At 34.2% G+C, this 144,179-nt stretch overlaps 3 protein-coding genes across 4 annotated transcripts in view; 1 reads left to right on the forward strand and 2 right to left on the reverse strand.

Moving 5' to 3' along the window:
* The first annotated feature begins 3,387 nt into the window (after window positions 1–3,387).
* Window positions 3,388–23,766, forward strand: LOC145289937 (endoplasmic reticulum resident protein 29-like). The gene is made up of 4 exons (XM_080136452.1): window positions 3,388–3,947; window positions 13,863–14,001; window positions 18,236–18,400; window positions 22,892–23,766. Exons 1-4 carry the CDS (start codon window positions 3,798–3,800, stop codon window positions 23,221–23,223), a joined length of 786 nt encoding a protein of 261 aa, XP_079992578.1. The 5' UTR covers window positions 3,388–3,797; the 3' UTR covers window positions 23,224–23,766.
* Window positions 23,767–34,737: 10,971 nt separating this feature from the next.
* Window positions 34,738–118,536, reverse strand: LOC145289677 (acetoacetyl-CoA synthetase-like). 2 transcript variants are annotated; one of them, XM_080136433.1, is made up of 18 exons: window positions 118,153–118,531; window positions 82,110–82,213; window positions 79,191–79,308; window positions 78,242–78,355; window positions 77,056–77,153; window positions 73,358–73,472; window positions 68,155–68,233; window positions 66,950–67,100; window positions 65,615–65,695; window positions 63,515–63,639; window positions 60,426–60,490; window positions 59,387–59,509; window positions 57,663–57,776; window positions 49,631–49,756; window positions 42,194–42,263; window positions 41,341–41,399; window positions 40,085–40,290; window positions 34,738–35,024 (listed from the first exon to the last, which is right to left on the reverse strand). In XM_080136433.1, exons 1-18 carry the CDS (start codon window positions 118,490–118,492, stop codon window positions 34,887–34,889), a joined length of 2,226 nt encoding a protein of 741 aa, XP_079992559.1. In that variant the 5' UTR covers window positions 118,493–118,531; the 3' UTR covers window positions 34,738–34,886. The 2 variants fall into 2 exon arrangements, with proteins under 2 accessions (XP_079992559.1, XP_079992566.1); XM_080136440.1 differs by lacking the exon at window positions 49,631–49,756 and having other exon boundaries at window positions 118,153–118,536.
* Window positions 118,537–132,800: 14,264 nt separating this feature from the next.
* Window positions 132,801–144,179, reverse strand: part of LOC145279993 (coiled-coil domain-containing protein 63-like) — an 83,152-nt gene continuing 71,773 nt past the window's right edge. Inside the window, exon 8 of the mRNA XM_080131603.1 lies at window positions 132,801–133,067. Within this exon, the coding sequence (XP_079987729.1) occupies window positions 132,951–133,067 (117 nt within the window). The 3' untranslated portion in view covers window positions 132,801–132,950. The remainder of the gene's footprint in view (window positions 133,068–144,179) is intronic.

The following is a 144,179-nucleotide window of genomic DNA, read 5'->3' on the forward strand; positions in this document are numbered from 1 at the left end:
TCTTGTGAACAGAGTTATTTGCTATTTCTCTTCTACAGTTTAATAGATGTTGGGGTTCTTTAAAGTACAGGATAGCAAATTTTTCATGAAGGCATAATTTACATGGGTCGTCTAAATGCCTACACGTGGTAGCTTGTCTTATTATTTTCCATTCGACTACCGGTGAATGTCCGCTTTCTTTGAGTTCCCAGTATTTATTCGCTAGTGTTGTTTTTATACGGTGTTTTTTATTGTTGAATGTACTTTTGTGGTCATAGTATTGGGTTTTGAAATCTAAGAAAGTCATGCCTATGTAGTATTTCTTGTTATTCGGGGTTTTTTTCGCAAATATTGTTGCTTGATAAACTACGCTTTTGGTTAGACATTTATTTTGAACTGGGCAAAGTGTGCGGTGTCTACAGTTGCATTTATCTTGTTCGTTATTAGTATTTTTTATTTATAGTATGGTTGTCCTTGTCCGGGGTTGGTTTATTATTATTATTATTATTATTATTATTATTATTATTATTATTATTATTATTATTTCTGCTAGTGTTAGTTTAATTTTTGTCATGGTGTCTACTTTTTTTATTGTTTATTTTGTTGTTGTTTACATTGTTTTTATTTCATATTTTGTTATTATGTGCTTTAATTATCATCTCTAAATTTTCGCAACAACTGTAAGATAACTTTAAGGTATTTTTATTGAAGATTTTGTGTAAGGGGTTGGTTGCGGGAAAGTGTTTTTCAATAAGATCTAGAAATTTCTTGTCAAGTTTTGTTTTTAACATTTGATTGTATGGGGCCATATACCAAATTATAGTTCTTTTTCTTCTATTTTCAATTTTTATTATAGTTATTGGTGTTTTGTTGCTTATATTTGATATCGATATTTTTGTATCCACTATTTTTTAGGGCTTTTTCGTAGATATTGGTTGACCTGTTAAATGCATTTTCATCGCTTGAGTTATTACTGAGTCTACTTACGATCGAGTTAGGAAACGCGGAATATTCAGTGTAGCTTAATCGCCATATATATTTTATAAATTACTATATATATATATATATATATATATATATATATACATATATATATATAATATATATATATATATATATAATATATATATATATATATATATATATATATATATATATATATATATATATAACTTGGAGAGCTGAAAGAAGAGAGTAAATTAAATTCTATAAGAGAAGACTTATCGGGATAATATAAAGCTCAACAAATTTCCATGTAGCTTATATAGGAGACAATAAAAGTAGAAAATAAAGTCTCAAAAATTATATATTGGTAAATATAGAATGATTCATTTATTTAATAAGGATATACATACATTTAGTTAGGGGATAAATGGGGCTCTTTATACCAACGTATTTCGAAGCCTAATGCTTCTCATCAGAAGAGGAAATTTGTGAAACTGACAGGTTTCATACTATTATTAGAAAGTTCATGTATCAAAATCCATCTTTAGAAGTTAAGTCTATATGCTGATGATGCTAATAGCCAAAGGCTATGGCGTTTTTGTTTTTTTTTGTTTTTTTTTTTCACTCCAAAAATGTGTTCCTACTTACTTGTCTCCCCACGAAGGCAAAGTTTGACAAAAGGTTGGTTTTGAATGTGGGGAAAATCCAGCTCCCCAAAAAGGGAAATTCTGGATTGGAACAAAAATAAAAATTGGTTCAATCTAGACAGATTTTTCCTTCACCAATCGAGGATAGAATAGACTAGCTGTAGCATCAGAACAGATACTTTGTTCTTAGTTGGCGTGACAAAAATTTCTTAGGTGATATAACTTGACTTTCTTACTGGAAAGCGTATATGTGGTTGTTTGTATAGGTTTTGGGAACAGATGCTCAGCATCCATAGAGATTGTTTTTGATTGGCTTAAGTCTGATATTCGTAATCAATCAGGATTGAGTATTTTGATCCAATCAGTACCAAGCATTTAAGTCAAGCAAATATCAAATGCGATTCTCTGCACTCGTTGTTATTACTGCTACTACTCATGGTTCAGGGGTTGAACAGACTGTTGCAAATTACTTAGCATTATCACAGCAATCATTTACCATTGATTCTCTTTGATAGCAACCATTGGCTTTCTCTGGCATTTGAATAAGCCTTTCTAAGCTTTCAGTATTATCTACGATTTCCTGTGGAGGTCTGATTGATGTTTTCCCTATTGATTCCATCCTCGTGGACACTTCAGGACTATTTTATATGGTATCAGCCAAGGCCAATGGCACCGCATGTGTGCTTGAGTGTGTTTTTATGTGACGGGGAGGAGGTAAAATTATAGGGTTTCTGTCATTTTTATTTCCCTTGAACTTTTATGCTTTTATGATTATACTCATATGGTATGGTTACTCATTAGGAGTTCTCACACAGGTCATCATCAGAGATTACTCACTGTAATAATATAACTGGTAGTGCTCCTTGGAGTTTGAGTGACAAGTCTCCCCAGATTTCTAAAACTCTCCATCTCTTTTGATAATCTTTGCAAATGACTTTGCATTATCACAACAGCTGTTTATCATTGATTTCTTGCTGGCAACAACCATTGGTTTTCACTGGAATTTTAGAGACTTCCTCAAAGCCCTTATATTCTCCATACCCTTCATTCAAGGGCTGATTAGTGCTCTCCCTCCTTATTCTTTCCATTCTCCTCGATCTTCACACCTATTTTACGTGGTATGAACCAAGATTGATGTCTATCTTTTAATTGATATATTTATTTTATTTTTCATTTGTTTATTTTTCATTTATTATTTAATTATTATTATTATTATTATTATTTTCACTAGGAATACTCACAAACATACAAACAATGTGATTGCACTCATCTTGATTGATATCACACAACATGGAAAAAACTGAGCAGGAATAGCACTAACCAGACCTCCACTGGAAGAGTATGGAAAGTACTGGGACCTTGGGTCATCATCAGTGATTACTGGCTGATAATAACTAGTCGTAGTCGTGTTCCTTTGAGTCTGCATGACAACATGTCTCCCCAGACTTCCTGTGTTCTCCACCTTTTTCAATAGCTATTGCAAATGATTTTATATTATTACAACAGCCATTTACCATTGATTTCTCACTTGCAACGATCACTGATTTTCTCTAGGATTTGGGTGGCAATAAGCCTAAGGTCCCAGTATTCTCCACACTTTTCTAGTTGAGGTCTGGTTAGTGCTCTCCCTTCTCGATCTTTCCATCCAGTTTGACCCTTCATGACAATTTTGCATGGTATAAGCTGATGTGGTGGTGGTGGTGGGGGGGAGTCGGTTTATAAAATTTCTTGTAGTTTCAATTCCTTCAGGTTCGTACAATGATGTTCTTTTTATGTTTTTTGTTTTATTTGCATTGCATTTTCCATGTAGATGCTTTGCTTAGCGTTTGAGGATTTTCCTTAAAGATTTAAACTGTTTTCACCATTGTCATCCTAGCCTTCTTTTGATTCTAATTTCCTGTCTTTTTTTTTCCCCCAGTTATTTTTAATGTTTTTTTTTTTTTGTTTTTTTTAAATGAAACTAAAATGTTCTTTCCTGTAATTATTTGAAATTCTAATCGAGAGAAAAAAAAAAGAAAAGAAAAAAAAGCACTTTTCCAAACGCGATTGCTGTCTCGGTTGTTTTTGCTACTTCGGGCCATCCGTAGTTTTCACGGAACGCACGTTGACTCTTGCAAAGTGAATAAAATCGAAACGCCGGATTCTTTCCGATCCACTCGAAATCATCATTTTTGCCGAAAAGTCTGATACGAAAATCGAAGACGGAGCGAAGAAGTTGACTAAATAATGGCGTGGTTCCGACGAACAGGACGGCCATTGCAGCAAGAACAAGTCATCGCCTTTTTATTGTTCTTGTTGAGTTTTGTGGTTGTGCCGAGTCAACAAGCCGAAGTCATTCAAGGTTCAGTCCCGCTCAATTCGGGAACATTTGAAAAGGTAAGGAAAAAAAAAAAAAAAAACGCGATCGAAAAAAATAATAGGAATTTTATTTTAAAAACCTAAAACTAAAATAATTAAATGAAAAAAAAAAAAAAATGGAGATTTATTTTAGAAAAAAAAAATGAAGAAATTTGAAAAAATACGCGAAATTTAATAACAATAATATAAAAACAAAATTCTACGATTTTACTAAAAACACTGACATTTTTTTTCCTTTTTAATGTTTTAAAAATTGGATTTAAAAAATCTAAATGATTTAAAAATTTATTGTATATTTTATTTGCATCCATTAAAAGAATTTGAACTGGGGGTGGGTAGTGGGGTTGACTTCAACTGTTTTCTTAAATTTCCCTTTTTCTCCACAAATTTCTACATGCAGTATATTTAATATACATTTATTTATTTATTTATTATTATTATTATTATTATTATTATTATTATTATTATTATTATTATTATTTTAATTCCAACCTTCACTAAATCACACTACAAAATAAAATGAGATTCCACTTTTTTAGGCGATTACATGTGAACAGGCTAAATCTTGGCGGAAAGAAGAAAACAATTTTAGAGTTTAGATTGCGATATCAGTTTCGTATATAAATTTTAACGTAAAATTATCCTCTATTTCCGAAAAATTCTAATTTTTTAGGGTAGTTAACTAAATTTATTTACCACTTAGCTCTAAGTCCGATTGGCAAGATTATAAAACCATATGTAATCACCTAAGAAAGTACCCACCCTCCTCCCAAACATCGCACAGAATTTATCTCCCATAAAAAAAAAAAAAATATTAACTACCCTAAAACGCAGTATAGTCCAGAAATTGGGATCATTTTACATACCAACTTCTAAAACATATAGGCAAATGTATATTTCAACGGCGTAAATTATTTGGCAAACAAAAATTTATAAAAATTATTTATTTTTTTATATAAAACACATTATTAGACCCTAAGGCTGAAATAAAACCCTAAAAAATTTAATGTTTATTATTTTTTCAACATTTTTTATTAGACTAAATGTACAACAATCGAGGCCGCCATCTTGTTTTGAAAATTTGACTTTTCTAAGGATTGCCAGATTGGCCTTTTTGAGGCCAAATTTGGCCTTTTTACACTCTTGCATTGACCACCGAGATATAGAACGCCTGTTAACTGAAAAATGCCTGTTGGCAATGTAGGTAAAATTTGTAGGGGAAAAGGAGTTTAAGTGAAATTAAATTTCTTTGCACCAAACAAAATAATAATAATAAAAAAAAAATGAAAGAAAACAAAATGACACCTCGGTGCTAGTGCACTTACCGCTATTTTTTAAATCGTATTTCCAAGTTTAATTAAAGTTTTATGATATGTTTTTTTATTCAATTGTAAGGTTAAAGTATAGAATAGTTACAAAACACCCTCCTCTCCCAATGTTAAGAATGGCTTTTTAAATAATGTTATTATTTCAGCACGGATCAATAAGTGCACTACTAGTACTGACATTCCTTCTCGTTTAAAATGCAAACAAAAATAAGATGAACAAGCAAAGGTCCGATCGGTAAGAGTTCTGGAGAAATCATTATGATTAGAATGTTCAAAGTAGGTGAAAAATCCTTTATGGAATTATTAAGATTAAAAGGTCATGTTAGATGAAAGTCCTTCATTAAATTAATAAGATTAGAAGGTGAAAGTCTTGTGTGAAAATAATGTCCTTATTTCAAGGTTTGTGTTTTAACTGGCGAAGTCCGCCTTATTCAAAAGTCCCATGAGGAAAGTAATCCGTTGTTATTAATTATAGAACATGTACAGAATGGGTGCGTGTGTGCATATGTGAGATTTTTGGGTGCCCGCGTGGTGTGTGTAATTGTGGTTTCGACAGATTTGAAAACAACGATGAGATGAAAACGAGAGGCATGTTCTCGTGTCACGTCGGAGCGAAAAGAGAGGAAAAAGAAGGGAAGAAAGAATGTTTGTTGCATTTAAATACTATTTGAACCGGCTCCAGCACAAAATTGCTACTGGTATTTGATTTTTGGAAAAGCGTTAAAAAGACAATCTTCTAAATTTTCTCATTGGTCGCTTGCGTCACGTGGTACTCTCTTCAACTACGTCCGCCAGAAATATGTTCATTTTACTTTTGTTGTTGTGAGAAAAACATGTGGGCGTATTTGAAATTATGCCGTTGCTGGAAGAACTTATTTTTGTGCAAATGCGTGGGGAAATTGAAATTAATAAACGTTCATTTATTTGCGCGCGCGCGTGTGTGTATGACAGCACAGATTTGTCAAACTATCACCGTTAGATACTATATGAGAGCATTTTTAAAAAGATTTTAAAACATTTTAAAAAAGAAAATAAAAGGAACCCAATTCGATTAATAATGAAACTGAACTTTATTCAATATAAAATAATTATGTAATTTTAAAGCAATATACAATCTAATGATAAAACTGAATTATGAATTTAGGGAACAAACAATTAAAGAAACATATTAAGCACAAACATTTCTTGGCCTTCGGAACAAAATCACAGTGTAGTATCTGTTTTTATGCTACACTTCACTTTTTCTGCTCTCAGTCGCTGGAGGAGAAATTTTTCACGACTGAAATTATTTTTGTTCTGATCCATTATTGGGAAGCTGGATTTTGCCCACAAAATTATATGTTGAAATATTTAAATAACTATTACTTTAAATACAAAAATTATATTTAAAGTTTTGGTTTTCTGTTCTTCTATGTCCATTTTTTTCCCATGTTTTTCATTAAAATGTGTCGCATATTTTCATCAGTTACATGGTTAGAAATCCTATACTCCGCTACAGTCTTCATTTTCATATCAGTTCAGAATCCATGAATACGGAAATGAAGTTCACATAACTACTGAAAGACAATCATACCATGATGTGAACATTAGTTAAAAACTAAGAAAATATAGTAAACATCTACGATATTAAATCAGGGTCGTAGTGAATTTGGGAAGGGACATTATTATTATTATTATTATTATTATTATTATTATTATTATTTCACTCATTAAGAGTTGTCTCATAGGCCATCATCAGTGATCGCTCACTGGCAGTAACCTGTGGTGTACCCTAGAGACCAAGTGACAACAAGTCTCCCCAGATTTACAGTGTTCTCCACCTCTTGACCACTTGTGCAGATGATTGCATGTTATCACAACAGCAGTTGTCACTGATTTCTCATTGGCATCGGCCATTGGTGTTTCCTGGGGTGTGGGTGAAAAAATACCTCCGCAAGGTACCAGATTTGAACTGCACACTTCCAGTGGAGATTTGGTTAGTACTCTCCCACCTTGGTCTTTCCATCCTCCCTGACCCTTCATAACTAGTTGGTGTGGTGCCAGTTGATGTCATCTACACCAGTTTTTTTATTATTATTATCATTATTATTATGATAATAATAAGGGTGCTTGTGCAGTGTGCACACATGTATTTTAAAGAGTATTTCCAAGTTAAATTAAATTTTGGGTTTGTATTACTGTACACATAGATTTGAAAAAGTTGTCAAAAAACAAATACATAAATAAATATTATAAAAGGCAAGATAAGTTACTTTTCTCCCTAACTGGATATGTTTTTAGTGTTTTTATTTAATGTAACATGTTTATTATTTTGTATAGTTTTTAGAATCTGTGTATAGTAAAACAAACCCTCCAAAAAAGATACCATAAAAATTTAAAGGTTTGTATTACAAAATAATATTAGAAATACACTCACTATATGTCAGCTTATGTCATGGTAACATATATTGAGTGAGTTTCTAATAGTATTTTGTATAGTTTTTTAGTTTGAACTTATTTTCCCAAACTTAACGTATTCAACAGCAAGCTCGCCACCATTTGTCCCATTTGTCTTTTTCAAACATATCGATAAACACTATGATTTTTGAACCGAATAAACATTTTACATTAAATAAAAATACTAAAAACTTATCCATTTAGGTAGAAAAGTAACTTATCTTGCTTTTGATAACATTTATTTGTTATATATTTGTTTTTTGACAACTTTTTCGAATCTTTGTATATAGTAAAACAACCCCTCCTTTTTTTCATTAAATTGTTAGGTGAAAGTGCAGAATAGTTAGAAACCCCCACCCGTTTAAAATAGCTTTCTAAATAATATTTCAGCACGGTGCAAACAACATCTATTTATAAAATAAAACAAGAAAATTTATTCTTATTTAATGTACTCTTTATTTTTAGTTCATATCAAAACTAATTAAAACTGATTAGTTAATTAATTTTTAATTAATTTGTGTTGTTCGTATATCTCGCGAGAGAATAAAATTTCCTATTTCATTTCTCGTTTCAGTCATGTAAATTATTTACAGTTAAAATGTTATAAAAAACAAAAACTTGAAGTTTTAAATATATTTCAAAGAAATGAATTACGCCCGGTGCTAAAATAAAAAATTATCGAAAAAAAAAAAAAAACTGTTGTGAAAAATGCTAACTTTAAAATATTTGGAAATACTCAGTGAAAAGTTTTATTTATTATTAAAAGAACAGACTGAAAAATATTATATAAAAATTGTCCATTTTGCAGTAAAAGAAAAAAAATAAAATGAAATATTTGACTTTCTTCGATAGAAATAATAGTTAAAAAGAGTTCACTTACTATATTTTATTAGATTAAAATTATCCCAATGTGCAATTATAATAATTGTTATCTAAATGGAGAATTGTTCTTTCACTTTAGACGAACATGCATGGACACATTCAGTAATACAGCCATATTTTTTATGCTTTTTAGTGTGACCACGTAGTTGAACACCGAAAACTTTCTATACCTACAAGTTGATCAGGAAATGACGTCACGCTGTCATGTTCACTGACCTACTCTCTCGGTAGCCGTGCATGATTCCACGCAAGAGCATAAAAAAGGCCAAATTTGGCCTCAAAAAAGCTCATCTAGCAATCCTTAGAAAGGACAAATTTTCCAAACAAGATGGCGGCCTCGATTGTTGTACAGTTAGTCTAATAAAAAAAATGTTGAAAAACTAATAAAAATCAAATTTTTTCGGGTTTTAGGGTCTAATAATGTGTTTTATATAAAAATAAATAATTTTTATAAATTTTTGTCTGTCAAATAATTTACGTCGCTGAAATACACATTTGCCAACATATATATATATATATATATATATATATATATATATATGTTCAATCAAGTTTCTTAGTGTGTTTGCATGTAATCACTTAAAAAGCAGGATCTTATTTTTTGGATGGGTGGGGTGATTTAGCTGATGTACAAATTTATCATTTTTTTTATTAAATTATTTATTGAAAATCAAAAGTAAAATTGAAAAAAAAATCCTATTTAAAAAACAAAAAAAAGAAATCTTTTAAATTATGGTAATTGTGGCCTGGTAGATCAACACAAAACCTACCTTAAAAAATTTGTTTTTTAGGGGTTTTCTGGTGTGCTGAAAAGGAATATCGCATTTAAAATTTGGGCCAGCAACTAGTTTTCAGTGGAAAGACACTTTTCCGCATGTTTCATGTAGTAATCATGCGGCAGCCATATTTGGGCTATTGTAACCGAGAGCGTTTGAAAAAAAAAATACATAATAGCCGAAATCACCCGGTAAATCAAAATTGCAAAATATGAAACGTTGGGCATATATGAAACAAAACACGCGTTCCGGCTATTAAAAGAAAATCGTTCATTTAATTTTTTTTTTTTTTTCCACATAGGCATCACAACTTATCAAGGCCCAGAATCCACTCGAGGATAAGGGTTAAATAGTGTACCATAGTCAATTGGACAATAATCGTTAGTAATGAAAATTCAGTAAATTTGTTAACTTAAGTGGAATGGTTCATCAAGAACTTGTTTATGTGGGACTTAAAGACAACCATATTGTAGTCAGCTGGAAAGCAGGAAAACAGAAGACAGTTCCACAGGCGTGCAGTTCTAAGAAAGAAGCTTTGTTCATGGAATCTACATTTAGGTTTAGGCACAGATAAAGAGTGGGAGGAATTATTGCAACTCCTACTCAGATGTGGTAACAGTACTCCATTCTTGGACGTACCTGGCTCTTATATAGATAGAGAATTGCATCAGCAGTGAGATATCTACTAGATCGATAGAAGGATCCCACCATTTTTCCAGCGGCTTTGGCAACGGATTTGATGTATGTGTTCCATTTCAGATCAGGAGTAAAGGTCAAGCCCAGAAGCTTGTCAAAACATGAGGACTCCCCAAGACGAGAGCCATTCATTTTAATTGATGCCAGATGAGGATCAGAGCATTGATGATGTAAAGATAAAAGCTTTATTTTAGATGCTTTAAAAGTAACCAGCCACCTCTTTCCCCATTGTACCAAGTGCTCAAGATCAGAGGAGAGAGAAATTTTTGTTGCTTATTATTTTGATTTTGAGGGAGCTTTAGTTTTTAAAAAGTTCTCCAGCTCCCTAAATTATATTTAAAAAATATTAAAATTTATTTTCTTTTGGAGGGGGGATCTTTTAAAAACTATATCTACCTCAGTATTTTCTTTAATTTTCTATTTTTGAGCAACTATCCAGATGTGATCCTCTCATGTTGGACAGTTATTATAAATTATTTTAAAAAACTTACTATATTTAAAAATATATCCGAAAGAAATATATCCATACATATATATATATATATATATATATATATATATACATATATGTGTATATTTATATATATGTACATATACATATATTTTACATGGAGGTCACCACTTATCACGCCCCAGAAGCCACTCAGGGATAAGGGTTATTGTGTGTACAGTAATCAATGGAATAGTATCGTAGTAATTGTTAGTATTGAAGATTTGATAAAGTATCTTACTTAAGGGGGCGATTCATCAGGAATTTGTTTATGTTGGACTTGAAGACATCCAAGTTGTAGTCAGGTGAGAAACAAGTAAACGGAAGAGAGTTCCACAGCTGTGCACTTCTCAGAAAGAAGCTTTGTTCATGGAATCTATGTTTTGATTTAGGCACAGATAAAGAGTGGGGAAAATTACTGACAGTGGTTTCAGCTAGACGGGTGTTTTTCGTGAAAGATTGGCAAGGGGGGACCAGAGATTGGAGCTCGGACGAGCACGTGCCATGGAAATAACGATAAAACAAAGACAGGCTCGCAACGTCTCTTCTGTGGGAGAGAGTTTGCAGGGAAGAGAAAAGGGCACCCCCCACTAAGCCACAAAGTCTATTTTGTACTATGTCAAGGCAGGATAGACTGTTTTTAGCAGCTCCAACCAAGATGTGGCAGCAGTACTCGACAAGAGCGATCCATTTCAATTGATGTCCGATGGGGATCAGAGCATTGATGATGTAAAGATAGGAGCTTGGTTTTAGATGCATTAAAAGTAACCAGCCACCTCTTTCCCCACTGTACTTTGCACTCAAGATCAGAGGAGAGAGAATCAGAAAGAACTTTGTCATTTACGGCCTTTTATGTGTTGCCATAGATGGTCGTGTCATCAGCATAGATGTCAACGAATGATTTAAATATGTGTTTTGGGAGATCATTTATGTAGATCAGGAAGAGAGTTGGGTTCACGATGGACCGACCCCTGAGGGACTCCAGCATTAATACTGATGGCCTCTGATTTCTTTCCACTACTCTTATGAGCCTATCAGAGAGAAATGATTTAATAAATTAAATTTAAATTGAATTAAAAAAAACTGGTTAGGAGTATCCTATAAATATTAATATTAATATACATCTTCCACTGGAGTTTACAGAATTACTCTATTATTAAACTTTACTATAAACCTTTTTGAATTTTTGAATAATATATATATATATATATATATATATATATATATATATATATATATATATTAGGTTGGTGCAAAAATAATGTTTGTTGACGTTCAACTATATATATATATATATATATATGGCCTACAGATTTTAAACTTGATATATAGGAAATTTGGACCTGTGGAACCATTTTGATTTGGTTTTTAGCTGGTAAAAATAGCTGCTAAATGGTCAAAATGGAAAAAGAAAATTGTTGACCTTGACAGGAGTAAGTCAACTAAATCTGTTACTTCCACGCATGTGCAAATATACATTCATAGCTTGAAGTGTCTTAATTTTTAACCTTATGTATTGCGATAGATCAAACGGTAATGACTAATGCTCGATCGCTAAATGTTTTGGTTTTGATTCTAGCTGATGTCACCCAAGTCATATATTTTTTTGATTTTTAATCATTACTAATTAATTAATAGGTAGCAATATAATAATCAGTAGAGAAATCATTCTATTATAATAAATGCAAAATTTGCATGAATTAAAATATGTTTAAGCATATTTTATGATTACATTTGGGTTATATTGCAATGTGTAATATCCATTGCTACTCAATGTCATGCTTGTTTAACGTTTAAAACATTCTTTGATCAGTGCATGAGAAATGGATTGATTGACTGCCATCTTTCACACTCTGATAACAGTTTTCACTGCAGCTTTGGAAACCCCAGGGTCAATCTGTTTCACAAAGTCGAGTGTCCATTTCACAACAGGATGATCGCTTTGTTGGTGAACAACCTTGATTTGATCAAACCCAACTGAGCTCACGGATGCAATGCAGACAGGTTACATAGGCCCAGTGTTCCTCTTAATTACATTGTCACCTCTGAGGCAATCTCATCAATTGATCTGCAGGTTGTTCCAGGGTTATGTTTCTTTCCTTGAGCGCCCATGTTATTGTTGTCTAACGGAACCGGGGAGTCCTGACACAAAAGCGCAACTGAGCCATTGATCAGAGAGGGTTTTCTTCAATTAGATGTACCAAGTCTTGTTGGTCACCCAAGTAGTCATCTACAGTTTCACTGAGGCACAAATGATGAGAGGCAAACTTGTCAAATGCAACAAAAAGGTTTGGTGCAAAAGCTTTAAATCCTTTCTATGGTCACGGGTTAATTGTTGGTATACTGACAGAGCACCATCTCTCAATCTGAATGGTAAAACATGCTGAATATTGTCAACACACAACATTTCACACACCAGCTCCACCTGTTCCACACTGTGTGATTGGGTGAGACACGATGAAATCATCCAAATGTCAAATGTTTTACTTGCTATTTGCAATTGGTTGTTTGTTAGCCATGATAGCTTGTTCTGTAAAGTTGAAAGAATTATGGCTCACAGCATCGGAACTCTTTGCAAGAAAGACTCTTTTCCTGGATCCCCATTTTTTCCATACGCATGTCTTTTGCTTATGGTCAAACACAAGCAAAACTCTGCCTCCTTTCCCCGTAAGAGTTTGGCTCTTTATATTCAATAACTCTCGACACTTCATGTAGCTTATCTCATCCTCCTCCATAAAACACATCACATCTCTTGCATCTTTTTCTTCTCCTAGTTTCCCTGCATTGGCAGCAGAGAGATCACACCTTTTGCTTCTTTGAGGTGAGGTTGTTTGTAGTATTGCTACTACATTCTCCAATCTTAAGCTACAAACACCCTATAACTTCCGGCTCCTAGCATAAACACACCTCCACCAAGTAACTGTAGATATATTTCTTCCTTTTTCTGAAGATAAGGTATACTTCGAAAATTTAAAGAACTTGACTTCAATACCTTCCTGGTTTGACATGTTACGTTGGTAAATAAATAATTTAAAGTTATTGAAATCTTTCAATATTGTCATCTATTCTTTTACCTTGTCTTGTATCCAACAGTTTTCTTTTACAAAACTGCATTATCATAGCCTTCAAATACAACTCCTTTCACACTATGCACAATGCTTGAAACAAACTACAAAATTGTCTTCAAATTAGTTTTTTCTTCAAAGTTGATGTTGCCAATGTTTTAATGTTTTGTGCTGTTTTTTTGGATTTCACGGTCAATCATGACGTTAATTTCATTGGATACTTTTGAAACTTCGCCTTTTTTTTTTTTAATTTGTTGCAGGTTATCAGTAAACACAGAGTGGTTCTCGTCAAATTTGACGAAACTTATCCATACGGAGAAAAACAAGAGGAATTTAAGAAAGTTGCAACCTCAGCAATCTCACAACCAGATTTGTTGGTGGCAGAAATTCAAGTTGCAGGTAAGAATCTGATTTTGTATTTTCTTTGTCTTCTTTTTACACAACAATTTGCTTTTTAAAAGAAATTGATGTTTAATTACAATAAGATGGTAAGCTTGGTTTTCATCCCCAATTCTGCACAATGCTTTTCAATTATATTTGATGCTGAAAAAAAAAACATCCTAGTTTTATTGTCAGTTGAGAAAATTATTTTTGTGAGACGGAAAGTTCATGAAGAGAAATGGTTTATAGTCAAAGTTATGTGTTCTTTTTGACTTCAGGTTTCATTCAACCTACATATCTTTCTCCTAGAGATAAATTTTCACTTTATCTCATGAGCAAACATATTTTGAGAGCATTCTGCCCCCCCCCCTCCCTTTTATGAGAGGTGTGTGCTGTTAAAAATGTATACTCCTCTGAAAAGAAGTTTAAATAGAAAATAAAATGAAGAAAAATATAAAAGTCCAAATCAAATTAATGTACTACCGCTGTTTATACATATCCAAAGAGACACTGTTTTATTATGTGGACACACAGTTTAAAAAGAGGCAGAATGACAACTGTAAACATGTACTAGGCTTTATTGTAGTGTTGCATGTGAATGGCAGCCATTGCAAAATAATAGATGTCTGGCCAAGGGAAAATAAAGAGAGCACAAAACTGAAAATATTTCTGGCTGGAGCCGACTACCCAAGTGACGTTTCTTTATTTGAAATAAAATAAGTGCCTATTTCAATGGGGGAATCATGCTGAGACCAACTTGAGAAAAGTAATGTTCCTAGATGGACTCCAGATAAACTATGAATGGATACTGTCTAGCCATTATCTCTAGTAAATAATTCAAGTAGTCAGTTTCTGAGGGGTTGAATGGTGACCACTGAAAAGGCCAGAATCTATAATTTCCAGTCTGGCATGAAAAAATTTCAGGATATGGAAAGGAGAGGCAGTTAGAGTCAGCTTTCTGGGGTGAAGCAATCAGTTGGAGTTGAGGAGGCAGTTGGTATTTGATAGTCTCAAGAACAGGGTCTGTTGCCAGGTTGTTTTTTAGTTAGCCATGATAGATTTTATTTTGCAAGTCTGCTATTCAACCTAAGAAAATGGGTACCAATTTTTAACGAAAAAAAAACAACAAAAAAGCAAATAAACATTTGTTAATTGTTTTTAAACTGGAATTTTTGTTTGACAGGTGAATTTTTTTGTTGTAGCACTGACTAAATCAACCAGCAACTTTGGGCTGGCACAATGAGTGGGATGATCATGGCCTGTGTGGTGCACACATGTATGTTCATAGCAATTACCAAACTAAAGGAGACGGTTGCAACAAAGAAAAAGAAGAGTCAAATGAATTGTACATGCTTCTATTATTGGTGATGTGTGTGTGTGTGTAACAACACAGCTAGTTCTGGCTACAGATTTTTATCCTCAATCCCCCAAATCAACAGCGATTAGACTATTCCTGTTGATTTTGTGGTAGTTAAGTTATGTGCAATTCTAGGAGGTTCACCTTGCCAGGCTTTACCTTCTCTCTTTGAGAAGGGGTTAGTTTATTGCTATTCGCCTGAGGCGCCCTTACTGAGAAATGCCAACTGGGCTGTCCAGGCACTTTGTTTCAGGTCAGAGTGCCCCTCCTCTAGAGCGCTGACTTCTCAATCACTTTCCAACCCTGTGAGAAAGAGGTAGCAGTGAAAAGAAAAGGACATCACCTACCAGATTTCAAAGTTTGTTTTGTACTCTATCCAGGCAGGAAAGGATACTTTGAGCAGTTCCTCCCTAGACAGGTAGAGGATTGCATCAGGAGCGAGTCTGTTTATGAGATTTCAACTACAAGATATTTGTTATAATTAAAGGACAAAGAATTCTCAACAATTAAAATTAAAAGATTTGATGTGAAACTTGAATATACAATTTTGTCAAGTCAAACAAAAAATATACATTTAAAAAATTGTTTGCATATTTGTTTTAGCAGTTTTGAAATTCAAGAAATTAAAATTTTGGTTTGTCTAGAATACTCTGTACATTAAAACAAAAATAAAAATCTGATGTAAAAGTCATATTCCAAAAATGACGTAAATTGATATAGTAGTTTTATTTTTAGCTAAGAAAATTAGATTTTATGAGTAAGCAAAAAGGGATTGTCTCACATCACTATCTTGAAATAACAAGGGAAGATAACTCCACAATAATTCAAGCTCATCAGATCAACCTTGTAATGCCTACGATTTCCCATTAATCATTTAAAAACGATTTTATTTATTTATTTTTATTTATTTTTTTTTATTCAATTTTCACCCCAAACAAGGCACAGTGCCATTTTGAAGCAGGGGGCTACTATCAGGGACTTAATTAGCGGGGTATTATGAAGGAAGATGAGTAGAAAGATGTTTGTTAACATTACACTTGAACTTCTGCATATCATTGCAGTTGGGAAAGCAGAATCCTGGAAGGGAGTTCCAAAGACCCGCAGTTCTGGGGAAGAAATTATTGGAGTAAAAGGCTTTCTTGCACCTAGGGATCTCTACTGTAAAGGGATGAGACTTAGTAGCTTGTCGGGTTTGTCGGGGGTAGTTACGTCGGGGAGGTACAAGTATTTGCAGTTCGTCAGAGCATTCACCATTAAAGTATTTGTAGAACAGGCAGAGGGATGCAACATCTCGTCGATGGGACAGAGGCTGAAGCCTAGATGACAGTTCAGGACCTATCAGGTTGGCGACTCTCTTTTGAACCCTGTCCAGGAGCGAGAGACAAGCAGCAGATGCACCAGCCCAGATGTGACAACAGTACTCCATACATGGGCGAATGGTTGCCTTATAGAGGTATAGGATACTGTCAGGCGTAAGTAGTTTTCTAGCACGGTAGAGGGAGCCAACCTTCCTTGCAGCAGCCTTGGCAATGCTCTCAATGTATCTATTCCAGTTCATATTCCCTGTAAACGTTAGGCCGAGGAGTTTAAAAGAAGTACTTTCAGGCAATGTGTTCTTGGCCATTGCTATTGGTGGTAGAGAAGGTTTCTTGTAGTTATTGAAAAAAACAAGTTTAGTCTTAGCAGCATTGAATGTGACCAACTATTTTTGTCCCCATTCCACTACAGATTGGAGATCATCCTCTAGTGTTTCTGCCATTTCCTTGGATATGTGTTCATTTGTTTTCCCCTCATATCTGTTATAGAGAGTGGTGTCATTGGCAAATATACCCATCTCCGAAACAATTTTATCAGGGAGGTCATTTATGAATATCAGGAATAATAGAGGTCCAAGGATAGACCCCTGAGGTACTCCCGCATTTATGTCATATTGTTTGGATGTACGACCATCGAGGACAACTTTGATTTTTCTATTACTTAAGAAGGATTTAATTAGATTATGAATTCTTCCAGTGATTCCATATGATCTAATTTTCGTTAGAAGACCATCGTGCCATACCCTGTCAAAAGCCTTAGATATATCAAGGGCCACCGCTCTACCCTCCCCTGTTTTATCCAATGAACGGTATATACGTTCAGAAACTACAGTTAAGATATCTGCTGTTGAACGGGCTTGCCTGAATCCATATTGTTTGTCAGTCAGGAGTTTAGCAGCTGTTAGGTGCTGGACTAGGGCTTGATTAACTAAGGACTCCAATATTTTGGCGAAAAGCGGGAGGAGGCTAATGGGGCGATAATTTAGTGGGTCAGTTCTTTCACCAGGATTCTTGAAGACTGGTACCACAGAGGCGGTTTTCCAGCAGTCGGGAAAACAAGATTCGTTAAGGCATTTATTGTAAAGTTTGGACAGAACTGGAGCAACCTCAGCAGAGCATTTTTTTAATAGCACAGCCGGGATGAGATCTGGTCCACATGCTTTTGAGGTGTCTAGGTTTTTTATAATAGCATGTACCTGAGAAGGGGAAAACTACTTCATCATTTTTTTGTAATTTTTGGAATGTATTTTTCATTTTGTGTACCATAAAAGTTTTCTGTATTTTTGTTTTTTTATTATAGAAAGAATTCTAGATAACCACTCAATTTTGTAGGAAATAGAACCATTTTTTATTTGTGAAAAAAATTAATTATTTTTTTTATTTATTTCTTAAAAATAATTTTGTCTGAGAAAAAAATTGTGATAAAAATACAAAAATAAATGTTTCTGATCGCTTGTTTATACAATCTAGAAATAATGAAAGTGTAGCACCTGTTTTCTGTTTTTTTTTTTTCTCATCTGAAAGTGAGGATCGAGGAGGTTCAATAATTTGTTTTTAATCATTCTTTTTAATTTTTCAGATTATGGTGAAAAAGATAACCTTGACCTGGCTGAAAAGTATGGTGTGAAGAAAGAAGATTTTCCCAAATATAAATTATTCATCAAAGATGAATTTGAACCAATTGATTACCACGGAAATGTCAAAGATGCAAATGAAATAAAAAGATTTGTCATGAAAGAAGCACGTAAGTATCTCCTCTGCAATTCTGAATTTTTGAGATGAGATGTGAATGCTTGTGCTATGTTGATTAATCGGACTATTATTCTCATTTTGGGTGTTATTAGCACAACATAAGGAGGTAACTTCATGATAACAAAAAACTCTTTTCTTACATCTTTAAAAAAAAAAAAAAAAAATATGCATGGATATCGATCCTCTGTTTTGTAAAACATTTTTTCACTAATATTAACAATTAGTATAGATATCCCGAAAAATTGAGTCATAGAAAAACTTAAATATCTTAGTGACCCCTGATGATTGAATCTTCTTTAGTAAGAAAAAGCAACACCCGAGGAAGGTCACAGCGACCAAAACGTTGTGCTAATAACACTCAAGATGAGAATAATAGTCTGATTAATTAACATAACACAAGTATCTCCTCTGTTTTGGAACAAAATTGTTTTTTTTTCTTTTGCCAATTCTAATTCACTTTTGGTTCGTTAAAATTCTTTAGGACTTGTGAAAAGTTGTGTGCTTGTGCAGTATAATCAAATTAAAATTTTTTTATTTTTTAGTGGCATGCCATGTTCTATTTTAAAATAGTGGATTACAATTATTTTGCCAAAATCTTAAACTGCAGTTATCTCCCCTGGATTTTAAGAATTATTGAACTTTATCCAATACAATAAAACTATAGTTCGATGACTTATTTTTATTTGATTTTTCTATCATTTTTTTTTTTTTTTTTTAAATTTTTTTACTAATTTGGACATGACACGTAAATACATAAGTGTTTTTACTTAAAATGTATTTATTTGCAATCCCATTATACTCCACCAGCACTAAAAGTTGTATTGAATTATTTTGTCTTTAAAATGCTTTTAAAAACTAATGTTGGTCAGACTGATATGTTAGCATCAATTGCAGTATGCTTCATCAGTACGTTCTGTCTCGCATCAAAGCATCCGTATACCTCTTCATGTTTAGGTTACAATTTTTACCTTAGTCGTTCAAATAATCCAAACTATAAATCCCAATGTAAACATTGCCATTATCAGTTGCTGGAGAGCTCAGATTGTTTTTATCTTGTTAGCAATGTCTTTAGCTACTGATATTTGGTGATTGCCTTATGAGAGCTCAACACAAGAGCAAGGAGAGCAATATAGTTATCTACAGACGGTTTCGCTGCATTACAGCTCTTCAGTGCAGCTAGACAAGCAAGTGCCTTAAGGCAGAATTAAAACTTGATCGTTGAGCTGACAGTTGACACACATATACAGTGGGTAGCAAAAGTATTTCAAGAAATATCAAGTTAATTTGAATGAAATTTACACTCAACCTTTGAACAGATATTATCTATATAAAAATAAAAGGGAAATGAAAATATACTTAGTTGACAAATATTTATTAAAAAAAATTCAAATTATCCATATGCAAAAGTATTTAACACACTGTCAAATTTCATTCTTACGCAGTCATTTAATTTTGCTACAATATTTCAACCAATCAGAATGCACCCCAGAGTTCTGGCTCCTTACAGGTGAATTGATAACATCTCTCAAACTGCGCAGGTTGCCTCTTTCATTACCATTTTAAAATGGTTAAAACAAAGGAATTGACTAATGGTATGCACCAGGGAATCATAGCAAGGCATAAAGATAGAAAGGAGTACAGGAAAATAGCTTCAAAGCTAAATTTAGTAGTGAGTACAGTTGGGGCTGTCGTGAGAAGTGGAAAACAACGGGTGGTAAATCTTCTAAAAATCTAAGAAGTGGTCAGCCACGTAAATTAAATGTTGCATTGCTTGTAACATGAAGAAAGAACCATCTCATTAATTCAGAAGGATTTGCAGGAAACAGGTATTAAAGTAAGCAAGGGCACAATCAAGAAATCATTGAATGATACAAACCTATATTGTAGATCACAGAGAAAGACTTCATTGTAAAATCCTAGACATGTGAAAGATCGTTTGAAATTTGTTTATAAATATCAATGTGAATCGGATGAGTTCGGGAACAAAGTTATTTGTTCAGATGAAACAAAAATTGAGCTTTTCAGAAGAAACATGTGCACCTGTGTATGGTGGAAAAAGGCATAGAATTTAAACCATCTAATACCATTCCCACTGTAAAATTCGGCAGTGGAAGTGTGATGATTTCAGTCTGCTTTTCTGCAAATGGAATTGGAGGAATGGAAATCATAGAAGGGAAAAATGAATGCAGCAAAATACACGAAGATTTTGTCAACACATCTGTTCAAAAATGCCGCAGATTTAGGATTGGGCTGTGACTATCTTCCAGCAAGATAATAATCCCAAGCACAAGACTAAAATAACTATGAAACGGTTTAAGGATATTGGAATTAATGTTCTACAGTGGCCTAGCCAGTCACCTGACCTAAATCCCATCGAAAATCAGTAGAAAACTTTGAAGTAAAAGGTGCATGCAAGAGATATCAAGGAATTGAAGAAAGTTTACAAAGAATGACTGAAACTACCAGCAAGGGCTTGTAAGAAATTAGAAGTTATGGAAAGCATTTGGAGGCTGTAATGCAGAATGAAGGATAGACAGCTAAATATTAATTATGTGTTGCTTTTGCATACAAGTAATTTGATTTTTTTTTTAATAAATATTTGTCAATTAAGTATATCTTGATTTCCCTTTTATTTTTAAAAAGATCATATCTGTTCAAAGATTGAGTGTAAATTTCAAATTAAATTAATATTTTTTGAGAAATACGAAAAAAAAACAAAAACTTTTGCTACCCACTGTGTGTGTATAATATATATATATATATATATATACGCAGAATGTGAGAGATTATATAATTATTTTCTCAGCCAAACATCGCAGCCCACAAATGGAAAGCCCAAGATTCGAGTTTTTCCCTCATCAGTTTGGCTGTGCAAATCTATATGAGACACACTATAGAATTACATTTTAATTACCACAAAAATCAGTCTACAATCATGATTTTTATTTTTTATATTTATTTTTAAATATAGGTGAATTTTTATATTTACTTTTTCCATAAGTGTCTTACATGTCTTTCATTGTGTATATAGTTGATGCAAAACATCAGATAAATATCTGAGACAGTTACACAGAAATGGATGGGGGAGGGGGGGGGAGATTGTTTGATGGAAAGAAAACCATAAATTCCAAAAATTTGAAAACATTAACATGATATCTAAGAAATAATACCCAACAAAATGAATTCCACTCGGTCGAATGAGGAAAATATTCCACAGAGCCATATTGAATTTAATTAAACAAAGCTAAAGTCATTTATTAAAAATTACAAAATATGGAATCAGAAGAAAAAAAAAAAATTAAAAGAATTTCCAGATTCTGTCTATAAAATATTTTAAATATATATAAATAAATATCCCCCCTTCTCCTGAATTCATCCATTTTACAAAGGGTACTGTTAAGAAATAATAGTGGCAAATATTTGTACATCTTTTAAGTTTACTTAAATAAAATAAACTGCCAATTAATCATCTTTTTTTTGTAAACAAGTTGTCACTTCAGTTGAAAATAACATTTTAAACAATAAACATTTTTTTATAAACTCTTGTCCACTCCAAACAAGGCATATTGCCAATTGAACATTTGGGACCATGTGAGGAGATGAATGAAATGGTTGTTTGCATTACATTTCAATGTTATTACAGTCAGGAAATAGGAAAGAAATCCCCAAATTTAGTAGTCCGAGGGAATAAACTATTAGATTAGGTTTTCCAGTACCTAGGGATTTCTACAGTGAAGGGGTAGAATTTTGCTGCTAGACAAGTTTGTCAGAGGTATGCATGTTGAAGGGGCACAAGTACAACAAACTCATCAGAACACATTCCATTAAAATACTTGTGAAACAGGCGCTGGGATACAACATTACAATGATGGGATGCGGGATGGAGCATGGTTGATAGTGTGAGACATTAGATTGGAGACTTATTGGAGGGGAGGGGCTTGTCTAAAAGGGAGAGACTAATGTTTGATGCACCAGCCCAAACATGGCAACAAGACTACATGCCTGGGCAAATGTTGACTTTAAAGGTATAGAATATGCTCTGATGCGAGTAATGTTCTAACACAGTAGAGGGAACTCACCTTCTTTGCAGCAGCCTTAGCAATGTCAACGTATTATTTATTATAATTTATTATTCATGCTAATTGTTAAAGGAAAAAAAGCTTAGTCTTAGTAGTGTTGAATGTTATCCATTTATGATGCCATTCTACTAGATGTGGAGGTTGTTTTTAAGGTTTCTGCTATTTTTTTAGATGTGTCTACATTTGTTTTACCCTCCTATCTTTTATATATATATATATATATATATATATATATATATACCTATTATAGAGCATTGTGTCATCAGCATCTTCAATTAATTCCTCTCAATGATATCATTTCTGGTTTTGTTATAATTGATATTTTCTCAAAAATTCCTTTGCTGCTTTTCAAGAATAAATTATTTTTTCTTTTCTTTTTTTTTTTTTAACTAACCATCATAAAGGTCTCTGGTTGGGTATGCCTGCTTGCCTTGAAGAGTACGATACAATGCTAAAGAAGTTTTTCCAGGCAGATTATGAAGAAAAAGACAAGATGGTGGCTGAAGCAGAGAAAATGGCTGAATCATTGAGCGAGGAAAACAAGAAGACGTCGGCTGCCATTTATGTGAAGACAATGAAGAAAATAATGGAGAAAGGGTTAGAGTTTTTGGAGACAGAAGTGAAACGTGTCGAGAAATTGAAGGATGGAAAAGTCAGTGATAAGAAAAAAGAACAACTCAATGATAGATTGAACATTCTCATTTCGTTTAAATTAAGACTTAATGATGAACTGTGAGAAAACGAAACAGTGAAAAAAAAAAAAGGACCAAGAACGTTTGGAACGTTACACTTACACCATTTTTCAAAAAGGGCTTTTTACTTGTTGGTTTGGGCCTTTAAACATTGTACAAAACATCACATAACCAAAATTATAAAAGAAGCATTTTGTTTATTATTTAATTTTTATTTTTTTCTTCAGACTTACCCCCCTCTTAATTCTTTTAAATATTGATTGGGCATCAATTTTTAAAATTTAAAAAAATTCTTTAAAAAAAACTACCTTATCAGTATTCAGTTTATGTAATTTTTATGTAAAAAGATCAACCATACAAAATGTTAAGGCATTTGTAAACGGGATTATTTTGACAAAACAAGGTATGAAAAATTAAGTGGAGGAATTTTAGATTTAGCTTTAATGGAAAACTGAGCAGGTATATACATTGCTCCTCTCCTCCCTCTCAATTCTGTCAATTTTATTATCAAATTTTTTTTAAAATTCTTTGAAATATTACCAATTAAAAATCAAATTTTCAGATTAAAGGAATTTAAAAAAAAAAAATTGTTCAAGTTTTATCAGAGTTCAGTTTTCTATTTAAGTTTAATGTAAAATAATCCCCTACTTGATTCTTTGACTGGTCTTGAGTAAAGAAATATATCACAAATAAATTTTTTTTTCAGAATTTTAAAATAAGAATATGGGATTATTTTTTGTTAAACTGAATTTCTCTGAAAAATTGAACAATGAGTTTAGAAAAAAATTTTGAATAATTTGAGAATTTGGCATACAATCTGAGGATTTTTCCACAAAAAAAAAAAAAAAATAAATAAATAAAATAAAATAAAAAAAATAAAAATAAAATATTTGAGTGTCTGCTGGATATTTTTGGAGTTAAACTTGCACAGTAATTTGAACCCCTCTACTAAAAATTATATTTTAAAAAAAATGTGATACTTTATTGATAATATTTTGAAGAAAACACTTTTAGAAGTATGTATCATCTGTCAAAATAAAAAATACATTTCTTAAAATAGAAAAAAATGTGGGACAATTATTTCCTGAAAATGGTGTGATTGTGAAAGTTGAACCCATGGCTAGCGTTAGGGTTCATTTTTATTGATATTGAACAGTATCATTTGAAGGTTTGACATTTAAAAATACCCAAAAAAGTATTTATAAACAGAATTTAGGCTGCAAGGAGGAAATTTAAGTATTTAAAAAAAAAAAAAAAAAAAAAATTCTAAATTTCATATCAGAAAAAGCACAAAAATCATTCATTTTCTTTTTTCATGAAATTAGAAAGTCTCAATATTCAAAACCAAAAATAAAACTTCTCCATCTATTCTACTGCTGTCAAAATAGATTTTCTTTTTACTTGTGATTTGTTTTTTAAGAAAAAAGTCTTAACAGTATTTAATTTTGAAATTGAATAATAAAAAAAAAAAAAAAAAAATTGTAAAAACTTGTTTCTAACTTTTTTTTCATTGTTTAAATTTTTTTGTCATTTTCTAAAATTCAAATTTAGGTTTTTATCTATGAATGTTGTTAAAATAATAGTTTCTATTCCCTTCTTTCTTTTTTTTTGTAAAGTTCTATGTTCTTAATTCTGTTTCTTTTTTTGTTTTGTTAACAAAGGTTGTAGAATATGCTGACTGCACTACAACAAATTGGTAAGACTTCCCTGAACCAGCTCTTGCCTGTCAGTGTTGACCCGTAATGTCTATGAGTGGGATCCTGGTAGCTTAGCAATCAGTGCTTTAGGTCCCTAAATGGCCACATGATTTGCAACACTTCACTTTTACCCTTACTAGGACTAGATAGGAGGTTGCAGAATGACAAGAGACTAATCACGACACGTTCTAGCAAAAAAGAAAATCTCAATTGTAATATTAAAACCTGATCTTTCTTTGATCAAACACTACTGTAACTTGTACATACTAGAAGTTGATGGCCGAGCGCCAATCATATCAAGAAATAAGAAAGGCTTGATCACAGCTTCCTGTTACTAAATATTAGTTTCTGGATACTAATTTTGAAGCTAGCAGTGACTCAAAACTGTACTTGGTGTGAGTATACAGGTTGTGTATGCGCGTCAAGGTTGTTTCTGTGGTCTTCGTCTTTTCTTGTGGCTGTATCAAGGTCTCTCATACTGGCAGCTGTTGGGGGGTGTATACACTATATAACTAACTAGCGAGGGGTACCCAGCGTTGCCCGGGTGTTTTTCGGGGTATGTGAAAAAAAGCCGAAGCGTTGACGACGCGCAGTTGGAAAATAGTAAAGTGTTTTAAAAAAACAGGTGCGCGTTTTTGATTGTCGTGACGACGATAGGTATTCAGCAGTTATTTTGTGCGGGACAGTTTTGAATAAATGGGTTTGTTTGTTTTTAAATACCCGCTCCCTCGTCTCAAAATGAAAGCTAGTCTGATATGACAAAGTCGACATTAATCACAGGCCCAGAGCCAGTTTGTTCAAAGTCGAGGTTCGCTTTTTTTAAACCGAAAACCGAATGCAACGCGTGCCGATGCGGGAAATGTGGAATAATTAACGTTTGAAAGTCAATAAAATTAAATAGAGAGGCGAGCTCCGTGGATAATTCGTAGATATTACAATTTATAGATGATATAAAAAGTTTTAAAAATTTGTGAAGCGAGTAAGCGCTTCTTTGAAAGAAGCCTTTCGTGGACATCGAGGAAAAGCGAACATACATACATACATTTTCGCTTTTATATTTATAGATGATAAACACAGATTCAGACATTTTCTGTAATTATTGACGGCTCTGAATGCACACGTTACACCATCATGAGAAACTACACTAAGCACTAAGGTCCACATTTTATTTGAGGTGGGAATCACTCCAAACAGAGCATGAAGCCACTTGATGTAAGAAACTGCTAGAAAAAAAAAATACTATAAGGTCAAAAACTTGCCGACAATGTTAGACGAAATAGATTCTGAATCAGAAACAGCAATTCTTCCTTGTTTATCTGAATCATTGCTCGTAGAATGTGAGGACTAAAGGACAAAATAAGGGAAGTGAGAGTTATGCAGCTGCTGAAACTAAAACCCAAGAACCACTTTCTACTCTTTAAATTATAACGTGAGGCGGAGTTAGCAAGAAACCGTTGAAACTTGAACCAGAAATAAATGTCCGATTGTATTTTTTGTTTTTCCTTACACAGTCATAAGTTTTCATCTGTTCTTCATTTTTTCAACTGAGAAACTGATGCGTTCCTCTAATCAACCCATTTTGAGAATATTTTTGTTTTTATTTTTATTTATTTTTTTTTTTTACATCTGTCGAGGTTGTGTTCGTTGGTTGGTTGATCAATTCATTTCCTCATCTCCCTCGACTAGTCTGCCTTGATGGAGTCCAACTCGCAACAACTGTCATAAACCATCATAACTTCAGTAGTCATAAAACCCACCAACATTCCCAAACATTGTAAAGCTGTTGTAGAACTCACAGCCACACCTAAAAACCGCCCCCACACTAACTAAAATATATTCAGTCTTTTGTCCTAAAATAACTGCCCCACCTTGCTTAATACTATTTCAGCTGCCTTTTGTCAAACCCAGTGAACAACTTCCTCTCCATTGTTTTCTATACCTTTTTTCCTCCAATAAACTTTCTTTTTTTTTTTTTTTTTGATCTTTTCTTCTTTCTTCCCCATGTCCCAACACTTGGGAGAGTGGGTTGCCGACAGTCGCACAGTAGGTGTCAAACGAACATATGAAACGCAAATTTAGACATTAAGTGATGGACCATTCAGCTACCAGATCCACTACAGAAAGTATGGAAGAGCAGTGAAAGGCATTAAAGGATACATTTTTAGAGAGAAGAGACCAGACTTGTGGGTAGGCGGAATGGTTTCCAAGGCACGAGGGGACATGGGAGATGAGAAAGAGCATCAAAGAAAAGTGGAAATGTAGGAATCAGTGGAGAAAAGATTTAATGAGTAAAGATGTATATCGGCAAAGAGGAAAGAAGGGTACTGAGAAAGTCATCTTCTCACATATGCTCTGAAGAGATGACCAAAAGAATGAAGCATTCAGGATAGCTAAACAGATGGCAAAGACAAATATGGATATGTTTTTAGAAGAAATACATTTGAAATGACAACGAGTTAACAAAACAGAAGGATGCTTGAAAATGTTGCAATCAGAAATTGTTGGATGCTGATTTTCCATGGAACTGAAAATCTGAAAGTTACTGAAAAAATACCTGAAGTGAGGAAAAAAAAAATGAATATGGGAAGCTGTGAGTAAGATGAAGACGGATAAGGTTGGAGGTGTTGTAGAAATGTCGAAAGATGCAGGTGAAACATGAATTAAGATGATCACAGACTTAACAGATTATTCCGTATCTAGTATTTTATCATTTGAAATGGAATGAACCTTATACATAATCTTCCAGTGAAATTTACCAGAAACACTTGATCAACTTGAGTGGTTAAAAAAAAAAAAAGGAGGGTGGGATGGAATGTAGAAACCATAATAAGTTATGAGTATTTTTCAAATGAATTAACTAATTTTTTTCCTAATTTTGATTCATGCAGGAATCCATGCTATAATCTTTTGAGGAGTTATGTCTGAAATTTGTTGAAAGTTATAAAATGCAAAAAATGCTGTGAAAGTTCAAAATTGCTAAAAGATACTCTTCTAGTATTTGGACTTTTCCATTTGAAATGGAATGAACCTTGTGCATTGCCTTCCAGTGAAATATACCAGAAATAATCAGTGAAAAATAGTTTAAAAAGTGAATAATAAAAAAAAAAAAAAGGGGGAGGAAAGGGTAACATGTTAAAAGGTAGATAGCCTGCAAATGAAAGATGGAGGCCTGATTAGCATGAAAATTTTTTAAGCAAGGAAAATAACACCAGATTTTGGAGTTTATCCCAATATTAGATTTACATTCAAAAATTGATCCGATGTTACAGGCTATGGAATTATCTAAGTCAAGTTCAAATCCAACATTGACATCTGTTGTGAAACTGTCTGCCAAAAGCATATCTTGTCTCTGAATAAACAATGAAATTAGTACAAAAAATTCAAATAAATAACACACTTGAATGCACTTATGTAATAACATGTTTTAATAAAAAATCAAATTTTGAAGTAATTTTCTCTAAAGAAAAAAAAAAAAAAACAAAAACAAAAAAAAACATTTTCAAAATTTTTGTCTTTTGAAAAGTTTTGTTAAAAAAGCAGACAGTAACTAATTCTTTTCCTTTTTTATTGTGATTCAAAAGTAGTGCAAACACGAACTTGTACAACATGCTGTCTGGCTTAGGGAAGGGATAAAGAAAGAATGAAAAAAATGGTGGTCACATGAGGTAACAAGATTTGGGGGAAATATGCAAATGAGATGCAGTCGGTTTTTCAAATAAAAAATGTATGAGAGAGAGAGAGACTCTTTGGCAGAAGTAAGTTCTGACAGATGTGCCCTGGGTTTGATAAAAATTGCGAGAAGAACATAACGGTTGGAAATTCTTTCTTTGGACTTTACTTTCTAATAATACCAACATATTTAACTGCAGTTATTATTTAAAAAATATATATTTCACGTTTTCAGAGTAAAAATTTAAATAAGAAAAGAATTGGGCACTTTTTAGTAAACAAGTCTTTAATTTTATAACATTTAAATTAATTATGATACAAAGTTTGGTAAAGCAATTTTTTTGTGGCTGTTTGTCATTTTTTTTTTACATTATTTTCTTATAAAATTGTTTCTTTGTGAATCAAGTTAAACAAAAAAATGATTAAAAATGTAATCTTATTTGACTTTATCTCCATACTACTACTATTCATCATAAATATAAAAAATGTTTCTGAAAATTTTTTTCTTTTCAAGAGTCACCACTTATCAAGGCCTGAAGACCGCTCAAAGATAAAAGTTGAGTGTATAATGGTTACAGAGACAACAACAGTGATCATTAGTGGTGAAAATTGGGTAGACTTTGATCAAGGAGATGGCTAAACAAGAACTTGTTTTCATGTGACTTGAAGACTACCATATTGTAGTCAGCTGGAAAGCAGGCATGTGGAACAGAGTTCCACAGGTGGGCAGTTCTAAGAAAGAAACTTTGTTCATGGAATTTGTGTTTAGATTTAGGCACAGATAGAGAGGGGGGGGAATTGTTGATAGTGGTTGTATCTAGAGTGTTTTTTGTGAAAGTTTGGTAAAAGGACACCATAAACTGAAGCTCAGATGAGTACTTGGCATGAAAATAACAATAAAGCAGAGACAAGTTCACACCATGTGTGGGTAAGAGGTTGCAAGGAGGTTAATAATTTAAATTACCTTAAGTTTAAATGGTGTTCATAAAATTAAAACCATATTAAATGATTTTATTATTGTAGAAAAAAAATAGAAAAAATTACAAAAAAGTACAAAAAATGGGAACAAAGTAAAGTAAGAGAGTACAAATAGATGGAGTATGAAGATGCACTTGCATGTTTATTGTATCTGATGCGATTGTCTCACTGTGTGCCGGTCCAAAGTGGTTGCTTGATCTAGTCAGTGATACAACAGAGGAATTCTCATCCAGAGCAAAACCACAAATCAAGTTTATAAACAATTAATAGAGCTTTTTTTTTTTCTATTTTGAAATTACAATTGCCACTTGTTTTCTTAAATTGAATGACAGACTTACAGAAGGAGATCTATCCTGGCCAACTGAAAAAAAAAAAAAAAATCCAACCTTCTGTTCCTACCAAAATCTAGCTGCCTGATCAAACGTTCAACATCAATTGTTTTCATATTCACCAAAAAGCTGCTCTGACAGTCTCCATTTCCTTATGTCCTCAGCCCTTTATTCCTAACCAGAAATCTTAAATGTTGGCTTTTGTCAATGGTCACCATTCGACTACCCAGAAGTTGACCACTTGAGATAATGGCTAGACTATCTCCATTTAAAGGGGTTTCTCTACAGATAAAGTTGGATATTACTTATCTCACAAAGGTTGCATCAAGCTCATTTCTGTTTAATAAGATACTTATTTCTTCAAACAAAGAAACTTCTCTTATGTGACCGAACTCCAGACAAAATTATTTTCAATTCAATCCCCCTTCGGTTAAGCATCTATCACCTGCAACGTCTGCCATTCATATGCACCACCATAACATGCAGCCCAGTGCATGTTTACATCATAATAATCTCTTCAATAAAAAATTTCATTTAATTTCATGAATGAACAAAAGTGATGGTTATAGTCAGCTAACATACTTCCCAACTTCCGGTGTGTCTGCTACCGGAAACAGGAACAAGGCAAATCAGTTCCTTCACTTTTTTTCTTCAGTATTTCTATTGTGAAGTAATTTATTGAAATAAAATATAAGAAAAGGACATTATTGAAAAATATACAATATACATATTTTTAATAATTCTTTAAAAAAAAAAAATAAACAAAAAAATAAAACTAATTTCAATAATTCTTAATTTGAATAAAACTGAAAAACTTTTCAATGATTATTAAATAAAAAAAGAACTATCGGAAAAACATAAAAAAAAAGAGTATATGTACAGGGGAGATATAGTTGTGAGAGACAAAAAGCGAAGGAACTGATTTGTCTAGTCATTGCTTCTGGTAGCAGACACACAGGAAGTTTGGAAGTATGTTAGCGGACTATAATCAAAGTTTCATTTTAAACAAAGAAAATCAAATTTTATGGCTAAATAACAACCAATGAGCTTTTAACGCCATTTTGCAAATAATTTGAAGAATAAGGAAGATAATTCCAAATAATTCAAGTTGTTGCAAGATTTTTTGTTAAATACTATAGTGATGTCAGAAAATTTAGAGAATCTAATCACTGGTTAATTCCCCACTTAAAATAGCTCTTCAGAAATATAGTTTAAAAGCAATTGTGTACATATCTACAAATTCCCATTAATCGCTTAAAAATGATTTTCTTTATAAAAATAAAACTTCATCAATTTATGTGATTTTTGGTATACATGTTTTTGTCACGTGTATGTACATCAAGATTTTTATTTTTGTTGAAATCTGAAGCAGAGTATCAATGCTGCAACTTGAAGAGTATTGGTGATCAAGAGCTTGTGGATTCTCTCTTAGCATGTGGTACAATGGAAAAAAAAAGAGTTATTTTTCATCTAAAATCAAGCTTCTCTCCTTTCACCATCCATGCTTGGAGACTTGTTTTGCCTCAAAGTCAAAATGAATGGTGTTCGACTCGTATTATGTTTCTCTTTGTATGCATGTCTGTCCATTTCATTTTATCTTGAAAACTGCTAGTCTGATCTGGTTGACATTTTGTATGAACCTTTGTTATAGGTACAGTGAACTATCCGTTCAATGTACAGTTAGGGATTAGTCACCACAATACTGCATTTACTCCAGAAGTTTTCTCAGAAACTACTGGTCTGATCTAACTGGAATTTTGTATGGACCTTTGTTATAAGGTGCAATGAACTAAGTATTATGGTATTCATTTGATGCACAGTTAGCGATTAATAGCGATTAGTATTTAATGCAGAAATGAGCACAAATTTAACCATATTCAAATATCAATTTGGCATAAAGCATTCATTCTAAATCAACAGGTTATAACTTTTGTCTATTTTTAATGGATTAAAAAGTCTATATTATATCTGTGCTCTACTTTTTATCTCCTTTTTAATGGGCCCTTGTTTTGATAAGCTCTTAAAACTGACTTTCACTCCAGATCTAAAATGGGAGAGGTGTCGTTATGGTTGTTAGAAAACTGGAAAGTGACTGAAAATGCAGTCTTTTACCCACATAAGTCAGATATATCCTAAGACAAATCTTAAAATGTAGTAGTACTGTCATATTTGTGGGGAAGGGATGCTGATCAGAGCACTCTTGTTTTGAGGGAGTTAAAAAAAAGAAAAAAAAAAAAGAAAAAAAAAAAGAAAAAAAGAAAGAAAATCAACTTTGGAATTTCATGGGGGAGGAGACAATCTTGTTTCCTAGATGTATTCTGACAGAAGAGACATTAACTTGTCAAACCAAAAATAAATAAATAAAAGCAGTTACAGATTAACAAAAATAAAAATATTTATATTATTTGGAGTACTGTCCTCATCTTTAGTGTTATTTTCATGTTTCGGTCGATATAACCTCCAACCTTTTTCAGGCATATCGTGTCAAACTCTGGAATTGTCCACAAGAATCTGTGGCATAATGGATATAGTACCTGGTCAAATTCAGTTGAAAGTTACTCTTCTGGGGGGTGTAAGATTCAATTTGACACTAAAAAATACAATTACGAATTACTTAGGACTTCTACCCACATGGCTGATGGAATGAGAGCATGTGGATTGAAGAAAAGGTTTCATTCGAAATTTTATGCAGGTTCTGAGCTTGTCAGAAAGATTCTCCAAGTTTGACAAGATACACCTGAAGAAGGTTGGAGTTTACATTGACTGAAACATTGTGAAAATAACACTCAAGATGAGAACAGTAGTCCAAATAGTACAAATTATCAATCCTCATCTCAAAAATTCAGAAAGATATGATTTTTAAATATTAATGTACAAGGCAATTCATTCATTTCTGAATTTTGAAAATCATTTCGAATTTAGAAAAATTAAGTTTACAGCCAGTTTTTCAGAGACATTTTATTTTATCACATATCCAATTTGATAGAAATCAATGAAGAACACACATAAATATAACACCAATCAGAATATTTACAAAATTAAAATCGTTTAAAAGAAAATCATAATTTAAAAACAAATAAGTTGGGTTCTTATTTAGAATTCAATCCAATTTAAAAAAAAAAAAAAATACAGAAAACTCGTTACGATGTACAACATACCAGTGACAGAATGCAAATGTCATTCCAAAAATCAAATTGATCAACTAATTTTATTTTTTATTAAGAAAATAATTTTTAAACAATTTAAAACAATGTGAAAGCAGTAGCATTGTGGATTATCTGCCCTTATTTATTTTTTTCCAGGATTTTTCAGGATATTTTTTTTCAGGATTTTGCTTACTTAAAAATGTGATTTTCTTAGTTAAAATTAAAACTAATCATTTTATATGATTTTTGGAATATAACATTTTTATTTTTAAGTTGAATCCTAAACAAGAACCAAAAATTGTCAGCTGTTAAAATTGCTGTTCCACTTGAATATCCATTGTTTTTTTTCTCTCATAAAAAAAAAAAAAAAAAGAATCATAATAGGCCATTAAAAATCCTCAATAAATTAAAATGGAACCAAATGAGAAAAAAAAAAAATTATAAAGTTAAAAAACAATTACATAAAATGAGAAAATTTTGAAAACTTATGATAGTGGAGGAGCAGGGCAGGGAGGTTCCAAAAGTGGTCATCAGAAAAAAAGCTATGAGAGTAGAAAATCTTCCTGTGTCTAAGGATCACTAGAGTGAAGAGGTGAGATTGTACTGCTCATTGGATGGGTGGAGAGTATTTACATTGAGGGGGGGGGGATGTAAATTCACTGGAGCACATTCCATGGCGATACTTGTAAAATAAGCTTGGGATGCAACACTGGAACTTGGCAGAGAATGGTGGGTTAGAAATTTTTTTTGTACCCTGTCCAAGAGAGAGAAGCTACCAGCCCAGGTGTAGCAACTAAACTTGCTTCATATGCCAATGGTAGTTTGATAGAGACATAAAATTGATAAATGTGAGAAGTTTTCTAGTACAGTAGATGTAGCCTACCTTCTTTGCAGCAAACTTGTAGCATCTTCTATGTACTTATTTCACTTCATGTTGCCTGAGAATGTTAAATTGAAGAGTTTAAATTTTGGCTACATCTGAAAACTAATTTTTCAGATTTTATTTTTGTACTCATTAAAATTCATTAGACACGTTTTTTTTTTGTTTTTTTTTTTAAAATGTAAATACATTTATTATTTCATGTATACACACATTACAATAAGGAGATATAATATACTGAGTATAGATTTTCAGTATTTACTTCAGTGCTCAATACGGGAATAGATCTAGATAGTTAGGTATGAAAATATATTTATGGTAATTAAGCTACAGAGGCGTCCATGTTTCATTTCCAGTTTAGTTTGTGATGAAACATGGACATCTTTGTGTAGATTAATTGCCATAAATACATATATAGTAAAGTATAAAAATATATCAAGCTCAATGAAGAGATATATACCTTAAAAATATATATTTATATTTATATAAACTTAGGAATTTATATATAAATTCAAGATGCAGGATTTTAAAAGTGCTCATTATCTTAAAGGTAAATCCAGATATGCATAAAAGCATACATTTAATGGCAAGGAAAAGTTTCACTCTTAAAGCAGGCAATCAAAAATTGCCTAAAAATATTTTCCTTTCATAATATTTGTATATTGGAAAAAAAAAAAAAGAAATATAAATTAAAAAAAAAATTTTTAAAACCCAACTTCCCTCCCCAATATAAGTAAAAATGAACATGTGCATTTACTTGGGAATAAGTAAATGATTTATAAAAAACAGATCCAAAGTCAATTTGTCAACAAAAATCAGTAGCAGAAAAAAAAATCAACAAAAAAAAAAACAGGAACCATTTTGGAAATTGGAGGTGTTTTTCATTTGTGCTACAATTAAAAATAAATATGGACAGAAAAACCATCCATTTTGGAAGAGTGTTGAATTTTTTTTATCTTCAAATCTAATCTGTAAAATATAAAAAATAAAATTCCAAATGTTTCCATTTTAGTAACCTTGGAGCGTTTGAATATTGCTGAATAAATCTAGCGATTTGGGATTTGCCAAGACACCTCGGTGAGTAACTTGTTCTCCGGCAAGAATTCGACGGACAGCCACTTCAACTTTTTTGCCATTCATTGTGTACTGCAAATAAAGAAGGGTAAGGGGTGAGAGAGAGGAACGTTTTTTAAAAAAAAAAGTGTCCTCATTAGTCAAGACGTTTTATTGTAAATAGTAATGTTGTGAATGGTAATGTAAATGTTAATTTTGTAATAGAAAATTCATGTTACAATAAAATTTAAATCTCTACGTATCAATTTTATTAAAATAGTAAATGGCTGTTTTATAGAATTAAGTAATTTTGAAAGTTACCTGAAAATGGGAGGTAATTCAATCCGTTATTTCGACAATTGTTAACATTCATTTTAAAATGGACAACTCATACAAAATATAAAATCAATTTTTACTTTTAATTAAACTTTTCAATTTTTCTCATTTTTGGTGAGGATACTTATTTTTATCTGATACGTAATTGTGTCGATATTGTGCATTTTGAGTGAAGCTAAATAGCCTTGCTGGCACTTTACTGGTAAATTTTCACAATTCATTTATTACTAATAAGAGAAAACCGGCAGACATTTTAATTACCAGAAAAATAAACTAAAAATATACCAGCTGGAAAAATAAAGAGATTAGTTACAATTCAATCAAAAGTATTTCTAACAAATCACTAACAGACTAAGTTCTTGCAGTGAATTGTCAAGTCTGGAAAAAATTAATTTGTTAAAAGAAGGGGGTGAAATATGATCCGAGTATAAAGAGAAAGGAAATCGAGTTGTACGCTCTGTTTTGAATAGGAGAAAAGAGATTTAAAAAAAAAAAAACTATTAAAATAGACAAAATAACATGCAATTAGGAAGAGGGAAAAACCAGGTTCAATAAAAGCAAAAAGTTTTCAGAAACTCAAAGACTCCTTAAGTGGTGCCCAACGACTCTGCACCAGTGTGGAACATAAGTTTACTAGGGCTACAAACCAACCAATTCTGTTTAGACAAACTTAAAAAATGTATTAAACTGAAAATACAGACTATAGCCATCCAGGATGTATTTCTTGATCAGAAAGAAATATAAGGTACCTATTCTAACTTTCTTTTTATATGGTTTACATTATATATGTTAGAAATTATTTGAAGGTTACTCTCTGACTTGTACAGTAAAGGCAACGATTTGTTTTGAGAACAATCATCTTTTGAATAAAGGGTAGTGACAAACCAACAAAGAGATACTTAATCGGTTTCTGTTGTCGTCCATGCCATCTCAGATGACTCTGCACTCCCACCGCAGATTTGCACATCTTGAAGCAGATGTGACATACAAATTGAGCAATTTCCACGGAGTTGACTGCCTCTGGAGGTTAAAGGGTATTTCTATGAACAATCACGTGTCTTCTCAAACCAGCAGTAGACTTGCAAACATGCATGCTAAACAGATCGCTTGGTTCGGACTAATAAGTGCGAAGTTGACCTGAACACGAGTTTTGTGTGACTTAAGGTGGTTGACATAGCCAGCTTTTGACAAAAGCACTTGTTCACAAGTGCCGCATTTCCAGCTTTGTGTGTGACCATCAAGTTTTGATGCTCTTGAGAAAAGAAAGCAGGCCCACAGCAAAAATTGCTTCAGATTGCTGTGGGCCTGCTTTCTTTTCTCAAGAGCATCAAAATTTTCATGTACAAAGCTTTCGCTACTTCAGCCTTTGCAAAGTAAGTTCTTCCCATGTGTCAATGTCGATTTGTAAGACTTTCAAATTATTCTTTGTAGAGTCCCTGAACCTCTTCCTAGGTTTGTGTTCCAGCTCCCCGTAAAAAATGTTTTGGCAGCCTACAATCTTTCATTCGAACCAGGTGGCCCACCCAACACATGTGAGATCTAATTACAAGGGTCTCAACACTAGAGCAACATGCTCTCACAAGGACTTCAGTATTAGGTAGTTGTGCTTGCCACTTGATGTTTAAGATAGTCTCAAGTATTTTTGGTGAAATGGTTCAAGCCATTTAATGTGCCTTTGATGCAATGTCCATGTCTCCGATGAATACAACAGTGTGATTAGCACACAGGTATTGTAAACGCAGATCTTTGTCCTGTCTGTTATGTCATGCCATAGAGAAATAAAACCACAGCGTGGTTGCCCAGGTGTTTGTAGGCGTAAAAAAAAAGTTTTGGTTGGGAGGTAGGCTCGAACACCAAGCCTTGAAGCTAAGGCCAAAAAAAAAGTGTGACATATTACTGCGACGCTAATTGGGCAGAGAAGTGAGAACAAGTGAAATTAAACGTTTAAAAAAGCAGGTGGTTTAATGAACGCCAACGTCTGGTTTTCTAGGTCAAACATCACGCCATAGAGAAATGAAATCACAGCGCAAATTTTGTAACATAAAAGTCGCTCAAATAAAAGATAGAGACGACCTCGTTTTGTAAATCGGAGATATTATAATCTATGTAGTATATAAAAAGTTGTAAGACATGGTAACGACCCCCCCCCCCCGAAAAAAGCCTTTGCCAGACAAAAAGAAAACGCGCGCGCACACAAACATATTTTTGCTTTTATATAAGCGACTAGCGGGGGTGCACAGCATTGCCAGGGTGTTTGTAAGTGTAAAAGAAAAAAAAATGTTTAGATCCCGAAGCCTTGAGGTGAATAACCCGATATCTTACCGCGACGCTACGAGGGCAGCAGAATTGAGAATGGTTGAAATTAAACAATTAAAAAGTTAAGTGACAGGTGCATAAATTTAATGAGGTCAAACATCACGACATAGGGGAATGAAATCCTGCACTTAACTTTGGTTGCAAGTCAGTTTCTCGAAGATGTTGGGGAAAACCAGCTCCCCATAAAAAGGGGAGTGTCCAAATGAATAGCAATTGTCTGATATGACGGGTTTTGCCTGCATTGATCAAAGCTTATTGCTTTCTGGACGTCCCTGACACAAGTAAGCCAAACAAACATGCGGAGAGGAAGAAATAGCGACTTTTACATGCTATTTTCGTGTTAAAATAAAAGATATAGACGACCTTTCCTTTTGTAAATTGGAGATATTATAATCTAGGGCGTATATAAAAAGTGGTAAGAATTAGTGACTCCCCCACCCCTCGAAAAAAAGCCTTTGCCGGACATACGAAAAAAGTGCATACGCAAGCACATACAGTTTTGCTTTTTCATAACAGACTAGCGGGGGTACCCGGCGTTGCCTGGGTGTTTGAATGTGTGTGTTGAGCATCAAAAAGTGTTAGCAGGCAGACGGGCTCGAACTCATGACGAGAAGGCGGAAAAGAAAGTGAAAAAAACGTGACATCTTACCGTTACGCAATGAAGCCATAGGAAGTGAAAAGCATTCAAATTTAGCAATGTCAATCAAAAAGTTGACTTGCACAAATAAGTTAAGAATCATGCAGGTGCAGAAATGAACGTTGGCTGAAGGCTAGTTAAACTTTTCGCCGTTTCATTTATTTGTTTCCCCATGATGTTGGGGAAAACCAGCTCCCCCGAAAAAGGGGGAACTCTCAAATGAATAGCAATTGTCTGATATGAAGGGTTTTCCCCACATTGATCAAAGCTAATTGCTTTCAAGATGTCCTGGCACGAAAGGCCGCTGACGACTCAGCTTTGTTGAGTTTCGTTTTATTTATATGAAAAAGACAAACAGGCGAAAGGACGGAATAGAGAGGAATCTTATAAAAGTCAAAATAATTGTAAAGACGACGTGTGTTTGCAAATCATATTATAATCTAGAAAGTGTAAGGAAACTTAAATGTAATCTTGTCGAGAAGCCTGGCGAACAAAGCCTTTCTTTGGACATACAAAAAAACGCGCATGGCCATTTTGCCTTTTATATATACTAGCGGGGGTACCCGTGTGTGTATGTGTATAGGAAAAAAAAGTGTTAGTAGGCAGGTAGGCTCAAACCATAAGCCTTGAGATGAAAGCGGAAAAGAAAGTGAAAGAAAACGTGATATCTTACTGCGATGCTAAGAGGGAAGAGAAATGAGAATGGTTGAAATTAAACGATTAAAAAGTTAAGGGAATGAGTTCACACATATGCATAAATTTAACGATGTCAAACATCACACACTTAACTTTGGCAGCAAGCCAGTTAAGCTTGAAGCTTTCTGCATATTTGTTTGTTTCCCCAAGATGTTGGGGTAAACCAGCTCCCCATAAAAAGGGGAGTGTCCAAATGAATAGCAATTGTCTGATGTGACGGGATTTACCCCACGTTGATCAAAACTTATTGCTTTCTGGACGTCACTGGCAAGAGTGCCAGAGAATCGTGTTTTCTTCAATTACTTTTGTTTTATACGAAAAACACGCGAGAAGACAGAATAGTGTGAATTTTATAAAATAAAAGTCACTCAAATAAAAGATAGAGACGACCTCCTTTTGTAAATTGGAAATATTATAATCTAGGGAGTATGTGAAAAGTTCTAATAAATGGTACCCCCCCCCCCCCAGCCATTGCCGGACATAAAAAGAGTGCACACACGAACACATTTTTGTTTTTATATATATATATATATATATATATATATATATATATATATAGAGAGAGAGAGAGAGAGAGAGAGAGAGAGAGAGAGAGAGAGAGAGAAAGAGAGAGAAAAATAATTTGTCAATAGATTATTAGCTGAATTATCTCCCTTGTTTTCAGATAACACTTCAAAATCAGTTAATACTACTATGAAACTGCAATTTACAATAAAATTGATTTTTAAATTTTATTAAATTCTACCTGATAACTTTTCCTAATTTTTGGTGAAGATACTTATTTTGCCCGATATGTAAATTTTATTTGAATGCAATTTTCATCTGTCTCTTTATCTATATAAGCACTAAATTGTTTTCACATAAATAGGTCACAGATGAATACGTAAAGCAGAATAGTTCTCGACTAATTTCTCAATATTTCCTTAAAATAAATAATTTATATCTAATAGCAACGGTTATCAAATTAGAGAAAAAAAAAAAATCAAGATAAAACTAAATACTATTCATCATTAATTATTCATGTCTTGTGAGCTTCGGTAAAGTTGTAACAAATTTTTTTATTTTATGACAGGAAATCAATGATTAAAGTCATGATGAAAGAGTTACTGCTTAAAAGATTTGTGCAGTTTGAAGATTTAAAAAATTTCAAAGTTGAAAATTTACTTACAGGGATATCGCCAATCGGCAATATGTGTGTAGGAACATGTCGAACAGAGAGATCTGATCGGATTCGATCTCGGATTTGTTTTTCCAGCTTCCCAGTAAATTGCTGTCCTGGGGACATTTTGATGAAGAGAATTGCTCGTTCGTCAGATCCATCATTCTTCCGTTGAGCCACACAGAGACTATCTTCTACTTCGATAATTGACTCGACTAAGAAAAGGGAAAAAATGACAGAAATAAGACAAAGAAACAGAGTTGAAGAGTACGTCAGAGGAAAAGTTTTAAATTTTATCACGATAACTAAGGTACATTACAAGAGGCTGTTTGTTTTGTTGGTTTTTAACAGCATAGCAACTCCTTTGGTTATTTCATGCCAGAAAAGTTATTTATGAGTAGGTTAGTGTAGTTATTTTATTGTATGTCTTTTATAAGTGTGTGGTAATTGGTTAAAATTTCAGTGTTTGTCCAGAATTCCTAAATTAAAAAGAAAAAAAATGAAGAAAAATCTATGTATGTACTCATAATGGAAAGAAAATATCAGACACTGAAAATCATGTAAATTGATCAAGTAGTTTTATTTTTAAATGAGAAAAATCAATTTTGGTGTTACTTGGATACCAAATAAGTATAAGTTAATTTTTACATACAAAATTCCGTAGAATATGAGATTTACAGAAATTAACAGTAATTTTGACATTTTTTCATTAAATAATCTTAAAAATGTGTAAGCAGTAAAATTATAAAAACATTTAAAAACAGAAAATAATATAAGGGGTGTGGGGTCACAAACAAAAATAGATCTGTTGACGTAAAAAAACTCTTTCCTGATTAAGTCCACTAACAAACAGAAATTAATTAGTTTATTTTTAGCAGAATATAAATACTCATAATTTTAGCTATCCTAAAAAGAACATATACGTATGTGTACTAATAGAGAGACTGACATTGAATGCTGCTCAACGAATGTTTCATAGGTCAAGCTTGAAAGTGATACCGATCTTGTGAAAATTTGTTGCCTCTGAAAGTTTTAGGCAGACATACAAGCATACATACATTTAAATAGACAGGTGAGATTTATATTATAGATGATTACAATATCTGATAAATGTTCCTAAGTATCTCAAAATGTCCTAAGTATTTCATTAAGTTCCTCAGAAAATTTCACCTTCATTAGAAATCTTATAGATAAAGATTTCATTAGAAATTTCACCTTCATTAGAAATCTTATGAAGTCAGAAGATTTACTTCTTTTCAACTCACCACTTTGGTAAATTTCTGCACTTCCAAAGCGAACACCATTTGGATTTAACGTCCCATCACTGGAAAAGGAAAAAAAAAAATTCTTAATTCTGCTAGACTTGATCCATGTACAATTCCTTACTTACTCTCAGAAATGACACTAAAAAAAAAAAAAAAAAAAAATCATGAGCTTTAAAGAAAAAAAAAAATTTAAACTTTAGGTGTTTTGTCAGGGAAACTATGTTCGACATTGAAAGGAATTTATTTATTTTTCCTTTCTTAAGAAATTTACTGAAATCCCAAAGTTTCAAAACAACTCATCATCATTCAGTTGTGATTTGTCAAGTTGACTGATGTCGGCTTGTTTTCATCTACTTTTAACCTATTTAACTGTGTCTAAACTTACATGATATCTCTTCCCATTCATCTTAATTGGGAATTGGTTTATTTCCCAAAATTTGGGTCAGTTTGACCTATACTTAACACTACTTCAAGATTAACATTAGCTGATCTAATCACTATCAAATATAGGACCATCCATTATTTTGGTATACACATCAATTTTCTTCTTCAATGTTTTGGTAAAAATTCCATGTGCTACTTCCATTTACAAAAACTAATGTAATAATAGTTTCAAAGAAGAACAACTGGTGCATGATAAAACCCGGTATTTCTTCACTACAAGGGAAAATAATTTTTTTATCATTAGAACAGGATTAACACGAAGGAAAACAAAAAGATTATGACTAGAATTCATGAGTGGAAACTGGTTAGGGTTAGATATGTAGAGATTAATAAACTTTATGGATAACATAAAATTCTGTATCAGGAGAGACAGAGATAGATCAAAGAAAGAAAATAAAACAATGCTTACCTTCGTCCCAACATCACAATTCCCCTTGTGTTGGGCTTAATGATGCAAAAGTCTCCTTGGACCCAAACACCTGTAGTTAAATTGAGAGAAAATGATACAGAAATTGAGCAACCTCTTAAGAAAAAAAAAAATCTTTTGATCAATCCTTTATTCAATCTAAAGTAAAAATCTGCTTGTGCAGCTGCCATTTGTCAAAGGCAGCATGCGTTCCGCAGATTCAACCGACATAAGTCCAGCTCAAATAAACAGAAGTTTATAGAAGCTAGAAATAATTGTAAGAGAGTGATAGACACAGCTAAGACAGATTACTCTGAAACCACCAGAAAGCGCATCGAAGCACAGAAATTAGGAACCCAGGATTTTTGGAAAATCTACAGCAGCGTAGTTAATAATGGACAGTCAATTATTCCCCCACTAACAAACAATCATGAGGTTGCTTGCACGGCAACTGACAAGGCTAATCTGCTTGCCAGTCGGTTTGCCTCAAACTCCACACTGAACTCGGTACACCACTCACTCCCTGATTTTCCTCTGCGAACAGACGCCACACTTGACGATTTGAAAATCACCCCTTCTCAGGTACATGCTATTATAAAAAACCTAGACACCTCAAAAGCATGTGGACCAGATCTCATCCCGGCTGTGCTATTAAAAAAATGCTCTGCCGAGGTTGCTCCAGTTCTGTCCAAACTTTACAATAAATGCCTTAACGAATCTTGTTTTCCCGACTGCTGGAAAACCGCCTCTGTGGTACCAGTCTTCAAGAATTCTGGTGAAAGAACTGACCCACTAAATTATCGCCCCATTAGCCTCCTCCCGCTTTTCGCCAAAATATTTCAGTCCTTAGTTAATCAAGCCCTAGTCCAGCACCTAACAGCTGCTAAACTCCTGACTGACAAACAATATGGATTCAGGCAAGCCCGTTCAACAGCACCGTTCATTGGATAAAACAGGGGAGGGTAGAGCGGTGGCCCTTGATATATCTAAGGCTTTTGACAGGGTATGGCACGATGGTCTTCTAACGAAAATTAGATCATATGGAATCACTGGAAGAATTCATAATCTAATTAAATCCTTCTTAAGTAAGAGAAAAATCAAAGTTGTCCTCGACGGTCGTACATCTAAACAATATGACATAAATGCGGGAGTACCTCAGGGGTCTATCCTTGGACCTCTATTATTCCTGATATTCATAAACGACCTCCCTGATAATATTGTTTCGGAGATGGGTATATTTGCCGATGACACCACTCTCTATAACAGATATGAGGGGAAAACAAATGAACACATATCCAAGGAAATGGCAGAAACACTAGAGGACGACCTCCAATCCGTAGTGGAATGGGGACAAAAATGGTTGGTCACATTCAATGCTGCTAAGACTAAGCTTATTTCCTTCAATAACTACAAGAAACCTTCTCTACCACCAATAGCAATGGCCAAGAACACATTGCCTGAAAGTACTTCTTTTAGACTCCTCGGCCTAACGTTTACAGGGAATATGAACTGGAATAGATACATTGAGAGCATTGCCAAGGCTGCTGCAAGGAAGGTTGGCTCCCTCTACCATGCTAGAAAACTACTTACGCCTGACAGTATCCTATACCTCTATAAGGCAACCATTCGCCCATGTATGGAGTACTGTTGTCACATCTGGGCTGGTGCATCTGCTGCTTGTCTCTCGCTCCTGGACAGGGTTCAAAAGAGAGTCGCCAACCTGATAGGTCCTGAACTGTCATCTAGGCTTCAGCCTCTGTCCCATCGACGAGATGTTGCATCCCTCTGCCTGTTCTACAAATACTTTAATGGTGAATGCTCTGACGAACTGCAAACACTTGTACCTCCCCGACGTAACTACCCCCGACAAACCCGACAAGCTACTAAGTCTCATCCCTTTACAGTAGAGATCCCTAGGTGCAAGAAAGCCTTTTACTCCAATAGTTTCTTCCCCAGAACTGCGGGTCTTTGGAACTCCCTTCCAGGATTCTGCTTTCCCAACTGCAACGATATGCAGAAGTTCAAGTGTAATGTTAACAAACATCTTTCTACTCTTCTCCCTTCATAATGACCCCGCTAATTAATTCCCTAATAGTAGCCCCCCTGCTTCAAAGTGGCACTGTGCCTTGTTTGGGGTGAAAATTGAATAAAAAAAAAAAAAAAATCTATTGTACATTCTATCAACTATTTAATTACTCGGCTTGCTGAACTTTCAATTTGCAAAATTGTATATTTTATTAACACCAATTTATATTTCTAAGATGTTACATTAATCATATTAAAATTGAATGACTAATTAATTTCATACCATATTACATACAGTTAAAAGTGCCTTTGGTGTTTATTAATTGTATTTATTTTAATGTAGGTTTGAAATAAGTTCTTTGTTTTTGTTAAGTTAAACTGTACAAGTACCGATATTTTAACTTATTCAGTAAATCGAGTCAACCTTTTTGGATCATTAGGTAAGTTTTTTTTTGGGGGGGGAGGTAAAGTTTGATGGAATTAAAATTATATTCTTTATATTTAAATCGACTTTTTTCAGAAATGTTAATATTTTGTTAGAATTTATTTTTTTTTTTTTAACTAGTTCTTTCATATTGTTGACATTGTAATAATTTTGCTGGATATGCGCGAGATTGCTACAATCTAAAAGAAAATGTTTTACTCTAAAGGATTCTTTGGAATGCCAAACATTCTGGAGGGTTTTCTTTTTTTTTTTTAGCAGAAAGGAGTGTGTTCTGTGCACATGTCCTATGCAAATGTGTGACAAAACCACTTCCTCCCTCGGCAATTTCCCGAAATCTGGTAACAATTCTTCTATTCTGGGTTTGATTTTGAAAAGTTTGTTATTTAGACAGTTATTCCATTGTTCTTGCAATTTCTTCATAATGAGATTAATTATTTAGTCCGAGTGTGGAATTTTTATATTACTTACATTGAGTTTTAGTGCGTCTTTGGCAGCTATGTCGGCTTTTTCATTGTCCTGAATTTCAAAATTACTAGGGATCCAGCAAAATTTGATATCTTTGTTTTGTGAGTATGTATTCTTTGTAGGTTGATGAGTAGCGAGTTATTTAAGTTTTGGTTCTTTAAGGATTTGAGTACTGATAGGAGTCTGAAAAATCATAAATTTGTCATGGGTAAGGTTAGTAGTAAGGTCTAGTATCAGGTTTATAACTGTGGCTTCGGCCCTAAAAATTGAAGCATAGTCGCTTCGGTAAAGTAATGTCATTGGATACTGCTCCGCATCCAGTTCTGTTGCTGTCTTTGGAACCATCTGTGTCTGATGGTTTGGGTATTTTTCTTGAATGTTAAGGAATTTTTCTTGATAGTGAATGAGTTTGATTTTTTGGGAGCTTGTTTATTTCAAGAATAATTTCAGGCTGTTTTAGTAGCCAGTGTGGAAGGCTTAGTTGGTTGACATCATGGATGTTGGTGATTGTGATACTCGAGTCTTTCACTAGTGGTTTCATACGGAGACCAAAAGGTTTTATAGTTTTTACTTTTTGGTCAAATAGGTTTTAGTATTAAAGATGCAGTTATAGGCTGGATTTATTGGTTGTGATTTTTTTTTCCTATCACAGAGAGTAATCTAATGGGTTTGCAATACAGTTGTAGGCAGGATTGTCTGAGCAAGAGAGAATTTTGGTCAAGTTTTGTAAGGCTAGTTTGTTGCATTGAATAGTCTATTGTTGAAGATGAGTAGGTTTCCTTTCAGTCCAGCTTTTTTTGAGATCTTTCATGATAAACCTCCATATGGTATCATAAGCCTTTTCAAGATCAAATAGCAGTCATGTTTTTTTGTGTATAAATGCATTTCTGATAAAAGTTTCTAATCATATAAAGTGATCTGTAATGCTCCGATGTTTTCGGAAGCCACATTGAAAGTTGGCTATTTTATTAGTTTCAAGAAACCAAAGTAGTTTAGTGTTTAACATTCTTTCCATTGTCTTGCATACACAGCTTGTTAATGCTATGGGGCAATAATTGGAGAGGTCAGATGCATCCTCTCCTGGTTTCAGTATGGGAATGACTGTGGCTTGTTTCCATATAGCTGGAATATTGCCATTGATCCAGATGTAAATGGAAAGTAAATACTTTAATGGTTGATTTGATAATTGTTTTAGGAATTCAGATGTTATCTCATCTGGTCCCTGACCTGTGTTATTAGCTTTTTTTTTTTTTTTTTTTAATGAATCCTTTAGTTCATAAATAATAAAAGGTTTGTAGTATTCTTCCTCATTATTATTTTTCAAGTTCAGTTTGTTTTTTTCTGATTCCTGTTTAATAGTCGAGAATTTTTTATTGTAACCTTTGGATGATGAATTATTTGCAATAATATCTTCAAGCATGTTGGCCATGTCCTTTTTTTTTTTGTTATTTTGCTATTGTTTATACAGAGGTGGTTGAGAGGGAAACTGGTGTTTTTTCCTGATATTTTCCTTATATTACAAATGGTCTTATCTTTAGTGTTATTCTTGATTTTGGACAAAGTTTTTCCATGATTCCCATTTGACTTCTTTCATTGTTCGACATGCTTTAGCTCTGCATATTTTCAAGTTGTTTAAATTCTGAGTAGTTGGTTGGTTGTTGAATTTTCTTAATGCAGCATGTCGTAGCCTGATAAGTTTTTTGCAATCATCATTAATCCACGGCTGATTATACTTGGTTGATGATTCTGTTTTAGGTATGCATTCCTCAGCTATTTAGATGATGGTATCTGTAAAGTGAATGATCGGATCTTTCTCATGTTTCTAAATAGGAGTTTGTGTTTGCATAATAATTTGAATTTATTCCAGTTAGCTTTTTTAAGGTTCCAGCAAGGAATTTTTTAGGTTATTTCAGGACCAAAGTATTTTGTTATTGAGAAGTGGTCACTTCCACAGGTATCCACATGCACTGTCCAGTTGTAATCCATAAAGACACTAGGATCACTTAATGAGTTTGTAGCAGAGTGAATAAAGTTTTTTTTTGTTATATATGCATAGATTGTCATTGTTGATATTTTCTATAATGATTCCTTTTCTACTTGTGTTTGAGCATCCCCAACTAGCATTATGACTGTTGGTTGATAAGTTTTTCTATTTCTGTTTCATCTAAAGGGTCGTTTTGAGGTAGGTAGATAGAGCAGATTGTGACTGTTCTATGTAGGGTGATTGTGATGGCAATTGTCTGTAAGATAGTTTGTAGATTTATTTGGTTTTGTGCTGTGGTTTTGTTAATGAGAATGGATGTCCCTCCAGAAGCTCTATTTGGGTTATTTGTTGTGTAGTTGTATTCAGTGAAGATTGATATTTTCAGATGGTTTTAAAAAGGTTTCTTGTAGGCATATTATTGTAGAACAAAGATTGGATATTAGTAGAAGTAATTCATTCCGGTTGGCTTTTATACCTCTGCAATTCCATTGGATTATTTTGTTGGCCATAGTTTAATTTTATGTATTTGATGCATGGAGTATTGTTGGCACATCTGGGCTGGTGCATCTACCACTAGTCTCTCCCTCTTAGATAAAGTCCAAAAAAGAGTTTTCAATCTAATCGGTCCCACTTTATCAACTAAGCTCCAGCCCCTGTCTCATCGCCGCAATGTTGCATCACTGTGCCTGTTTAACAAATATTTTAATGGAATGTGTTCTGATGAACTTGTTTCACATACCCCCTCGACGTACATATCCCCGAGAAAGCTGCTTAGCAATAAGATCTCACCTCTTCACTGTTGTCCCTAAATGCCAGAAACCTTTCTATTCTAATAGTTTCTTCCCTCGAACAGCTAGACTTTGGAATTCCCTTTCTGCTGCCTGTTTCCCTGACTGTTCTGATATACAGAAGTTTAAATGTAACAAACAAATATCTTGTTACTCTTTCCTAGACATGGCCCCAAATAGTAGCCCCTTACGTTCAAGTGGTGATATGCTTTGTAAGGGGTGAACATGAGTGTAAAAAAAAAATAAAAATTTTTAATTTGATTTCCTCTTGTCTTGTTGGGAATAGGGGTTGTGGAAATTGAAATTCCCAGGCTAACTCGATTGTTAGCAACTTTGGCAACTGGAGAGTGACACAGCCATGTCACTTCCTGTTCTGTATATCTCTCCCTCTTTTCCGCTGAACTCGCAACCAGTCAACATGTAATGAAGAGCCCATTCCTGGTTGGCATGGCCACCCAACCAACTCTCCTGACTAACCACAAGTAACGTTACTCCTTCCTCAACGAACTCTTATTTCTCATGTAAATTCATGTAAATAAATCTACATTCTTTCACTAATATATATCGGTATGTTTTCATCATCATTATGTGACTTATTGCTTTTCACTACCATTCAATTCATTTAATACACATGGAGGATGGGATCCCAATTATATAAACAGACCATCCTGTCCTCCACAAGGTGGTTGTTTTCTACTATTTGAATATGGGGGGGGGTAGTTGGAGGTTCTGTCATCTATTTCCAAGGTTTTAAATTTACTCTGGTCTGCACTTATTGTTTTTGACGTGGAGCGAAATGAAGTGTACTAAATGAGTGTAGTTGCTTGTGGCAATTTCCTAATTTTTTTGGCCCCAGCAAAGTATAATAAAGGGGTTTGTTTGTTGACGGTAGCATCTGGTTTCACTATCTGATTGTCATCACTTTCTAATATCAGTATGTTTTTTTTTTTTTGTATGTGTTGGTGTGTGATGTATATGTATTTCTCTTTTTATGAGGGTTTACTGTTATTAGAGCTTGTCATGACTAGCCAATTGATCGTGTTGGTCTCTGACCACCGGTTTAGCTGAAATAAAGGCCAAAGTGGAGTGTTGCAAACTCACAGTCACTTGGATCCGACTTTTACCCTCTGCAGGGGGGGGGGACAGTCAGTGTATTCTGGAGCTTCACCGGCAGGGTTTTTAAATGTGTAAACTTTGTACGTTTCCAGTTTTTCAAGCATTTCTTTCTGATGTTTGTTTTAGTCATTTTGTTTCATAGTACACCTTTGGGTCGTTCATGTTGTATCCAGTCATTTTGTAGAAGTACAAAAACCTTCTTTGAGCTCTTTATATCTTCTTCAATTGCTAGTTTGTAGTGTTTGGTTTGGTTGTTTTATAGTGGATTTCGTCGTTTTTTTGTATCCTGTCCTGCAGAACACGAGTTTTGCAATAGGAGAGGGAAAAGGTATTAAGTCAGGAAGTGGGGGAGGTAGAAAAAGAAAGGGGGAATGGGAAGAAGAAAAGGGGGAAAAGGTGGGTTGTTGTTTTTGTAGAACATAATTAAGTTTTGTAAAAGGAAGTAGAAAAACAAAAAGCATCATTGTTAGGTGCATTTTGTCTCAGGAGGCAATTATCTTCGACAGCCTGATCTGGTAGCACCAGTTTATATTAGAGGGGGGGATTTGTTTTTTCTCAAATGAATGCTTAAAGAAAATCTTTTTTTTTTTTTTTTTTAGTCAAAACTGAAAACTTGCCATCAAATCTGGAGAAATAAGCATTTCTGTACTTTGTGTGATTGTGATCGTTCCAGAAACAAATCGGCATCGATGGAAAGGGTTTTGTACAAACCAATTCACCGTGATCTCCAATGACAGAATGACCTGAAGACAAGAACAAAACTCATGTTTACAACTTGCAGATATGATAAAGGACAGAATAAACATTAAAGATATGCATTTTTTTTTCTGATTTTGTTTCTACATCTTAAATTGCAATGTACTTTTTTTAAACTAAAAAAAATCAAATAATGAAATTTAAGACCCTAAAAGTTAAAAATGCCGACAAAAAGTACAAATATTAAAATTTCAAACAATTATTCCTCTTTAAAAGAAAAAAAAAATGAATATTAAAATTACAATAAGTTAAATAGAAATCAAATAATTAGAGAGAATAAAGTGATTTGAAAATGAGAATCTTATATTTTGACAAAAATGCACCAAATATGATTTCACGAGGTGCCTTCTGTAAGTTTTCAGACTTTTTCATATGGGCACTTTTATTGATAGTACACACATGGAACTAGTCCCCTTCAAAGTAATCTCCTCTGGCTGCAATGCACTTATTGTACTGTTCCAATAACTTCTGGAAGTCCTCACGTGTGAGCATGTCAATGATCCTCATCACAGCATCTTTTATCTAAATTGTCCCATAATGACAGCCTCTAAGGTTTTCCTTGAACTTAGGGTTAGGTTAGGTTAGGTTTTACGGCATATCAACCTTTTTTTTGGTTATTTAATGCCGGGGTCAGTCATTTTTTTTTCTGTTAGATATTTTAACTTATTCAGTCAGCCCTTTTGGGTCATTAGGTGGTGTTTTTTTTTGGTGGGGGTGAAGTTGGATCGGTTAAAATTATATTCTTTTGTATAGATTGACTTTTTTTTAGGAATGTTAGTATTTTGTTAGGATTGACTTTTTAAAATAGTTATTTTAAATTGTTAACGTTGTAATAGTTCTGCCAGGTATGCTCGAGGTCGCCACAATCCAAAAGAAAGTTTTACAGTAAAGGGTTCTTGGCATGACACACATTCTGGAGGGTCTTCCTTTTTTAGCAGAAAGGAGTGAGTTATGTGTGCATGTCCTAGGCGAATGCGGGACAAAACTATTTCCTCTCTACGCGATTTTCTGAAATTTGGTAAACATTTCTCTCTTGTGGGTTTGATTTTGAAAAGTTTGTTGTTTTGACAATTATTCCATTTTTCTTGCCATTTCTTCATAATGAATCTATGTATTAGTTGTTTGTAGTCCAAGTGTGGAATTTTTAAATCGCTTACATCAAGATTTAGTGCATTTTTTGCAGCTCTGTCGGCTTTTTCATTGGCTTGGATTCCAAAATGACTGGGTATCCAGCAGAATTTGATATTTTTATTTTGTGAAAGAGTATGTACTTTTTGTAATAGTAGCGGGTTATTTAAATTTTGGTTTTTTAGAGATTCGAGTACTGATAGGGAGTCTGAAAAAATTATAAATTTGTTGTAGGTGAGGTTAGTAATGAGGTCTAGTGGCAGGTCTATAGCTGTGGCTTCAGCACTAAAAATTGAAGCATAGTATGGTAGTCGCTTCTGCAAGGTAGTGCTATTGGATATTATTCCGCATCCAGTTCTGTTACCGCCCTTAGAACCATCTGTATAGATATGCTGATGATTTGGGTATTTTTCCTGAATGTTAAATAGTTTTTCTTGATAGTTCAGTGGATGAGTTTGATTTTTTGGGAGCTTGTTTAGTTCAAAGATAATTTCAGGTTGTTTTAGTAGCCAGGGTGGGACGTTGTTTTAGTAGCCAGGATGGGAGGTTGTTTTAGTAGCCAGGGTGGGAGGTTTAGTTGGTTTACCTCATGGATGTTCCTGATTGTGATACCTGCATCTTCCACTAATGGTTTCATATGAAGACCAAAAGGTTTTATAGCTTTTACCTTTTGGTCAAATAGGTTTTGGTAGTTGGGATTGAAGGCTGGATTTGATGGTTGTGATTTTTTCCTATCGTAGAGATTGTAATCTGGTGCGTTTGCAATACAATCGTAGGCAGGATTGTCTGGTCAAGAGAGAATTTTGGTTAAGTACTGTAAAGCTAATTTGTTGCGCCGAATTAATAATGGCAGTTCGTTGGCTTCTGTATAGAGACTATCAGTGAAAGAAGTTCAGAAGGTTCCCAGTACAAGCCTGAGGCCCTGATATTGAACAGTGTCTAGTATCTTTATATATGATTTTCTGGTGGCACCATAAATGAAGCTGCCATAATCTAGTTTTGAGCATACTATTGATCTATATAGTTTCAGTAGGGTTTGTCTGTCTGCTCCCCAGTCTGTGTAGGCAATGACTCGCATTAGCTGGAGAGTTTTGTTGCATTTATTCTTTAATTGTTTAATATGAGGGATGAATGCGAGTCTTTTGTCTAATATTAACCCTAAGAATTTGTGTTCATCGACAACAGGAATCTGGGTATCATCTAGTTTTAAGAGAGGATCTGGGTGCAATTTTCTAAGCTGACAAAAGTGCACGCATTTAGTCTTATTAGTGGAAAACTTAAATCCGTTTTCGTTATTTTTTGTCGATGCATAGTTGGAGTTAACGCTCAATTATATGGATATGCCTTGAGCTATATGCAATTAAAAAATCATCTACATATAGTGAGCAATCCACACCTTGGTTTATGCATTTAATGATATTGTTAATCTTTAGATTAAACAATGTTACAGATAAAATGCTTCCCTGTGGTACTCCTGTTTCCTGTTCCTTAATATCAGAGAGGCATGTTCCTACACGGACATTAAATAATCTATTGTTGATAAAGTTGTTGATGAAGATGGGTAGTCTTCCTTTCAGTCCGACTTCTTTGAGATCTTTCATGATACCATACCGCCGTAAGCTTTTTCAGATCAAAGAATATAGCAGTCATATGCTTTTTTGTATAAATGCATTTCTGATAAAGGTTTCCAGTCATATTAAGTGGTCTGTAGTGCACCGTTGTTTTCGGAAACCGCATTGAAGGTTGGTTAATATTTTATTTGTTTCAAGAAACCACATTAGTCTGGTGTTTACCATTCTCTCCATCGTCACACGCACACACACAGCTTGTTAGAGCTACGGGGCAATAATTAGAGGGGTCAGATGCATCCTCCCCTGATTTTGGTATGGGAATGACTGTGGCTTGTTTCCATATAACTGGAAGGTTGCCATTGATCCAGATGTCATTAAGAATGGAAAGTAAGTACTTTAATGGTTGATCTGGTAGTTGGTTCAGGAATTCATGTTATCTCATCTGGTCCTTCAGCCGTGTTATTGGCTTCTTTTTAATGTATCCTTTAGTTCTTGAATGGTAAAAAGTTTATTATAAAATTCTTCATTGTAATTTTTGGATGATGAATTATTTGCAATAGTGTCTGCAAGCATGTTGGCTATGTCCTTTTTTTCGGTTATTTTTTTATTGTTTATACAGAGGTGGTTGAGAGGGAAACTTGTGTTTTTTTTCCTTATATTTTCTGTATCATTTTCCATATGGTTTTGTCTTTGGTGTTATTGTTGATTTTGGACACAAAGTTTTTCCATGATTCACATTTGGCTTCTTTTATTGTTCGCTGTGCTTTAGCTCTGCATATTTTGAAGTTGTTTAAATTCTGAGTAGTTGGTCGGTTGTTGAATTTTCTTAATGCAGCACGTTGTAGCCTGATAGCCTTTTTGCAATCATTAAACCAGGGCTGATTATACTCGGTTGATACCTTTTGTTTTCGGTATGCATTCCTCAGCTATTGAGATGATGGTATCTGTAAAGTGAGTGATTGGGTCTTTCACATGTTTTTCCAGGTAAGAGCTTGTGTTCGCATAAGGATTTGAATTTATTCCAATTACCTTTTTTAAGGTTCCAACGAGGAATTTTTGAGTTTGTTTCAGGACCAAAGTGTTCTAATATTATTGGGAAGTGGTCGCTCCCACAAGTGTCCTCGTGCACTGTCCAGTTGTAATCCATAAAGATACTAGGATCACTTATAGAGTGGTCAATTGCTGAGTATGAGTTTGTAGCAGAGTGAATAAAGGTTGGCTTTTTGTTATTATATATGCATAGGTTGTTGTTGTTGATAATATTTTCTATAATGATTCTTTTTCTGTCTGTGTCTGAACATTGCCAACTAACATTATGACTGTTAAAGTTAACTAATAATATGAAGGGGCAAGGAAGTTGGTTGATAAGTTTTTCTATTTGTTTCATCTATAGGGTCATTTGGGGGTAGATATATGGAGTAGATTGTGACTGTTCTATGTAGGGTGGTTGTGGTGGCAATTGCCTGTAAATTAGTTTGTAGATTTATTTGGCTTTGTGCTGTGTTTTTGTTGAGGAGAATGGATGTTCCTCCAGAAGCTCTATTTGGATTATTTGTTGTGCGGTTATATTCAGTGAAGTTACGGAGATTGATAGTTTCAGATGGTTTTAAAAAAGTCTCTTGTAAGCATATTATAGTAGAGCAGAGATTGGATATTAGTAGAAGTAATTCATTCTTATTGGCTTTTATACCTCTGCAATTCCATTGGATTATTTTGTTAGCCATAGTTTAGTTTTATGTTTTTGATTTCCTTTTATTTTATTAAGAATAACAGTGGTTGTTTTCTACTATTTGATTATGGGGGTTCAGAGGTTCTGTCATCTGTTTCCATTATTTCCAAGGATTTAAATTTGTTCTGATCTGCAGTTCTGGTTTTTGACGTGGAGCGAGATCTGTCTTTTTTGGGTTTTTCATTTATTTTCTGTTTGGTTGGTGTGAGATTTGATTTTTTTTCTTTGCGGAGGGTACTAGGCGATTGTTCTTTTGGTTTTGGGATGTTTTCAGTTTGTGTGGGTTTTTTGTTAGATTGTGTTTGATTTTTGGGATCTGGTAGGATTTTATTTTCAACCGTTTGGTAGTTATTTTCAAGTACAGCTTGAGTTGACGGCAATTGCTGTAAGGTGGCCCTCAATGCCTCAACTAGTTCATGAAGTGATTTTATGAGGGTAGAGATTTCCTTTAGTTCAATGTTTTCTATTGTTTTTAATTGATTTTTGGTTGCACCTGCATATGATCTAGTTGGTTCTGTTGTGGTGGCTGTTTCAATAATTTTTCTAGCTTCGGTAAAACTTATGTTTTTGGTATATTTTAGTTAGTTTATTTTTTTTTCTTTGATCCAGTTTTGGCAGAGCGAGGAGTATGCTGGATGGTTCTCACCACAGTTTGAGCATTTTATATTTCCTTGGTATTCTGTTTCCTGGTGTTCATTACTGCTACATTTTGGGCATACTGTTTTCCTGGTTCAATATTCTTTCAAGTGGTCAAATTTTTGGCAGTTTAGGCAGCGAAGTGGTCTAGGGATATATGTTTCTACTTTAATGTTAATATATCCAATCTTGAGTTCAGTTGGTGGGGTGGGAGTATTGAAAGTTAATATGTATGTGTTGGTGTTTATTGTTTGTTCATTTCTTTTTATTGTAATTCTTTTAGTATCTATAACTTTTTTTTAGGTTTGTTTTTATTTCTTCTAGAGAGCAGGTGTTTAATTCTGGACATCTGATGACTCCCTTTGAGGTGTTGAGGGTTTTGTGAGGGTAGGCTTTGATGTTTATATCATGGAACTTTGTCCATGTTAAAATTTCTTTGGCACTACTAGTAGATACTTGTATGAGTAAAGTCCCATTTTTTAATTTGTTTTGTGTTCAGATTTTTGTTGATAATTTTTTCAATTATGAATGGGGACATTTTAGTTATTTGTGTGTTATCTTGTGATTCCAAGATTATATACTCTGGAAAGTTTGTGTTTTCATCTTCACTTTCTGGATGGGGTCTTTTAATTTTTTTGGAAGCCATAGAATATTGTTTTTTTCATCATCCTTGCTCCCCACCCTCCTCGGACCCCAGCAATGTATAGAAAGGGTTAGTTGTCAATAGCATCAGTTTTCACCATCTGATTGGCCCTTGCCATCGCCTTATAATGATAGTATGTGCGTTTTTTTTTTGTTTTTTTTTAAGCGTAATGTGTTTGTATTTCTCTTTTTGTGGGGGTATACTATAATTAGGGACTGTAATGACTAGCCGGTTGATCGGGTCGAGCCTGCCCGACCACCTGTCTAGCCGAAGTAAAGGCTAAAGTGGAGTGTTGCTAACTCACGACCACTTGGTTCCAAGGTTATGAGGTGCTCAGCCACCAGGATCCCATTCTAAGGCATTACGGGTTGCCACCTACGGCCTGAACTTAGGGAATAACTAAAAATCACTGGAAGCAAAGTCTGGATTATAGGGAGGGTGAGGAACTGTTTTGATGCCTATCTTGATCAAATAGTCTATGACACGGAGGGAGTTGTGGACTGGTGTATTAGTGCTAATCTTCCGCATTTTCTCAGTTACTCACGAATAATTGTGTGTACAGTTCCCACATTGACATCAAACTGCACTTACTGGTTCTATAGAAACACAATGGTTCTTATCCATGAAATTCTTTATTTTGCCAATCAACTCTGATATTCTGACTTCTTTACTCCTCTCACACTTATCTCTCACAGATGCTCTGCCTCTATTGAATCTCTTCTACCACTCAAAAACTGATGCTCCATTCATGCAAGTCCATATGTTTCTGTGACATTTTTTCCAAGTTTAAAATAGAATTTTATTGCATGTCATTCTTCTAAAGTGTCCTCACATCCAGATTGCATTTTTGAAATTCACCAGCTGTAAAAATCAAGCTTTAGTAGAGTGTATTCTAATTCCTGCTGTAACTGTTCATTTGAACCTGGAATTATAAAAATTGATCAGTCATCTCATCAGATGTACAGCTATAACATACTGAATTTTCAAGAGTCTATGACAATTTTAAATACTTGTACAAAACCGTCTAGAAACTTAGTAATGGCACCCAGTATTTTATATATTCCACCTGCATGGAAAAGCAAGCAAATAGGTACCTAATCTTCAATGTTTTATTTGTTTATTAAAAAATTCTGTATATAAAAAAAAAAAATACAAAATAATTTAATATCATCCTTTCATAAAATCTTTCACTACATTAAAAATCAACCTTGTAATGAAAACCCAAACAACTCCAGTTTATTATTTGTTTATGTGCATATGCAAAGGTCAACTGGAAGTAAAAAGAAACTAGTGTACACCTGAATTTGTCCCTTCCATATTTGCTCATTTCTAGGATATCCGAAACCTAATTTTACATCTTGTTGAAGCAATTATTTAAAGAGGATTTATTAAACACAAAGCCAAGTCTGGATGCAAGGCGATATGCTGGATATTGACGACTATCAACCCCAGCATTGATGCCATGGTTTTCTCTTGATCTTCATCTTTTCATTCTGGCAACTGTTTCATTCTGCTGAAAGCACATACACTAGCTTACAAGTAAATAAAAAATAAAGAAATAAACATGAAAGATGTATATTGTACATAGATCAGTTGTGCTCTGGTATGTGTATGATACTGCTACAGAAACCAAATGCTAGTGTTCACATCTTAGTTAAGTTCTAGTATATAAGCTAAGACTTAACTTAGATAATCTGTCTATTGAGACATTGTTATCTTTCAGATGAAGTCAGCTTATTTCATTGTCTGCTTAACATGATCCAAATCTTTGCACAGCCTGTACTCCTCTGGTCTACCCTAATCAGCTCTAAGCCAAGCTCTGAACTGTTAAATCTATTGAAATCATAAGTGTCTGATCTGTTTCAGTCACTCCAAGCTGATCAGAGAGATTACTACTTCCACTTCAGTTGTCCACCCAGAAACTATCAAAAACTGTCTGGTGCCACCTGTCTGGAGAGATTCAATAGATTTCGGCAGTATGTTCATCTAACTCACTTATGATCAAATCATTTCCCAAGTCAACATTTTTGGCTGTTTGTACATGGATATGTGTGTATGTGTGAGAGTGGCGGTTCATAAGAGGTTTCATACTTTTTTCAATGGTATTTGCGAATAAATGAATGTTACAGACCTCTCCCATAAGTTCAGGTTAGTTAAACAGTTCTATAAGAGAGAAAGAGTCTTACCATTTTCATCCCAACTTTCCATGGCACAACCCAAAGTAAAAGACTGAACTTCCCCTCTGTAAACTGGCAATGTACAATTCTGACCCATAAAACAGGCAATGATGTCTGTCCCACCTGCAGAACGGAAGAAAATCAATTTTAATTACTTGTAACATTTTTTTTTTTTCAAAGATGGATTTATATTTTCTTAAGATTATTAATTTTACGTAAAATTGAAACATTTTAGAAGACATTTTCTATCGTTTAACTTAATTTTTTGCAGATTCGAACACATTTTTTTTCAAGTCTATTCAATCCAATGCTAAATTGTTTGGTTGTTTTGTTGCATATCCTCCTTTTTTGGATTATTTAATGCAAAATCAAGTAATTTTGCAAACAGGTTTTATGCTACAAGTATTGTTTTGTAAAGGAAAATTGTTTTTGAAGAACATTGAGTTTTGCAAAAGAAAGAAACAATAACATCAATGTTTAGTGCATTTTATGGTAGCACCAGCCCAATGCCAGAAATGTGTAATATCTAGTTGCTTTAGATATCTAGACTTTCTCCTGTACTCTTGTTATACATTATCTTAGAAGCAGACTATGTCCATTGTTAGGTCTCCAAGCCAACAATTGCTTTGCAATTCTGCTGTTTATTCTTGAAGAAATAATCATTTGAGATTGACCCTTTTGATCTTGCTGCCATCTTTCCCTTAAAGTTTTGAATGGCACATACTGTTGTCACATGGCTCAGTGGACATCTTTTTTGTTTGCATTGAAAAAAAGTTTTTGTGAAGGAGAAAAAAAAAAAAAAAGGCGTGTTTGTGCAGAATTATGGGATTTCAAATAAATGCTTTTAAGATAATATTACATACTTATGTGTCATGTTGAAATTAATAAAAATTTCAAAAATTAGGAAAATGGTGGATCAAAAGTAGAGACAGTTCAAAATAGGCTTCATAGCCTAGTAGAGGATGCCCTTTTCTCACAGAAGAGACGTTACAAGTGTCTCTGCTTTATCGTTATACATGGCAAGTGCTTGTCTGAGTTCTAATCTATGCCCCCCCACAAACTTTCACGGAAAACACTCATCTATCTGAAACCACTATCAATAATTTCCCCCACTCTTTATCTGTGCCTAAATCAAAACGTAGATTCCATGAACAAAGTTTCTTTCTTAAAACTGCACACCTGTGGAACTCTTCCGTTTGCCTGCTTTTCAGCTGACTACAATATGGTTATCTTCAAGTTCAACGTAAACAAGTTTTTGATGAGCTGTTGCCTTTAAGTCCAAATTTACACTACTAATGATTACTACAACATTGTTCTATTGACTACTATACACTCTTTAATCATTATCCTCGAGTGGCCTCTGGTCCTTGATAAGTGGGGACTTCTATGTAAAATAAATAAAAAATAAAATTTATCGAGTTATAGAGATTCATTATATTTGCTACTATCAAAACATTTTTAAAATCTATGATTTTGACTTATCTCCCTTAATTTCTTTGCTTTTAAATTAAAATCTGCTTTTTAAAATAGAATGGCGGACCTCTAATATCTTTCTTTACAAAAAATAGATCTAGATCTTCTACTCCATCATTTTTTACAATTTTTATTAACATTTCGACATGTGTATGTAATAATGTTTTTACCAAAAAGGCATTTATTTAAAATCCCATTATTCTACACAAGCACTAAAAAAGGATTAAAAAAAAACCCTCCACCCATTGAAATGAACTTACCTGATATAGATCCAAGTAAGACGTAATTTTTTATGTATTTATAGACATAGTCATAGCTTTGAGGTTTAAGTGGTGAACCTGTGGACAGGATCATTCGCAGAGAATCCAGTTTGTGAGTTTCTCCTGAAAAACATTGAAAAATTACGAGTTGATAAGTCAAGTCTCTCATTCAATTCTAACACTTCTTACCACAGATTCTAGCTAAAACTCACATCCAATTAAAATAAAAAGGGCAATTATTCAGAATACAAACCATGCTATTTTTTTTTTTTTTTTAGACAGGATTTTTATGTTAAATTAAATTTTTACGGTAGCATGTTTATTTAATTGTTAGGTGAAAGCATAGAAGCTATAAAACGCCTTCCCTCTTCATGTTAAGAATGGATTTCTATTCCAGCATAATTCGTATTCTGCATAAGTATCAAAAAGAAAAACATTGAAAATACAATGAAGAGTCAAAAAATTGATTTGATGAATTCAATACTATATTGAAAAACTTTTAAAAAATCTTTATACCCTCCTCCTCCTTCATCCCTCGCCTCTCAGAATGCCAAGATTATCACTAACTACAAGACAATTTTGAAAAATTCAAACTTTTCTTTGATTGGTTGTTTAAAATACAAAAATCTTAAGATTTGTTTAATTTGAACTTTAAGGTGGGGGTGATAAAAAGTCTTAAATTTAGCAAAACACAATATAGTGGAGCAGATTGCTGAAACAAGTTTTCACCCAGTGCTTGTATCACTAAGTGAAAGATTCTTATGGAATATTGAGATAACCTGCCCCACTAATAGGAATTCATTTTGTGGAAGTATTTTTTTTATTTTATTTTTTTTAATTCTTATGTTAATAAAATAACATTTCAATGATTATTGGAATGGTGTTCAGCATATTTTTTTGTCTTGGCTCAATTTTAGTTTCAACAATTGTTTAAATAAAAAACTGGATGGAATTGGCTGATCAATTAATTTCAAAATGTTCAGTAGATTCAAAAAAAAAAAAAAAAGAAAAAAAAAAGATTCAAAATTCTCAATTTTACCTGGTTTCATATTTTTCTCTTCCAGCAAAGATAACCATTTCGCACTTGTACCAAATATCGTGATTCTATAAAAAAAAAAAACAAAAAAAAAAAACTTAATTATAGATTTTGAAATTAGCCAAATAATCACTCAACAGCTACCTTGTTGCTAACTGATCAACACAATTCTTTCAGGCATTTTTAACAAGGGCCAACAAAACAAAAAAGTGGTGAAAAAATGAATAAACAATAAATGTTACTAAAGTCAAGATAAATTATTATTACCTAAGTTTTTAGTGTTTTAACTATTTTCAACAAATTTTGTTCAAAACAAATCGAGCATAAGTTATCTTGCCTTTGGTAACATGTTAGATATTTATTTTTTTCATCCCTTTTTCTTAGATTTTTTTTTTTTTTTTGTTTAACGGCATATCAACCCTTTGTAGGTGATTTAATGCCGAATCCAGTTATTTTGGGAATAGTATTTGATGTTGTATCCAGTTATTTTAGCATTCCATTTGTTGGATTGATGTGAGTGGCTTTTTTTGGTTGAACAAGCATAGATTATTTTTATTTATTAGATTTTCATTTTCATCTATTTATTCATGTAGAGGTATGTATAAAGAACAAATGCTTATCAGTTTGTGTAAAGTTGCTCTTATGGCAACCATTTGCAAATTTGTTTTTAATTCAATTTGGCTCTGGGGTATGTTATTTTTAATGAATACTGATACACTATAAGAGGCTCTAAGTCCTGTATTATGAATGTAGTTATATTGTTGATAGTGTTTTATATTCAAATTGTCCTCATTCTTAAGGAAGGTTTCTTGGAGACGAATAACCAAAGGATTAAATTTGGTTTGCAACAATAAAATTTCATTGTAATTTGCCTTCAATCCACGACAATTCCATTGGATTATCTTGTAATTCATGATTTTTTTTTGGTTTGAGGAGTAACTTCAGTTTCCATGACTTCTAATTCCGTAAATCTATTTGTAGTAGTGGCTTCTGTTTGTGGTAATTTCTTTATATTTTGTTTTTTGGTAGATGTATCTTTTGTTTGTTTTTCAAGTGTGTTTTTTTCACCACGGGGAAGACGTATTGGTGACCTGTGTGGTCTTTCTTTTAACTGATTTTGTTTTTCCTTAGTTTCGTCTTTTTAAGCATCTGCACGACGAACTAGTGATTTTTGTGGTCTTTCTTTTGATAGACTTTGTTTCCTTGGATGTTCTGATTTTGGTTGAGAATTTGTTTTATTGGTAACATTAGTTGATGATTTAATGGGATGATTAATTTTTGATGTTTGGTTTGATTTCATTTATAAATTTGGGCCAGTCATTTGGTCCCAATTGTAACAATTTGTTTATTAGTATTTCGTATTTGGAGTCTTGGTTAGAGATGTTGGATGATATACAACTTGAGGTGACTTGAGAGTACGTCTTTTCCTTCATGTATCCATCTACTGTTTTCCTGGCTTCGAGGAAGGAAATGTTTTTGGTATGTTTTATTGACACTACTTCCTTTTCTTCCAGATTCTGCTTGCTCTAGCATAAGCAGGATGGTTTTCTCCACAATTTGCAATCAAGATTGCAGTCATTGACAGTATGGTCTGGATCTTTCTGGCCACATCTGCCACACACTGCTCATCCCCTACATGCATTCTCATGGTGCCCAAACTTCTGGCATTTAAAGCACCAAAATAGGTTTGGCATAAAGGGTTCAACTTTTTCAACGTTGAATCCAATTTTGATTTCTTTTGGGATAGTGGGTCTATCGAACTGCATAATGTAAGTGTTTGTATGTATAGTCTGATTCTCTTTTTTTATTGTAATTCTTTTAACGTTTATTACTCCTTGGTTTTTAAGTTCTTTTGTTATTCCTTCAGTAGTGCACATTGAGAGGTTTTTTGATTTTACTACACCTTTGGATGTATTGAGATTCTTGTGTGGATAAGTTTTGATATTTATGTTGTGGAAAGTTTTCATTTCTAGGAGAAAAGTGGCATGTTTTTCTCTTTCCATTTTCACCAGTATTTTTTAAAAGTTTTTACATTTTTTGGGCTAATATATGCCGATATAATTTTATGTATAATAAACAGTGATAAGTCAGTTATTTTGGTTTCTTCGGTGGATTCCAATATATTAATTTTGAGAATGTTTGATGTAGTTCATTATCTGAACTATCCGAGTTGGCGCTTGGAGTTTTTATACTTGGACATATATATTTTAATTCATTGTTTATGCTCCCCACCCATCTCGGAGTCCAATATTTGGGCATGTTAAGGGGGAAACCCATTCGCCTTGTCATGCCAGGGCTACATAAAAAGTAGCCATATCCCAAATGGGAGCCATGAGCACCCATAATCCTTTAGTTACACAATCCAAGTCATTTGTGGTAACTTCGGGCACTATACAGCCATGGCATGACTTTAATCATTTGACACATTTGATCATAGCCACCGCCTTCTAACACATGGAAAAAAGGGGAAAATATGTATATAGTTTATAGTGGTACAGGGTAGAACTGTATTTGTTACGGTTTAGAGGAAATTGATAGAAAAGTAGAAGATGTGTTAGGGCTTGACGTAACTAGCCGATTGATCGGATCGGGCCCCTCCGACCGCCTGTCTAGCCTTGTACGAGGCCAAAGTGGAGTGTTGCAACTGATATCTTTAATTTCCCTAGATATCAGTTGCTCAGCCACCAGGATCCTTTTCCGAGTCATTACGGGTCGCCACCCACGGACAACAGGTGGCCCCTTTGAAAGGCTTTTACTCTCTGCAGGGGGACAGTCGGTATATTCTAATGCCCCACCGACAGGGTTGGGAAGTAGGGAAGAAAAAAAAAAAAAAGGAAGGGTAAGGAGCTGTTTTTGTAGAACATAAGTTTTACAAAAGAGAATAGAAAACAAAAACAGAAGTTTAATGTATGTGCATTTCGTCTCAAGAAGCCACTAGACAGCCTGATCTTGTAGCACCAGTTTTGTTAGATCTTGTTAAAAATGCCCATTTTTTAAAATTAGTTAAGATTATAATATTACAGCAATATGGCAGTGGTGGATAAAGGAAATAGACTTTTAGATTCTAAAAATGCTTATTTGTTAATATTTACCCGATTCTGTCAACCAAGTCCCATAGGACGTTGATATTTGGCATCATTGGAGAACCATCATAGAGGACAATGGCCGAACCGAAAGCTAAAGCAGAAACAAGCCAATTCCACATCATCCAACCGACCTAGAAAGAAAATAATATCTGATAAAAATTTAATGGAAAAGCACATCCAAATCCTAAAAGAAAAAGTTCTTGTACAGAATTCCCACTATATTCAAAAACAAAGGGAAATCCGTATCATATATGTATTCCTAATGAAACAAAAATATTCTAAAAATCACGTAAATTGATCAAGTAGTTTTATTTTATAAAAATCAAATTTTATGAGCAACAGAAGAGTAGCTTTCTTGTCCGCCATTTTGAAAACAATCTAAAAATCAAAGGGAGAAAATTCAACTCACGAGAATTGTGTTATGCCTACAAATTCACATTAATTGCTAAAAATGATTTTCTTTATGGAAATAAAACTACTTGATCAATTTACATAATTTTTAGAATATGATTTCGAGATTTTATTTTTGTCAATCAGTTTCAATCAGTTTTTGTTTTTAACTTTTACTAATTTCAAGTGTTTTTATTTAAAATACATTTGAAATCCCATTATACTGCACAAGCATTAAAGTAATTCATCATAGACGCTTTAATTACAATAAAAGTTTGCCACTGAATGCATAGTAAATTACTATCAAGTGTTGTTTTAGATTTTAGCCGGTGTGATATTAAAGAAAAATATTTATGCCATTCTTATCAATTTTAAGATGCAAAAAATCTATGATATATCTACCTGTAATGCAAAGAAAATATTGTACATCCAAAATCAAATTGATCAAGTAATTTTATTTTTATAAAGAAAATCATCTTTAAGTGAATGAGTTTTTCTACCCCCGTATTAAGAATGACTTTCTAAAATCTCAAAAATTCGAATTACTTGGAGTTATCTCCTTTGTTCATTCAAACAGTTTGCAAGATGGCATTACAAGATCATCTCATTGTTTAATCATAAAATAATAAAAGTAAGGCGGCCTGCTAGTATTCATACATAAACTATTTGGAACCTGTAACCTTGAAACCTTGTTTGTACAGAAAAACCAATTAACAGTATTGTTATATACCCACCTTAGACAAAAGATTTAAAAAATTAATGCATTTTCACCAAGAACCTAAGATACATGTGAACTAAAAAGTACATTAAAAAAATCCATAAATGATATGAAATAACAAATGGAATTGTACTTCATAAAATCTAAAATGAAGAATCTGAAATCCAAACTGAATGAATATTGAAATAAAAAAGTAATTTCTAACTGATCAAATATATGGCATAATCATATTGACACACCAGTTCTTGTTAGATCACCAAAGTTAAGCAACATGGAGTCTGATCAATGGGTGACCATTTGGGAATACCAGACTGTGTAGAAGAATGTTGACACCTCCCCGCAAAAACTACAAAACCTAACAGTTATTTTCTGGCTGGGATATACATGCGACTGGGGACTACTTGTTAATTTAATATTCTTTTGACACTTCCTCCTTCTGACAAAGACAGTTAAACCTTAATAAAGTTGTACTCCTAGATACAAATAGAATGAACTAATCTGAAGCTTATTATAGTACAGTTAAAAAAGTCAATTAAATTTGAAAATATATTAACCAATCAAATAAAGCTGTACTCTGTATCATCTGACACACACACAGATTATTTTAAAAAGATCCATTGAAAGTATTAAACCCTAACTAAAAAATGTTGACATCCAATTTTGATAAACACAGAACAGTGTATACAAACAACTGAAACAAATTTCAACTTCATTAAATGACAAAATCCCACAAATATTAAAAAAAAAAAGTAGATTTTTGTTTTAAAGAGTTTTGTTGACTGGTTTCTTGTATTTAGGAAAGGATTAAGGATATCTTAGCATTATAAATTTTTCCTGCAAATTTAATATCTGTTAGTAAAATTTCTTAAGTCAGAAAGTAGACCAAATATGTAGCATTAACAAAAAAAAAATGGATATTCTTAAGTTTCATCACTTAAGAGTGATAGACCAAATCAAATATCTTTTTCAGGTGACCTGACAAAAAACAAAAAACTCACCGTTGTATAATAGAAGATAATATCATCTTTAGTCATATCACTTTGGATGCAATGTTCTTCATAATGTTTCAATAATGTACCCTGGAAGAAAAACAAAAATTTGAGAAAAACAAATTGTAATCAGCAAATAATATTCAGTTATGAAATTGATATCTGACAGTCTCAGCCCACCACAATTTTTTTTTCTTTTAGTTACAAAAGGCTTGAAAACTATTTACTGATTGTTTGCGCAGTGAGTGTTGTTTTGACAACAAAAAGTACAAATGATAAAAATAAGTTCTTTTTTCATTGCCTCATTTAATTATGTTTGGTGAAGGTAGACGAAGGAGATAAAATATCTATTTACTTTTGGAATGGGTATACAGAGGTCTTAATTCATTCCTGAGCAGTGCCAGGTACGCTTTCTAGTACCTCATGATATATTTCTCCAGCTCTCGACACGATTTTTGTCTAATAGTAGTAAACCAGAATTTACAATAACATATTTTCAATGTTCTGTCCTAATCATTTTCTTTGTTCATTTTTTTTTGTTGGCTTTTTTGAACTAATGCATTTATGGAATTGTGCATTGGTATTGCTTATTTAAATCTATATTCTATGCCTATACTTCCATTGTCACCGTAGATTCCAGATTAGACTAGGTATTTGGTCAAGTCAGAAAAATTAGGTCATTCATAATTATAACAGTTGGATCAATGAGGTTTTAAGACTCCAGAAAATAAGCAAAACAAAATGGACAATCTTGGGGCTACACGGATTTCTTCCAGTTGACTTGTTTTGTTTTTTGCCATAAGGTTTATTTTTAATATAAGGAAAGATTTTGAGAAAAAAATGGGATACTATAAGTTTATTATTTTGTGAGTTTTTTTTTTAGTTTTTAAATAAAAAAATGAAACATTGTCCATATTTGCCAAAACAAAAGATTCTATCTTAGATTGCGTACATTTTAGGTGTCCTAAATTTTTGTTTTCCAATAACTTCATTCTCTACAATCATTCAATTTATATTTAACTTTTAGCATCTTGAATTCAGTTTTCATTATTCCATTTTTAAGGTTGACTTTTAATGAAGGGAAAATCCATATTTCCCCAAGAAGAGCACCCTGGATTGGAAGAAAATTAAAATTGCCTCAGTCTGGAAGAACTTAACTGATTGAAGACAAAAAGATAAAGTGACAAAAAAAAAAGTTTTTATTAAAAATAAAGTTAATTTTATTTCGTTTGTTTATCCGTTTTACTTAAAAAAGTTTGCAAACTTTGTTTTTTTTTTAGTCTAACTTCATCATTGTGGGGAGGAAATAGATTATTTAAGTCTGCATATAATATTAAACCTTACCCCAGCAGAGTGAACAATACATTTTGGAGCGCCTGTTGTCCCAGATGAATAAAGAATATATAGTGGATGATTGAAAGGAAGTTGTTCAAAGTGTAAATCTGGAACATTTGCGTTATCACAATCAGATTGAAGGAAATCTTCAAGAAGACAACTGAAAAGAAAAAAAAAAAAAAGAAAAAGAATTTCGGTTGTTGAAAGTAAAACACCTACAATGATAGCATTTAACAATCCAGGCTTAAAAAAAAGTCGCTAACCAAATAGGTCCCGTACTATCAATTAAACTCCAACTTCTGTCCTATCATTGAAATATTGCATCACTGTGCCTGTTTGACAAGTATTTTAATAGAATGTGTTCCAACAAACTCTAAGCATTTGTGCATATATATATTTTAAAAACAATATGTATGCCGATCCCCATGTGGGGGTACCAAGTTGGTTAAAGGGAAAATTATTCCCAACTCGCATTCATTCAAAACGTATCGCAAAAACAAAAACAAATAACATCTAAATAAATCGCGATACATTCAGACAGTTGAGTGGGATGGACGCACGGATAAAGGGTTTAAGCTCATTACCATGGGATCCCGATTTCGAATCTCGCTAGATTTAGCCACTCTGATGAGTCGTAGACAACGAAACACGTGTCAGTGAATAATTATATTTTAAAAACAATATGTATGCCGCTCCCCATGTGGGGGTACCAAATTGGTTAAAGGGAAAATTATTCCCAACTCGCAATTAGGTAAAAATGCACTTTTGTAAATAATTGAATTCATTCAAAACACATTGAAAAAAAACAGATAACATCTCTCTCATACATATATATATATATATATATATATTTATTTTCTTTCTATATGAATACTCTCGACAAACAGTAAAATCCCACCCCTTCAATGTAGAGATCCCTAGATGCTGGAAAGCCTTCTGCTCTAATAGTTTCTTCTCTCAAACTGGTAGACTTTGGAATTCGCTCCCAGGTCTCTGCTTCCTTATCTGTACTGACATGCAGAAGTTCAAGTGTAATGTAAACAGACATCTTGCAGCTCAACTCCCTACATAGTATCCCTGATGATTTGGTCTCCAAATAGTAGCCTCTTACCAAGTGGCACTGTGCCTTGTTGGGATGAAATAGCAATTAAAAAATATAAATTTCATCTTAAAAATTGGTGAATGCTTTACAAGGAAAAAAAGTTATACTGAACCTGTTTGGAATTTCTTTAAGTGGAATTAGTTCTTCCGGAATAAATGGAATAATCACAGTCTTTTGCAATTCTGGGAGACCTACAAAAAATAATCTCAAAAGATGAAATAAAAAGATAATTATTCAATGAATTTTGAGTGGATTTTTTTTTTAACAGAAGTCAATTAACATGAAAAAAAAAAAATGATTTTCTTTTACAATGGTTTTCGATTTGTGATAAAAAATTTCAATTAATAAAGAAAAAAATAGAACGAAAATCTATTATACTAAAGCTAAGGTAATCAATGTTTGTTTCTTTAGGGCTTTTTCCTATATTTAAAATCACAAAATACATGCTAAAATATTCCTCACATTTTGGATTGAGTTATGTTTACAAAAATAAATACCCCCCCAATTTATTTTAATTTTAATTGTTCTAATTAACCATAACTTGCAATTAACTCACTAAGTGACCACTCTCTTACTAAGTTTCTATCACTCATCTATTATTGTATGTTGCTTGAATTCTCCATCACTTATTTTATTTATACACTATCACTCTTGTTTCCATCACTCCATGTTTATTGACAGTAAAAAGTAATTAAAGAAAGAACAAGCCGAGCATGCAAATTCCCCTCCACAAGTGAAAAATTTACTTTAACCATGACTAATGTTTGTGCAAAATTTCTAAAAAAAATCCAAGATGAGGTTATTGAAAAAAATGCGAACAAATTAACGGACAAACAAGAGTGAATTACTAGGTCCAATCCCTCCTTTATCGGGGGACCAATGAAAAGATTGGGATAATTCAGCATAAACAAATTAAGCTGTAGCTGTAGATAGAAGCAGAAAGAGTAATTTTAGATTAAAAAATTTTTTTTTTTTTTTACAAAGAGGTCACCACTTATCAAGGCCCGGAGGAGGCCACTCGAGGATAAGAGTTATTGAGTGTACAGTAGTCAATGCGATAATTTTTTAGTAATCGTTAGTAGTAGAAATTTGGTAAATTGGATTATTTAATGGGACAGTTCATCAAGAATTGGTTTACGTTGGACTTGAAGACAACCAAATCGTAGTCAGCTGGAAAACAGACTAACGAAAGAGAGTTCCACAGGTGTGCAGTTCTGAGAAAGAAGCTTTGTTCATGGAATCTATGTTTTGGTTTAGGTACAGATAAAGAGTGGGAAAAATTATTGACAGTAGTTTCAGCTAGATGGGTGCTTTTTGTGAAAGATTGGTGAGGGGGAGGGACCATAGATTGGAGCTCAAATGAGCACTTGCCATGGAAATAAAGCAGAGACAGACTCGCAACGTCTCTTCTGTGGGAAAGAGGTTGCAGGAAAAAGAAAAGGGCATCCCCACCAGCTATGAAGTCTATTTTGAACTGTCAAGGCAGGATAAGCTGCCTCTAGCAGTTCCTGCACAGATATGGCAACAGTACTCCATCGTTGGATGTACTTGGCTTTTGTATAGATAGAGAATTGCATCAGGAGTGAGATATCTACTGGAGCGGTAGAAGGATATCACCATTTTTCCAGAGTCCTTGGCAACAGATTTGATGTATGTGTTCCATTTCAGATCAAAAGTAAAGGTCAAGCCCAGAAGCTTGTTGAAACACGGAGCCTCCCTAAGACGAGAGCCATTCATTTCAATTGATGCCAGATGGGGATCAAGGTGTTGATGTAAAGATAAAAGCTTGGTTTTAGATGCATTAAAAGTAACCAGCCACCTCTTTCTCCATTGTACTACATGCTGAAGATCAGAGGAGAGAGAATCAGAAAAAACTTGGTCATTTATTGCCTCTGATGTGTCATCAGCATAAATGTCTATGAATGATCTTAGGATGTGATTTGGGAGATCATTGATGTAGATCAAGAGAGTTGGGCCAAAGGTGGACTCTTTAACTCCAGCATCAATACTGAGAGCTTCAGATTTCTGCCCATCAACCATTACTCTTATGAACCTATCAGAGAGAAATGATTTAATATTTTTATATTTAATTGGCTTTGCAAACTCATTTTTGCCCCCAATTCAAATAATCAAACCATGGTCAGATTAAAAAAAAATATATAAAAGCAGAAATTGCAATATCATCATGTTCCATTTAACATTCGTTTTACATACAGGTATGCCTGTAAGAAATTAACTTCCAAACTAACCAATCTCTGGCCAGCTATTTATCCTTCACGTCCAATTTTATTATGTGCTCCCATGTTTTCCTTGTCCTTTCCCTATGAAAGGAACCTGCTACCTCAACTGTTCTACATCTAACCCAAGAACACTCATCCATTCTTTCAACACTGCTATACCATCGAAGTGTACTCTTTTGCACACATTTCCCCCATGTTGTTCAAATTTAATCTAAATGAAGACTAATAAATTATATAACAATTGTGTCATTCTCATATCATTTCTATCTATGCAACACATTCCCTCAACCCTTACTGACTAGGTTTCAATTCCATACATCAAAGTTTCTATTTAAAAAAAACAGAGACAAAAATTTGTTAATTATGTATAATATTTTAAGTTTCTAAACTGAAAAAAAAAATATTTGTAACAGTTACATATTTATAAACTATTTTCTTTTGTGTAAACTTATGCTCCTACAGAAAAGTTAAATAAAAGAATTTTTTTTATTGCATTTTCATCCCAAACAAGGCACAGTGCCACTTTGATGTAAGGAGATACTATCTGGGACATAAATCGTAGGGAGTTGAACAGCAAGATGTCTGCTTACATTATACCTGAACTTCTGCATGTCAGTGCAGTTGGGGAAGCAGGAACCCAGAAGAGAATTCCAAAGTCTACCAATTCTGGAGAAGAAACTATTAGAGTAGAGGGCATCATGGGATTTCTACTGTGTAGAGATGGGACTTTGCTGCTTGTCGGGGGTATTTACATCGAGGAGGTACAAGGGCTTGTAGTTCATCGGAGTATTTACCATTAAAATACTTGTAGATAGGAAAAAGGTTGAAGCTTAGCTGACAGTTCGGGACTTATTAGGTTGGAGACTCATGAACCCTGTCCAAGAGGGAGAGACTAGTAGCAGATGCACCAGCATGTATCTGTTCCAACTCCTGTTCCTTGTTAATGTTGAGCTGAAGATTTTGAACAAAGTACTTTCAGGTAATGTATCATCAGCCATAGCTATTAGTGACTGAGAAAGTTTCTTGTAATTATTAAAGCAAATGAGCTTAATCCTGGCAGCATTGAACGTTACCATCCATTTTTGTCCCCATTCCACTAAAGACTGGAGGTCTTCCTCTTGGGTTTCCGTCATTGCCTTAGATATGCGTTCATTCATTTTCCCCTTGTCCTTGTACCTGTTACAGCAAATATGCCCATCTCAGAGACATTTTTATCAGAGAGGTCAAACAGTCCAAGGATTGACCCCTAAGGTACACCTGTATTTAATATCATTGTTTTGATGTATGAACAATCAGGGAAACCTGGATTCTCTTATTTAAGATAGTATTTGTCCAGTAATACCATATGATCTGATTTTCATAAGATCCTGTCAAAAGCTGTAGATATATCTAGGGCTACTGCCCTCCCCTACCTTATCCAGTGCATGCCATATACGTTCAGAGATTAGTTAGGATATCTGCAATAGAACAGGCTTGCCTAAATCTATTATTGTCCGGCGGAAGTTTAGCAATTGTAAGGTGGTGGTATAGAGCTTGATTAATTATGGACTCAAATATTTTGATAAAAAGAGGGAGGAGGCTAATGGGGTGATTATTTAATGGGTCAGTTCTTTTGCCAGAAATGTTGTAAACTGGTACCACAGAAGCAGTTTACCAGCAGTCAGGGAAGGAAGATTCATTAAAACATTTGTTGAAAAGTTTTGAGAGAAGTAGAGCAACCTCAGCGGAGCAGTATTTTTAATAGTATAACAGGGAGGAGATCAGGTCTACATGCTTTTGAGGTGTCTAGGTCTTTTTTATGATATCATGTACTTAAGAGGTGATTTTCAGATCATCAAGTGTGGTTTCTGTTTGCAAAGGAAAATAAGGTAGAGAGTGGTGTGCTGGGTCAAAAGTGGAGTTTGAGACAAACTGATGGGCAAGCATATTAGCTTTCTCGGTTGCCATGCAAACAACCTCATGATTGTTGGATAGTGGGGGAATTGTTGATTTCCTATTATTTACTACACTGTTGTAGATTTTCCAGAAATCACAAGTTCCTAATTTCTGCACTTCAATGCATTTTCTAGTGGTTTTGGTATATTCTCTCAGCTGTAACTGTTTCTTACAACTAGTCTGGGTGCCCGGCGTTGCCCGGATGTTTGGAGGTGTGTATTGAGCAGAAAAAAAAAAAAAAAAGTGGTAGTAGGCAGGCAGGCTCGAACCTGTACCGCCAAGGAGGAAAAAAACTTTAAAAAAAACGTGACGTCTTATTTAAGTTATCTCCCTTGTGCTGAGATATAGTTTGTGATAAGATTTTAGAGTGATCTCTCTTATTTGTTGTTGTCCTTGGCCTCGACAAAGACGTCGGTTTGAACAAATGGATGCTTGTCCATGACTGAATCTATGTAACAAGGGCACTTGTACAATTTAATCAATAAAGGAAAATCAATAAAGGAAAACATCGAAAAAAGTTTAAATTCTACGTATTTGTTATGGAATGAAGTTTTCTGAAAAAAAAAAAAAAAAAAAAAAAAAATTCACTTAATTTCAAATAGTTTTTGTTTTACAATGAAAAAACAATTTGTTATGATACCGAGCAAAAGGTTTGATTTTTAGGAAGAAAAGCTAGTATTAAAGATGGGGAGGGAGTGTCGGCGCTTTAACTGGAGTTATCTCCCTGTGGCATGTTCCATATTCCAAGATGTCTGCCTTCAACACACTCTCATAAAAACGTTTTTTCCGCTGTAAAATAAAAAAAACAAACAAAAAAAAAAAAACTAATTTTTTTTGGAGATCTTCAGTTCAAAACGGATACGTACAATATAACCGTTATTCGATATTTTCATTTTTTAATGTCTTGATTAAACTGTACAAGTACCGTAACAAGTATTGACAAAAATCCGGCTCATTATTAAAAAAATAATCAAACAGATAAAAAACAGATTTAAAACACTTTGATCAATAAAAAATTTGTATTAAAATAATCTGAAGTTATTACAAAAACAAATTAGTGTTTTCTCAATGAAATATTTTTTTTTTTTTAAATCTAAAAACAAAAGAGCACATGTTTTTGCCATGGTCAATTCTGCTTACCTTTCAGAACTTTTTGGACTTTCTTAATATGATTATGAATCTTGCCTTTGTAAAAGACAGCATTTACTGTAAACATTAGTTTTGGTTGGATTTGTGCAAATCTTTCTAAAACAGCCTGAAAATAGAGAGAGAGAGAAATACCAAAGAGGATCAATATGAGGTTGGGCTGCAGAAATCAGGTCGATTTATTAAAGTAGATTTTTGAATCTTTTCCAATGGACCCCTGATGGGAAGAAAAAGACCAAAAGTGAACTGGAAGCAAAATAAATTGAGAGATTTGATTGCAACAGGAAAAAGCTAGAGAAACGCTCTGCATCTGGTTTCAGACCAAAAATGACAGTGTACTTTGACTGCCCCATGTGTTGCATGATGCAGGTGTTTTCCAACACAATTATTGCTGACAGTAATAATTTTTTTTTTTTTTTTTTTTTTTTTTTTTTACAAGGTAGTCACCACTTATCAAGGCTCAGAAGCCAAGGGTTATTGTGTGTACAGTATGTTAGTGTTGGAGATTTGATAAAGTGTCTTACTTAAGGAGCCGGTTCATCAGAAATTTGTTTACATTGGACTTGAAGACATCCAGGTTGTAGTCAGGTGGTAAACAGGCAACCGGAACAGAATTCCACAGGCATGCACTTCTAAGAAAGAAGCTTTGTTCATGGAATCTACGTTTTGATTTTGGCACAGTGGGGGAAATTTTTCACAGTGGATTCAGCTAGACGGGTGTTTATCGTGAAAGATTGGCGAGGGGGGACCAGAGATTGGAGTTCAGACGAGCACCTGCCATGGAAATAACGATAAAACAAGGATAGGCTCGCAACGTCTCTTCTGTGGGAGAGAGGTTGCAGGGTAGAGAAAAGGGCATCCCCCACTAAGCCACGAAGTCTGTTTTGTACTCTGTCAAGGCAGGATAGGCTGTTTTTAGCAGCTTCTGCCCAGATATGGCAACAGTATTCCATCCTTGGACGTACTTGGCTTTTATATAGATAGAGAATTGCATCAGTAGTGAGATATCTTCTGGAGCGGTAGAAGGATCCCACCATCTTTCCAGCAACCTTGGCAACAGACTTGATGTACGTGATCCATTTCAGATCAGGAGTAAAGGTCAAACACAGAAGCCTGTCAAAACACGGGGCCTCACCCAGACGAGAGCCATCCATCACAATTGATGCCAGATGGGGATCAGAGCGTTGATGATGTAAGGATAGGAGTTTGGTTTTGGATGCATTAGAGGTAACCAGTCACGTCTTTCCCCACTGAACCACGTGCTCGAGATCAGAGGAGAGAGAATCAGAGAGAACTTTGTCATTTACAGCCTTTGATGTGTTGCCGTAGATGGTCGTGTCATCAGCATAGATGTCAACGAATGATTTAAGTATGTGTTTAGGGAGGTCATTGATGTAGATCAGAAAGAGAGTTGGGCCCAGGATTGACCCCTGAGGGACTCCAGCATTTATATTGCAGGCCTCCGATTTTTGTCCATCTACCACTACTCTTATGAGCTTATCGGAGAGAAATGATTTAATGATTGAGAAAACATTTCCAGTTATACCGTAGCTGGAAATCTTGTGAAGTAGACCCTTATGCCATACCTTGTAGAAGGCCTTTGATATGTCAAGAGCAATTGCCCTAGAAAGGAAGCCTTTGTCAAGAGATTCACTAATCCTGTGGGATATAACCGTCAGCACATCTGCGGTAGATCTTGCAGAGCGGAAACCATATGGTGTGTCACTAAGAAGGTTATACCTGCTGAGGTGGTTGACTATTTCTCTATTTAATATGGATTCCAGCAACTTACTCATAACACACAGGAGACTTATTGGTCTGTACTAAGAGGGAGATGACTTATCACCTGAATTCTTAAATACAGGGCAAACTGATGAGGTCTTCCAGGGAGTCGGAAAGCACTTCTCCTTAAGGCAGCGCTTAAATAGTTTCGTAAGTATGGGAGCAAGTTCTGGTTGAAGCTTTTTTAACACTATAATTGGGATGCCATCAGGGCCAGTTGCTTTACTGGAATCTAGGTTCTTGATTAGCTTGGCGACCTCATGCACGGATATTTGTATGTTACCTAGCTTGTTCTGTGTTATAGGAGGAAATATGAGGAGTTGATGGCCTTTGTCGCATAGGGTAGAATTAGCTGCAAAGTTCTTTGCAAATAGTTTGGCCTTGTCTGACGTTGACGAAATGACCTCTGGTCCATTGATAATGGTTGGGATAGAACACACACTTCTAATCAGGATCCTATTTGTTATTTGCCAAAACTGGTGGGAACCAAGCCGCTGATCAGCTACCTTGGATTTAACAGACTGGGCATATAGCTCTCTAGCAATTTTATTACTCTTTTACAGTGGTTGCTGGCAGTCCTGAAAGCAGCTTTAGTCTCAGTGCATCTATTACGTTGGTAGCTATGGAAAAAGTGATTTCTGTGCGCGATAGCAGCAGCACATTCTGGGGAGAACAATGGCTGGCTGTTAGGTTTTTGTTAGAACTTTTTAGATGGTATGAATTGGTCTATGCCTACAATTAACCATTCGGTCAGATCTGATACTATAGAGGACACTTCCTTTTTAAACATGGAGTGCAGAGGTAAATCAGATATGAATATACGGAAGCTATCCCAGTCAGCCATAGAGTATCGGTATACAGTATGGTGGAGGGGTACGTCTGGGGACTTCTTACATTTCGTTTTTATCTTAACTGATACGACGGAGTGATCGGAGGATCCTAGAGGAAAATGAACGGAACATGAACATAGCTCAGGGGAAGTTGAGAGAAAAAGGTCTAGAAGGCTTGCATATTGACCGGGTGTATCGGGCACATGGGTGGGTTCGCGAACAATCTGAGTGAGGTCATAAGCAATGGCAAAATCATGACAGAACCTCCCCTCATCGTCTGTCTTATTTGAATGGGTCAGCCATTCCACATTATGGACGTTGAAGTCACCACAGATGTGGATGTTAGCCGAGGGATGTGCAAACAGTATGTGGTCTATTTTCTCAGATATACTCTTAAAGATAGTAACTCCGCTGTTGTGGGGCCGATAGAGGGCAAATATAAATGCAGTGGTGTTAGCAAGTGCAACCCTGAAGCACATATAGGGTAAATTAGGATCTTCTCTAGAGATATCCCTGCCACACGGGAAGCTATCCTTAATGTAGGCACATATTCCATGCCCATGACGATCTTGGGGGTCAGATTTAGCTGTTAAGTTAGAGTATCCGTTAATTATGAACTCATCTCGTTAGCATATCTATGCAAAGGATTTATTTTTCACATCTTGTATGCCTTTTCATTCATGTTTGCAGATAGTTTCACTTGCTCATCTGAGATCAGTATAATGCTGCATTGTAACCTTAAAAACAACTATGCATTCTAAGTGCAGGAAGATTTGACTAAAGATCTGTTCTTTCCATTTCAATATACAGATTGAGGTCATGTACATATTTCAGTATTGCGGCATTCATTAAGTTGGCATCTCGTTAACATATCTATGCAACAAACTGAATCAAGAAATGATTTATTTTTCCTATCTTGTATGTCTTTTCATCCATGGATGATGACCGATTTGACCAGTCCTTTTTTGGCCTTCTAGTGTTGGTCAATTTGCAAAACTTATACCGTACAATGAAATTATAATTGAACAGCTTATAAATAAACAAATAAAATTTTTTTAAATCATACATTTCAAAACTAACCTTTTCTCCAAATTCGGGAGATGTTGAACTCCAAATTGCTCCAATACTGGCAGCAGCCAACATGGCCTCCACAGTTTCACAGCAATTGGGTAAATAACCTGTAGATGAGAACAAATTCATTCATCATTGCTTGCAAGTGGTAATGGTACTTATGCAGAATACAGACATTTTGTTGGTATATTCTGGCTGAATGAAAACTGATTCTTTTTTGTGAATTTGCTGATTAATGTTAAAATGTTATCAAAAACATAAAAATCAAGGGAAAAACAAAACAATCAATATAATGCAATTTCAAATTAAAAAAAAAGTTGCTGTAAAGAAAATACAATGAAAATATTTTAACTTTAAAAATTTAGAAAGAAAAGATTCAAATCAAGAAAAAGAAACTTATCGTATGGTAAGTTTCATGAATAAATATATATTTTTAGTGTTTGTGCTGTTTATGAAAATTATCATGAAAATTAGGTTGGTGCAAAAATGTTATCTTTATATATATATATATAGTTGAACATCAAAAACATTTTTGCACCAACCTAATAGTATTATTTATGAAGTCATTCTTACTGTAAAAATTGAATTTAACTTGAAAAGCCTATCTAAAAAAATAGTATGGTCCATAAACTGCACAAGCACTTTTGTTTTTGATTTTTTATGGATTCTAATAAAAACAATTCATGAAGGACATTTAATATGTTTGTCATAAAAAAATAAATAAATGCAATTTGGGTGTATTTTAACTTTCCAAGACAAAGCAGTTGGCAGCCTTGTAACTCTCACTTTCTCTATTTTGTCCTCTAGTCTTACCATTCCAGAAGAAATGTTTCTGACAAAGAGGGAAAAACCGCTGATTTCTAGGTCAGAATCCATCTAACACCTATCATTGGTTAGTTTTTGACCTTCAAGTAGTATTTTTAAATTTTTATTTTTTAGCTCTTTACATCAAGTGGCTTTATGCCTTGTCTGGAGTGATTTACATGAAAAATAAAATTTATGAAAAATTTTGGGAAAATCTAATGAACCAATTTTTAGAAGAGCTAACGACTAACAAAATAGACGAATAGCAAAGTTTATTTTAATTAACATCATGAATCAAAACAATAATAGGTACAAGTTGGAAACAGGAGTATCAAATAAGATAAAACAAAAATGATTTTTCATAAGGAAAAGGAAATAAAATACAACTTACCCACCACCCGATCTCCTGGTTGGATCCCCAACTTTCTCATGGCAGCAGCATACCAGGCAACATTAGTCCGTAGCTCTAGGAAAGTTCTCTGCTCAATTTTACTTGATCCTTCTCCTAGAATCAAAGAATGTCAAACAAAACTTGCAAAAATTTTCATAATTTATCAAACAGTAATCACTATTATGAATCAGATTTCTAGCATTCATCTTAAACTATGAACGTAAATGAAAATGGTCAACATTTTAAAATAATTACTTTTAAAGCTGAACTTACAGAAAGTGAAATTTAAGTTAAAATTAACATTTTTGGATCTTCTCCAGAATTCTCTCTATATAAAAAAGAAAAATCTGTATGATGTATGCAACTGTGATGAAACAAAAATATATTCCAAAAATCACGTAATTAAGTCATTTATTTTTGCAAAAAAAATTTTTTAAGCGGGCAATAGGACATAAATCTCGCAAGTTGGAATTTTATTGAGTTATCTCCCTTTATTCTATTTAGATGGTTTTCAAAATGGCAGACAAGGCAACAGGTCTTTGGTTATAAATATATATATTTTTTTTATTTAAAAAATGAAACTACTTGATCAATTTTTTTTTTTTAACTACGAAAATCAAATTTTATGGATAAGTGAGGAACAACTGTCTTACATTACCATCTTTAAAATACTATCAAGAAACAAGAGAGATAACTCCATAATTAAAACTTGGAAGATTTTTAGTTGTAATCGTTTAAAAATGATTTTCTGCATATAAAAAAAGTGAATTGATAAATTCGCATTTTTTTGGAACATATTTTTGTTCTGTCACAGGTATCTACATCATACAAATTTTTATTTTTGTTTTTAATATAGGAGGAATTTTGGATTAAAACCAAGAAAATTCTCTTTTCTCAGCAAGCCAAGTTGTTATTGATAGATTAAATTAGATTTTAAAGTGAAACTCACTTGTGGCATAAATTGCAACTTTGTTCTCCTCACAGCGGAGTAAATTCTCTGCAAAATTGAGTCTTGCACCTGAAAACCAGGTCGGAATGTCTGCAATGTTCAATTCTTTGTCAATAACCTAAAATAAAATAATACAAAACTAAAAATCATCTTAATTTGAAAAAAAAAAAAAAAACATTTTTTATTAAGGATTCATTTTTTTAAGAAATAAAGGGAGATCACCCTGCAATAATGCATATATTTAAACTGGAGTAAATATATAGTTCTCCAGATATAATTGTTTATCATCGATGCTTAAAGTCAGCTAGAACCCTATATGAAAAATAGACATCATCGTAATTAATTGATTTGTTTGTTTTACACAATATCAACCTTTTTGAAGTGATTTAATGCCAAATAAAGTTGGATTTTAGAAGAAAAAAAAAATGCTTGAAAACGTTTTTATGGTATAATTATCCTTTCAAGTTTGATTTACATTTTTGATTTTAAAAATGTTAATTGTTTCTACTTTATAGCGATTAGCTTAACCATCTGATGTAAGAAATTGGAAAATCAAAATTAAATGGAGTTGCTGATAGAATTTTTTAAAATGGTTGGTTCGTATTATTTAGATTCTTTGGACTACTGTGCTTATCTTGAATGTCATTTTCACGTTTTGGTTGATGTAAGCTGACTTTTTTCAGTTATATCTTATTGAACATGGGAATCTGCATGGAACCCTTTATTTAATTCATGAGGATATCATGCTCTTGTTCTGTCAGCCATATTAGAAATTCTTAGTAATTCATAATTGTATTTTCGATGGCTCATACTGAAGATTGAATCTTCAGAAGAAGGTCACTTTACAACTAAATTTTTCCAAGTACTCTAACCACTGCACCATGGATCCTTGCAAACAAATTTTAGGGGCTTTAAACCCATTTTATTTCTAGATGTAAATAGCAGTATTTATTACTATATATATATTACTACTATTTATTACTATATATATATATATATATATATTATCTTATTTATAATTAACGGTTTCCATATCATTTAAAATTCTATACTATGTCACTCAATAGAGTTGGTTGTTTTATTGTATATCAACCCTTTTTTAGGTTATTTAATGCCAAATCCAGTAATTTCTTTATATCTTCAAATATTTTATTTATGTTTGGTTTGATTTTTTATAGTCATAGGTTAGTAAAAAGAAGAACACAGATGTGGATATCAAGTCAAACAGTATATTCTTGGTTAAACGTCATTAATAACCCAAGTGATGAGAGTACTTTCTCTAGCCTTCCTCTATTAGATGTAGAGGAGTGCATTCGTAGGTAGGTATGTCTTGCCAACAATTTTGTAAAATTGTTGTTTTTGACTTTGCATAGCATGATCAGTTTTGCAAAAAAAAAAAAAAAAAAAAAAAAACACAGTAACATCAAAGTTTGACACATTGCATGTCTTTTAAAGTCATACCTAGGACCAGAATTTTCAAGTCACATTAAGTCTTGCAAAATAGAGTGTAGAATAGAAGATGAGTCTCATTCTAACATTCATAAAACAATTTTATTGATCACCTTTGTTAGTATGCTTGTATTGAGAAAGGGTTAGTATCGGAAGGAGGCCATGTGTATGGATGTAGACAATGTATCTTAAAATCCGTACAGCGGTTGCCATGTTGGCTTGCTTGTCCCCTTGCCACCCTGGGCCTAAAGGGCCCAGGCAAAGTTGCACCCAACAAATGAGCATGTTTTCAAGTGATACCCAGGAAAAAGAGAAAATTTTTGTGGGTTTAACCTTTTATAAACCCAGTCACAAGATAGATGGTCTCTTATTGGGCAGGCCAGAAAGGAAGTTGACTGTTACAACCAATCAGCAATGATGTTATAAACCAAAAATATTCAAGATCTTAAGCTGTGAGTATTTGCTTCTGTTTCTACAAGTGCATAACAACTTTCATAGGAGGATAGTCTAGAAACAGCTCCTAGTTAACGAACTAGTTATTCATTTAGTTAAATAAAATCTATTTTAAAATTAAAAAAGATCACCTACTTCTTAAACGTCAAAGCTATGACAGTTTTAAATCTCTGAACAACTAAACACATCTAGTTCACATAATAAATTAAGGAAACCAAACTTCTCAAAATTATGGTAAAGCTGACACCTGAAGGTGTCAATTTAGACAAACACAGCGGATGTTGTGCAATATATTTGACAGTAAAGATTATAAGTGTAAGTGACTTCAATAATGCCAGAAGGAAACAAGAAGAGGGAAGGTAGATTGGTGGAGGGAATTTATCAACAAAATAAGCAGCATCTAAGTTGAAATTTAAAACTAAAGTGATTATTCAGACAAAAAATTGAAATGAGAATGCTTAAAGAATTTTTATTTTTTATGTAAATCACTTCAAACAAGGCATGAAGCCACTTGATGTAAGGAGCTAAAAGAAAATTAAAAACACAAAACAAAAAAAACTGCTTCAAGATCAAAAACAAATCAATGATAAATGTTATATGAATAAATTTAGACTCAGAAAACAGCAATTTTCCCCCCTTTGTCAAAAGCATCACTCATGGAATATAAGGACTAAAGTATGAAATAAGGGAAGTGAGAGTTACAAGGCTGCAGAAAATAAACCCAGGGTTCACTTTTTACTCCTTAATTTACAATTTAGATTATTTGGACTACTGTTCTTGTCTTTGATACTAATTTTATTTTTGTCAGACCTACATGTGCGTCTTGTCAAATTCTGGAAGTCTTACATAATTTCTGATTGAATGCTGCGAGAATAAAATCTAGGATGAGAATATAGTAACCCAAATAATACAAATTATCAACTTTCACAAAAAAAAAAAAAAAAAAAAAAAATTGAAACAATTAAAAATTGCTTAAATTGATAAAGCCACAAAAGCACTGGGGCAAACTAAAATTACCTGTTCATAATTTTGTGAATGAAGCACTTTGGTAAAATGCCAAACTTCTTCCCAAAATTCACTGTAATTCTCGCATGACCAAGCATGGAAATCTTGGTAAGTTTCTGAAAAACAGAAAAGTAATTATTAGTTTTACAGCATTATCTTAAAATTTTGAAGTTTTGATGAAACAGGAATTCTTTTGCCATTAACATCATTGAACTGGTTTATAGAATTTTTTTTTATGGAAATCACTCCAGGCAAATCATAAAGCCACTTGATGTAAGGAACTAATAAAAATAAATAAATACCACTTCAAGGTCAAAAGCATAAGTATTAGATAAATATATTCTGACCTAGAAGAAAGTAATTCTTCTCACTTTGTCAGAACCATCACTCATAGAATATGAGGACTAAAGAATAAAATCAGGAAAGCGAGAGTTATGAGGCTGCTGAAAGTAAACCCAATATTCACTTCCTACTCTCTTCAAAATTAATTACCAAAAGTCAAGGTGTTTAATGCAGCTGTGCATAAGCAAATTACATCACTAACATCCTGGCATCTTAAATTTTTCTATAAAAAAAAAAAAAAAAAAAAAAAAAAAAAAAAAAAAAAAAAATCACCATTAGTTGTTAATTCAAGGCTGGGCAACCAATCACAATTTATCAGCTTGTGACTGAAATTTTCTGTCAGTAGCTTCTTTACATTATTTTAAAGTGGAATCTGAAGTTTTTTTTTTTTTTTTTTTTTTTTTTACAAAATGAGAATCAATAAATTTTTTTATAATTCATATTTAAAAAAAAATAAACAATAACACTATTCTTATTATGATCTAGGATTTTTCCAATTGTGCCCAAATAATTGATTAAGCTGGATTTTGTTTTGTTTTACAGCATATCAACCCTTTTCAGGTTATTTAATGCCAAATCCGGTCATTTTGGTAAAAAATTTTATGTTTCAAATTCTTTATATTTGAAAATATTTATTCATGGTGTTTGGTCTGGTTGTTTCATAGAGGAAAATTGTAGTTTTTCATTTTGCAGAACATGAAGTTTTGCAAGATGAACAAAAGAATTGCATCAATGTTTGGTGCATTTTAGGTCAGGAAGCTGGAACAATTAAATGAAGATAAAACTTCCTTTCTTTAAACGTCATTCATTAATATCACAAAGCTTTAGATTATGTATTTGTTTATTGTACATACCGTTTTCTTGTTGTGATGAGGATATGTAATTACACTCTTATACCAAACTATGGCAGACTGATGAGGCTGAACAAGGATTGAGCAGTGGAAATTGACCAAACTTACTTCCTTCCCATCATAAAAGAGTATATCTTTGCCTATTGTGTAGTTTGAAAATTAAGAAACCGTCAAAATCATAGCTCACTAGTGGGAATCAAACTCATGATCTAGGAGAAACAGAACTTGTTATTGCACTGTGATAAGCAAATTCATCTTTTTCTTAAGATGAATTTGAAAATTATTTGCATTCTCATTGGTTAATAAAGAATTAACTTATTTAATGTCTGAAATCTTCTGACTTGAGACTGATGTGATACTATTGATGTCGACCCGTCCCATCTCTCCAAGTGTTGGGAAGTAGAAGAGAAAAGAAAAAGGAAATATAACAAAAGAAAAGGAAGTGGGTTATTCGTTAACAAAAGAAATAGGAAATAGGTTTCTTAGACAATGGATTGGAATTTCTCTTAACAGACAAAAGAGATCCAAGAGTATGGTTTTAATTAGGGTATGACAAATGGTGGTAACAAAAGGACTGAACAATGGATAGAGATATATTTAGGCTTATGACAGTGGAGAAGATTTTTATTTTTTTATTTTTTTTACAGAGGCTATTGTTTTGTGAATCAGGAGTTAGACATTTAATATCATCTGGAGCTTAGACCGAGAAAAATGGATCACAGCTTGGAGCAGATGGGGAAAGAACTGACCAATTGACTGACAAACCCAACCTCAACAATAGAACGCACATGTAAACCTTCGTGTTTAGAGGGAAGCTTTTCCTCACAATGATGTTGTACACAAACTTGGAGCCCAACCAATGTTTACAAAAAGTTTCAGAATCTGCGTTCTTTTGTTTTCCTTTTAAGTTTTATATTTGTGAGCCAATGGCTGCCAGTATGAGAAGCTATAAAAATATGGGCAGAAAAACAGAAGATGGATAAGAAATCCTTGGGGTTAGTGAGCTTTTGAGTGGGGTAGCATGTGATATCACAAGGAGATGAAAAAAAGGATCAGTTGAGGATCCATCCTTGATAATCAGTTTGACAGAGACTGGGTCATCGTGATGGTAGCAGTCTTGTCTGTCAGGTTGTAGTATTTGTTCTGTTCTGGGAGATTAACCCCCCCCAGGCCTTACTTTCATATTTTCATAAGGAGTTCGTTTTTAGTTCAACACCTAAGGGGTTTTCACCAGGGAACACTGACAGGGCTGCTCAGCAATTTTTAAGGAACCAGAGTGAACCTCTTGTATCCTCACCTATTCTCATTTACTGCATCATTTCTGACTGAGGTAACAAGTTGATTACTATTTTCATATTAATCTGGTGCAATTAAGCTTTAATGTTCCCACTGAAATCAGATTGTAAGCTGTTCCTTGATCACGTTTCAACCGTTTTTCATAAGCATTAGACAAAAAGCTATTCAACTGGGGACTTTCAGTTTAGCTTCTTGTTGACTCCTCACCCACACAAGGAGAAACACATTTAAATACATTATGGAAAACTAAAAAATTTCTTTCTTAGTAAGTTGAGTTAGCTATGATGGTCCTCATCAGTTCAGGAAGAAAAACAACTCGTAACAAGCTGTGCGTGCGTGGTCCCCCTCTTTGGTGCTGCATGTGAGATAACGCCACAAAAATAATAGTGAAGAAATGATGAATGTGAAGTATTAAGAGCCAACGTAGCCTTCACATTTTCGCCAAGTTTCAGAAAAAATCTAATTGATTGGGCAAGTTATAGGGTAAAAAGTGTCATTTTTTGCAATTTTAGGACATTTGTGACCCCTTTTGAGCTCCTGGGAATGCCAAATCCCAGTAAAAATGGACAAACAGTGCAGTTTCACACCTTAAGACATGTCTATTTGAATTCAGCACCATGGAAAACTACTATATAGGTGTACATATCAAGTTTTTGAGGAATATGTAAAAATCTCCAAAAAGGTATGTTTTTTAGCCCTAAAAGTCCCAGAGGGATACGAACCAGAATTTTGCCACAGTCACCTATACTGAATTTATATTAAGAACAATGGCCTCCCCATTTGGGCCAAGTTTCAAGAAAATCTAATGGATGGATCAAACGCTATGGGGCAAAAAGTGTTATTTTTTGCCATTTTGGGGTATTTTTGACCTCTTGAGCCCCTGGGGATGCTGAATCCCAGTGTAAATGGATAACGGTGTAGTTTCAGGCCTTAACACATGTATATTTGAGTTGACCACCGTGAAAAACCACTATATAGTCAGACATATCAAGTTTTTGTTGAGAAATATGAAAAAAGAGCCACAAAAAGGGGCGTTTAAGCACTAAAAGTCCACGGGGATGCCAACCAGAATTTTGGCAAGGTCACCCATATTGGATTTATATCAAGAATAACGGGCACCACATTTTGGCCAAGTTTCAGAAAAATCTAATGGATGGATCAAAAGTTATGGGGCAAAAAGTGTCATTTTTGACCTCTTGAGCCCCTGGGGACGCAACGGGAATTTTTGCAAAGAAAATTATTTTTTTTTACTGTGCACATCTATTTAATGAAATACAATTTGTGGCAAAATTTCAGGAAAAACTAATGGATGGTTATCTAGCAATCACCCAGAATAACAGACGCACGCCGCTGAAAACACAGGTCCCTCTTCAATAAATCATGCGAACCAACAACTTAAAAGATATCAAGTGTATATATGGAGTAAGGTAGGTAGGTAAGTTTTTGTTTAACGGCACATCAACCCTATAGGTCATTTCATGCCATAAAAGGTGAAGAGAATATTCTTCATTTGAGACTTTGGCCAGTGGTTTGCTTTATTTTCAAATAAGTTCCAAAAGTTTAATTTTTCTCAGGAAATCTAATATTTTGTAAGGTGTTTCTTTTTCAAATATTGTTTTAAGGTTTTGTTCCTTGAAATATTTCGTACGAATATTTTCATATTTTTTACATTTCATTAATATATGTTTAATGGTTAGTGGTTGTTGGCAGATTCTACATTGAGGGATACCTTCTGCTTTCAGAAGGTATTCATGTGTTAATCTTGAATGACCAATTCGGATTCTGGTGAATATAGTGTCTACTTTTCGTATTGGTATTATGGTTCTCTCTTGCCCAACATTTGGGTGTATTTCTTTAAGTTTGTTGTTTAGTTGTTCGTCCCATAGTTTTTGCCATTTTGTTTTTATGTAGTAGTTTATTTTATTTTTCCTATCCGTGTATGGGATTTTTCTGTTTGAAGGCATCAGCTTTGTTGCTTCTTTAGCTAGTTTGTCAGCTTCTGTATTTCCTCTTATGCCAACATGACTCGGTATCCATGCTAGTACTATTGTTTTATTATTCTTTATTTGGTGTTGGTATGTTTCTATAATTTCCAGGATGTACGGGTGGTTTACTTTCCCTCCTTTCAATGCAATTAAGCTGGACATGGAGTCACTGAAGATAAGGAATTTGTTTTCACTAGACTCCTGGACCAGTTCAAGAGCCATCTTAATAGCCTGTAACTCTGCAGTGTATATAGAGGCACCATCTGGTAATCGGATTTGCTTGTGTGCATTATGCATTTTTGTTGCTGCTCCTACTTTTCCAGTTATTTTTGAGCCATCTGTATAGATGGTTTTGTATGTGGAGTATTCATCCCCGAGTTCTAGGAATTTGTTTTGATAGGTTTGATTGCTAGTCTGTTTTTTGGCCATTTTGATAGTCATGTCAATGTATGGTTCTGTGATTGTCCATGGTGGAGTATTATGAATTGTGTAATTTTGTATGTTTTTTGGTTCTTCGTATCCTTCTATAATAGCCTTTTTAAGGCGATATCTCAAAGGTTGAGCAGCTGTAGTTCTGCTGGTATAGAAATTTTCATACATTGACGTATATACTTTTTCGTGAGCAGGATTTTCTGGTAAACTTTTAAGTTTCAATGTATATTGGAGTGAGAGTTTTTCCCATCTCAGGTGAAGGGGGAGTTCATTAGCTTCTGTGTGTAGGCTTAGAATAGGTGATGTTTGGAAGGCTCCTAGGCAGAGTCTGAGTGCTTGATTTTGTATTGGTTTCAATTTTTCTAGGTATGATTTCCTTGTTGAACTGTATATAATACAACCATAGTCCAGCTTTGGTCTTATGATTGCTCTATACAATAGGAGCATGGTTTTACTGTCTGTTCCCCAGTTTGTGTGGGATATTATTTTTAATATGTTTAATGCTTTCTGGCATTTTTTTTTTAGTGCATCTATATGTGGCTTGAAATTGAGTTTATTGTCCAGGATCATTCCCAGGTATTTGGTTTGCTGTGCCACTGGTATTGTGTTATTTATTTTCAATTGTGGGTCATGGTGATATCCTCTCTTTTTGCAAAAGTGTATGCATACTGTTTTAGTTTTGGAGAGGATAAACCCATTTTCATTTGTCCATTTTTCAATTTTATCAAGGCACTCCTGCAATTTCCTTTCTATTGTTTGCATGTTAGGGGATGAGTAGCTGATTGTAAAATCGTCTACAAAGAGGGCTTTGTCAATGTCTGTAGTCACTGCTTTGCTGATGTTGTTGATTTTTAGGAGGAAGAGTGTAACTGATATTATGCTTCCCTGGGGCACTCCCATCTCCTGTCCGTATACCTCAGACATCTCTCCCCCAAGGCGTACCCTAAATGAGCGACCCCTGAGAAAGTTTTGTATGAATATTGGCATCCTTCCTCTGATTCCAAGGTTATGCATGTCCCTCATAATGCCGTATTTCCATGTAGTGTCGTATGCTTTTTCTAAATCAAAGAATACTGACACCACATGGTGGTTTCTAATAAGACCGTCTTTAATGTACGATTCCATTTTGACCAATTGGTCCATTGTGTTCCTTTCTTTTCTGAAACCACATTGATATTTGTCAAATATTTTATTTTTTTCTAATATCCATACGAGTCGATCGTTTATCATTCTCTCCATGGTTTTACAGATACAGCTGGTTAGAGAGATAGGGCGGTAGTTTGTTGGATTTGTGGGATCTTTATCAGGTTTTGGGATTTGTATGATCGTGGACTCTCGCCAAGCGTTAGGAAAGTAGCCTAAGAGCCCGATATTATTTAGTATATTCAGGAAAGTGTTTAATGAGGTTTCTGGAAGTTGTTTCAGAAATTGGTAGTGTATCTCGTCCGGTCCAGTAGCAGTATCTTTGCTTCTATCCAGAGCGTTTTTAAGTTCAGATATTGTGAACGGTAAATTGTATTTTTCTGTATTGTTTGAGCTGAAGTTCAGCTTTCTTTCTTCTGCTTCTTTTTTGTAGTTTTGGAATGTTAAGCTGTGGTGTTTGGGAGAGGAGTTTTTATTTAGTTGTTCAGCAAGTAGATTTGCCATATCCTTTTTTTCAGTGCATTTTCCACCATCCGGGTTTTTTAGGTGTATAATGGGGTGTTGGGTTTGCTTCCCATTTATCTTCCTCACGATGTCCCATACTTTCTTGCTAGGTGTTTTATTATTTAATTTAGATACATAATCTTGCCATGTTTCTCGTTTAGCTTTTTTGGTTATTTGTCGTGCTTTTGCACGAGCTTGGTGGTAGAGCTCTAAGTTTATTGAGGTTGGGTTTAATCTGAATTTTTTAAAGGCTTTTTTCCTTTTCTTAATTGTTTCTTTACACTCTTTTGTGAACCATGGTTTGTACTTGCTGTTTTTCTTTGAAGTTTTAGGGATTGTTTCTTCCGCTATTTTTATTAATCTTTGTGTAAATGTTGCTATTGGGTCAGGTTCCTGGAGTATTTCGTTATTTGTGTTTGGCAGAGATTTCTGAATGTGGACCAGTCAGCTCTCTTTAGTTGCCATTTTGGTACTATGTCTTCTATTGTGGGTTTATTTGTTTTAATGAAAATTGGGTAGTGGTCACTACCACACTGTTCTTCATGGATATCCCAATTGAAGTCCATGTAGATAGTCGGAGAGCTGAGTGTCAGGTCTATAGCTGAGGTTGTTCCTGTAGATGGATGTAGATAGGTGTGTTTGCCGTTGTTCAGTATACACATGTTTGTGGTTTCTAGTATGGATTCTATTATATTTCCATTATGATTTGGTTGTCTGTCTCCCCAAAGGTTGCTGTGCGCATTGAAATCCCCTAGGATTAATGATGGTGCAGGAAGCTGTTCGATTATTTGATTTATTTGAATTTTTTTTAATTTGTATTTTGGTGGAATGTAGATTGAGCAAATTGTGATAGTTTGGTGTAAGGTAGCTCTTACTGCTATGGCTTGTAGTTCTGTGTTTAAAATGAGTTTTTCATGGGGTATTGTTTTCTTTAACAAAATGGTTGTACCACCTGTTGGTCTATGGTCTATATGTGATAGGTTGATTTTGTTATATACTTCGTAGTCTCTAAGGGAGAGGTTTGAGTTTTCCTTCATTAGAGTTTCCTGTAGACATACGATATTTAGGTTGTGATCTTTAATTAATCGTTTTAATTCTTCATAGTTGGATTTCAATCCTCTACAGTTCCATTGTATGGCTGTTATATTTTGAGTTCTTTTATTTTGTTCCATTTTATTTGTCTAGGGGCGTTTTGTTTTCTACTTCCATTTCCTCCAATGTTTCTTCGTTTCCTTCTCTTGAGGTAGATTGGGATCTGGATCCTGGTCCTTTCCTAGTTCCTGCTTTATTGAGCGATGATGTTGTTGCTTCGCTTGGCTCTTCATTTCTGCTGTTAGGAGTTCGGGAACTGGAGTTTGCTCGGGACTGTGTATCCATTTTGTTTTGTTTTTTGTTTTCCTTTTGTTTGGACAGTGATTGGTGTTGTGTTTTTTTGGGGGGGCTTGCTTCGTTTCTCCCTTCTTCGACTTCCATTTCCGGGGAGTCCATAGATTTATCTGTCATTTGAGAGTTTTGTAAAGGGTCTTTTCCTTTTGTATTTGATCTAGATCTGGATATTGAATTTGATCTAGATCTTGGTTTTGATTTTGATATAACTTCTGGTGTTCTGGGCTCTTCCAACTTCTTAGTTTTATTATTTTTCTCACCGACATTTTTATTGGTGTTTTCATCCTCAACTTTTCTCAGTAGTTGAAATCTATTTTGAGTGTTCGTTTGTTGTGTTTTGTTTTTTACTTGTGGTTATTTCTTTACTTTTTGGTTGGGGTTTTGTTTGTGAGTTTATAGTTGTGTTTTGGTTTATTGTATTACATTGAATGGTCATTATTTTTTTAAATTCTTCAAGTAAACTTTTTGTTTCGTTTAAGAGCTTCGTGATAATGTCAACATTGCTATTGGAGTTTGATGCTATTGAATGTTGGTTTGAGTTATTAAAGTACTGTATATTTTTTTTGTTATATCTGCGTAGTTGGAGCTTTCTATGCTTTTCCTAGCTTCGTTAAATGAAATGTTATTTGTGTACTTTGTTTTGAGTATTGCTCTTTCTTTTTTCCAGATTGGGCAGGTTTTTGAGTTTGCGTAGTGGTTTTCCTGGCAGTTTGCACATTTAGGTTTTTTTTTTGCAATCCTCGTGGAAGTCTTTTTCACCACATCTTATGCATGTTGGTGACCATGAACATTGGTCGCGATGGTGTCCATATTTTTGGCAGTTATGGCATCTTAGGGGGTTTGGGATGTATGGTTCAGTGTTGACCGAGGTAACCAATTTTGATTTTTTGTGGGATTATTGGTGTGTTGAATGTCAGAATGTATGTGTTGGTGAGTATAGTTTCGGAATTTTTCCTTATTTGGATTCTTTGTACATCTGTGACGTTTTGGGATCTAAGGTTGTCTTTTATTTCATTTATGGTACATAATGCAAGTTCAGAGGTCTTGATGACACCTTTACTTGAATTTAGTGTCTTGTGAGGATAAACTTTAATGGTTTTGTTGTCAAAAGTTTTCCATTTTAGCAGTTCCTCAGCTTGCTTTTTATTCTTTATTTGTGTTAATATTGTGCCATTATTTAGTTTTTTAACCGATATAGGTTTAATACTTTGTGAGAGTATTTTTTCGATTTTAAATGGAGAAGTTTTGGTTATGGGTTGTTCACTGGTTGATTCCAATACTAGAAATGTTGGGAAATTCTCATTTCTTGATATTGGTTCATTTTCAGAGTCTGAGTTTGAAGAATCTGATAATAGATCTCGTATTCTTTTTTTTTGAGGCTTGTTTGTATGCATAGATGGATTTCTTTTTCATTTTTCCTGCTCCCCACCCGCCTCGGAGTCCTATTTGGGAAGTGTTGGGGGGGGTACCCTTTCGCCCCCAACCCAACAGGGATACAGGAAAAGTATACACTCCCTGCTGGTGGATCTAAGCATCTGTGGTTCTTCAATTTTTCTGAAGGCCTCGTTTTCAGGAAAAAATTCAGATTTACAGCCATGTTTTCTCCATTATCCAGCACGTTGTTTGACCCTACAGCCACCGCTTGCTAAATCAGTTTGTATAATGTGGGGAGTGTGGGCGTATTTTCTTGTTGTGTTTGTCTGATTTAGGGCTTGACGTGACCAGCCGATTGATCGGAGCGGGCCTCTCCGCCCGCCCGTCTAGCCAAGGTAAGGACCAAAGTGGCGTGTTGGGAAGGAGAGGAACTCATATCTATCCTCTGCAACCCTCAACCACCAGGATTCCGTTCCAAGGTGTCACGGGTCGCCACCCACGGCAAACAGGTGGCCCCGTTGAGGGACTTTTACTCTCTGCAGGGGGGCAGACGGTGTATTCTGATGCCCCACCGACAGGGCGAATGGAGTAAGGAGATAAGAAATCACTCTTTGATAAAAGTCATCCAACTTTCATACTCCCTTCATGAATCGTTTGAAGTTTTAGTCTTACCAACAAATTTAGCATTCAATTTTCGGAGATTACTGTCATAAGAGGGAAATGGAAGGCAAGACAAGACGAAAGAAGAGAAACTAACAAAAAGAGAAAAAAAAGCAAAGGATAAGTAAAAATAAAATCCAGACAAATGGCTAAAAATAAATAAATAAATAAAAAAATAAATAAATACATCCCTAGTGATTGGGCAGAAATCTGCTTTTTCTTATTTAAAAAGATTTTTTTTCAAAAAAGCAAAGAACCATGAAAGACTATCAATTTAAGCAGAAATCCGTTTTTTTCTGGATTCAGAAAAAAATGGATTATACTAAGAAAAAAAAAAAAAAAGATGGAGAGTTCATATTCATAGTTTGGTGCAATTCTTCCTGATAGTTTGGGTGCCGATAATTATTTGATGTAAGAGGAGGATATTACAATCTTTTTGAATAAAGATTTTTGGGCATAAAATGGCTCAAATGTTTTGGATTAATTGCAGGATTTGTGAATTTTTACTAGATTCTTTGGGTTTTTTTTTTAACTCATACATCCCAAACAAGGCAAATAAGAGAATAGCTGTAAATTAGGGATAATAATTCTAAGCAGGGAGTTGAGCAGCAAGCTGTCTGTTCACATGACACTTAAGTTTTTGCATATTGGTACAATAAGGAAAGCAGGATACAGAAAAGGAATTCTGACCACGTGTCCCCAGCTCGACAACTCTCCACCTCAATGTTGTGTGTAGTGGATTTTTTTTCTTTATCTTCCATCATTCTGGTTCCAGCTGTGACATTTTTTACGCATTGATGGATGTCGGCAGGGTGCACATGGATTTACAAGTATAAAAATAAAAAACAAAACAAGATAATACTTGGACACTTTGTAAATTATCATTGATGTGTGGCACCATCGATCTTTTAAATGCTAAAGTCCACATCTACATCGACTGTTGAGGCCATGTTCATTCAGTTCAACTGCGTCCAAACTCCAACCGTCTACCATTTAACTGTCATTCCTGGGACTGTCATCTGTAAACCGTTCCTTCTGTCGTTAACTCATAGCAACCTCTCAAAATGCCTGTAAATCAAATCTAAATATATCTACATCACTTGTTCTGTCCTTTTGTTACTGCCATTGCTACACCCTGACCAACAATCCTATTCAAACCTCCTTTTGTTTATGATGGACGACTTCCTATTTAGTGTTTTTCACCAACTATTTCTTATTCTATTGTTATATTTCATTTTTCTTTTCTCCCTACTTCCTAACATTTGGGAGGGGACACATAGATAGTATCACAAGTTTAACAGTTTGAGAAAAAAAAAAACTTTCAGAATAGGATGCTCTCCGACACCAGGGGAATTCTACAGTAAAAGCATGAAATATGCTGGGTTAGTATTGTGGGCTACCAACACACTACAGTTTTCTTGTTAGTCTTGGATGAGCTTTTTTCTCCCTTTTTGACTGACCTATGTAGTTACCCAAATTCCATTCTTGTTTCCTGTTTTCTGACTGTACTAGTATGCAGAAGTTTAAATGTAATGTGAACAGATATCTTGCTGCTCAACTCCCTTCAGTCTCCTGTAAGACAATCTCAAAAATCACTGTCAGCCATTAATTTGAGGCTCAGGGTCCAACATCCCTATGACCTGTGGGTTTAGTGTTTGTTAGGTATTAAAGACATTTCTTTGGGTTAATTTTATAAATAAATAATTTTTTAAAATGATTTTAATCATTTAATAAAATATTTAACATTTGGTTTTCTAAAATTTTCAAATTAACCTTATGGAGTGTTTTCAAAGATGTTACTAAACTCCTATTAATTTACGCAAATACATGCATTGATTTCAGACTGACAACAATCGTCAATAACACTAGACATATTCTTTTCTCTCTCCATGAGGAGCTGACCCCTTGGGCGAGTACCACCAGCAAAATAAAAAGAAAACAAATCTTTGAAAAAGGTGTCTTTGAAAGAAAAAAAAAAAAAAAAAAAAAAAATTAATCATTTAATAAAATATTTTATAACATTTGATTTTCTAAAATTTAGAAAAATAATATTTTCAAAAATGTAAGCAAACTCCTATTTATAATTTTTCACATTAGTTGATAATCATGTTTTTACAAGGATTACAAAGTCAAAAGAATTTCAAAAATTACAAAAAAGAAAAGTGGTTTATTATATCAGAATACATTGTGATGTAATAGACCCGCACCTCCCTCTTATCCTACCTGTTAACTATTTACATCATACCATCTCTTTAACAATTTCTCATTCACTTTTTATATATTGCCCTTCCTCCTACCATTTGAAACATTTGTGTATAGATGAAGTGCGTACAGTAGCAAGCAAACAAGATAACAGCTTAAATATAGATTACCATATCAGATATACATAGGTAGGTTCATAAGTAGGTAGTGCAGATTATTTTTGTTATGCCCCCTCCTCCATTATATCTCTTTGGAAGAAAAATGTTTTGGATTTTTGTTTGACAAATGAAAAGAAAAACAAAATCTCAATTTGAGGTTCAACAAGTCAAATGTTATTTCATTTGAAGGAAAGATGACAATAACATCATAGCTGGACAGGGTTGGGCAGGAGTTGGAAAGCTAAACATTTCTCTGGAGTTTGGTGTCAATTTGGTTAAAAAAAAAAAATAAAAAAAAAAAAATATTCTTAAGGTGTGTTCAGTTAACGTGCAGGTGACAGATAAAAAGATGGACAGATAAATCGTTGATATGTAAAATGTGTGTAAAAATTTGGAGGGGAGAAAACTTGCAGGAAAACTGAAAAATTTATAAAAAAATGTTATAGCTTAAATTAATGAAATTCAAGTAAACACAAACAGAAATTGCTACAGACTTAATTTCATATGCACAGAGATTCCATCAATAAGGCTGAAAACGTGCCTAGCATATTATAGAGAGAAAAAAAATAGATAAAGTGTCCTCCAGTCCACACGGCATGGCTCAAAGTTTTATTTACTCAACTTTTTGTGAATCATTTCATTGCTGAAACTTTTTTTTTCATCTGCACATAAATATATTTGTTGATCACAATAAACACTATTTTCTACAGACGAGTGAGAGCAAGGAGTGTAGTATTATTTGGATTCATCAGACTGTTCTCATCTTGAGTGTGATTTTCACGTTTCGGTTGATATAACCTCCGACCTCCTTCAGGTGTATCTTGTTGAACTTTGGAATGTTTCTGAACTCTGGGAATTTGGATGGAATTTCAAAACATTGAAAATCACACTCAAGATGAAAACAGTAGCCCGATGAATCCAAATAATACCAATCCTCATCTCAAAAATTCAAAAACAGTAAGGAGTGTAGGTTCATTCCTTTTGTTAAGGATATTAAGGAATATGTAAAGGTTTACCAAAAAACGATTATAATGATAATAGCAAATGGAGCTTGCCAGAAAACTGAAAAGAATATGGAACAGGAAGAAAGCCAATACCAATAATAGGTCATCGCCAATGAGAAATCAATGGTAAGCAGCTGTTGCATTAACAAAGTCATCTGTAAAGGTTATCGAAATAGGTGAAAAGTAATGGAAATTGGGGAGATTTATTGTCACCCAGACTCCAGGAAACACCATTAGTTATTATCTGACTAATCTCTGATGATGACCTGTGTGAGAAATCCTAGTGAATACGAATAAATTGTTACATTTTGCATTAAGAAGAGAGTTACAACTGGTTTAACTTAGGGAGGAGGGACAATGTAGTCTAGATTCTTCTATCTCAGACAAGTTTCATCTGATAGGAGAAAGAATTCAATCTAAAATTTATCCATTGGATCTACTTTCCTTAATTAGAAGTTGCTTTTGACCATTTTCAGAATGCTGGCCATATCTATTTAGACAAGCAAGTCTAAGTTCAATTCAGTAACTAACTATATCACTTCAAATCCTATAAAGACTATAACTGACCCTGGGTTCAAACCATGTAAATCCTATGTAATAGCTCAATCTACACTTTATTCTGTTATGGTAGAATATCTTTATGCCAGAAAAAGGAGAAAATTGTAGTTGAAAAAGACAATATTAGAGTCTTTCCATAGTCTCTCGCTCCTAGATAGGTTAGCAACTCTTTAGCCTAATAGGTCCCACACTATCAGATAAACTCCAACCTCTCTTCCATCACCAAAATGTGGCATCCCTGTGCCCGTTTTACAAGTATGGAAGGTGCTTGGACGAACTCAAAGCACTAGTATCCCCCTCGACGTAAGTGCCCGACTAACTCTACAACCAGGAAAATCCCACCCCTACACTGTAGAGATACCTAGATGCTGGAAAACCTACTTGAATAGCTTCTTCCCTCTAACTGCTAGACTTTGGAATTCCCTCCCAGCTCTCCTGACTATGACATGCAAAAGTTCAAATATAATGTGAACAGACATCCTGATGCCTAATTCCCTACATAGTGTCCCTGCAAGGTCCCAAATAGTAGCTCCTTAATGGCACTGTACCTAGTTTGGGGGGGGGGGGAAGAATCCATTTTTATAATGTGCATGAAGGCATCTGTTCTTTATTATAATTAAAGTAAAATTTAATAGGATATTTATCTGACTTCAAAGATCGTTTAGTAGACGCCATTAAAGTTTTAAATACGAATATTTTATTGGACTGTGCTTAAAAAGGTATTAAAGTAATTAGCAGTCAGTCTTTAACGACACCATGTTAGAAGTGGTTTGTAAATAGCAGCATTATTATTAAAAACTCATCCTTATATGGGAGGTTGCTTTATTAAGTATTCTGTTCTTACAGTCTTATTTTGGCTACCAATCAACTATTTTCAACAAATGAAAAAATTCAAATCATTTTGTAACTAATACAAGTCAGCTTTGTTTTAAAATCAAGATAAATCTTTAGTTGTCTCACGATTTTCAATCAATTACAAAAACATTTGAGAAAAAATATTTAGAAAGATCTACTCATGTAATATACACCGTACCCCAAGTATATTTTTTATTAGAGTAATTTGAAAATAAAATAAGTGAAGCATGCATGGTCCCCTGTGAGCGCACAGTGAACGAGGCATAAAAATGACTAAGTTCAGTAGTTGCCCCCCCCCTCCATTTAGCCCCAAAAGTCCCCAGAGGACGTCAAATCTCGGTGAAAATGAACAAACGGTGCAGTTTTACGCCTTAACATATGTAAATTTGAGTTCTGCACCATGCAAAAAAAAAAGTCCTCGTTTGCCTCCCCCTCCCTCATTTAGCCTCAAAAGTCCAAGATATTTAAATTTGTGTTCAGCACCATGCAAAACTGCTAAATAGACATGCACAGAAAATTTTGGACAAATATGGTAAAATAACCTCAAAAGTGGAGTGTTTTTATTAGCCCTAAAAGAGACCCTGAGGCACACCCAAGAGTTATCGTAAAGTATAGACAAACAAAAATTATATGGAAATCTGTGAGTTACAACTTTTCAGAAAGTTTTATAAAAATCCAAGGCATCAATTTTTTCTTAATAAGCACAAAAGTGTCAATTTTAGCCATTTTAACCTGAAAGGCACCCGGGGAGGGTACTGTAGTTTTCCCGGAAAATCCATTCTGTTACTTTTTACTCATATCATGTTTAATTTTTGTACAAAATTTTAAACAATTCCAAGAAAAATGCTGACAGACGAACGGACAAGGGTGTCATTGAACCAAAAAACAACAAATCTAAATATTTACAAATTTTAAAATAAACTGAATCAGAAAAAAAATTTTTTGGAATCGTCCCATCTGACTCCAAAGATGAATTAACAAAGTTTTACATAAAATACTGAAAAAGGAATTAAAACAGTCAAAGTCAATTTTTATGAAGTGCACCATGCGACCACACCGGACAATGTAATCTCTTCAGCTTGCAAGTGAGAAACAAAATCATGTGGATGCTGTCTGAAGTAGTCTGATAATTTGTATTACTACACCAAAACTTTAAATGGCTAGCGAGGAGGGGTTCAATCACTGCAGTGGTCCACCTTTCTATTTACTGCAAAGGAAATTAGTACATAAAACAATTAGGATATGTGACTATTAATTAACGAATATAAAATGTATATTTTATGAACTTATCTTTAAGATAACTGCCGGCAAATCTTCAACTGACCAAAAAGCTTTCTACTTTTCATTTGCTTCACTGTCCAACTTTTTTCCATTTATATCAAATGGTGTAGGTAACTATTGGATAAACCTTTTCATTAGTATTATAATAAAAAAGAAAAAAAAAAAAAGCTTTGTTTTTCCTTTCATGTGACAGTTACAAATATATGGAAGTGGGTCTCATTTCTATGAATTGCATACATTCTATGCTGAGTAAATAGGGGACACTCTGGATGCCAAATCTGCCACAAGCATAATAATCAGCATTACTCTGTAAGAGTGCCTAATGTAACTCCTGCCCCCCCCCCTGGAAAAAAAAAAGAAAAAGAAAAAAAAAAGCAAAATTTCCTTCCTAGAACTGTCCACCTGTGGAATACAATATTGCAGGGCTGCTTCCCAGCTGATTACAACATGATCGTTTCCAATCCAATGTAGACAAGTACTTGTTGAACCATCCCCTTAAATGATCAAGTTTTACCCAATTTCCACAACTACCAATCAGTGTTGTCTCACTAGCCACCTGACACTCATTAACTTTTATCCTCAAGTGGCCTTTGGGCCTTAATAGACAGTGGTAAAAATAAAAGAAAAGAAAATTGAAAAAAAAAAAAAAAAAAAAAAAAAAAAAAAACGCCTAGGAGGATAATTGCCTAAAACTGAATAGAGCCATTATCCTGGTACCTGGATCAAATCCTCAGTAAGACAGCCCTATACAAGGCAGAAACGGATACTATACTTTGATCATGAATGGGAATATTGAGCTATTTTATCAATGTAATCTTGTTGAGAGTTAATAATCAATCAATTTGATAAGTTTACATCAATTAGAAAAACATCAAAAAAACGTTTTTTTTTTGGGGGGGGGGCATTTACAAATGATGTTTAGGAGTTCATTTTTATTTTCTCTGTTTGTGATACTGTGTTTTAAAAAGCAAGAAAGTGAAAATGTATTTAATTACATTCATTAAAAGTTATCAGGATTACTGGAATTTTTGGTTTGGGGAGGTGGTAGAAAGGTAAATGGAGAGGTTGGTGGTGATTAGGTAAGTGATGAAAAGGTGAATTGAAAGTGTGTGGGTGAAGTGCAAAAGACAAAACTCATGTGGACGTTTCAGCAGACCCCCCCCCCCATCAAAGGTGATTAATTATGCCATATTAAACAGAATATTTAAAAAGGTACAGTTAGAGTAAAACTTATTTGGTATTCATTAGACTTGTTTACCATCTCGATTGTGTGCAGTCGCTTTGTCATTGTGAGATTATGTGCGCAAGATTTTTACATACAATTTTGAGGTGTGGCTTGTAGGTTTCAGCTCCTCGCGTGATTGGTTAATAATTACGGGATTTAAAGATTTGTTAATCCTATAAAATTATCTCTTTAATGTTATTGTTTCATATTTTATTTTGAGCCCACTAAATCAACATTGCACCTTCATTTTGTATAATTTCTTAGTTATTCCATTCTAACTGTAAATAAAATAAAGGTTCTTGTTCAGAATTCTTCCTAGATTAAAAAAAACAAAGAAAAATCTGTATGATCTACATACTCATGATGTAGTGAAAATAGATTCCTAAAATTGCATAAATTGATCAAGTAGTTTTATTTTTATAAAGAAAATCATGTTTAAACAATAGGAATTCGAAGACATTACAACAGAAATTTACTAAGTATGAATTATTTTTGAGTTATCTCCCTTTATTTCGTGACTTTTTTTTTTTTTTTTTTTAAATGGTAGGCAAGACATTCACTCCTCGGATACTTATAAAATTTGATTTTCTTATTTAAAAATAAAACTACTTGATGAATTTATGTCATTTTTGGAATATGATATTTTCGTTTTGTCACAAGGACATACAGATTTTTTGGGTCCGTTGTTATTGTAGCAAAATTCGAAAATTAAAATACTGAATTTCAAGTGAAACCAATGGTATCTACTGCAGTGTCATGTCGGAGTAATGAAAATATCCTAAAATGACGAAAATCAATAAGGCAGAAATTTAACTATTAATGAAAAGTTTTTGAAAAAAAATAAGTTAAGCTTCATTGTTTAAAGATTTTCAGTTTTCAGAAAATATTTACCTCCCTCTTATTCCAGTTTTTTTTTTGTAAAATTCAATTTTTGCTAATTGTCTTTGAAAAATCTTTGCATTAACAATTTTCTACCTCATTGTTTTTCGTAATTTTTGGATATTTTAATTACTGTGACTTGAAAATTCAGTAGCTAAGAGTGGTTTCACTTGAAATTCAAGATTTCGATTTTTTACTTGGCCTTCGGGACAAGATCAAAGTGTAGTATCTGTTCTTCAGATGCTGCACTTCTATTTCTTGTTCTCTTTCGGTGGAGGAGAGATCCTTCACGACTGAGACAATTTTTATTTTTGTACCTTTTCTCCACGTTAAAAAACGACCCTGGTGTCTAACTCTGTCCCGTGGGGAGGCATAGTAAATAGGTACAATAACTAAGAGCCGATTTTTATTCATTTTTGAATAATCGTCTTCTAAATGCATAATAAAAATTACATAAAATTAAACTAAAAATCACTTGCTTTTCCACCTGAAAACTCTTTCAAACGATTTACCCCGACATTTAAAAATGATAATTGCGCAAAAACTTTATTGCTACGTAGCTATTAGGTTAAAAATACTTGTACTGAATCATCCAGTAAAATCAAATTTTATCCGTAACTGCTTTCTAACTAGTTTTATTATTATTATTATTATGTGAGATTTAAAATCTGAATTATAGCCTTACTGAAGGGTAAAAATTTACACCAAGAGATTTTACAAATAAAATTTGATTTTTTCTTTGTAAACAAAAATACTGGATGAATTTGCATAATTTTTGGTGTATTATCTTTTTTTAATGCATAATAAGTACCAACTTTTTGTTATTTTCTTTTTACGAGAAGTTTTAAATATTGGGGTGAAATTAGAATTCACCCATTTTTTTTTCCTACCTGTTTTTTTTTTTTTTTTTTATCCTTACATCATCAACGCTCTGATCCCCATCTGGCATCAATTGTGATGGATGGCTCTTGTCTGGATGAGGCCCCGTGTTTTGATAAGCTTCTGGGTTTGACCTTTACTCCTGATCTGAAATGGAACACGTACATCAAGTCTGTTGCCAAGGTCGCTGGAAAGATGGTGGGGTCCTTCTACCGCTCCAGAAGATATCTCACTACTGATGCAATTCTCTATCTATATAAAAGCCAAGTAGGGCCAAGGATGGAATACTGTTGCCATATCTGGGCAGGAGCTGCTAAAAACAGCCTATCCTGCCTTGACAGAGTACAAAATAGACTTCGTGGCTTAGTGGGGGATGCCCTTTTCTCTACCCTGCAATCTCTCTCCCACAGAAGAGACGTTGCGAGCCTATCCTTGTTTTATCGTTATTTTCATGGCAGGTGCTCGTCTGAACTCCAATCTCTGGTCCCCCCCTCGCCAATCTTTCACGAAAAACACCCGTCCTACCTGTTGAGAAGTATACAAAATAAATTTCTCTGGCTATATTGCAACAACATTTTTTTCATACCTGCCAGAAGTGGAGGAAACCTTTGATACTAGGTCTGTGAGATACTTTAGTTTGATCCTAAGAAACCCCAGGAATTACCCTTTCCTTTGCTAGGGGAATTAATTTATTTCCAGTCACTGGGGAATGCTGACAGGTCAGTTTGCAGGTATTTTTTATATCCTTCTAATGTGACCCTTTTGTAGAGCTGGACTGAAACCATTTCATGTCTAACCTTGCTGCAAGTGGGAAGTAGGTATTCTCACCTCTTAAAATCTCAATTTGAGATTTTTGTGGTCTTCCAAACAGGTGGTAATAATCAAAAACACAGTAGTATAATTAACACAAAGTGTATTAACAAAAGTATGTTACAGAAGTACACGTCATGATTCTGGGGCCATAACTGCCATGAATCAAAGTATTTACTTCCTTTCCAATGCAGGAAGATGTGACAAGGTCAGTAAGATCAGGAAAGTCAAACCAGCACACTTAAAGGAGGACTTTGGCTTTTCAAAAATTGCCTGGGAAGCCCCATTCCTCAGTCAGGGCCCTCAGGCAATAAGCAATAAACTGCCTAAAAGACAAGAGGCAAGGCCTGAGAAGGTGAGCCTTTTAGGACTCTCCAGAATGAATGCTTTAGTTGGCCAGAGGTCACTGAAATGGTCCAGAATTGACTGGACTGATTATTAAGGTTATAACCTCGCTTGCATGTGTGTGCAATCTTGACCCAATGCCAAAAGAATGGCATGAATCGGGTAACATTTAGATATAACTGTATTGTCTCTGGATAAGTCCATTTATTCCTGAAATAGATCAGCTTACCCCATAACAGATTTTATAAAAAGAATTCTTGATTATGCAATAATGTACAATCTTAGCAGATAGAGAAATGGCACAGATGATGATTGGCGGTTGTTTAGTTTACCTTGACTCTCGTTAACAAGAGAACATAATTAGAAAGGAGATATAATAAATGAGACGACCACAAAAAAGATGGACTCTTGTAAAAAGATAAGGAATTGTATTTATTTAAGAGAAATAAAAAATGTCTTTCAAATAATACAGGAGTCAGTGAAATTGTCAAAAATGGCGTCTAAATTAGCTCTTTATTACCACCATGATATTTAGATGTGCATGTGTAAAAATAAGCATGACACTGTGTGCTACTCCACTCAAACAGTCGTGGTCTTCTCCTTTGTCTTCTTTGCTTATGACTATATCATAATTTCTCACACTGGCAGCCATCGACGGAGCACACAAGCTCATAGGTATAAAAATACAATCAAACAAGAGGAAACAAAAGAAAAAGGCTGATACTTCACATATATTAATATATTGGTTGCATTCTGGATGTGTGCGAGAAGGGTTTTTGGATTTTTTCCCATATGCCCCAAAATCGAATAAAAAATAGGGTGTGGCTTGCATGATAACACATTACTTTTTTCATATACTGTTTTTAGACACAATAAATTGCCTCTGGACCAAAAATGGTTAAAAGTTCTTTTTTCGTTCACTCACAGTTTCTGTTGAAAGTTTGGTATATTTTTGATGATAATGAAAAATATTCCCTCCCCTTATTGGATGTGATAATCAATTTAGACACGTGTTAAACTTATTTCACACCTTAATTTTGCAATAAATTTTGAAGTAAGCCAGATACTAAAACAGTTAAGTTCTGGTAACAGTTTCAATGGCCTAGCAGTCTTCAAGATTAGTTGATGAGGGTTGGAAACACCAAGCCAGATAAAAGTATGCTTTTTTTATAAGATGCTGTTTTATAAAGAAACCAGTAATAGGATTGTAAAAATCTTAAAATTCTAGTACAATCTCAAGCCAATAATTTTGATTAAGAAACTTCTTGAGAAACTTTTAACCCTCAAAAGACTAGGGGGGGGTCATTTTTGACGCAACTTTTTAAACTTATTTATATTTTCCTGAAAACGTGATTTTTTTTCGCTCTGATTTTCTATATAGCTTCCTGAATATTTCTAATCCATCATAAATTTTGAAAAAAAAAAACAAAAAAAAAACAAATTTACAAAATAATTTTTCTTCAGGCATGTCCTTGAGAGTAAACTCAAATTTTTCAGAAATTTCAATAAAAGTGATCTAAGATAATCAAAATACAAAATTTTATTGCTTTTCATGATGGGATACTCCAAACTATGCAGAATCTATCTGAAACCATAAAAATGTTGATTATAGCAGCAAAACTTGACGGAAAAAAATTTGTTTTCTTTAAAATCAGCATTTTTCTAAAAGAAAAAAAATAAAATAAATAAATCATGATTTCTTTCAACCATAATTCTTGAAGTCACTACACATCAACAAAATGCAAAGCACTGCTAATTTTTGTTGATATGTGATCTAAGAAAACTAAGGAACAAAAAGATATAAAATCGTTTCGATTTGTGTTTCGTCGGGTTTATACACATTTTTAAATTCTGGGTCAAGTTGACCCCCTCCCCATATCCACTGCACTCCAGAAAAAACATGGTTTTGCAAGGGTTAAGATACAAATCCTACATTATCTTATTAGCCCCCGTGAAAAAAGTGTAAATGGTATATTTGTACCAGAAAGCCCCAAATATTAACACCTACACTGTTGTTTACCTTACAAATATCCTTAAACTACATGACAAATTTGACAAATTTGATTAAGAAACTAATTAAGAATTTTGGAACTATGTATCAAAAATTAAACTTCTTGTACTAGGAGGCCAACTCATGTTTCTAATAAAAAAAGCATGCAAGTAAAATGTAGTGCAACTAGTTTCTAATTTCTTTTTTACTCTTCCTCAGAAAACTGGATTACTTACAAGGCTTGCTCCATTGGTGTTCAACTCAATTTGAGTGTCACAAGTTTAACTATAATCGGTCCAAGGGACTTGAGAATCTATCAGACTTGGAGCAAGGAATTGTTGAGACATTGTTGTAGAGAGTTGGACTGAGAGAAAATGAAAGTGAATTATCAACCATTTGCTTCATCACAAATAATATTTCCAAAATATTGTTTGTGATGGAACAAAATATTGTTTGTGATGAAGCAAAGACCACAAAGTGTTGTAGTGGATTTTTACAAAACAATGGGTCAAAGGTGAACAACCGATATCTTTGCAGATGGCAAAATATTTGAAGGCAAGAGGGTATAATATAACACCAGGTCACCCTCTTTGTTGTCAGTGCACAAAGAAATATGCAAGTCTGACAGTTGATGACAATGGATTTAGACTATGAACCTATGAGTTTTGTGAAAACTTCACAAAAAAACCTTGAATGCAAGACTGGTACCCATGGATGTTTCCCCTGTAGTTCTGCACAGTGTTGCTTCTCATAGCTGTGTTCATAGCGCCAAAAGGAAGTTAGAACAAACTGTTGAAACATTCAAAAGTGACATGTCCATTGTGATAAAGTTGGCGTTGGTGAACTGACTGTGCAGAATTAATTCCCAGTGTAACAGACACCAGAGAAAAAACAGCAGAACTGGATCGATTACATTATCTGATGAAAGAGAAGTTAAAGAGCGCTTTAACTCCAAATCATGACACTTGCTCCTGATTTCTGATCTCGTGAATACAACTCCAAATTCTTCAAGGTATCTGAGTATGTTGTTCAGACTGCCAGAGAACTGACAAATAGTATTTTGTCAAAACCTAACTCGATTTTTCCCAGAGACGGTCGATGTGATAATACAAATGTATGAGAATGAAGAATACAACTGCCAAATGCCAGGCAAAAAGAATTTTGTTAGTATAGCAAAGGGTGTTCACAAACGAAAACGCTTGATAGTTAATGTGTAATTTGCATGAACTGTATGTTGCAAGTGGTGTGTTTTAGTTGGATCTACATCAGAATGTAAAACTTCTTGCCGATGCCATGAAGTGGAACATCATTTTCAAAGATTTGATTTCAAAGTTAGTTTGTGATTCTTCTAACAAAGAGTGTATGATGCATCACTCTGAAAACTGCCCTGGTAGAGTAGCATTACAGAAATTTTTGGATGAGGAGCTGTATGACCAGTTTTATTTTAGTCAATGGGACACAACCAGCCATGCAACACTAACATATACAGAATGTAAAGATCTGTTGATTGACAACTTTTGATAATCTTACTAGACAATCATATCTAACAAAATGCCAAGCCAGATACTTGAATCAAAAGAAAGAGCATCTTTGTTCCAATAAGGTCATTGTTCTCTGAGACTTTGGAGAAAACTTTCAATTTTTAATATAAGATGAAATTCAAATTTATTATTGGAGCAAGGAATATTGCACCCTGCACCCAGTAATGATTTACTACAGAGATTCTGATCAGCAGCTAAGGCACATTTCATTGTTTTATTTTCAATGACAAAACCCATGACATTGTATTTGTGTATCAAACTCACACACTGACTGTTCACTTAATCCAGACCTGAACAAAATATATATAATATAAAAACTTAAAGAATTTCATCAATTTATGTTTGCATATGGTATTGAAGATGAGTGGGGTTTCTTCACCACCAGTCATGGAAAATCCCATTGAGATGAAATTGATGGTTCAGCAAAACACCATGTGGTTAAGTGGTCACTCCAATGCTCTATTAATAATCAAATCTTTGATTATAAAGCCATGCTATCTACCAGATTTCTGCCATCTGTTTCTTTGCGATCAGTAAAGAAACCATGGAGAAAGTGAGAAAGTCGCTTGAAGCAAGGTTTTCCTGTGCCAGGAACCAGAGCTAGTCACCTTTTTGTACCACATCAAATTGGCCATAAGTTGTCCAGTGTGGATGAACTATATATTGATATTTATGACTAACTTGCCATCAATTCTTTATATCTCCGACATCACACCAATCCAATATATAACCTGTATTTATAACTCTTTCTGGTGGGTTGGTATCGTGAATGAAATAAATTAAGAGGAAGGTAATGTAACTGTCAAGTTCATGTATCTCCATGGACGACGCAAGACAAAGTTTGCTGCAGATTGATGATACATGGTTTGTTCCCATCAAGAAAATTCTTTGTCTTGTATCCCCAACAACATGTACCAAAGGACATACACAATAACTGACCAAGACGATCAAAAAACCATTTCTGCATCTCAATGGCATAAAGAACACAGCAGCATGTAAATGTTGAACGCTGACTTTAGTTGTGAAATCCACTATTTTCTAAATACCATTTCACTGCAACAGTTTTCTCTTTACAAATTTTTAACAATTTTTACATATTCAACTTTTTAATGGACGCCTGTTTCAAGATGAAATTTTATGGAATTTGGCACGGATGGTCACTCCCCTGACTTAATCCCATACAGATCGAAACTGGTTGCTTCCCATGGAAGTACTTCTCAGGGAACAGTTCAAGTTTGTTTTTGTGCATGAAAAAGTATGTTCACTCAAAGAGGAGCCTAGCTAAAACAAACAGCCCTTATCAAAATTGCCAAGTTTTGTATAAGAAAATGGAACAAGAGTAGGAGTCAAAAAAGGTAGAAAATGAGTGTACATAATTTTTTGAATGGTCTCAAAACTTTTTCAAAAGATTATACTTTCAACAAACAATGTGAGTGAACAAAACATGAACTGTTAACCATTTTTTGGTGGAGAGAATTTAACGTGTGAGATAATATGGAGAAAGCCTTTGAGAGAACTACTTTTACTGAAAATATGTTATGGAATTGAGCCTGTTTACTTTCAGCATCTGTCTTACTCCAAAATTTATTGCAAAATTAAAGTGTGACATAAGTTTAACACATGTCTAAATTGATTATCACATCCAATCGGGGGAGGGAATATTTTTCATTATCATCAAAAATATACCAAACTTTCAACAGAAACTGAGTGAACGAAACAAGAACTTTTAACCATTTTTGGTCCAGAGACAATTTATTGTGTCTAAAAACAATATGAAAAAAGTAATGTGTTACCAATGAATTATTGAAGAATAAAAAATGGCTCTGGACAAAAGAATGTGAGGAAGCATTCCAAAAAATTAGAAAATGTTATCGGATCTAGCGTTAGCACATTATGATCTGAAAAAGGATTTAATTGTAATGGCAGATGCAAGCAAATACGGTTTAGGAGCGGTGGTTCTACACAGAATGGAAGATGGATCTACTAAACCAATTTCTCACGCCTCAAGGGTTTTATTACCTGCTGAAAAAAAAGTACAGTCAGATTGAAAAAGAGGGTCTGGCGATTATGCCATGAGAAAGTTTCATAGATGCATTCATGGAAGATCTTTCGTCTTGGAAATGGACCATAAACCATTACTATCAATTTTTGGTTAAAAAAAAAAGAAAAAAAAAAGGGGATTACAGAGATGGAGTATTATTTTGCTCAATTACGATTTCAAAATGAAACACCTAGCATCTACTAAAATTGCACATACAGATGGTTTGTCAAGATAAAACTGAATTTGAAGAAACTTATAGCAGCACTAAAAGAAAATGAACGAGCAGGTATATTAATAAATACTGTGAGGGAACTTCCTGTTACACTTACGGAAATAAAGAAAGCAGCGAAAACATAAATATATTAAGATAAAAAAAACAAGTGGGACAAGACGAAAATAGAAAAGGATTAAAAGTGTTTACATTTTCTATGTGTGATGAAACTCTAATGTACACAGACAGAGTGGTAATACCGCAAGTATTACAAAAGAAAATCCTAAAAGAATTACACATGGAACATCCTGGAATCTCCAGAATGAAGGCCCTAATGAGAGGATTCACATACTGGCCTAGGATGGATCAGGATATTGAGAAAATGGTGAAATTATGTAAAGGTTGCCAACTAGCCGTGAGATCTCCCCCATAGACGCAACCTTGTCCTGAAACAGATGTACCCTGGACACGCATCCATACTCGCAACATATCTTCTGTGAGATAGAGGTTGCAGGGAAGAGAAAAGGATATCTCCTACGAGGCTATGAAGTCTATTTTGAACTCTATCAAGGCAGGACAAGTCCTTTCTAGCAGCTCCTGCCCAGATGTGGCAACAGTACTCCATCCTTGGACGTACCTGGCTCTTATATAGATAGAGAATTGCATCAGCAGTGAGATATCTACTGGATCGATAGAAGGATCCCACCATTTTTCCAGTGTCCTTGACAAAAGATTTGATGTACGTATTCCATTTAAGATCAGGAGTAAAGGTCAAGCCCAGAAGCTTGTTAAAACATGAAGCCTGCAAGACGAGAGCCAACAATGATCATTTTACGTTAAATTTATATTTGAAACTGATCTCACTCTAAATTCTAAAATTATCGTGGTACTTGTGCAGTTCACGTCCCCCATTAAAAAACGAAAATTTCAAAAAAAGAAAACAATTATATTCTACGTACCCATTATGGAATGAAGTTCTCATAAAAAATTTCACTTAATTTCATCAAGTAGTTCTGTTTTTATCGCTAAAAGCATTCATTCGAGGCATTCGAAACAGTCAATCTAAACTACGCCATTAGCATTGATTTTGGTCGAAATATGATGGATTACTTCTCTTTGATATCAATTAAGCGATTTATTAGAGAAATTCCATGTTCCTGAGATTGAAAACAAGCTGTAAAAACAAAACTACTTAATGAAATTAAGTGAAATTTTTTTAGAACTTCATTCCATAACGGGTATGTAGAATATAATTGTTTTCTGAAGTTTTCGTTTTTTAATGGGGGACGTAAACTGCACAAGTACCATGATTGCTTTTCTTTCCGTCAATTTAAAAAAAGTGTTCTAACACGTAATCTATAAAAGTAATATTTCATTTTGTAATAGGGATTTAGTTGCGTGTTAATCTACAAAGTCGTCGTTGTTGTCGTCATCATCATCACCATTTGCACTTGGTTTTGTTTTTGTTTTGTTTTTATAGCAAAGTAAATCAATTTAATAACCTACCAAATTTTTATAATTAAAATAAAATTTTAGTTCATTCATAGAGAGAAGGCACAGAAAGCTCACGCAATCTCACGTTAACAATGTTTTTCTAAATAGTAACATTATTATTTAGAAATTCGTTTGTAACAATGAGAGGTGGCGTTGTTAAATATGTTGTTCTTACATCGTTTTCTTATTTTGCCTACCAATCTTCGAATATTTTCAACTATTTAACTATTTATGTAAGTAGCATGTTATACAGTAAATACGAACTGATACAATATAGCTTTGTTTTAAAATCAAAATAAATGTTTTGTTGGCTTATAATTTTTAATCAATTACAGAGCAAACATTTAAGAAAAAAAATATATGCAGACATTACCCAGTGGTTTATGTAATAATTTGAAAATTTACGAAAGAAACAAAACAAAACAAATCTCTAATTAAATATGTATAAATTTTAAAAGAATCGGAATTGGAAATTTTGAAAGGAATCGGTAATTGTATCGGAATCGGGAAAAATTTTGGAATCGTCCCATAACTAATATGCACCTTTAGTCATTTTAAATTGGAGATACTTTTTTCATGGTGTTGTTGGTGGTGACCTACATTGATTGAGATTCTGGGCATTTTTGATAATGAATGAATGTTCAAAGACGTGTATTAATGATGGGTCTGTTTTAGACGTTGATCTATTTGATGTGGATGTTTGTAATTCAAATTATTTATATGTAACAATATCAAAGTGATGCAATAATGTTGCTGGTTTTAGCTGGGTCTTTGATTTTCATGTAAGGGTGTTTAACAAAGATATATTCTTGCGTTGCATCACATCGAGAGTTACTAATGTACTGCTGCTGGCAACTCACTCGTCACAGACAGTAATATTGCAACAGCAATAGCGACAGTAGCAACAACTCGCAGTTTATATTCCTTAATCTATGCTTAATTTCTAAGCTTAGTGCTGGTTGGTGAAAGTATTTAACTTCCTTTTTGACTTGCTCAATCAGAGGCTATCTCTTGGGGAAGCTGAGAATACAACTGAAGTTGATAAAATGAAGTGCTAGCTCATTTCTTTTTCAAGCTAAGAAACCACACAGAGCTAACCCATTCACAACATTTCTTTCAAACTCCAAACTTTTCTCTTAGGATGCAACCAATATCCTCCCAGGCTTTTCGGCCTTGGGTTGGACTTTGACAAGACCCAAGAATCCATCATGGCTAGTGCTGCACACATAGGCTTAATGTAACAAACACACACACAGTTACTTCAACACCTGTGTACAGACAAAAATTCTCATATGATTACAATAAATGAATAGGAGTAAAGTGATAAGTATCGCATAAGGATCCCAGCAAACTTCACTAAGAAAACATATCAGTTGACATCAGTTTAACCTTCACCTCAGTATGTTTGAATGGATTTTTGTGACCAAGCATGCGTTTTTTTTTTTATATACTAGCATGGGTGCCCGGCGTTGCCTGGGTGTTTGGAGGTGTGTGTTGAGAGAAAAAAAAAAAAAAAAAAAAAAAGTGGTAGTAGGAAGGCAGGCTCGAACCCATACCGCGAAGGAGGAAAAGAACGGGGAAAAAACGTGACGTCTTTGCTGTTACGACCACCGCCAAACCAGAAGTGACGTAGGTTTATTTTGCTTTTTTCCTTTTACATAGGCATCACCACTTATCTAGCCCAAGAGGCCACTCGAGGATAAGGGTTAAAGAGTGTACAGTAGAAATTGGACAATATAGTAATCGTTAGTAATGGAAATTCGGTAAATTTGTTAACAAATGGAGCGGCTCATCAAGAACTTGTTTACATTAGACTTGAAGACAACCATATTGCAGTCAGCTGGAAAGCAGGAAAACGGAAGACAATTCCACAGGCATGCAGTTCTAAGAAAGAAGCTTTGTTCATGGAATCTACGTTAAGGTTTAGGCACAGATAACGAGTGGGGGAAATTATTGATATTGTTTTCAACTAGACGAGTGTTTCTTGTGAAAGTTTGGTGAGGGGGGGGGACCATAAGCTCAGTCGAACACTTTCCATGAAAATAACGATAAAGCAGAGACAAACTCGCAACATCTCTTCTGTGAGAGGTTGCAGGGAAGAGAAAAGGATATCTCCTATGAGGCTGCGACGTCTATTTTGAACTCTATCAAGGCAGGACAAGTCCTTTCTAGCAGTTCCTGCCCAGATGTAGCGACAGTATTCCATCCTTGGACATACCTGGCTCTTATATAGATAGAGAATTGCATCAGCAGTGAGATATCTACTGGATCGATAGAAGGATCTCACCATTTTTCCAGCGTCCTTGGCAACAAATTTGATGTACCTGTTCCATTTAAGATCAGGAGTAAAGGTCAAGCTCAGAAGCTTGTCAAAACTTGAGGTCTCCTGAAGATGAGAGCCATTCATTTCAATTGATGCCAGATGGGGATCAGAGCGTTGATGATCTAAAGAGAGAAGCTTGGTTTTAGATGCATTAAAAGTAACCAGCCACTCCTTTCCCCATTGTACCACGTCCTCAAGATCAGGAGAGAGAATCGGAGAGAACTTGGTCGTTTACTGACTTAGGTGCGCTACCATAGATGGTAGTGTCATCATAGATGTCTACGAATGATGTAAGGATGTGATTTGGAAGATCATTAATGTAGATTAGGAAAAGAGTTGGGCCCAGGATGGACCCCTGAGGGACTCCAGCATTAATACTGTGAGCTTCTGATTTTTTGCCCCTCAAGTACTACTCTTATGAGTCTATCAGAAAGAAATGATTCAATAATTGAAAAGACATCTTCAGCTATACCATAGCTGGAGATCTTGTGGAGTAACCCTTTATGCCATACTCTATCAAAGGCATTAGATATGTCAAGAGCAATTGCCCTAGAAAGGTTGCCTCCGTCGAGAGATTTGCTAATCCTATGCGATATAACTGTAAGGACATCTGCTGTAGATCTAGCAGAACGGAAACCATATTGCGTGTCACCAAGGAGGTTATTTTTGCTGAGATGGTTGATTACTTCTGTATTTAACACAGATTCCAGTACTTACTCATGACGCACAGGAGACTTATTGGCCTGTACTGAGAGGGGGATGAGCGATCACCTGAATTCTTAAATACAGTTAGCATTTTCTCAGTCCATAAATACAGGGCATACTGATGAGATTTTCCAGGGTGATGGGAAGCAATTCTCCATAAGACAATGTTTGTTGTTGTTGTTTTTTTTGTTTTTTTTTTTACATGGTGGTCACCACTTATCAAGTCCCAGGAGCCACTCGGGGATAAGGGTTATCGTGTGTACACTAATCAGTGGGATAGTATCGTAGTAATATTTAGTATTGGGGATATGATAGGTGTCATTACTTAAGGGGGCGGTTCATCAGGAATTTGTTGTGTTGGACTTGAAGACATCCAAGTTGAATTCAGGGGGGAAACAGGCAAGCGGCAGAGAGTTCCACAGCCGTGCAGTTCTAAGAAAGAAGCTTTGTTCATGGAATCTATATTTTGATTTAGGCACGGATAAAGAGTGGGGAAAATTATTGACAGTGGTTTCAGCTAGTCGGGTGTTTTTCGTGAAAGATTGGCGGGGGGGCAGAGAATGGAGCTCAGACGAGCACTTGCCATGGAAATAATGATAAAACAGACAGGCTCACAACGCGTCTTCTGTGGGAGAGAGGTTGCAGGGAAGAGAAAAGGACATCCCCCACCAAGCCACAAAGTCTATTTTGTACACTGTCAAGGCAGGATAGACTGTTTTTAGCAGCTCCTGCCCAGATGTGCAAGCAGTACTCCATCCTTGGACGTACTTGGCTTTTATACAGATAGAGAATTGCATCAGTAGTGAGATATCTTCTGGAGCGGTAGAAGGATCTCACCATTTTCCCAGCGACCTTGGCCACAGACTTGATGTATGTGTTCCATTTCAGATCAGGAGTAAAGGTCAAACCCAGAAGCTTATCAAAACATGGGGCCTCCCCTAGACGAGAGCCATTCATTTCAATCGATGCCAGATGGGGATCAGAGCATTTATGATGTAATGATAGGAGCTTGGTCTTAGATGCATTAAAGGTAACCAGCCACCTCTTCCTCCACTGAACCATGCGCTCAAGATCTGAGGAGAGAATCAGAGAGATCGTTGCCATTTACGGCCTTTGATGTGTTGCCATAGATAGCCATGTCATCAGCATTGATGTCAACAAATGATTTTAATATGTGTTTTGGGAGATCATTGATGTAGATCAAGAAGAGAGTTGGGCCTAGGATGGACCCCTGAGGGACTCCAGCATTAATACTGTGGGCCTCTGACAATGTTTAAATGTTTAAACAGTTTTGTAAGTATGGACGCTAGTTCTAGTTGAAGTTTTTTGAGTACTATAATTGGAATACCGTCAGATTTTTGATTAGCTTGGCAACATCACATACAGATATATGTATATCACATAGCGGGTTTTCTGATACAGGGGGAAATATTGGGGGTTGGCGGCCTTGGTCGCAACGGGTAGAATTAGCTGTAAAGTTCTTGGCAAAGAGTTTGGCTTTGTCTGACGCTGACGAGATTAGCTCAGGTCCATTGATGATAGTTGGGATAGAGCACATGCTTCTGTTCAGGATTCTGTTTTCTATTTGCCAAAACTGGTGGGAACCAAGCCGCTGCTCAGCTACTTTGGACTTGACAGACTGAGCATACAACTCTCTTGCGTTCTTTATTACTTTCTTACAATGGTTGCTGGCAGTCCTGAAAGCGGCTTTAGTTTCCATACATCTATTACGTTGGAAGCAGTGGAAAAAGTAATTTCTGTGTGCAATGGCAGCAGCACATTCTGGAAAGAACCATGGCTGGCTGTTAGGTTTTTGTTGGAACTTTTTCGAAGGTATGAAACGGTCTATACCTACAATTAACCATTCCGTCAGGTCTGATACTATAGAAGACACATCCTTTTTAAACATGGAACACAGAGGTAGATCCGATATAAATGTACGGAAGCTATCCCAGTCAGCCAGGTTTAAATTAAGGCTACACAACTGAAAAGAGGGGATGATTTTCGTAAATATCGGTGAAAAAAGCGACCCCCACCCTGTAGAAAAGGGCTTAGTTGAGGATGAGAAAATGTTTTTAGCCAATTTTTTGGTCTTTGTCATCTGAAGGGTCGAACTTCAAAACGATACTGATCTTGTGAAAATCAGTCGCCTCTATCGAAAATTTTAGGCAGATATACATACATACATACATTTATATATTGGTAGCTATAATTTTCGATCCAAACCGATTAAAAAGCTATAACATTCCCAGGCGAAGTGGGAAAAGTTTTGAAAATTAAGTCTTTCAGCATTGATGGGTTAAGTGCACGTCTGTCACATGGTATGCTTTCAACTATGTCTGCTGAACAAAACACATTTTAAGTTTTCTTCCCTGCAGAATTTGCGTGGGCGTATTTTTGGAAATCTTTGTGCTTCTGAAATTTATTAATTTTGTTTTGTGTGCGTAATTGGGCTTTTATTTATTTTTATTTTTTTAAAATATGCAATGAATGGATTTTTTTTAGGTGTCATTAACTGCACAATGTTAAAAATAATTTTATTTTATTAACTCTCGCCTGTAGTTCGTTTAAAAAAAAAAATCACAATGTGCTCTGTTAAGCCAACTGAAGACGCCTCAACATTTTTCGATAAATCAACGACTTTTATAGGTTTTGGGTATCCTGAAAATGAATATCACAGGGAAAATTAGCGCAGACAAATAGTTTTCGAGATATAAATACCTGTATTTTGAACGGGCGGCATATGAAAGCGGTAAACCCTAATTTTTTTCAGCATAATTACGAAAGCCGTTCTTAACATGGGAGGTTGAGGGGGTGTTTATTCTGAAAGGTATTTTCTTATATTCAACCTCCCCATGTTAAGAATGGCCTCCGGAATAAACAGGTTGGACAACCAGCGCACATTAACCGAATTTTCTTGAATTTGTGAAAGTAATTTTTTTAATGGAATTAGCTAAAAATGACGTTGCATAAACGTTTGCATTTCGTAGAATTAACTTCAGTTCGTCTGCGCATGCTCACTGAACCATTTTATTGAAACAAAGATGGCGGCCAATTCAAACTACTAGAAATTACATACAGGTATTTATATCTCGAAAACTATTTGTCTGCACTAATTTTCTCTGCTATATTCGTTTTCAGCATACCAAAAAACTTTAAATATCATTTTTTAGAAAATGTTGAGGAATCTTCAGTCGACGTAATGCAGCAGTGCAGCACATTGTAAAACAAATAGATTTTTTGGTCAATTTGGATAGTAGCAAAAAATAAAAATAAATAAAAAATAAAAAAAAAACGTTACTTCCATTAATAGCGTTATTAATACTAATAGCGCCAATGCCCATACATATAAATTGACTTAGAAAATAGTAAACAGACGAAATGATGACATTGCTGTTATTGTGTAAAACGCTGACGCTTTATGCAGTTGTGGTGGTGCCTGGTGCCATAGAAAAATATACAAAAAAAAAAAAAATAAAGATAACAGATACTACACTTTAACATTAGTTCTACTTTGAAAAAAAAAAAAAAAAAAAAATTAAAAAATTGAAAAAAATGTTTCGTAAAATCAGCAAATATTCAGAGCAGACGAATTTTTGCAAAGAAAACAGACGTTTTTAAAAACACCGGTTTTCTTTGCAAAACATTCAGAGCAGACGATTTTTTCCTTTCAATTTCAAATGGTTGCCATTAATTGGTCGACTTAAGTCACGTCAGACAATTCCTGTGGTTGGTGGCGGGTTCGGGTATCAAAATGTTGCCCGAAAAGATAGATGGACTAGTGTATTTGGTAACGATTTTGAACAGTCATGAAAGCAACGAAAAGCGCTCCGAGACGTGGCAGCAATATTGCATGTTAACGTTTCGTTATTTCATTAAACCAATCATTCTGGATAAATGAAGTTACTTTCGCTTATTTTGTAGCCCCCCCCCCCCCCAACGAAATAAAGCTTTACTTTACGTATTTGCCTTTAAAATGAGAAGGAGGGAGGGCTTCTTGTGTAGCTTGGTGATCTTTTAGAACAACGCATTTCAGGCGAAAATATTACGCACTTACGTGTCATGTCGAAAAAAAAAAAAATAATAAATAATAATAATAATAAATAAGCAATAGAGGTGCTAAATCTTGGAAAAGAAAAATCATCCACAATTACATTCTTTAAAAAAGTTTAAATATGGCAAACCCTTAATTTACATCAAGGGAGGTAATCAGTTTGTCATACTGAATTGGTCGCACAACTCTTCTATCTTAAAACATGCGATAAGACTCGATAATTTTATAAGTTCTATTTTTACTTGTAATTATTGACAATTCCGAATCTTAACTCATTGGTCTAAGAAAGGCAACTATTTTACTAATTGTAAGATTATTTTTTTTAACTAATGCGACAATATTTTAATTTTTCGTAAAACATACGTGTAATTGAGAAAAAAAAAAAAAGATTTTTTTAACTACATTAGCTTAAAGAATTACCCCATGAGTTAAGATTCCAAATTAAGTCGTTTTTCGTAATTCTTAGAATTTATACTAATTAGACGTCACATCATGTTCTCATGTAAAATGTGTTTGTTTAAAAGATCAATCTACGCAAGCACCGAAAAATAGGGACAAATATTTTGTTAATTTAGAAATGAACAGCTCGTTTTAGTAATTGTCCGGCCGAAACGTTGTGACAATAACAACCAAGATGAAGTCAGTCCGACAATTTCAATCAGCTTTTGTTTTGACTTTCATGCTTGTTTTTTTTTTGGGGGGGGGGGGGTTGTATTACTGTACACAGATTCGAAAAAGTTGTCAAAAAACAAATATATAACAAATAAATGTTATCAAAGGCAAGATAGATTACTTTTCTACCAAACTGGATATAATTTTCGTGTTTTTATTCAATTTAACATGTTTATTCAGCTCGAAAAGCATACAGTGTTTACCGATGTATTGGAAAATTCAAAATGGCGGCCGACTCTCTCTTTAACACGGTAAGTTCGGAAAAAGGTATAATAAATAATAAACTAGACAAAATACTGTTAGAAATTTGCTCAATATATGTTACCGTGACATAACTTGACATATATTCGGTGTTTTTTTAATAGCATTTTTTCTAGTTTATTATTTATAACACCTTTTCCCGAACTTACCGTGTTAAAGAGAGAGTCGGCCGCCATTTTGAATTTTCCAATACATCGGTAAACACTGTATGCTTTTTGAGCTGAATAAACATGTTAAATTGAATGAAAACACGAAAATTATATCCAGTTTGGTAGAAAAGTAATTTATCTTGCCTTTGATAACATTTATTTGTTATATATTTGTTTTTTGACAACTTTTTCGAATCTATGTGTACAGTAATACAAACCCGCATCGTTTTATTTACTATTACCCGAATATTTATTGAAATAAAATAAAATAAGAGAAAACTTAAATCCAAAGTGTATTTACCCCCCCCCCCTCCCCATACAAAAACGTAATTATGATTGTATTTTTTTAAATTATTTTCCTTTAAAGCAGGCAATATTTCTCAACCCGGGTAACGCCGGGTAAATGGAGTTTGACGATATAGAAGTGATGATAATTGATACTCACCGAGCGAAACATTATATTTATCGTTTATAATTTCTCGGAGTTTGTCCATTTGCGTTTTTTCAGGGCACCCGTTCGTGTAAGGTACCCACATTGGGGTACACCCGTCTTTCAGAAGGCAAACGTCCTTCATGGTAAATACTTTTTTTTTGCGGAGCTTTGAAATGTTGCGTACGTTTCTTACTTGCCAGTTACAAACAAGACGTGAACTTGTCAATGATCGGCACTCTAGCCGAGGGTTTGGATGGGAGGAGAGGGCAGGGACGATTTTATAAGTCGGGCCACGTGGGCTCCCCGTCAAAACTCGGTAATTCCCGACATATTTCGACACGACCGCGCCCATCCAGAATAAACCGGTGTAAATCAAATATTGTTATCTCTAAAAAAAAAAAAAAAAAAAAAAACGTAACCAGATTAACACTATGAAAAAGTCTATACATATAAAATAAATGCTAGCAGTGGCGCGGCGCGCAGTGAGGAAAGACAATGACCAGGTGATGGATCCGGCTATGCAAATCGCGAACTATTTCTCTTTCCTATAATATTTATCACTAGGTGTATCAGAATTTTGGGGAAATTTTTGACACGAAACTGTGAATAAAATATAAAAAAACTCGTAAGTTCTCTTTTACAAGTGGGTTGTTTATTTTCTATACTTCCAAAATAAACTATTAAAGTTGTATAAAAAGTCATAGAAATATTATTTTTATTTATAATAAAAACAAACAAACAAACAAAAAAAACTGTTTACAAAGTGCCGGCGCGGCGGCGCGCTTCCATGCAGCCATTTTTTTACGTAATGAAATCAATTGAATTTTACGAGTTAAATATTTTTCAATTTTTAAAATTTAAAAATCTATCAAAATTTTTCTATTGATTCAATTTTTACGATATTTTCAGGGTCAATGTGAAATTTTATGCTCTTTCCAATAAACCGAATATAATATTTTAGACAAACGTTTTTTAATCCCCTCCCCACATTTTGAAACGTCTATTTAAATTTAAATAATTAATTAATGTACCAAAGTTTTATATTTCACAAATTGAAGATAAAAGATCAATAAATAATATATTGTAAATTAAAACAACAAAAAAAGAAGTGTTTTTTTTTTTTAATTTACCTGTAAAGTCCAAAGTGTAAAACTTTTTTTTTAATTTAAAACCACGTTGATTTTTTTTTTTAATTGAAAGCCTATGTTCTGCTTATATTGTCCAGTAAGTAATGGACGATAACAACAATTTTTTCTTTTTTTAGATATTTAAAAAAAAAAAATTTCACCCGACAAAAAAAGAATGAAAATATAATATAAATCAAAAATTTATGTATTTCTTTGAGAGAAGAAAAAAAAAAAAAAGTCCGGATTTTTTTTTTTTTTAAAGGAATAATCTTATGAGTAAAATTTGACTATTTTTAGACTATGAGAACACATATTTTTCCAGGTACAAGGCTACACGCCTAATGCGAACATGTGGTTTTTATGTCCTTTTGCTCATCCCTAGTTCAAAACAGGGAGAAAGATTACTTCCGGGTTTTCGAAAAATGCTTTCATGATCGCGCGTTTTTCAAATAGTCGTTTAAAAAATTCTTTTATTTAAAAAATGAATGGAATTTAAAATATAAATATGGAAAAATTCTTAACAATGAAGAATGGAACTACACATTGAATTGTTTTTTTTTTAGGTAAGTGATTTTTTGGAATTTATATCGATTTTTTATACTCGAAGGAAGAAAAATTTTGTTGATTTTCTTCAAATCTTTTTGAAAGAAAACCGATTTAAAAAAACAAACAAATATTGCATAATTTGCTATTAAACCTGTTATATATTTTTTTAATTTGGTCTTTGCTCCTTTAATTGAAAAACATTAGGGTTTGAATTACATTTTTCAAGTAGTTATAAAGCTTGTAAAAATAGGAGATCAAATTATTTAATTTTTTTTCACGCATTCTTGAAATCGGTTTCTGACACTGCTAATTTATCACTACTAGGACTTGAGTCATTGGGGCATATACAGGGTGTCCAAAATGTCACTGAAGAGTTGAAAATCTTTGTCATTTTACCATGCATGATTATTTTTCTCTATTTCAGATATTTTACAGATAATATTTTTGAAATTAATTATGGATAAGTATAGCATTGAACAACGTACACAAGTTGTGAAATTATTTTACCAAAATCAAGGGTCAATTGTTTTGACTCAAAGAACAATGTGAAATGGCTACCACGTTCCCCAGACCTGACTAGCCCGGACTTTTTCTTGTGTAGATATCTTAAAGAGTCTTTCCAAACCTTGCAAGAATTGAAGAAAAACATCAGGAACGAAATAATAGCGTTAAATCGCAATCCAGAGATTCTGCAATCTGTCATGAATAATGTTTTGGAAAGAGCATAAATATGCGAAGCTGAAAATGGACAACATTTAAAAGACATTATTTTTCATAAATTGCATTGTTCGAATTTTGCATATTTTCTAAAAAAAAAAAAAAAATCCCAATATCTTAGTTAGATTGTGATAAAATTACAGAAAGATATCATCAAAAATAAAGAATCTGTTTCAATTCAAAACCCTTCAGTGACTTTTTGAACATCCTGTATAATCAAGAAATTGATTTTAGGACATCATTAGTCTGCTGCACACCATTACTGCTGGCACAGAGAGCTTTGCTCTTAGATCAAAGCAAAGTATAGTCCTGTTCGATACTAGGAGGCCACCCTCCCAGGTAGTACCTCCTCCTTTGGAAGGTGGGGATTGGTTTGTTGCCAGTTGTCTGAAGTGCCTCTCTATCACTTGAGAGAATTGTGTTTCTCTACATTTGTTTCTTTGAAGCTTTTTCATGCATGTTTTAACCATACAAAGTACATGCTAAAATATGCTTTAGTTCTGTGATTGAGTTATATTTAAAAAAATTGATTTCGTTGTTTTAATTAGCTGTAATTTGTACTTAACTGAATCAGTCATTTATCCCTTCCTTACTATCTATTTCTTTCGCTTTCTCACACTATTATTGATTCAGCCACTCTAATATGCCTCTGTGAGCATCTAGAAAAAAAGGGAATCTCTTTTTGCAGAATGGTCTCCTAATTTATAGTATCTGTACACATTGCAAGCACATATGTAAATTAGATAGCAAAATAATTTCTTTATTATCCTTAAAGATAATAAAGAAGTACAAAGAGTTATTATTTTTAGTTATATAAAAATAATGACTTAGTTTTTTGTTTTTCGATTTTCTCATCAATTTGTTCAAGCTGAGGATAGGATATCCTACCAGATGCCAAACATTCACCTGCAATCTTATATATTCCGAAAGGGAGGTCTTTTTAAGATTCTGACCACCCCTTTAAGTGCTATTGTTTGAATCTCTCTTGTATTTGGTTCACCGGGTATATTTGCCAGGTGGTTTTTTAAATTCTTTTTCAGAAGTCCAGATTTTCCTATAATTATTGGAATGATAAAGATCTTCCTAAGATTCCAGTTTCTTTTCATATCATACATAAGACTTTGGTATTTCGTTATCTTTTCTCTCTCAGCTCTGTTTAATCGAAATTCATTCGCAGACACTAACTTCTTAGCAGATATATAAAAAAAAACGTTGTAACGTACCATCATTTGGCAGTTGGACTACTGTGTCGTTTTAAGGAATACAAGGTTCAGAGGGAGGACACAGAATAGAATTTTAAAAAATAAATTAGAGTTACCTCCCTTTTCGTCTTCTCATTTCCTTTCCTTACAATTTAGATAAGGCCATGTCTCATTGGCTAAAGGTGCCGCTCATCGACCAATCATGGCAACCTATTTATTAAGCGGGACTAGAGATTCCCTTTAAACTCTCTCTTTCGCTCAAACCTCTGTGGAGGAAAGACATCATTTCATCTCTCTTCTTTCCGAATTTGAATGGGGCCGTCAAACTGAAGACGTTAAAATAAGAACTTTTTGGACTTCTTAAAAAGCCCCAAACGCATTTGTTTTGCAACCTGCTTATTTTATATTTGTATTTTAAATGTTTAAAGAAGAACCGAAGTTGTTTCACACTAAATGTTGCTCAGTCTAAGAAACTTGATGGATCACACACCAAGATGCTATGGATTGTCTAAACCATATGTGAACACATTTGTTACTGGTCTGTAGGGTACAGGGAAGAAGGACAATGAAAGGGTGGTGTCTCTAAAGTAGTGAACTTTGGGTTGACAGTTTTATAACTCTTGCTTCCCTTATTTTGTCTTTTAGTTCTCACATTCAATGAGTAATGTTTCTGACAAAAGGTGAAAAATTGCTGTCCATATAACACTTCTCAATGTTTTACCTTGAAGTAGTTTATTTTTTAGCTTCTTATATCAAGTGGCTTTATGTCTTATCTAGACTGACTTCCATAAAAAAAATATATCGAGACCATCTAATAGAATAAAATGTTATATGGCTCCTTTCCATGCATATCTGCAATTGTTCAATGTCCATATATACCTAAACATGATGAATCTGTTGGTTCTCAGAGGTCATGTGATAACGTAACAGTCATAAAAAAAAATGACTTATCTCTCTTGGAGCAATTTCCCTGTCTGCAATTTGGTCACACATTGACCAATCATCTTGCAGAGCGCATTAATTTCATCTATCCTCTAAAGAACTACTTCAACCTCTTTGGATATTATGAACCGTCATTCCTGAAAGCAACTAGGAAAGACGTCATCTTTCTCTCTCCTGTCTCTATCCACTGAGTGTTCAAGCATAGACTATCTTCGGCTAAAGATAACTGCTTACAGATTTTTGACAGTCCAAAGAACTTCCTACTATTTCTTTCCTTACTCGAACATTGTCTAACTTTCTTCCACTTATGCCAATCGGTGTAGATATTTCATTGAACCCTTTCGTTGTTGTATAAAAAATAATATATATGAGTTGATCTTAAAATCCATTGATAAGATCAACACCATTATAATGAGCTGGGAAGTTTTACATTACAATCAATACTTTTCTGAAGTAGGACACTTGAATGGAGCTTCTGGCAGCAATAAGTAAGCAAACATCATGGTGCACAAACCTTGTGAATGTTTCACCATTAATTAATGAATGACCTAAGAAGATGAGTTGCACAAATCCCCACATATGATGCCTCTATAAATCTAACTTTCTAATTCACAGTAGCCCATAAAATAGACATTCGTTTCCGTGAGAATTCAGTGCAAAAGGTATTATACATAAATTTTCTCTCCTCTGATCTTAAGCATGTAATACAATGGGGAAAGAGGTGGTTGGTTAATTTTAATGCATCTAAAACCAAGCTTCTATCTACATCATCAATGCTCTGATCCTTGTCTAGCATCAATTTAGATGAATGGCTCTCATCTTGGGGAGGCTCCGTGTTTTGATAAGCTTTTATGTCTGACCTTTACTCCCGATCTGAGATGGAATACATACATCAAATCTGTTGCCAAGGCTGCTGGAAAAATGATGGTATCATTCTACTGCTCCAATAGATATCTCACTGCTAATGCAATTCTCTATCTGTATAAGACGCAAGTACATCCAAGGATGGAGTAATGTTGCCACACCTGGGCAGGATAAGGTACTAGAAGTAGTTAGCCTACCGTGACTGAGTTCAAATTAGACTTTGTAGCCTAGTGGGGGGATGCCCTTTTTTCTTCCCTACAAACTCTTTCCCACAGAATATACGCTGCGAGCCTGTCTCGGCTTTATTGTTATTTTCATGGCAAGTGCTTGTCTAAGCTCCAATCTATGGTCCCCCACCCCCTGGCTTGACTTTCATGAAAAGCACTTGTCTAGCTAAAACCACTATCAATAATTTTCCCTACTCTTTATCTGTGCCTGGACCTAAACATAGATTTCATGAATAAAGATTCTTTCTTAGAACTGTACGCCCTTTGGAACTTTGTTCTGTTTGCCTGCTTTCCAACTGACTACAATATGGTTGTCTTTAAGTTCAACGTCAATAAGTTCTTGATGAGCCATTTGCTTAGATAATCTAATTTACCAAATTTCCACTACTAAAGATTTCTACGACATTTTCCCATTGACGACTGTGCACTCATTAATCCTTATCCTCAAGTGGCCTCCACGCCTTGATAAGTGGTGACTCCTTTGTAAAAAAAAAGAATGCTTATCTGTTATGTAAAGAACAGTTAAATTTCCATGAATGTGTGTGTGTGTGTGTGTGTGTGTGTGTGGCTAAAATTCAGAAATACCAAAGATGCACTAATACACATTATATCATCTGAATAGCAAAAAATATGCTCCCTTCAGTCACATATTTTGATAGGTTGGTAGACGCACTGAATTAGTCCTTGTTCTATTCAAACTCTATAACAAATGCTGCACTGAGTCTTGCTTCCCTGATAGTTGGAAAATTGCCTCTGTTGTTCCAGTATTATATTAATTCTGGTGAAAGTAATGGCACGTTTAAGTATCACTCTTTGCTAAAAATCTTTGAGTCTTTAATCAATCAAGTGTTAGTTCACCACTTTGGAAATGCTAAACTTCTTTCTGACCAACAATATGGATTTAGGCAAGTTCATTCTACTCTGGACATTTTAATGGTCATCTCTGAATACATATACAATGCAACTAGATAGGTTGTCGAACATCTGGGAACATGAACCACCACCGATAACATCAAATGGAAAAGTGACAGTGTTCTACGACAAAGACATACAGGCAAGCAGATACATAAAAGACAAGGCCATCAAGCCAGATATAGTAATATGGAACAAGCCTGAAAGGACTGCACTCATTATCGATGTCACAGTTCCAAACGACTTTGGCCTTAATAGAGCTGAACGGGAAAAGATAATAAAATATCAGTACCTTAAAAATGATCTAAAAGCAACATGGTTTCTGAAAGAAATAAACATCATACCAGTTGTGACAGGAGCAACTGGGCTAATAAAAAAGAACCTTCAAAAATACTTAGAAGCAATCCTTGGAAAACCAAGCTGTAAGGAAATACAAATAGCAGCCATAAAGGGAACAGTGTCTATTCTTAAAAGAGCCCTCGGATATAAATTTAAATTATAATAGAATCAAGTGTTAGCCCCAGTAAGGAGTCCCTTGATCTCTTCAAACTAACAAAAGTAAAATAAAATAAAAAAAATGAACTGGATAAGGCAGGGGAAGCTAGAGCAGTAGCCAATGATATATTCAAAGCCCTTGACAAGGTCTGATATGAAGGTCTTCTCAAAAAAATTAAACCATACGGTATTACCTAACCGATATTAATCAGATCCTTCTTAGACATGAGAAAAATCTAGATCTAGATTTTTCTTGATAGCCATACATACAAAAAACATGATATTATAGGGCCGATTCTTGGATCTATATTATTCCTGATATTCATAAACGAGCTCCCTGATAAAATTATGTCCGAGATGGGTATATTTGCTGGTGACATTATGCTCTATAGCAGACATGGGGAAAAATGAATATATACATATCCCAGGCAATAACTGAAACTTTAGAAAAGAACCCTCAGTCTATAGATAAATGGGAGAAACGGAAATGAATGGTAACATTTAATACAAAGAAAACTAAACTTCTTTCCTTTAACAATTACAAGGAACCTTCTCAACCACCGATTGCCATGACTAATAATACTCAGAGAGCTCATCGTTCACTGACAATATGAATTGTAACAAATACATTGAAGACATTGCCAATGCTGCTGCAAAGAAGGTGGGCTCCTTCTAATATGCTAGAAAAGTATTCATACCTGACAATATCCTGTATCATTACAAAGCTGCCGTTTGCCCATGCATGGAGTATTATTGTCACATCTGGACTTGTGCATCTACCACTAACCTCACACTCTTAGATAGGGTCCAAAAAAGTCTTCAATCTGTCCCATCACCACAATGTTGCATCATGTACTTGTTTTACTAGTACTTTAATGGAATGTGCTCTGATGAACTCATGGCACTTGTGCCCTCTCGATGCAAATATCCTTGAGTAACCTAGGAAGCAGTAAAATTCCACTCCTTCACAGTAGAGGTCCCTAGATGCCGGAAAAGCCTTTTACTCTAATAGGTTTTTCCCTTCAAATTGATTGACTTTGGAATTCCAATCCCTGTTTCCTGCTTCTCTGACTGTACTAATATGCAGAAATTTAAATGTAATGCGAATAGATATTTCGTTGCTTAACTCCCTTCATAGTGCACCTGTGGACATGATCCCAAATAATAGTCTCTTATGCCCAGGTGGCAATCTGCCTTGTTTGGAGTGAATAAAAATGAAAAGAAAAATGCTTTTAAATAAAATAAGGAGTATTTGTAATAAATTATTTATTATTATTGTTATTTATTAAAACAATGCATTGATAAACTATATATATATATATATATATATATATATATATATATATATATATATGTATATATATATATATATATATATATATATATATATATATATATATAATTTAAAGGAGATTAGAATAATAGTCTAAAGAGCTAAGTGTATTTTAATGTAATAGTGAAATTACTAGTTTAATTAAAATACAGGAAATGCTCGTTGTAATTTAGATATATAATAAGCTCGATAGTTAAATGTCCTAGAGCTCAGTATCAAAAATGTAATTGTCTGGTTTAGATGCTTGAAAATACCATAAGGTTGAAATAAAGTATTGCATCGACAATTATGTAATTTCCGTGTTATATTTTTTTATCTTATTGCTCTGTTTACCACATTGAGCTCTCATACCCGGATTTCCTCTGGAATTATTCCATTATAACACTATATATATATATATATATATATATATATATATATATATATATATATATATATATATTTGAATGTTTTCAAACATGATGTAAATAGATTCAATGGGCGAATGCAAAAAAAAAAAAGAGTAGAAAGTGGAGCTTGGGTTTTCTTTTAACAGTCTTGTAATTCTTGCTTCCTTTATTTTCTTCTTTAGTCTTTGCACGCAATGCGCAATGTTTCTGACAAAGGGAGAAGAATTGTATTTGAGAGTGGGGGGGACTATTTTAGATGTCCTTATATCTTTGAGTGAAGAATTTTTTCGGCTGGTCACTCAGTCTGTCATGCTTAAGCTTAGTTTGTCACGCTTAAATGTTTTCAATAAATCTTAAATTTACAAATTGGAGCTTTATGATAATTAGCACGCTATATGTGGTAATAGTTCTGAACGTTTGGCTAAAGTTTGAATTGAATTGAATGAAGAATTAATTCATTGTTGTTTATGTTACCGACCGGACAAAAAATACAACAAAAGCAACAGAAAATAAGTGTGGATATTGAAAGAACTATCTATATTATAATCAGGAATGTGTTGTACTTGTCAATTGGTAAATTACATCAAATTTGCAATTGACACGATTGCACTAAATCACCACACTAAATTAAATAATTGCAATAAAAAATAAATTATAATTGAACTAAATTAAAATAAATTATAATTGAACTAAATTAAAATAAATTACAATTGCACTAAATCAAAATAAATTATAATTGAACTAAATTAAAATAAATTACAATTGCACTAAATTAAAATAAATTATAATTGAACTAAATTAAAATAAATTACAATTGCACTAAATAAAAATAAATTATAATTGAACTAAATCAAAATAAATTATAATTGAACTAAATTAAAATAAATTACAATTGCACTAAATCAAAATAAATTATAATTGCACTAAATTAAAATAAATTACAATTGCACTAAATTATATCTACACTTAATTAAATAATTACAATTAAAATAAATTATAATTGCATTAAATTAAAATAAATTATAATTGCACTACATTAAAATAAATTACAATTGCACTAAATTAAAATAAATTATAATTGCACTACATTAAAATAAATTACAATTGCACTAAATTAAAATAAATTATAATTGCACTAACTTAAAATAAATTATAATTGCACTACATTAAAATAAATTACAATTGCACTAAATTATATCTACACTAAATTAAATAATTACAATTAAAAATAAATTATAATTGCATTAAATTAAAATAAATTACAATTGCACTAAATTAAAAATAAATTATAATTGCACTAATATAATCTATAATATAAAGCTGAATGTGTGTGTGTGTGTGTGTGTGTGTGTGTGTCTGTGTGTGGTCACGAATAGGCTCCTTTATGGTTGACTATTTAAAAAAACTGATTACATATAATGATAGAAGATGTATCGAGACACAGGAATGGGTATGTTTGATCTGGCAGAACGGTGGTTCATTAAAATTGTGGGGTCTGCGTTCGCGCCTGGTCCACAAAGTATGGAAATAAAAAATTTAAAAATTAAAAAAAAACTTTACAAGTGTATTTGATATAGATGTACATAATAATACTTTGATAAGTATGTTTTAACTTAAATAGGGATGGTATAATAAAATTGTGGGGTCTGTGTTCGCGCCTGGCCTCCACAGAATGGAAATAGGCAAAAACTTTAATAAAGATTTTTCATATCTATCTGCGTAAGTATACTTTGATAATTATGTTTCAGTTTGAAGAAATATAGTATAATAAAATTATGGGGTGTTCGTTCGCGCCTGACCTCCATAGAATGGAAATATGTCACAAAGTTTAACAAGGTTTTTTTAATATAGATCCACAGAATATTATGATAAGTGTTTCAGTGTGAACAGGTATGGTATAATAAATTATGGGGTTTATCTATTTTATTTTTACTTTCATCATATTTTGCTTTGGTTTTGATACCCTAAAATTCAACCCAAATTTACAACCCTTCCTTTTCATAACCTATCATACTTTCATAAATCAGAGTCCATTTTCTGTAGGCTGTTTTTGAACCCAGTCAATGACAGGTACTTTTGCTAGTAAATTATAATTGCTCTAAATTAAAATAAATTACAATTGCTCTAAATTAAAATAAATTACAATTGCACTACATTAAAATAAATTACACTTGCACTAAATTACATCAATTTGGAATTGACACAATTGCACTAAATTTGGGATTAAACAACCAAATACTACTACTACTACTACTACTACTACTACTACAACAAGATATCATTAAACCACCTTTCTTCAAACTCAGTCTTAATTATCGATTTGATTGTTTTGTTTTACAGCATGCCAACCCCTTTCAAGTTATTTAATACCAAATCCAATAATTTCAGAAAAGTTTTATATCTTCAAATATTTATTCATGATGTTTGGTTTGGTTGTTTTGTTTTACAGCACATCAACCATTTTAGGGTTCAGCTATTCTGGTAAAATTTTTTATACTTCAGATATTTATTCATGGTTTGGTTGTTTTGTAGAGAAAAATTGTTGTTTTTGTTTTTCGCTTTGCAGAACATGATTAAGTTTTTAAAGGGAAATAAACAATGATATCAATGTTTGGCGTATTTGAATAAGGAAGCTGATATCTTTATATAGCCTGATCTGGTAATAGCGGTCATAAATAAAGACTTATTATCTCTCATGGAGAAATGTCTGAAAGGGATACGGAACATTAAGAAAGACAATAATCGTTGGTGCACTAAAAACAGTTCTGAAAAACCTGAATAAAAGACGGGGAGAAATTGGAATGAAAAGAAAGATTGCGATTATACAATAGGCAGCAATGATGAGAATAGCTGAAAAATCCTTGAAAGCAGAAACCAACCCATATAAATTGCAAACGATAACCAGTCACATAGCGGCTGCTATAGATATAAAAAACAAAAAATAAAAAGAACACAATCACATAAATTCAAAGGAACTGAAATTACAAAAAAAGCCCCTTCTCCTCCCAACAAAAACACACACACACACACACACACACACACAATATGATGGCACTAGTCCCAATTGATTTCACACAAAATAGTCTTGGAGGATTGAGGATGATTGAAAGATTTTCATTAGAAGCTGCAAAGAGTACTGGGACCTTAAAGAGGCTTATTGCTATCCAAACTCCAGAGAAAAACAATGGTTATTGCCAGCGAGAAATCAATAGTAACAGCTGTTGTAATAACACAAAATCATTTGCAAATGTTATTAAAAGATTACTGGAAATCTGAGGAGACTTGCTGTCACTTAGATTCCAGAGAACACCACAAGTTGTTCTCAAACAGAAATCTTTGATTATGGCTTGTGTGACTACTCCTAGTGAGTGAATAATAATAATAATAATAATAATAATAATAATAATAATAATAATAATAAAAGAGGCATCTTCCAAGGAGATTCACTATCACTACTGTTCATCATAGCTATGATGCCCTTGAACAGTATTCTGAGAAAGTGCCAAGCTGGATACAAGTTCTCCAATACAGAGGAAAAAATGAACCACCTAATGTACATGGACGATCTGAAACTTTTTGCAAGGACCGAAAAGGAGCTAGAGACACTACAAGGATCTTCAGCCAAGATATCCAAATAGAATTTGGAATGGAAAAGTGCGCACAACTAGTTATAAGAAAGGGAAACCTAGAAACGACAGAAGGCATGGAACTACCCAATCAAACAGAAATGATGGCACTAGGGGAACAAGGCGACTATAAATATTTGGGAATTCTGGAAGTGAATAAGCGTTACAGGGAATGAAGAACACCGAAGCTGCATATCTACAAGTTTTACACCCCCATCATGCATCCCCCCCCATTTTTTCATCACCATTCCATCCAATATAAGTGATACCAAAGAGCCGAGAAGGATCAAGAAGGACTGAAAGACTGAGGAGAGAGCGCTAGCCAGACCTCGGCTGGACAAGCACAAAGAGAACTGGGACTTTGGGGAGGCTGAGTGCCACTCAAATTCCAGTATAAACCAATGGCCACTGCCAGCGAGAAATCAATGGTAAGAGGCTGTTGCTATGATGCAAATTCATTTGCAAATGCTATCGAAGGAGGTGGAGGGAGCTGGACGTCTGGGGAGACTTGTTGTCACTCAGCTTCCAGAGAACACCACAGGTTTCCAATAAGATCGTTTGTTGACCTGTGTGAAAGCTCCTTGTGAGCCAACAATAATAATAATACAAAAACAAGTATAGACTTCAAAACTCTTCTGTGGAATTGCACCAAATTTGGTATAAAGATCCTTTGAGATGTTGGGTATGACAAATTCAAGAATTTTATTCATACGAGGGGCATGCAATAAGTAATGCCCCTGACGCACTTCCACTTGTCTGATCTAGCTGAAATTTTGCATGTGCAATGATTTATATCTCTACGGGTTATGTGGCAAATTACAGTTCTGAACTAATTGTGGTTTCTGTTTTACAGGTGTTTGAACTGAGTCAGGTGTGAAATGGAGCCTGTTGAATGTTGAGCAGTGATCCGGTTTTTGCATTTGAAAGGACGCACACCTCAGGAGACTTTTGATGAAATGAAAGAAATTTATGGTGATAATGCCCCATCATATGACCTTGTAAAACGCTGGCATCGTGAATTCAAACATGGCCGGAAGTCTGTGGAAACAGCTCCCAGACCTGGTCGCCCCCCTTTTGCCATTGATGAGGCATTTCTCCGTCAAGTTGAGGCTGCCATTTTGGAAAATCGACGCATTACTATTCGCCAAATAGCCTAAGATGTCAAGATTAGTACAGGGTTTGTGGAAACTATCATTCATGACCATTTGCATATGCATAAGGTGTCTGCCAGATGGATTCCCAGGTTGCTCACACCATTCCAGAAGCGAGAACGCATTGAGTGCTCGAGGATGAATTTGGAGATGTGCCAAAAAGATGAGTTAAAGTTTTTCAAAAAGACTGATTACACAGGATGAAACCTGAGTCCATCACTATAATACAAAGACCAAAGCCCAGTCAATGCAGTGGAAGCACTTGGACTCACCACCTCCAAAGAAGGCAAGGGTGCAGCCCTCCGCTAGCAAGGTCATGCTCACAGTTTTCTGGAACCAGGACGGAGTAGTGATGACAAATTTCCTGGCAAAAGGTACCACAATTACAGGAGCCTATTATACTTCACTTTTGAGGAAATTAAGGGAAGCTATCAAAATCAAGAGGCGGGGCAAGATCAGCAAAGGTACCCTCCTCCTGCAGGACAACGCTCTGGTCCACAACTCGCATGTCGCCAGATCAGAAGCACGGGACGGGCGTGTGGTTATTAAATCTTCCCTCTTCTCCCTACTCTCCTGACCTTGCACTCTCTTACTTTCACCTCTTCCCAGCCATGAAGTGGTTTTTGAAAGGAAAGCATTTCCCAAATTATGCAGCCTTGACTTCTGAAGTCACGTCATGGTTGGAGGACCAATCTGGGATGTTCTACAAAAATGGTGCCCAGAGCTGCATCAAATGATGGGAGAAATGCATAACTCTGGGTGGTTCCTATGTAGAGAAAGACTAATAACTGTGTCAAGTTTCGTTGCTCTACTTCTATGGGAAGTGGATCAGGGGCATTACTTATTGCACGCCCCTCGTAATTCTTAAATCAAACTGCAACAGCCCTTCATAGGCGTTTAATTAAGTCCTCTTATGAGTGATTCTTTGGCTAGGTTTCATAATATTGTGGTTGAAAAATGATGTAAAAATAATTTTTTAAGCATTTAATGTGAAATGTCAAAAAAATAAACAAAAACAACAATTTAAGAGAAACTGGAATTAAATTTATTGAATTTCCTTACAAGATTTGTATTTGTTTCTTAATTATTGAGAATTTTTCCACTTTCTTAGTTCTAAAATTCTCCAACCCACGTTCCATAATTATTCTTCCAAATAAATAAATTGTTTTCTTGCTTTTTCTTTGTTTTAGATAAAATAAATTAAAAAAAAAAAAATGAATTCAATTTTGTTTAATGCATATTTCTTGTAGTATGAGGATCTGTGAAATTTAAATTTGTTTCACTCGATATTTGGGGGTATTACTGAGAGATATTGTCGGTTGATTTTTGCTGATCCTAATTTGCTGGGAAAAGATGAAGAGACTGTTTCAGGTTTTTGCTGCTGAGCTTGTGTTTGCTAAAAAAGAGAAAAAAATTGTTAATATTGAAAATACATATTTTAGATAAAATTGTGCAAAAATGCTGCAAATTTAATTGTAAACTATTGCAATAAAGCATCCGAGAGTGGCTCCCAAGCTTTACCCTCTTAAGATGGGGTTAGTTTAATGCTAATTGCTTAAGGCGTTCCTAATGGGGTTGCTCAGGCACATTTTGTAGTTCAAAGTGATATGTTGCGTCTTTCCTTCTATTATATAATGTGCATATGTGTGTCTTGCCCTAATGTGTGTGTGTGGGTGTGTTCTAATGGCCTCTATGTGATCGTCTCTTTCAAACTCGTCCATGTGCATCTTCCCCATTTCATTATATACGTCTTATATATACAGTTTATATACATTGATGCAGTCGCATTAAGAGTTCACAATACATTTTTTGTTATCTTTTATCTGTGGGGATGTGATTCTCCCGATCACTGGTTGATGATCTGTAAAGAGCATTCAAGGCAAACACACGACACCAATTTTCTGGCAAGGATCTCTTTATTTCGTCTATGAGTGATCCCAAAGAACCCCTCGCATTGCTGACTCAAGCTTTCTTGCATTTCTGTTGATGCATCTTTTCTCTGACCCTCCTGGTCTTAGAAACTAACTCAAGTCCGACTGTCTACCAAACTTTAACTCCAATCGATTGTCTACTTTTCCTAAGATCCTCATGTGTGTTTCTATTTATATCAGGGTATATGTGTGGGCATGGTAACCCACCCTTAATCGGCCTGCATCTAAAACGCACCAACCCACTTTTTAGCGGGTGTATGCTCTGTCAATGGAAGTCACTGAGTCTGATGTATCACCAGCAACCTCTCGACCTTTCTGCACCTACTCGACACAAGTAGGTTGGGTTCAAATCAATACTGCATTAACCGCGTTACTGACACCCAACAAAAGTTTTTTTATCCTTGGATTAGCAACAATTCAAATATGGCAATTAGCAATAGTTCAGATATGGCAATTATGATAAAGTGGATACTTTCAATTTTACCAATATTTTTAGATACGTCTTTGTATATCTATATGTTGGTTTGTTGGTTAGTTGGTCTGTCACGCTTCAGTTTAAAATGGCATTTTTATCACTGAATACACTGATTGAATGGACATATCTTAAGAATGGATGCATTTTTTTCCCATTTGTTTATACATTTTGGTTGCATCTTTGTATATCACTGAGAGGCTTGGTCTGTTCGCCAACCTTTTTATTAGCTTTTGTATAAATGTAAAGGTCGGTTTTTAATGTTGAGATTTCAGCTCCCCTATCTGTTACTACCAGATCATGCTGATTGAAGATACTGGCTTCCTGACCTAAAATGCACCAAAAATTGATGTTATTGTTTTGTTCCTTTCCCTTTGCAAAACTCAAGCATGTTCTGCAAAGTCAAAAAACAAAGGCAACAATATTCCTCTACAAAACAACCAAATCAAACAACATTAATAAACATTTGAAGATATAAACATTAAAATCTTTTCCCAAAGTTACTGGATTCGTCATTAAATAATCTGAAAATGGTTCATATGCCGTAAAAGAAAAGAGCCAAACTGTACCTAAGATACTAATTTATTTTTGAAATAATCTCTTTAACAAAGATTATTTAAAGTGATTAACATTAACTGTTGCAAAACAACCAAACCAAACCAAACATCATGAATAAATATTGTATATATAAAGAACTGCTGATGTACTGACAGTAACATTGCATAGGATCAGTGAATCTATCAATGATGGCTTTGTTTCTATGGCAATAGTTCTGGGTATGTATGTGGTAGGGTCTGGCACAAAGGCTTGCTTGTTATAGAACTTCTGGAAATATCTAATAAAACAACATATACTTTCTCTCCGATGGATAGAAGGTTACCTAGGATTGAATTGAACTTGGTGTTGATTTGGTACAACATGTAGCAGTATGAGAGCGATGTTAAGTTGGATGTCTAAAGACATGGTGAGGTATTTATGCATTCTACTTTAAACACTTGACAGAAGCTGTGTTTAAATTAATATAATCCAGAGCAACTTTTATTTATTTTGAAAAACAAAAACATAAAATAAAAAGCAAAAACAAACAAGAAATAATGTTTTGTTGGTTGGGTCTTGGTATATACACAATACACACTATCTTAAGTGGGCATAGTGTACCTCTCTCTTTTGTAGCTTTGAGGTAACCCTTTTTCATAGTAGCATAGATCTTAGCTTAGATAGGATATAGATAATGTTTGCCATTGAGAAATTCACTGATTCTATACAATATTACTGACAGCACGTCAGCAGTTTATCTTACAAGATGGAATCCATATTGTTTGTTATTAAGTATATTGCTTTTGCTGAGGTGATTAATATGAGGTGCCTTCAATAAGTTTCCAGACATTTTTGGTATAGGTACTTTATTGATAGTACGCACATGAAACTCTAATTCCCTTCAAAGTAATCTCCTCCTGCAATGTACTTGTATTGTTCCAACAACTTTAGGAAGACCCCATGGAAGTCCTCTTGTGTGAGTGTGTCAATGATCCTCATCTCTTCAATTGTCTTATAATGACAGCCTCTAAGGTTTTCCTTGAGCTTAAGGAATAACCAAAAGTCACAGGGAGCAAGGTCTGGACTATAGAGAGAGTGAGGAACTGTCTTGATGCCCATCTTGATAAAACAATCTGTGACAATGGATGGAGTTGTAGACTAGTGCATTGTTCTAGTGGAAATGCTACTGACCCGATTTGAAGAGTGCTGGCCTCTTTCAACAGAATCTCTTCCTGAACTCTTCTTAAACCTAAACATAGTATTCCTTGTTAACTGTCTATCCAGTGGGAACTCAGTGCATGTAGATCATGCCCGTGCTGTCAAAAAAAAAAAAAGAAAAAGAAAAAAGAATAAAAAAGGGTTTCTGAGTAGTCTTCTTGGGTATGGGAGAGCCAGCATGCTTCCACTGGGTACCCTGTCTCTTGGTGTCTGGATCATAGCAGTACATCCAGCTTTCATCGCAGGTCACCAGAGCATCAAGAACTGCAGGATCTGAATTAATCAGCTTAACCACTTCCCTGCTGTCACGACATCTTGCTTTTTGATCTTCTGAGCACCTCTGGGACAAACTTTGCGCAAATCTTCCATATCTTTAGTTTGTCGCAAATGATTGTGTGTACAGTTCCCACACTGACATCAAACTGTGTTCTTATTGCATTTATTATCCATAAAATTCTTTATTTGGCCAATCAACACTTGTGTTTTGACTTCCTTAATCCTCCCACACCTCTCATCATCTCCCATAGATTCTCTGCCTTCGTTAAATCTCTTATGCCACTCAAAAACTGATGCTTAATTCATGCAAGATGGTCTAAAAGCAGTCTGAAGAATTCCATACATTTTTGCAGCATTTTTTCCAAGTTTAAAATAGTTTTATTGCATATCGTTCTTCTTAAGTGTCCTCACGTCCAAGATTGCATTTTTGAAATTCACCAGCTGCGGCAGTCAGGCTTTAGTAGAGTGTATTCCAATTCTTACTGTAGCTGTTCATTTGAACCTGAAATCATAAAAATTGATCAGTCATTTTATAAGATGTATAGCAATAATATACTTAATTTTCAAGAGTCTGGAAACTTATTGAAGGCACCTTGTAACTTATTGATCTTTTGAAATGTGCCAAGGCACATGTTGGTAGTTAAAATGTTATGAATTTTAAAATAGATACAAACATTAATGTTGAATAAAAGAAAGAAACCTTGTTTAACAGATGCAATCTATTTTTCTTTTATGGAAATCGGTTCAGACAAGGCGTGAAGTCACTTGATGTAAGGAGATAACAAAGACAGGAGATGCTTATTAGCCTAAGTTTTGAAAAGAAGAAGGTGATAGGTAGGAGGAAAACAGTCAGCAGAAAGAGAATTCCGCAATCTTGCTGTTCTTTAAAAAAAAAATAGCTATTGGAATAGATGAGATATCAAAACAGCAAATTGATGAAAACCACTAAATTAATCAGTTAAACGGTCTGGAACAAAGGAATCAGGGAAGGGATAAGAAAATTCTGAATGCATGTCATAGTAGTAGAAAAGACTGAGACTAGCAACATTCGTGGTTAAAATTGTTTTTTCTGTCAGTAAATTGCTCGTTTTAAAAGTAGAGTTCTCATATTGCAAAATGAAGGTAACGCGAGTTAGAAGTTTATTTAAATCTCGTTTGTCAATCATTTTTTTCTCACAACTAAATTCTTCACCATTTTCTCCTTATAATTTCAGTTTTAAATGTTGAATAGCAATTGTTAATGTAGACATTGGTTACCTCCCTTGCTTCAGTTACATGGTTACCTCCCTTGCTTGTGGTGATATAAATAGGAGTCGGCCATCTTGATTTAGTCAGTTCGTTCGTACAGTTTAGACAGACTACAAGTGTCTCAACAAATGGTAGCAGAGATATCCCTCTGTGTGCGACAAAACGAAAAAAAAAAAAAAAAAAAAAAATTTTTTTTTTTTTTGTACAGCTTGTCTGTAGCAGAGCACTAGACAGATCGGATATCGGATATGGCAACTTCGAACAAACAACCTCCATTGTTGGAGGGGGAGGATGTTTACGAGAACTGGAAACAAGACGTTGAAATGTGGTCGTTGTTCACGGATCTTTCTGAGGAAAAAAAAGGGCCAGCAGTGTTTTTGACGCTACCACCGAATATTAGGGAATGTGTCCGTGAATTGCCAACAAGTGACATCGGCGGACGAGATGGCTTGAAGATCTTAATAAAGAAACTGGATGACATATATTTAAAGGATGAACACACGCGCGCTTACATGACTTTTAAGGAATTTTACACTTATAAAAGATCGTCAGGTACCAGTATAAATGACTTTTTTGTTCGTTATGAGTTTTTGTACCAAAGATTAAAAAAATTCTACATTATTCTACCGGAAGGAGTGCAAGCTTTTCTTGTTTTGAACGCGGTTAACATATCGGAAGAGAACGAAAAATTAGCGCGGACAACGTGTTCTGTTTTGACGTATCAAAACATGAAGGAATCGATAAAGAAAGTATTTGGTGACATTTATCGTGATGAAAATGTACCGGCAGTGAAATCAGAGCCCGAAATCGTCAACTATAATTATTCTAAACCGGGTAACAACAAAAGGCGTTTTCGTCGAGGACAATCTAATCCATGTGACCGAAGTGGAAACGTGTTGTTGTGTTACAAATGTCAGTCTCCGAACCATCTAATTAGAGAGTGTCCTAGAAATACGCCCAGGTTTACGGAAGCGACAGAACAAATACACATTACGTTGTTCATTCAAGAAAATATTTATTTGAACAGTACAAATGAAAAAATCTCAAATCTTGTAAAGGAAACATTTGGAATGGCAGTCTTGGATTCTGCTTGTACTCGCACACTGGCTGGCGAAGTGTGGCTTGATGTTTATTTAGATACTTTAAATGAAAGTGACCTGCAACTAGTGAAGTATACGAACTCAGACCGGAGTTTTTGTTTTGGTGATGGAGTGGCTGTCACAGCAATTAAAGTTGCTAAATTTCCGGTTACACTCGGAGGTATAAGAGTTTATATTGAAGCAGATATTGTGAAAAACGACTTGCCTCTTCTATTAAGTCACAAATCAATGAAGACAGCAGGAATAGTGCTAGATTTCCGGAAAGATATGTGCTGGATTTTTGATAAATGTATTGAACTAAAGACCACAACTTCAGGGCACTATTGTCTCCCCTTAACAAATAAGTTGTTGGATCATAGTGGTACTAAGAACATTGTATTACATGTTCAGAATTTTGGTCAGTGTTCTTTCACAGAAAAAAAAAAAGCAGAAAAACTTCATCGACAGTTTGCTCATGCCTCGAAGGAAAAACTTGTTTCCTTGGTTAAAAAAAGTGGCAAATTCAATGACAAGGAATTTATAAAGGCGATTGAGGAGGTTTGTGAAAACTGTCAAATTTGCCTTAGATTTAAAAAAACTCCACTGCGACCGGTTGTGGGATTGCCTCTTGGCAATAGATTTAATCACACAGTTTGCATGGATTTGAAAGAGTTCATCCACAATGAGGTGTGGATACTACATCTCATTGATGCCGCTACCAGGTATTCAGCGGCAACATTGATCAAAACAAAGAAGAAGGAGGAGATCATCAAAAACATCTTTATGATGTGGATTACCTATTTCGGATCTCCTGTTCGTTTTCTGAGTGATAATGGGGGTGAATTCAACAACGAACACTATAGACAGATGAATGAAAAACTCAACATAGAGACCTGTACTACTGCCGCAGAAAGTCCATTCAGCAACGGTACTGTAGAACGTCATAATTTGATAGTTGCTGAGGCAATGAAAAAAACAATTGACGATGAGAAGTGTGAACCTGAAATTGCCTTGGCATGGGCTATTTGTGCAAAAAATGCCCTCCTCAATTACTCTGGACACAGTCCAAATGAACTTGTATTCGGTTTCAATGTAAATACACCCTCAATTCTGACAGACCAGTTACCTGCTATGGAGTCCTCTACTACAAGTGACATGGTGAGAAAAAATTTAAATGCTCTCCATAGTGCAAGGAGAAACTTTTTGGAAGCTGAGTCCAGTGAGAGAATTAGGAGAGCTCCAGGTCTAATGTCAGAACTTATGCTGATGAAGATTATGCTACCGGAGACCAAATCTATTATCGGAGGCAGGGTTTTAAAGGATGGCGTGGTCCAGCAAAAGTGTTAGGCAGAGAAGGCCAGTTTGTCTTAATCAGACATGGCGGAGCATTTTATAGGATGCATCCGTGCCAATTGATGAAAGTGAATAAAAACAACGAAAAAAGAACAAAAAAAGCTGAAATGCTGGGAAACACTACAGAAGGGAAGAATGAATACCTTTCAGTTGAGGAGGAGGAGTTGCAGAATCAAGTGGTAGAAAGTGAAGATATAGACAGAGAAGAAGTTGTTGATAGTTCTACCAGTTTAAAAGATAAGACTGAAAAACCTGGCCGAAATAAGACCATAACTTATAAAATAAATGGAAGTGGGGAGTGGAAGAAAGGAAAGGTTATGTCAGTACAGCCTAAATCAACTGGCAAATATAGTCATTGGATCAATATAGAACCTGAGGATGAAAACGAGGATCAAGTTTGTATCAACTGGAATCATATTGATCATTGGAGAGAAGTGCCCCAATATACTGAACAGGAAAATGTAGTCCTGCTCACCGCTGAACAAGAGCAGTCGAAAGCTGTAATGGATGCCAAGCATAAAGAAATAAAAAACATGAACACCTATGAAGTATTTGAATGTGTGCCATACACAGGTCAAAAAACAATATCCACAAGATGGGTGATTACTGAAAAATTCAAGGATAATCAGAAAACAATGAAAGCTCGCCTTGTAGCACGAGGCTATGAAGAAAATAGTAATCTGAAAACGGACTCCCCAACATGTAGCCGTGAAGCTATGCGAATGGTCATGCTAACCGCATCAATAAAGAATTGGATGCTGCAGACCATAGATTTTACCTCAGCCTTTTTGCAAGGTGGTATTTTAGAGAGAGATGTGTACCTGAGGCCACCATCTGATGTTTGTCCTAAATCTCAAGTGTGGAAATTAAAAAGATGCATCTATGGATTGAATGATGCTCCACGGGCATGGTACAAGAGAGTTACTCAGGCTTTGATTGAATTAAAAGGAGTAGCAAGTGCTTATGATAATGCATTGTTTTTGTGGCATGATATTAAAGGAAATTTGACTGGAATTCTTGCTATGCACGTGGATGATTTTGTTTTCTGTGGAAACACAGAGTTTGAAAGGGATGTGATTGCAACATTGAAAGAAAAATTTAAGGTGGGATCTCATGAAAGTGGAACATTCAAATATGTTGGACTGAATGTTAATCAACAGGAAAATGGGATCACTGTAGAACAAGATCTATATGTATCTTCCATATCTCCAATAGAAATAAGCAAAGGGAGGATACTGAGGAAAAATGATGAACTGAATGAAGAAGAAAAGCATGAGTTGAAGAGACTTGCAGGTCAGATGATGTGGGTTTCAACTCAAACACGCCCTGATATAGCTTTTGATGTGTGTAAAATGAGCAACACTGGAAAGCATCCCAAAGTAAAAGCCTTATTTGAGGCGAATAAAGCCTTATCAAAATTGAAATCCAAGAAGGGTTCTATAACATTTCCAAAATTGGGAAAGCTCTCAGATTTACACATTTTGTGTTATACTGATGCCTCTTATGCCAGTCTGGAAGATGGATCTTCACAGGGTGGTTTTGTTGTCTTTATTGGAGGAAGTACTGACAAAATGGCCCCCATGTGTTGGGCGTCAAAGAAATTGGACAGAGTGACAAAAAGCCCATTGGCCTCAGAGACTCTTGCTCTGAATGAGGGAGCTGATGCTGGTGTTTTGACTGCGGTTATGATACAAGAGGTATTTCAGTTATCTAAATTGCCAGACGTTCTCCGCAAGACAGATAATGCATCACTTGTGGAGACATTGAATTCCAACAATCTGGTAAGCGATCGACGATTGAGAATAGATGTAGCAAGGCTGAAGGAAATGAAGAGTAGAGGAGAGATACAGATAGAATGGATCAGGGGTTGTGATCAGGTGTCTGATTGTTTGACCAAGGCAGGAGCTTCGTCTGAGCTTCTAAGGGACTTGTTAAATCAGAAATAAATTATTCACTTGAGGACAGCAGCAATGTTAATGTAGACATTGGTTACCTCCCTTGCTTCAGTTACATGGTTACCTCCCTTGCTTGTGGTGATATAAATAGGAGTCGGCCATCTTGATTTAGTCAGTTCGTTCGTACAGTTTAGACAGACTACAAGTGTCTCAACAGCAATGTTTTCACTCTCACTGTCTGCCCGCATGTACATTTGTTTCTGACTAAAATCGTCTCTTTCAAACAGGTGGGTCTATGAAGACTAAATCATGAAGTAATTCCTGCAAACATTAAAAAAGAAATAGTTCTAACTGCTACCCTCTTTCCTTCTGTAACATTGCACAGGTAACCATCACATTATAATCTCAGTTTATATCGCAAATGGAACCAAGAATAGGAAGGAACTTCAATTTGCTTTTTCTTTGTAACAACGACATTTATTTCCTCATTATTATGGCCGTGACGTCACTCATGTAATTCACACCTCTAACGAGATCTTAAACATTATCTTGATTTGTGTTCAACATCTCTCCTGTGATCATTCTCTTTCTCTTTTTTTTTTTTTTTTTTACCGGTGATGTTATTTCACATGCATTTACATATGCGCATCCATTGGAATTCCTTTTTTTCTTCACTCCTCCAAACAAGGAAGTTTTTACAGAAGCCTAAACACAAAATATTTTTAACCAATGGAAATCTTCCCAAATTTCCAAAAGTAAAACGTATATGTGAAAACAGTAAGCTGACGTGAAGCAAAGAAAACAGGCAAAAGCTAGAAGGAGGAGATGATGTCAGTCAACTGCACCTGAAAACACCCAATCATGTCGGGGTCACCAATCTGAGGTTTGCTGTTATTCAGCAAATCAAGGTTATAGGCTAAAAAGAGGAAAATATAATCTACCTAGAGAAATGCTAATATGGGCTATGTCAAGCAAGTAGATATATTATTTAAACAAAGGGCTACAATATTGGCTGAAACGTTGTGCAAATAACACTCAAGGTGAGAACACTAGTCCGAAGAATAAAAACAATTCAAATAATTAATCATCATCTCAAAAATTCAAGACTGGATAATTTTCTTTTTTCTACAATAGTTATTTATTTTGGTATCCCTTTTTGGGTCATTTTTCTACCATAAGAATGGCTCTAAACTCAAGAAAAACAAAAATAACGTTAAGTTGACGTAATTTTGGAGATAGACACCCAAGTGTTCAATATTTCCTCCTTCTATGCAAGAGACGACGCAGAACGTATTCCGTGCACGTAGTGGCATTAATTTGAATAACTCTGTAGATTACGTTTTTAAATAGCGAAACATTTATTTCAAAATCGTGACAAATGATGTCCTAATTTCATCAAAGATAATAAAACTGATAAAATCTATGACTAGTGATATTTTCCCATAGCTGTGTGTGTGTGTGTGTGTCTAATTCATAAGCAAGGATCACATCTATAATAAGATATGACGCTTGATCTTTTCAACAAATATAAGAGAGATAATCACATTGAGTCGCTCCCCTTGAATTTTGAAACGGTAACTTGGAAATTCAAATTGAAAATCTAAAATGATCATATTTCTATTTCATCAAAAATAATGTGCCCGACTTTAATCATATTCCTAGGCATCTGGCTGAAATCACTATGTGTAGTGAGTGAATCGTCAAGTGATTCCAACAAATGCTAAAAAGTAAATCCTTTTTATTTTCGTTATGTTGAAATTAGCTCTCTTTAACAAGTGGATTTTCACCCAAATCGTGTGAACTCGAAATATTTTCCAATCAATAAAAATTGTTTCAAACCCCAAAAAGTAGCATGTCTATGTGAAAATCGCCAGTACGAACTTAGAAACTCCTATATGAACGAGTCAACAAAATCAGTTTTCTTCAGACTTCACCAGCCGCACCTGCACAGATAGGACTGCAGAACGTCTGCTTAATAGCCTCTCCCCCTTTGAGCCTGGCACAGAGACGGAAAGGGCTCAATAACTCACATACCAGCATTCTTAGTTTCACATACACATGCTTACACAGCAACAAGAGTAATATGCATACATGTTCCCTATACATCTTTCATTTTATTCCTTCACTAAAACATTAATTTCATAACTTTGGCGATATACAAAGACGTTCCAAAATGTCCTCTACCAAAGCCAGGGACCACACCACAGCTGTAGTATGTCTTCTGATACTACACTTAATCTGACTTGCCCTTGATCAAAGATGGAGGAATCCTTCAAACTAGAGCAAGTTTAATTTTTGTTCCAATCCAGAATGCCCCTTATTGGAAAGCTGAATTTTCCCCCCAATTAAAAACCGACATTGTGCCTAATTTTGTCCTTTTGGGGAGACAAGTAAATAGCATAGTGGTGGCATAGTCCCTCGCCTTTGTATGGCTATTATGAACGACAATAGCGCATTTGGGTATTACCAAGAACTATGCCAATAATTACTATAAAAAAA

The sequence above is a fragment of the Euprymna scolopes genome, chromosome 1 (assembly GCF_053919585.1).
Source record: "Euprymna scolopes isolate OS-2025 chromosome 1, ASM5391958v1, whole genome shotgun sequence".
Classification (NCBI taxonomy): Eukaryota; Metazoa; Mollusca; class Cephalopoda; order Sepiida; family Sepiolidae; genus Euprymna; species Euprymna scolopes.

Coding starts and splice junctions, on each gene's coding strand:
- LOC145289937 (XM_080136452.1), top strand. CDS start 3,798: ATGGCGTGGTTCCGACGAACAGGACGGCCATTGCAGCAAGAACAAGTC. Junction 3,948..13,862: donor ATTCGGGAACATTTGAAAAG/GTAAGGAAAAAA, acceptor AATTTGTTGCAG/GTTATCAGTAAACACAGAGT. Junction 14,002..18,235: donor GGCAGAAATTCAAGTTGCAG/GTAAGAATCTGA, acceptor TTAATTTTTCAG/ATTATGGTGAAAAAGATAAC.
- LOC145289677 (XM_080136433.1), bottom strand. CDS start 118,492: ATGGGCGCGGTCGTGTCGAAATATGTCGGGAATTACCGAGTTTTGACG. Junction 82,214..118,152: donor TAAATATAATGTTTCGCTCG/GTGAGTATCAAT, acceptor TCTGTTTTTCAG/AAACTTACCAAGATTTCCAT. Junction 68,234..73,357: donor AGTCCAAAAAGTTCTGAAAG/GTAAGCAGAATT, acceptor TATTTTTTGTAG/GTCTCCCAGAATTGCAAAAG.